At 36.4% G+C, this 126,146-nt stretch overlaps 1 pseudogene; it reads right to left on the reverse strand.

Annotated features, from left to right (window-relative positions):
• Positions 1–48,259: 48,259 nt before the first annotated feature.
• On the reverse strand, positions 48,260–113,572 carry LOC134391666 (probable ATP-dependent RNA helicase DDX53; annotated as a pseudogene).
• Between the last annotated feature and the right edge of the window lie 12,574 nt (positions 113,573–126,146).

Below are 126,146 nucleotides of genomic sequence, written 5' to 3' on the forward strand. Positions count from 1 at the left end.
ATGATCTGGCATCACCACCATTATAGGTATCCCAAAACAATCATGTAATCCTCCATCATTTTTCCTTCAAAACCCTTGGTCTTCCTTTACCTCCCTGAATACACACGCAGTTTACTGTGCATTCCTATTACAATGTTATATTCCCAATTAAACTCATTATGCTTTTACAGAGCCTCTCCCCGTTTGTTATTTAGGTTAACAAATTCAACCCACTACCTACCCTCAGATACGGGGAGGAGATGCAGGCCTTTCCCCCGGACCCCACTCTTTAGAGGGCCACACAGATAATAAATGCAAAAATATGGCCATGCGTACCACAGGCACACAAAAAATGTATATTTATTGAAGAATGCGTGAGCACCTCTGTAACTCAGGGTCTAGCATTCAGTGCTGTCACAGCACAGCCTGTGAGCCTAAAAATCTCTATGACCAACACAAATCAAGCCCCAAGGAAATGCTTTTCCTAATCTATTGCCCTATGCCCTTAGAACAAAAGGCATCTATACGTGAACACCACGAATACGTGGGTTCATGGACAGTGGTTCTGAGTGCAGAAAAAGTGCAAGTGGTGGAAATGGTTAAGAAAGGAAGAAGACTAATTCATTTGTCAAATATTTTCTTTCAAATAGCATGAATGAGACAGATCGGTGCATAATAAAGGATTGTTCCTGGTGGTGCTGAATGTCCATTGTCTTCTCTTCCTGTTCTAATTTGTGGATACAATTTGTGATCCAAAATGTGTGTTAATTTTGCACAGTGTTAACCACAGTTTCACTTGGCAATTAAGGAATAATTTGCAATGTTGAACTATTCATATTACTCTTAAACTTGTATATATTTATATCTAACTTTTCGGGTATGCGTGTATATATCATATATCATCTATCTTTCTATCTATGTCTAAATCTTCCATGCATTAGGTATGATCTTTACTTGGGCAACTGTGTCAGCACTGATCACAAGAATTGTGAAGTTTCATTTTTAAAATATATGGTTAGTTAAATTTCAAAAATGTTAGCTTTATTTAAATAACTTAGATTTGTGGTTCTAGTTTTTATTAGTTTTAAGCTGCAGTCTGTATTTTAATTTTAACAGATGACATTGCATATTTTAGAGAAACTATAAAAGTAATTTTAATTTTTTACATTCTAGTTAATTTATACTCTGATGGTAATGTATTCAAAATGGATACACTTTGAAATCATTACATTTTATTTAATTTATATTGTGATGAAGATACGTTCAAATTGTGCATACTTTAAAATTAATTACAATAGGCCATAAATCAGAAAAAATCTTGATTATAGTTATACAATTATTGGTTGTGCTGAAATGAAGACAAAGTGAATTTGATGAAATAAATTTATAATAATTCAGATATTTTGTACATCTTTATTTTATTGCCTCAAATTTGCTGGGTCATCAACAGAACACCCATATCTACACAATAATAATTAAATTCATTTTTCTGACATTTTGCCAATTTTCAATCATATTAAAACCATGGCTAAACATATTTTTAAATTATTGTCATTATAAAACTGTGTCAACACAAAAGGATAAAACATTTGTATTTAACAATTTTTAGCTTGATTTATGACTGTTAAACATTTAAATTACTAGGAAACAACATTCATTATGCAACAATCTATCTCATTCATGCTAAATGAGAGAATGATTTGAATGAATTAATTAGTATTTTCTCTTTCTTAAGTGATACGTGGGCCTCCGTTTGTACTCTTTCCCCTTCAGACATTAGCAGTGGGCACACTGTACCCAATAAATATGTATAATTATTACGTGTCAATTAAAAATAATAATTCAAAAAAAAAGATAGGGAGCAAATGATTGGCAGAGAGACAGCTAATTTTCAGTGTTCTATTCAGTTTGCTAGGGCTGCCAAAATGAAATAGCACAGATTGGTTGGCTTAAATAACAGAATTATATTGTTTCATAGCCCTGGAGAATGGAAGTCTGAGATGAAGATGGTCAGCAGTGTTGGTTCCTTCTGACAGCTGAGAGGGAAGGATCTGTCCCAGCCCTCTCTTCTTGGCTTGAAGATGGCCATCCTTTCACTGTGTTTTCAAATCTTGTTCCCTGGGTATAAGTTCGAATCCAAATTTCCTTTTCTTATTGGATTAGAGATAAGGATATGGGCAGTCATATTGCTTAGGGCCAGTCCTAATGACCTAATTTTAACCTAATTATCTCTGTAAAGATCCTATCTCCAAATCAGTCACATTCTGAGGTAATGGGGATTAAGGCTTCAAAATATGAAATTTGGGGGGAAACACAATTCAGCCCATAACAGCTATACACAGGCCTAAAGATGTTTGCACTTTGGTTTCTACTGGATTGGACTTTGTTGTCTATAAATATTTGGGCATTTTCTGCTAGACAATTAACATATGTCACCTAGTTTTTAGCCACAAAGGACAAAAGGTTCTGTAATTATGATCATTTTTTCTGGATTTAATTTTGACTCTCATTTCCTTAAAATCATCAACAAAATTTTATTTAATAATCGTTCAGCTAATAGATATAATGTGGCATTCTCCCCAAAATTTATTTTTGCTGTGCTTGACAGAGGAAGCAATTCTCTTCAACTTTATTAAGGTTTAGCAATGCTTCATTTTTTTTTTTAGTCTTATGCAATTACTCTTCAAAGTAATAAACATGAGTCATTCTTTTATGATTGTTAATCTATTTTTATGTATCTGCATAATATATAGTTGATGAACTTTAATAAAATCTGAAGTGAGGTCCCCTTGAGGCCATCTTCAGGCTGATTTTGCTGAAAACTTCAGTGAGTGGAAATTCAATTAGCTCAGCATACAGTGTGGTTCCCTTTAAAATAGATGGGCTAATGAGAAGCATGTCTGTGCTGGCCCAGTATAATGGTCTGGCCTTCAATACTGGTTGTTAAACAAACTACACACCATCCAAGACCTAACTGCAATGATCTTATGGTGTAAGGTAACTTAATTGAATATACTTTCAGCTTGGAAAATGTAAATAGGAAACAAGGCAGCAAGAACAGGCATGTCTGCAAATATGCCATCCCACTTTACTTCTGGAAAAATTCCAGGAGGTTATAGAAGTACTCACTCAATCAGATAATTCTGCCAATTTTCTCTTCTGAAGAAATATTCAAACCCAAGTAACTAGTAAATAATTGAACTATTTATGGGCTCTACCTAGGACCTAACATAAGACATTAGAGTGACAGCTCTGGGATCATAGAAATTTTGTATGCACAATGGAATCCCAAGTATTTCTTCTTTTTGTAAGGGCATCCTCTAGGGCCTTTCTCTTTCATACTCCCACCAAATCATTTGTATAATTACTCTTAAAATCATTATTTCTTACAAATTATGTTGTATTTTAATATTTTTGTCATACACATCTATTTCCCTTATTTATTATAAATCCCTGTAGGCCATAAATCCTTTTCCTAATTTTTTTCTTTTTAAGACCAATCAAAATGTGTCATACAATTCAAAAATAGAATTGGAATAGAATGAAAAAAACTTTAAATTCTAAAATCAGAGAATGAAAAGGGTCTTCAAAGGTCAATTTGCCAAATCCCCCATTTCAGGTAACTGGTTGTCCACACCAGTAAAAGAATCTCACATAAACGCACAAAAATACCAAATAAGGGCTGCAAGCCTTTCAAAAAAAATTTTTTTAATGCATAAGCCAGTTGCTAATGCCAAACTTTCTATCAATGGCAACATTCACCACCAGCTGCAAGTGTGGCAATGCATATTTTCTCTTACAGCTGGAAAGTGGAAGTTGGTACTGGGTATCAGTTCTCTGTCATTCAGTGACCACCCTACACTGAAACCCCAGTACCCAGCCAGTCTTCTGAATCAGTGACCAGTTGTCAGCAATGTAATACTGAAAGGCACGTGAGTCTCTAGTGTGCTTTGAAATTACTATATTTAAGTGTTCTTCTCACTTACCTTCTTCGCAATTACTGAATATTACCATAGGTTCATACTGATTGAGACATATATTCAGATTCAGGCTAAAATTTTGTATCTGTGTGATAATTTTGTATATACTTACAATTCTGCTGAAAAACTTTCATGTCTCCTTAAGCACAAAGACTACCCTTCATCTTATTTCCCAGAAAAGGTCTGCCACATAATAGGTGGTCATGTATATTTATTTGTTTAAATTTGGCAATTCTTTTTAAAAAATGATGTTCTTGATGACATCTCATCAAAGTTAGTTTATTTTTTTTTTACTATGAGGGCTTTACATTCCAATTTCCCTGTTTTGTAAGGGATTCTTCTTATTCATTTACATGTAACTAAAATCCCTCTTTCTTTAACATAAATGATGGTTTTTGAAAATTTGCATACTCCTGAGCAAAGAAAATATGAATTTAGCATGCCTCCCTTGTGCATAATCTTTTTGCCCATCAATTCTTATTTTTGACCTTCCCTCCATACTGTTGCCAGAAAGTAGCTTCAGTTGCAATTGTGTGCAAGTCTTTGAGTGTGTGTGTATATGGGTGCTGTGTTAATGGAGGTGGCAAATTGGTTATTATCTTAATTCCTCCCGAGAAACCCATGAGTTATCACTGTTCTATGCCTTGCATGGGTATAGATCATTCTTAAAAACAGAGGGGGATGCTGGCAAATCACTGTGCCCTCTAGTAAGTTGTATTTGGAAACCAGCAGCTACAATTTTAAAAACAGGGTTATAAAACAAAAATAGGGGCATAAGACAAAAATGCCCATTAAAGTTTATCAGAAATTTACCAAACTGTAAACCAAATAGATATGTGTAAACTTTGTGTGTGGGGGGATGGGGGCGGTTAATATAACCAGATGCTGGGAAAGTATATCAGGAATCATTTGGGGTTGGGGGAGGGATAGGCAGGGGAAAACTGGAAATTTCTGGCAACCAAAAGGACCTAAGTTTGTTTGATGCTAAGATATGCTTTTCTACTGCATTTGCTCCTAATTATCATATTCTTAAATCTTTGGAAGAGTACAGCCTCCCATTAGAAATGCTGGTTATTATCTACAAAGAATATAACACTTCTACAATTCTCTGCTACTTACTAATTTGGGAAATCTAGGTTAGAATCTCCAACTTCAGTCATCTCATTTCTTAAAAGAATACAATAACACTTCCCAGATGGAAGTATTATTATTCAAATGGGATAATATCAATAAGCACCTGACAAATAGTAGCAGTTCAATAAATATGGGTTGATAATTTTCTTGGCACAGTACTTTTGGCATTGCAAAAATCTCCAAAATATTGGTTGAATATATGACTGTATAAAAATACACTGAAGAGTAGACTTTTTAAAAGAATAATTTAAAATCAAAATTTTACATAGGAGCCAATATGAAAGAGCTATTAATAGTCAAATATAGAACAATTTGAGCAATGAAATAAATAAGAGTATTATATTATAACCCAAACTATAAAATAAATATAAAGCAGTATATCCTTATATAAATTTATTTTTAATAAATTATTAATTATTTAAGTATAAGTTATTATTTATACTTTATTTATACTCAACTATTATTTATTTAAGTATATTTATTTATATCTCCCTTAGGAAAGAATTCCAAATAATATATGTAGATACTCCCCACTTAGGGATAATTGTCTCTCCTGTATTTAGCATAGGCTGGATTTAGGACTTGGTGACTTTATTACAAAGAATACAGTGAAGAAAGGAGAAAAAGAGGAACTTTCCCGTGAAGAAACCTGGGAAACACTACCTTAAACAAGCAATCAAGGTTAACATTTAACATCACCAATGGTAAGTCACAATGATCTCATGTTTCCCCTGAAATAATGTGGAGAGAATAATACTCATTTGTGGTGTTCTTCACAAAAACACACAGTCACAGTCTCACCATGAGAAGAACATGAAACAAACCCAAATTGAGGGACGTTCTTCAAAATACTTGTCTAGTACCCCTCAAAACTATCAAGGTCATGAAAACAAGGAAAATCTGAGACACTGTCACAGACCCAAGAAGACCAAAAAGACACGAGGACTAAAGGGAACATGAGGTCCTAGGTGGATTCTAGAACACAAAAAGGACATTAGTGGAAAAACTGGTGAAATCCAAATAAAGTCTTTAGATTAGTTAATAGTAATATATTCGTGTTAATTTCTCAATTTTGACAAGTGTGTCACAGTTCTATGAAGTGTTAGCATTCAGAGAAACTGGGTAAAAGATGCAAAACTCTCTCTTCTATCTTTGTAACTTTTCTGTAAATCTAAAATTATTCCAAAATAAAAACTTTCTCTAAAAAAGAAACCTTATATATGACATCACTTTTTTCTTTATTAACAAATTTCAAACAAATTTTCAAAGAAAATCCACACAAAAAACAAATTCTGCCTTTTTGTCTGGTTCATCTGTAATATTGAATACAGTGTTTAGTGAAGTTGTGAGGCTTAATCAGCTCAAAAAGCAACATTATAAAGCTCTTTGAAATGCCAAGATGAAAGAAAATTATATAAGTATGTAAATAAAGTCTTAGTTTGGCCATTCAAAATGTTTCTGGGTACATGAGGCCTAAATAAGAGATGAGTCTTTGTGAGCTGTTTTCACTAATCAAATCCATTCTGCCTGTAACTGGGAATGCACGATGCTGAAATAACTGATTGAAAATGGAATAATCCAATCAGTTTGATTAGACATTACATACCATGCAATCCCAGCCAAAAAAAGAAATTGTTCTTGCTAATTTCACCTGTGATTTTTGCTCTTTGCTTTGTAAAGTATTAACGTTTAGGGCTGGTCAGTTAGCTCAGTTGGTTAGAGCATGGTGCTGATAACACAAAGGTCCAGGGTTTGATCCCTACTGGCCAGCAGCCCCCAAAAATAAATAAATGAAAAATAAAGTATTAAAATTTAGATTGCACACACAAACAGTCAGAAAGATACTTCACTTTCTGTACAAAAACTGACAGGCATCACCCTAACATATTGTGGGAAGAGAGCCATCATATGGTTGGTATTCAATGAAACATGACCCTCTGCAAGAATGATCCAATTTAGCTGGAGTGGCTGAATTGCCTTCATGTGAGTTCCATATTTTTTTGACAAGTTTCCTGGCTCCTGCTACTCAAAGTCATTACTGGATAATATTTAACAGGGGCTCTGCTCTACTCCCTGTGGATCTAGAGACTTCCTCAGTCATCTGCCCACCAACACTAGCCCCAGCCTTTGACATCCCACATTATAAAGTTTGAATTTGGGGTTTTAATTGACAAACAAACTTAGAGTAGACTGGTATATTTTTTGTAAAACACAACTGCAGCTACATTCACACCAAAACTACATTTAATTCTGTCAATGCAAACTGATGGTCACTCTGGTGAACAAAAGTTTTAGTTCAATTGTTGACTAATCTGTCCAGCTTTTATTTTTGGTTTCATCAGAAGATTGTTTCCACTAATCCCAAATAGAACTAAATTAGGAAGACTTCTTCACTTGTTCTCAAAATATTTATTTATGTCAGTTCATATAATCGGGTTTTAAAGTTATACAACTCTTTCTAACAATTTTATTAACTGGCTGTGTGACCTTAACAAGCCACTTGACCTCTCTGATCCTGAACTTATTTTTCTGTAAAATGATTATTAAAAGATCAGCCTTACATAGTTATTGTGAGGATAAAATAGATTAAAATATGTAGAAGTATTTAGCATAATGCCTGACTCAAGAAGTTCCCTTTCAACCTCAAAATGATGTTAGAGATGGTGGTTACATTCCAGGTAGCTCACAGAAACATAGATGGCCACACTATGTAACTGCAATATGTCTGTCTCAATGAAAAAAATAAATTAGAGGAAATTTACTGTTGCCACATTCCTAATTAATGCAGCATAGGAAATAGAAAAATAAATAAATGTGGAATTAAAGTTGTGTTCCTATATAGAATCTAAATATTTTGATTGTTGGTACTTGAAAAAATGTATGTTTACTAATCAACGGTGAAAGAACATGGTGTTTTCCTAGTGATTTTTGTTTGTTTGTTTATCTAATAAATATAGTCTTTTTCTCAGGCACTATGCAAATTAAGACAATTATACTTACAGTCCAGGGAAACAGATATTAAAAACAAATTTACAATTTCAGGCTGAGACAAGTCTGGCCCCTGAAGATGCAATGAGAGAGTGTGACAAAGACAAGGATTTCCTTGGATAATGGAAAAGGAGGAAGGGCAGGGTAGAGAATTAGGAACCAACTACACAGGCAGTGTGTTTATATGTGAGAATGATCTCAGGAATGAAATATTAGCTGAGTTGGGATTGGTGAAAACAAGAATGAAAGGATTTATCCACGCTTCCCCCGGGGGAATGACCCAAGAGGGGAAAGAAAGAAATGGTGAGGAGGAGATATTGTGTCTCCTACATGGTGGCTAAACATGTGAGGGGCTGAGTGCAACCAGTGGTTTGCATGTAGAGATGTATGTTTGTGAGACTGACTTTTGCCAACGAGAAATGAATACAAAGGGCTGATCCCAGAACAATATAGATGATCTGTTTTGGAAAATGTAAATGTCAATGAAGCTTGAATGGGCAACAGGAAAGTTAACAATAGGGCAGCACCAAGAACCATGAGCTTTAGGAAACGTAATTTAAAGACAACCACTTAAAAAAGGACTTTTTCTTTATGTGAAAAATGCTTCAAACCTGCATGAGTAATCCTGGAATTTTCAATAAGTCCAGTTAATATAAGGAATGACTCACTCTTGCCTAACTGAAAGAATGAAGTTTTAGAAATGCAATCACCATTCCCCAACCTGAATGGTTTATTTCACAATTTAAAGTTTAACATTAAACAAATATAACTCAAGTCACAATGCAACAATGATTGATGTTTTTCATCAACATCCAATTATCATTCCATCAGCTGCTGTTGTCTGGGCCAAGTAAAACACAGAGTATGCATCTAGAAAGGGTTATTCTCTGTACCTTTTCAAAATAACTTGCAGGATTTAACTACACTTACAGAATCTCTGACTTGTTAGATCATGCCACAGGGAACCTCTACAAGTGAATTTGGGTGCTGTGGTCTCACCTGCGCTTTCCAAAGAATGTTAGTTGCTTTTGCTATTTGAAGTTAAAAAGAAAGTTTCTTCCATTTTTAAAAACTTATTCCATTAGAATAATCTGCAGCCGTATACTCTTTGTCTTTTGTTAGCTGTGAAGGCAGCCTATTAGCCATCAGGCATGGTGTCAGGCTGGGGTGTGAGGTCTTGTAGAAGGTGAGGTAAACCAAAGGGATTTCAGAAAAACAAAAACAAAACAAAAACATCCCTTTGACAGAGCTTCAAAAGAAGCCATCACATTCAGGAACAGCTCTTCAAGAAAACACAATGACTTCCCATTTTGTTCTGGACTAATCCAGCTGTTCAAAAGAGGAGTGATGGATGGTTTGGAGGCCACTGTAGTAAAGACGCCTCATGTTCCCAGGGATACCTTTTGTCCCAGATCACTTTGCCAGCAGCTCCCTCAAAGAGGCAGGAAGCTTTCTCACCAATTCTGCATCTCCTGTCCTCTGGGGAGGCAGCAACAGCTGCTTCAACAGTTAGCAGAGGCTTGCTGAGGAACACAAAGAACACACCTTCCCCGTCGGGGACTGCTGGGAGGGCTGAGCATTGCAATGTAATTAATTGCTCAAATTGGAATTTGGCCAGAACCCCAAGGCTAACAACATACACTTACAGTGGGGGAAAGCTTTAATGAACATAGAAAGAAGAGATCTAAAAATTATATCAAAACAGACAACACAGCGTATCCTGCCATGGCTTATTTCAGCAGGGAGTGACTTGGAGGGGAGTTAGAAAGGAAAGAAACTGGGTCTCTGGGAATTCTGCTATCCACAGTGTGAATGAAATCACTAAGATGACTTTGCCTCACTTCTAAAAGCTTGCTTCAACCTACAATGGTAATTAGGAAGCAGATTTGGATTGAAGTTTTTATTAATTTATTCTTAACCTCAGTTAAAATTCATAAATTCCCATTAAGGACATGGGTTCCTGTCCAAGTGGCTTATTCCAAGGCTCATAAAGAATATGTAAGAATGTCTGAGCAGCTTGCAGAAGCCTTGAACCCCAATTCTTGCCAGACTCTTCTCTCTTCCCATAAGAGGCTCCTTGTGCACATCCATGAAAACGCAGACAGGGGAACACCCACCCATGGAAACTCAAATTTAATCCAATTCAGCCAACATTTGTGGGACAACTGGGCACTAAGAGCTGTAGGGTATCATATAAAGAGTATCACAGATGAGAGATGTTAATGGGCCACTTTAGGCTTCTGGGAAAAGTGGAGGAAAAAGATACAGCCAGACTTTTATTTGAAACCCGGAGTTTTAGGGAGGAAACAACACTGAGAGAACTGACCACGGAAATGAACTCAGAAAGAACAGCCAGATGAGCCAGATACAGTACACAAAGTCCAGACGTGATACTCTGCATGGGCAGGAAGCAATATTTGCCCAGTGGGATAGTGACTTTCCAGTGGGTGGGCAAGGCCTATGACCAAGAATCTGGGGCAGGAGATGGTTGGCAGGCAAGAACCCTGGAGGTCATCATTCACTCTTTCAACAAATGCATTTTGGGCATCTACTGTGTTATATACATTGTCCTTGATGTGGTGGTGTGAGTGGTCAGCATGGTAGATACCACCCCCTGGAAACCTCGTCTACAGGCAACAGTAAGCCAGCAAGAAATCTGTATTCATGTGCCAGACTCTGGATCTCCTTGGCAGGAGACCCAGAGGCTGGCTTTCAGATCAGGTTTCCCCATTCTCAAAGGTCACAGATCATGAACAAGCAACTAGAAAATATGGAAATCAGAGTCTGTTAGACAGCTACTAGGTTTTCAAAGTAGGTTTCACAGAGCCATCAAATACCACCACATTGATGAAGAACAGAGAGGGGAAGGAAAAGGTCTTCATTCTGACCATTATATCTACATGCTTTCATCTGGCTTCCTTGTAAATAAACCTACCTTTTCCTAGTTGAAGAATAAATTGCCTCATATAGTGATTAAGATATCAAAGTAATACCATACTCTAAGTTTGCCATTCACATATATTTTATTTATTCTATAAACATTTATTAAGCATCTACTATGTACTAGGAACTGTGCCAGGTCCTTTAGACACAAAGATGAACATATTAAAACTCTTGCCCTCAAGGAACTTGTCACCAATTGGAGAAGACAGACAATAAACTAGCTATCATGGAACAATATAGTAAATGCCTTAACTGTATTTCCACCTCCACCTCTACCTTACTGGGTTTCTGGTCCAGTAGACACAAGGTGGAATTTGGGTGCTAGAGGCAAAGCTTGAGCTAGGCCAGGAAATCATAATGGAGGTGGATTGCAGACGAAAAATCCACTCAAGAATGAAACTAAGTCAAAATGCTTCCACTTATCCAAAGGCTAAATGAGGCAATCACTGAGACGTGGCAGCAAGCCCAGAGCCTGCAATGCTGGCTTCCTCTAGAAGGAAGTGAGGTGAGAACTGATGAGGGAGTTCTGTGTGCTAGCTACAAAGAGAAGAAAGCCGCTCAGAAAAGTGGAAGCAAAGCTTATTGGTTTCTGGCTTTATAGGGGGAGGGAGGCCAGGCAAGTTTTGAAAAGTCAATACAGGGTAAAATAAAGACAAATACATGAAGCCCTGCAAACAGAGAGAATGACGACGGGACTTCATCTGTGGTACAGCAGAGTTGCGGGGAGAGGATTTGCGGTGGTCTTCACACAAGGAGCAATGATTATTCATTCTCTAAGAATGAGCAGGAGTTAACCAGACAAGTGAAGAGAAGAACATTCCAGAGAGAGGCATCCCTCTGCAAAGGCACAGCAACTTCTGAGACCCTGTCACAGTTGGCTTGAGGCCTGGTCTTCTTTGGAGCCTCTGCAGGAGATGAGGCTAAAGTGGAAGGAAGGGGTCAGATTATTTTCATCTTAACTCCTTAATGGAGCAGTTATAAGGGGAACATTTTCCTGTTTATATTCATTGGATAGCTGATGTATAAATCACAAACTTATAGATTCAGGGATACTGTAGAAACTACCCAATAAAACATATTTTTATTGACTCCTCAAAACCTAGTTTCTATTTAGTCACCCATAAGTCAACTAGAATTATTTGTGGTTTGCTAACAGTTCAATTTCTTCTGCCTTTCTTAGGAAAACATTAAATCTGTTTTTTTCACTTAAAAAATGAACACAGCTATTTTCACTCCTCCTGATGAAATTACAGCTCCTTATATAATCCTGGTACTTAATCACTGTTAAATATAATTTTAACTGCTGAGGGCTTAAGTTGCATAGCTTTTATTTTCCGGTCCTCAACCTCTCATGTATTTATTTTTTCAGATTTCCTAACTTAGAAATTACATGAAATAGATTCAATCATTAGCCACAAATTAAAAATTTGCTACAAGAAACTTCAGTCTTTTGGAGGCTAATGTTTTGTTGCTGGCTCTTTATGGGACTAATCTTTAAGCTTAACAATCCAACATCAGATGGCACTTGGTTGCTGTCGAATTATTTAATCAATTATTCGGGTACTTGCTGTGGTGGTGGTGGTGTGTAAAATACTGTTCCTAATTACAAAAATCTTATCCTTGGATCTACTTGTCCCCAGATAACATTAGATTCATCTTTATGCATGTTCTTTTAAACATTACCAAATGTGCAATCACATAAAATTACTGATTAAACTTTTGGAACAAGTAGCTGAGATCATTTGGTGCTAACAGAAGCCAAGGCAGAGATTTCTATTATGCAGAACCGGAAACTGCGAGTACTTTCATCAGGTCTATTTATTGTTCAGCTTAGTTTATAGTCTTTATTCTGGATGAATTAATAATAATCCTTTAGAATCACAGAGCACCTTTCTTATAAGAATACAAAGCATTCTCTCATACCTTCTCTCAATTCATTTTGCAACATCCACATAAAGCAGGAAGGGTCAGGTATTCAGACAGGAAACCAAAGCAGACATTAAATGACTTTCCCCGGGACATATGGTTAGTCACAGACAGAGCCAGAACAAGAATGTGAGTCCCTTGACATCAAGGTCAGCGTTGCTGCCATCAGACTGGTGGTTCTCAAAGGATGATCTGTGAAGGCTCCCAGCTTATCCGTAGGCTGGGGGCTATGAAGTTCAAGTCAGCTGCCATGCCTAAACTGTTTCCACTCGCCGTTACCATCAATGCCATAGGACGAATGTCTGGGATGTAACAATATGAGTAGCTGTAACGCTATTGCTGATGTGAGGTCTCCCGTCTTTAAAAACCATGTAAAAAAAGTCCTTTCCCTGAACCTTTCTTGGGCTACTATTTTATTTCACTTGTTTGGTCCTTTGTTTTTTTTCCCCAATTAAGGGCAGTACTGGCACATTTTCAGACTAATCATTTAAATATTGTTCAACACTTAGTGCCGACTGCTAGACACTAATTTTATATTAGTAAAAACATTCTAGAAAAATGGATACACTTAATAATTCACTTCAACTGGCTGTCATGCATTCAGTTCTTGTTCTCCAGTTTTATTTTTGCAATAATTTTCCAAATCAAATGACTTCTTAGGAAACATATTAAAGGATTTGAAATTTAGGCAATAAAATAAGTCACTAGTTCCAGTAAACAGCACCACACCCATGCATTATTCAGTTTCAGAATTTAGCTGACGATAACTGCTGAATTCAAGACCAGTGAACTTTCACGTGTGCTGCAAAAGTACTGAAAAACAAAACAAAACAAAAACAGAAAGAGGTCAGCATATATGAGAAAAAAGTTCAAAATTTTCGCTGGTATGGACACAGTCCACTTTGCTGAGAGATGAATAGAGCCGCTTTCCATTGTGCTAGTTATGTAAAGAGCCCTGTGTACAGCTTTGAAATAACTGGCACCATATTTCTCATTTTTCCCTCCAGATCTATAAATCTGCAGCCCTAACCTTTCTCAGAGCTCCAGGCCGACTTTCTAATTGCCTAACTGAGAAATCCATGTGGAGGCCTTTCTGTACATCAAACTCAGTAGGTCCCAATTAATTCAACATTTCTCCTTCAGAGTCTGACTGCCACTATATGTCATAATACTCAAAACTATTTCTTCCATTGAAACCTCCTTCTGCATTTCCAACTTTCACTGGTTTGCTCATTCGTTCATTAAACAGTTCATTCAAGAGTCCCTGACACTCTTCTAGGCACTAGGAAACCAGAGAACCTCTGGAAATAGCCTAATGAGGAGTGATAGTTATAATCCAAAAATTATAATTATTGTAAGTGCTGCACCCTAGTTCTGCTACCTCTTTGCTGAACAGCTGCATGAATCCTTTACGGGTTTTTCTCTTCCGCTTCAATCTATCCTATTCCTTCCCTCAATGTATTCTATTACTCTATAGCCAGATTAATTTTCTTAAAATCCTCCCCTCAAAAACCTTCAGTGACTTCCCCAGCCAGTGAAATAGCCTACATTCTGGTCCTCTGCAGCTCTGGCAGGGTGTCATAGAGAATCCAGAACTCACCTGTGCCTGGGAGACCAGGGTGCAGGACCGAGCCCCACCACTCGTGTCCATTTGCTCTTGGAGCCATTTGATATTTCTGCACTTCCATTGTTTCACTTGTAAAATGGGAAAACCAGATCTGAAAAGTATATGTTTCTAAAGTCCCTATAAACCGAACACACATACACACACCATCATTTCTAATCTACTGAAGTCACTCCACGTTATTGTGGGAGAAGAGTAGCGAACATTTGTAGACATTAATAGTATGTCAAAACATGGTTTCACTCACCCTGCTTTACCTTTACTTATGTGAGAATTACAGTCTTTTGTCCCTACTAGAAGAAAACCATGTTCGAACTGTGGTTTACTCTTACGTTTATCCTTCTCTGCAATCTAGTCTTAGAAATTTGCGCACCTTCTGCAATACTTTTCTAAATCAATCTATTAGATGCTAATTTTTCTCTTTTATTATCTTGGAGAAGAAGGGAAAAAAGCAGGTATACAGAATAGGCAGGGTTTAGGAAATGGAGTTAAAATCTTGTTGTGTTTTTTAGCTTGGAATTGTATCATAGAAGACAAATTTGAAAATTAGGAGAAATTTCACTAGGATTGAATGAACTACAGTGCTTTTATGAAATGGATGATTTAAAAGCCAGTATGATCTTAAATTATATTTTTAAAAAGTATCATATCCAGGCCTTAGAATATTTATCAATTAAAATGTGTATGCAACTTACAGAAAAACACACTACTTTGCGTTAAATAAAAAGTCTCTGGTTGTTTCACGCAACTAGCAGGGTGGTGACGGCAGCACAGCGGGTCATGGCTGCTGACGGACGGGGCTGGAAACTATGCTCCTTCTGTTTCCCAGCATCAGCATCTTTGCCACATCCTCCTGGTTGCATGAGGGGTGCTACACGTCCAGGCGTCTTGTCCATATCCTAGATTACAGAAGAATAAAGGATTCTTTCCCCAGTGAAATTTTGCCTTTTATACAAGAAAAGATATTCTAGAGACTTCTTCCTACATATCATTAGCCAGGAATATGCTCCAAGTCCTCCCCACGCCCACCCTATATTTGGAAGAGAGTCAGGGACAGTAAGTGCTTTTATTTTCTTGCCTCTGCTGTCAAGAGATGCAAGGAGAAAAGAAGGTCATGACACAATAGCCTGACATTTTTGTATTGGTCCAAACATTTTTGAGAAAAGGTACTCATTTCTGAGTACCAGCTTCAACAAGAAACAGATGACAGAACAGGTGTTGGTAAAGAAAGAAAGATTTGGACTGAAGAAGAGGAAACTGTAGGAAACAATACCTGTCTTGAAATTTTTGAAGGGCTGTTAAGAAGAGGATTTGTTTTGTGTTGTTCAAAAGTGCAGATTTAGAATCAATGGATAGGTCTTACTGGAAAACATTTTCTACTTTATCTTAAAGCATATTTGTTTTCAAGGAAAATAAACTTAATCAAATTAGATTAAAACAAAAGTGGTTAATTATGACAGCGCAGAGGAACACTGTGGAGCAGGAGGGACAGTAAATATCACAGGACTTTAGAGACATCGGGCTATATCTCTTTTCCCTCCCCTGCTCTCTCTCCCTCCCTCCTCCCCCTCCCCCCCACATGGGTGCACACACATGTGCACATACGTGGTCTTACATACCCTCCCTCCTCCCCCTCCCCCCACATGGGTGCACACACATGTGCACATACGTGGTCTTACATACCCTCCCTCCTCCCCCTCCCCCCCACATGGGTGCACATACATGTGCACACACGTGGTCTTACGTATATGCTCCACTTTACACATTTGCAGCATTGGTCCTTCTCCACATGCTGGTTCCCTGCTAAACTCATTTTTAGCTCACGGTCCACCTCAAATATTCCAGGATAAATACCCACAGTTTAACAACTCATTTTCTGGTCCCAATTCCAAATTTCTGAGAGGAAAAGATCTCACTGGACCAGCAAAAGTTTTACGTCCACTTCTGGTTCTATCAGATGTGATTGGGAAAAATAGGGATACATGAAACATAGAGCTGTCCTTATTTAAACTGTGGACAAGGCAAATTCTCTAAGAAAGGCTTGTCTATAGAAAAGAAACCATGGGCATATGAAGCACATATTTCCAGCATCTAACCTCTGCCATTCATCTCACTCTACTGTCAAATTCATCTCTCTGGAAGACAGTTCTGTTTATATCACGCATTCACCTCTTCACAATCTTCCAATCACTAGACTTTGTGTATAAAATACTATCTGACACTTAATGTCCTCCACAATATGGTCCCAATGCACTTTTCTAATTTCATTTTTTACTATTCCCCTCCCTTGCTATAGCCAAATAGAGTTATTCTACCATTTCCCCCGTAGTTTGGGTGACGACACATGAGGGTTGGCCCAGAACAGTCCCATTTGTGTCTGTTGCTGTAGTGTAATTATTAAAAGTGCCCCCTTTTTACTCCCCAATGTGTCCTGGTTTTAAAAAAGGAATGGTCCTTCTATCTACAGGCCAATCCCCTTACCTAAATTCCCAAAGTTTCACTATTATTCAATGTCCAGGAAAAATGCCAACTTATTTTCACATAAAGCCTTCTCTGGCCTAGTAAGAGAATAACACCTCTTTCCTTTTAACTCCTATAGTATTTTATTTGCTCCTCCTCTTTATTATCCTTGAAAATTCCTATACTGTATTATAATGTAAACTTCTGACTATCCTTATTTCACTTTGAAGACCCAGATTAATAATTATGATTATTAATTGCTTTGATTAGGAGATAAAACCAAGGAATGTGTTTAGATAACCTAGGTGGTTATCATACTGCAGATATGTACCTTGAAAGCACGAAGAAAATAAAATTGTACTGATGAGTGAAATCAACTGAAATTCAAAATTAAACATTAACTCAGTGGCTATTGTAGGAAACAATCAAAATCCTTTTTTGTTATTACCTTCACTTTCAAGTTCCTGTTAGCTTGGGAGAATGGCTGGCGTACTCACCAGCACAGCAGAGGTGGCTGGGCTGGGGGTGGTGAATTCTGAATGCAATTCTTGCTTCCAGCCACCTGAGACCTTTTTCCCTTTATTTTCAACCACCTTCCTGGTGCCTGAGCAATGACATTGTATAGTCACATCTAGCTCTATGCCCTGGGCAAGTTACTCATCCCCTGGAAGCCCATTTCCTTGTTCATAAAATAGAGTATGGCAGTACAAATCCCACAGAGCGGTTTTGAGGATAAAAGAAGACAATGTGTGTAGTCTGCTTTGCATAGTTTGCACCCATAACTATATTTTTATCATCAAATGTTTCAAATTCCATGAAACATGTATCCCTAGGAGCCTATGGAATTATTGCCAGAGTTTAATAAAGCTACAAATATACCAAGTATTGCTCACAATTGGAGTTGATAATATGTCTCACATGCCTAAGTGCCACTGATTTTAAAAAGATTAGAATTAATAAAATAGGAAATAATATAAAAGAATTTGGAATATAGTTAATTATTATTATTATTGTTGTTATTATTATTTATCAATAGAGACTAACAGCGTAACTGCTATCAGATGACTGGCCACAAAATTTTGGATGTTAAAAGTGACCTACATGTTTGAGAAGGTTGGTAGTTCCTGCCTTTACCAAAGGAATTTCCAATTTCTAATGGACCCTTTCGAAGGGAGCTTTTGGGTTTTCTCCTGAGTGTCTATGACCAACTATTCCCCATGACATGCTAACTGACTCCACTGGCTGCTGCAGGGCTGGGGCACTGAGGCTGGACTGGCACTCATGCCCAAGTGTTCTGGAATCTGATATTGGACGTGAGGGTGGGGACTCCTTGCTTATAAATTGTGAGACAAGGAACTGAAAGTACAGCCTGGCACAATAGCCTCTGGGAAGTGCCAAGTCAAATTCCCAGATACCTATGCAAATGTTCTGTCAATTAAAAGCCGCTTGGCAGGAAGGGAAAGTTCAGGTACAAACTCAACGAGATGCAGCTTGGTGGCCTAGGAGAACAAAGTTCAAAGTAGAGGCTGGGATGTGTGGCATGGAATCATCTCTGCCCCAATGAGCAGGCAATTGTCTCAACTGCTTAGTGAAGGTCAGAGCATCTGACATCTAAACTGGCGAGGGAACGGTTTGTATTTTGCAGTCCAATCATGCCTTTGCTTTATGTAGGCTTACTATATCCCCTACTTGAGTGTCAGCACATTATGTACAAAAGTAAAGTCTGACTCAAATTTATATCCCATAGCATATCAGAAGAGTGTTTTGCACATATGAGGGTCTTCAAAAAGTCCATGGAGGGGTGGCCAGTTAGCTCAATTGGTTAGAGCATGGCGTTGTATGTAACTCATAATGGCCAGCTGCCAAAAGAAACATAAAATGTTCCTGCAAAGATTTGTATTATCTTTTAATTCCATTTTTCCAAGAACTCTTTGAAGTATTAAGTGCTCCAGAGATGTCTGCTAATCATTAGCACTGTTCACATTGGAGCAGGAGGCCTTCTCTGGTGGTAAACATCACATCCCTGGAGGTATTTAAGCAATGTCTCATTAACAAGTATGTACTGCAAATTAGAAAAGGTTTACTAAAACATCTGTTAGTGAGGCCGTAGAAGAATTGGACTTGAAGATATCCCAAATTGCTTCCAAACCCAAGAATCAAAGATTCTGTATTCTGAGGCTTAACATCTATAGTTTCCATGACAATAAAAAATTTTACTTAGAATAATTTAATCAATAGTATTCTTGAAAATAGAATTCAAGCAATGCTCTGCTTGATGAAAAACATTTTCTTAACTTCCAATGGATTTTAAAAATTGTATAATTGCAAATGTTCATTAGGATATAATTAAATAGCTGTTTCCCTAGTTACTTAATATGTGCCAGGGTGCCATAATTATACAAGTAATTATGAAATGAAAATACATGGCTTGGCAAATGTATAAAAATTATTATAGATATAGAGAAGATCTACTTTGGGGAAATGTATTAAGACAGGGCATGGAGAAAAAAGAGAAAATCACATAACAGGATGAGAATATTACATAATAATGCACCATACCTGAAAATGCCTGTTCTCATTTCCATAGAAATAACAGAAAAATGCAATAAAACCTGTTCACCATCCATGGAGGTCTAAGTGTTTGAAGATGTTCTATGCACTTTGCCTTTTTATTGTACCTCCAATTTTGGTTAGTTTATGGCTGTGCCTCAAGTTTATTTTTATAGAGTTTAATGTAATTTATACATTATATTTTATTTTATGATATACTTAACAATAAGTGGATAGTAATTAAGGCTGTGTGAGATTAAGGAATAACAAGAACTACATACCTTTAAAAAATATGTTCTTTAAGTTTAATAGCATTTGAACTATTTAAATGGCTTAAATTAAATTGAAGTTATTAGAGTTTAATTAAAGTTATAGTCAAAGGAGAAATATTCTCTCATAAAAAAAGAAAGAGTTGTTCTGATGTCATGAACATTTTTTCTTGAATCTCAGTGAAAAGAAAAATTGCTTTTTGTTATTAAAAGTCTTCAGGAATACAAACTAGTCCAAGGCTCCTGGATTGAATATATTGTGTAAGATCCAAAGAGTATCCCATTTCTACAGGTAAAATTTCTTATTCACAGAAAACTCCAATGCTAGTTTGCAGAAATTTTTAATGTGTCAGACCTATCAGAATTCTGCTACTTTCCATATTTAAATGTAAAAATCAAAATTTTTACATCAGCAAAAATAATTGTCCTAAAGTAGAAATGGAAAATAGCCCCTTTAGCCAATATTGTCCATGGGAACACCAAGAGATGCTGTTTCATAAATGAGACAAGTAAGGACTTGCTTACAGTTTGTTTCTCATTCAAATGGTGCAATGATGGACTTAGTTTCTGCATTGGATGGCAGCCTGCTTCTACCTAAATGTGGGTCCGGAGGAGAGTTGATGAGATGCCAGGAGACCTGTAGAGCTTCTATGAGCAGGCAAACTGAACCTGGCTGAAGGCATGCTGTCCTGGCTTCTGATGGGCTCGATCTTAATACCATCCCTACACTGTCAGGTTCTCTTTTTGTTCATATGGACTGGTATGTTTTTCCAGATGCATGGATTAGCATATGATATATGTGACAAATACCCACTCCTATTCTCTTAATAAATCATATCCTAATTTTCTTTAAAAATCAAATTCTAAATCACTAAAGCAACAACATGGAATTAATTTTTAATGTAATTTCATTTAATGTTTATTTTTATCCTTATAGGTATGATTCAGAATTTGTTTTAATGAAAAGAAATGGCAAATTAGTTAACCACCTACATAGAACAAGGTCAGGAGGAAAAAAAAAAAAAACACTACAAAATAGAGAAATAAAGACTATCCTACTACAAACTGAACTCCTTTCTTCTTTTTTCCCCCTTGGCTTAGAAGAAACAAAGCTAGAGTAAGGCTAATCTACATTGTCATGCCCATGGAAATAATAAAGGAATGACATAAAGTCTAATCCTCTATACAGGGAGGCCAAAGTATGTAACTCTATCTTTGATTTTGGTTTGTTTATAAATGTATCTCAAATTTTCTTTTATAATCATTAGTGCAGCAAATGTTGCATAGCACTTGGCATAATGCAATTGCTGAATAACAAATAAAAGAATTAATTAATTAGTGAAGGAAAATAAATTTCAGATGTCTTCAGTCATTTGCTTAACTGAAATCCTAATCAAAACCAAAAGCCTTTTGTGTTATCTTGTATGATAATAGAATAATTCTCTTATTTCTTAAAGGAAAAAGGAATGACTTCATTTTTATCCCTAACTTAAATCCCTATCATTATTCCTAAATTTTAAAACAAATCTTTAAAAGAATCCCTTCAATTACTTTAAAAGAAAAAATACAATTTTAATTATGATTTTATGGTGACTGGGTTCTTGATATGATTGTTTGGTTTGTCTACATTTTCTATAGAATGAATGGTGACCAAAGTATCTTATTATCCTGTCACAATCAGCAGCATGATAGAGTATAAAAAACAAAAGAAATATAACTCTGGCTATACTTCTGGATAGCTGTGTGAATTTTGGCAAGCCATTTAGCTTTTCTGGATCTTAGTTTCCTCATGTATATAAAGGAGTCTCACTCAAGGACTGTTGTGAAGACCGAATGAGAAATAAATACATTATAAGACAACAGGTCAATGTAAGGCATTTCTGCAATAATTATGTAAATCAAATTTTGCAGGTTACACCAGTGAGAGATTAGAAAATATCTAGGAAGACTGTTGTAATGAAAAGAATGTGAGACTTGATATCAAGAAACCTATACACAAATCCCAGCAGCTCTATTACGTGACCTCAAGCAGAGCCCTTCTCCACTCTTAACCTCAGTCCCCTCATCTACAAAACAGAGGATAGCATTGTTGATTTTTAATCTAATATACGTGAAGGTGCTTGGTAAATTGATAAGTGCTACATATATATCAACTGTAACTCTTACTAGCTACCGAGTTTATAGTAAATATGCAAAAAAAATCACATAAGCACACCCATAGTTGTTCAAAAATCAGATGGAGATATTAAATCTTAGCATTGAGTAAAGTATCCACATCACTGGACACCTGAATTTTTAAAAAACCATTGTATTCGGGTGGAGGGCGGAGGAAGGGGAATTGTGGTGACCTCGTTATCAATTAGTTGGAGAAAGCATTCAGCAAGAGCTAAGATTTCAGGGTTCTGTTTTGTAGAATGTGGTTTTAGTACACTGGTAAGCACAAAAACATTCCAGATTTAGGATGTAGCATTAAAGAAAAGAATGTCATGATGTGGAAAGGAGGCACTGACTAGATTTGCAGTGGGAGAAAGAAAAGAGAGAGACAAAGTCAAGGAGAGACAGGAGCCAGTCTTCTCTGTGAGGAAGCTATATAGTTCAGCCTTCTCCACTCCGTAAAGTTGAGGGTCCGGGCTGCAGGCTTCTATCTCCCACCACGAAGAATCCGGAGCCTCCAGTGGAGGTAAAGTTCAGGCATGCAACAGCTACCTGGTTTTGTTATAAAACGCCAGGGGATCTCCCACTCAGTTTGAAAACCCCCAACATGCTTTTCCAACCACCAGGTCCAATCTCTGCATGGAAAAGCCACAACAAAAAGAACAGAATTGCTTAGCATGGAAGGGATCTTAGAGGTCATTTGCTAGTGATTAAATGTTTGCTCTCTGGTGTCAATCTTCCTGGTTTCCAGTTCCAGTTCTGCAGCTTACTGGGTGTGAGTCCTTATACCAAGTTACTTGGTTTCTCTGAACCTCTATTTTCACATGTATAGAACAGGAATTATAATTTATACTCTAGTGTATTCTGTGAGGATTAAATGAGAGGTTTAAATGCCTGTAACGTGACAAATTTTAAATAAACGCTGGCTATTATTTTAATTCCTTCACTTTACGGATACAGAGAAAATAATAATAATATAAGTAATGCCTGGTACAGCTCCTTGCCTTTTGAAAGTATTATCCCATGTGTTTTCTTATCTAATCCTTTTGCTGCCACATGGAATGGGTTATTATCAGCACCATTTTCTAGAGCAGGAAACTGAAGTACAGGCAGATAACCCCACCCAAGGTCACATGAGAGAGCGGCTGTTCCAGGACTCTAGTGCGGTCTCTTGAGTCCCAGAGCAGTCCACTTTCAGCTGGGCAGAAGTATTAATAATAGCTAACCTCCACTCTGGGTTAAGCACTGGCTGAGCAATTACATGTGTTATTTCATTTAAGTCTCACAACAACTTTACAGTAAAGACAGTATTTGAGTCACCAAGTTATTAGGTAGTGAAGCCAAGTTTGAACCCAATCAGTCTCAGGTTTTATCATTAAAGTAAGTCTACAAATAGAAAGCTCTGCAGGAGTACAGTGTCTGAAAAGAATGTGATCCTCCAATAAATGATATTCAGCCTTTCTTTATGCAGCATCCTGAGAGGTGTGGGAGGACAAAGAATAATAATAATAATACGTGAAGATCTTCATATACGAGCTTGTACCAGGCACTTTACATATAGTATCTGCATAGCAACTTGAGAAGGTATACGTTATTTCTCCCATTGCAACTGAGACTGGGAAAAATTATTCTTTGCTTAAAATTACAAAGCTAATGGCAGAGCTAAGATTTAAAGCTCTTGACCTTTCTGCAACTATGACACTGCAGGCTTTTAGAGCACAAAGTAATTCAGACATCATCTCCAACCGGTCTCACCCTAACCTGTAAGCAAACTCAGCCTGTAGGAGCTCCTGTTTGTCCTCAAAGGTAGAACCTGCAATGGAAGTCAACTTGTCCACCCCCAACCCAGAGATCTTCCTACCTCATCATGCAGTATAAACATGACCTCTGCCCCTGTGAGCTTATACTCTAGTTGGAGAAACACAAATACAGTCATGCGTCGCTTAACCATGGGGATACGTTCTGAGAGATGTGTCATTAGGTGATTTCGTAGTCATATGAACATCATAGAGTGTACTGCATAAACCTAGATGGTATAGCCTATGCTCCTAGGCTACAAACCTGGACAGCATGTTGCTGCACTGTAGGCACCTGTAACACAATGGTAAGAATTTGTGTATCTAAACATATCTAAATGTAGAAAAAGTACAGTAAAAGTACGATATAAAAGATAAAAATGGCACACCTTTATAGGCCACTTACCATGATTAGAGCTTGCAGGACTGGAAGTTGCTCTGGTGAGTCAGTGAGTGAGTGGTGGGTGAATGTGAAGGCCCAGGATATCACTGTGCACCCCTGTAGACTTTATAAACACTGTACACTTAGGCTACCCTAAGTTTCTAAAAAAATTTTTTTCATCAATAATAAATTAAACTTAACTTACTGTAACTTTATTACTTCATTAACTTTTTAATTTTTTTTTAGCTTTTTGACTCTTTTGTAATAATAGTTAGCTTAAAACAGCTCCATTATCATCCTACAGGACCACCGCTGTTGACCAAAACGTTGTAATGTGGTGCCTGACTCTAATCAGAAAGCAGCACAAGTGAACATGAGTTGGAGGTGCCATCCATCCCATGCAGAACAGGCGTGTTTTCTAGCAGCTAAAGGAAGCTGAGTCAGCAAAGCAAGTGGAGAGGCAAGTGGACAGAGGCTCTGTATTTTAATGCACATGAGAATCACGTGGAGGACTCCACTTTAAATGCAGATTCCCAGGCTGGGACCAGAAAGTCTGAAGTCAGCAATCTACATTCTTTAACAAACAGGTCTGATTCGGAAGCATGTGCTAAAATTCACTACTTAGGAAGAGGACATTTTTGAGTCGGTTCAAAAGAGCAGTAAAAAATAAGATTGGGTGTGGACACTAGGAGCAGATTAGGAGCATTTTGGAAACTAGGCAAAACGGTTTCCATTAGGTATGGTACATAGGGAGGAGAAGAGGAGAGGCGATGAGTAAGAGCCGGTGAAGAGTGGCTTGGACCAATGCGAATGCGGAATGAGGGCATAGACGGAAAGGCCTGGAGGGGATGAAAGGGTGTATTGCGGAGGCATTTCAAATGGAAAACTGATAGGACTGGCAACCAGGGAGACAGAGGGAATAAAGGAGATGGGTAATGTGAGCTCTTGGAGCAGTAGCTGGGGCTGGCTGTGCATGCGGACACCTACACAGAGCTAAGAGCTAGTAAATACTATTCTAGCTGCACACTGTGACAAAGTTAAAAATTCTTTATGAAACATTTAGTCCTAAAAGACATAAAGTGCTCCTTTCAACAACTTCTATGTGAAAAAGGAAGCCAAACCTCACATTCCTCATGGCGTCCTGGAAAGAAACCTCTTAAAGGACACAAATTAGAAAATGTTTTTCTGATACTTGATCTCACCCAAATCGGGAGGCCCTTGGTTTGGCTCAGAAAAGGTTGATTATTTAACTCTTCTTCAGCAGTTTTCTTCATACCTCTTCATTTCTGCCCAAAGACAGAGCTGTGAAAAACTAATGCTGGATATTCAGAAAACTATTTTCTAAAAATCTTAAAATGCTTAACCAGCATTTTTTTAAAAATCCTTTTTGCAGTTAGAGGAACGATGAGGCACTAAACTGATATCATGGAGTCCTAGTCTCCAATGGGTAATCTTGCCAAAAAAAGAAAAAAAAAAGTCAGTAACAGTACAACTCAAATAATTTCAGTTAGACTAGATAAACCTCAAATAACTGTGACTTTCCAATTATTTATTTTTCTAACTTAAGGATCCAGGTTTGAAGTTTTGTCCATTAACACTTGAAAAAACAATAATGGGGCAACAAAGTCTATATAATGTTTAAGATTCGATTAAAAATGTAAGCCTGAGACTTAAAGGCAAACCAACTCAGTGAGTGTATGTATATGTTTTCTTAATTAATCACACACTGTAACTGAGTACTCCAGAGACAACGAAGGGCTTGGGTTTAGAAAAAGTTTGGGGTGGGGAATAGCATTTTAACTGGACTACAAAGTCCAGCCTACTAGCTAGAACATTAGCAAAAGTCAACAAATCAGCTTTACTCATCTATGAACTTTGCACTTTTAAAACTTGGCTTTATACATAATCATTAATACAATATAAGTTTTCCAACTTGAGAACTTCAGGTTCTGTAATTTAAAAAGGAAATATGCGTTAGCTGTTCTTATTTAGGAAATTTCTTTTAATAAATTTCTCTTACAAGACAAACTGGTTAATTTGTGTTTACATTAATAGAACTTTCAGTATTTCTCAAAGTTTTTATAGAAAATAACTCTTCAATGAGATGAACATTTCAATTGGGATTTATATCAATAGTATTTTGAGTATTTCTATTCTAAAACTAATTTGGTCATTTGAAATATTTAAATATTTTATTTAAATTGTGGTCATTCTCATTTATTCACTCAATTTAATTTTTGAGTGACTTGAGCACCTACTATAAAACTAGGGTGAAGAAAGGATGGTTGAAATGGGTGAGAAGCTGGGATTATAAAAACGAAGAGCTCATGGTCTAATGAGCAAGAATTATGCACATAGTTGAAATTTAGTGTGAGAAATGCTGTAATGTATAAATACCAAATGCTGTGGGTATACAAAAATATGAAGGAGAAGGTTTTATTTGAACCTAGTCTAAAATAATAAATAAGAACTATCCTGGTAAAGGGGTGTGGGGTTCAGGGTAGGGCGCTCTAGGCAGGTAACAAGATACAGCAATGCTACAAGATATGAAAGGACATGCTGTTTTGTGGGACCATGAATACATCTATGTTGTAAAACCAAAGGAAATCTTAGGATGATGGGATCTTAGAAGGGATGTTAGGATAATGATGATGGTAAGACACAGCCTAGCCAGGTAGTGAAAGGGGTTATATGACATAATCCTATAAGAAGGTGGGAGCTGTTTGCAATTTTTACATACGGAATGCCGCACCGTGTAAAAGTTGGATTTTCAAAAGAGAACTTCCATATGAGTTATAAAAATGGACTGGAGTGGAGGAATAACTCAGATCAGTTATAAAGCTAGTAGAGGCACAGATGTGGACAGAGATGTATACAAGCATATGGGCTGGATATCCAGGAGGTCCAGTGAATAGTTCCAGGGTGTGGGGAGAGGTAGAGTGAGGGGAAGGACATGGTTTCCAGCGTGAACAGTCTGTTGTGCCCCATTAAGCCAGGGATGGAACCTACCATCATGTATTATCTCTAGGAATACCTTAAGTGTCAACTAAGACATCAAGGGCATGTATTCCCCTGCTAGCCTCTCTCTTATTGATCCAGGACTCCGGAAAGTGGATATGGTGTCCATTTACTGTCTGCATCATGTACGAGTATGTCCCATAACCACTGATGCCACTCAGTGGAGGACAGGGTGGGTAACAAGATGCAGCTGGAGATTCATAAGTTCCTAGGCTGCATATGGTACTTTCCATCTTTGTCTTTCAGGTAATTATCCCCAGAAAGAATTCAGGTCAGTTCCCTCATTGAGGAAGACCCTGGAAGTCAAGGTTTGGGAAGGCACAGAACTCATGGCGATAGAGGATGTGACAGAGCATAAGAAATCAAGTGCTGTGAGGAGTTTAGTCCCTGAGAAGTTAAATGGTTGTTTGAGGGATCCTCTTCAATGAGCTGTCATTTCCTATCGGTTATTACTCAGATAGAATATGCAGTTTGGTGGGCATATAAACTTAAGTATATTTACATAAATGACTACTATAATATCCCAGAGTTAGGAGATTGTTTAAGGGAGGTCCAGAGTACCAGTGGTGCTCAGAGAAGGGTAAAGAACACCCAATCAGTGAATTGGAAAATAATTCATAGAAGTTAAGACATGTGGCTTTGAATAATAGTTTGAAATTCAATGAAGAGAGAGGTTAGAGAGGAAGACCATCCCAGTCAGGGAGAACAGCATGTCCAAAGGCCCAGGGAAGGAAAATGTTAGGTGTGTTAAGGAATTTCAAGTAGCAAGAAGGACTAGAGAACAGACACAGGCGGAGAGAAGAAGAGCTTGGCAAGGTTGGGGATGGAGAAATGTGGATGATGGGAACAAAATAGAAATGCAGGAGAAATAATAGGTAACCTGTGTTCATGAATTCCCAGTTCCCAAACTTCTCAATCTATAGGATAGAAGAAAAAAATGCCTTCTTTTCTCTTTCTCCCCATAAGCAATTACAAATTTTCACTGTTACTAAAAAGTGAACAGAAATCCAGGCATATTACTGTGAACCTGAATATTAATAGCAAATGTTTATTGTATTAGGCATTATGATAATGAATTGTCTTATTTAAATAAAATGACAAATCTGTGAGGCAAGTAGTGGTAGTATTCTCATTTTGGATGAGAAAACTGAAGTTCAGCAATGTTAAGCCAGTAAGCAGGAAAGCCAGAATCCAGACACCTGATGCAAAACTGAAGAAAAAGATTTGTTCACGTGCTCTAGAAGACTGATCTCTATAAACATTCTGAATAAGTCAATTTAGTTAAATAGCCAATTTTAGCATTTTTGTGAAAAAGTGAATCAACTGAAAATAAACATCTTATTCTACTAGTACTTCAGAGGAATGTTTTTCTTCCTTTCAATCAGTCACAGGTTTCTGACAATCTTCACAATTGGAATCGGTCTAGTATAATACTAAAAAATTCCTGCCCAAGCCCAAAGGGCCCAAATGCCATCATCAAAAACCATTACCTTTTCCCCCTCAAATCAAAATACCAACATTGAGGGGAAATTTACCTTAAATAAAAGCAAGAAATTGATTTTAAAAATAATTCTCTTGAAAATGTCACAACTTCACAATGATTTTACTTTCCTTCCATACATGTAAGGGAGAAAAATGTGTGTGTATAAATGTATGTTGTCTTACCTTCAAGTGACTCCAAGAAAAAGTCATGAAAGCAGAGGGAGTATTTCTACATAAAACCCACGTAATGGTAATAATGATTTTATTTTTTAGTTTTTTAAAGGCAGCCCACCTAAGTGAATTCATACACTCTGATGAAAACTGAGTTAGCTTAAGAAAAAGAATAAAAGGTGGGGGGTGGAACACTAAACAAAATGTCTTATCTGAATTCTCCAAAACCCACCCACATGGACTATTTGAATTAAGTATTGAATACAAAAGGTTCAGAGGAAAATTCTCACTATCAGAGAAGTAGTGGACAAAGAGATGAGAAGTGATACCAATTGCCTCCCCCTTTCTCTACATTCCTCTCCTAAATCCGAAGGAAGAATGTATACCAAACCTCTTATTCTTTCCTGGAATGAAAGAGATCTTCAGTACCTCTGAAAGCAGTGATCCTGATAAATAAAATGCCATTAGGTCTGAAAGCAGTATTTTCACAGACAACATTTAAATTGTTTCCATGTGCCTTCTGCCCGTGCAGGATCAATCATCATGATTGGTGTATTAAAATTTCCCTGACTAAATTGGTCTCTCTCCTTTGCTTTTTCCCCGAGGAACTCAATTTACCAGCAAGGAGGCTTCCCTGCCTCCCCCCGTTTTTTCTTTTTTTTTTTTTTTTATTTCTTTTCATATTAACTACAATACAAAGCACTAAAGTAAAACCCAAACTCAGAGATTCTCATTTTTAACTATTGACAAGCATCTGTTCCAGTGTAAAGCTCATTTAGCATATTTTATCCTACATTTCCATCATTTCTTGTATTAATTTACAAGTCCAATTTTGGGGGCAATGAAGCTCTCAGGATTAAAGAGGAAACTATTTAGAATGCAATGGAATTTAAGTATGCAAAGTATTGTTTTATTTTTTATAACAACTTTTTACTTTTCTGATATTGTTTTTAAAAAATAATTAAAAGAATCGTAAACTTCAGAACTAGGTGCGCATATATGTGTGTGTGTGTATATATATATATTTCATATCGGACATTCATAAAGATGAAGGTGTTTTTTAAATTCTAGTTCTGAAGCATACCTTTCCTCTCTAATTTCCATAGGAAACTGGAGAATTGGTGGTGTTGATTATAGCTTCGAGTTCTCAACTACACTGTGTTGCACAGATAGACTTTTGCTTTTTATTGTTTTTTAATTTCCTTTAATAAGTTGTACATTGCTTAAAGGCAATGACAAAGTCTCTTTGTATTAAACAAAATATATATGCTATCAATGCCTCAGAATCTCTGTAAATGAAAGTAACTATCTATAAAAGAGCAATTTGAAAGCAGTAAAATCCCCACCCCTTTCAAAAGTACCTATATTTCCATTGTTTCTTAGCATACCACGTAGGCAATGTTATTCAAACCAAGCTGAAACATAAACATACATGAGAAAGGTAACATTCTGGCGCTTCTCAAATTTTTCCACGGAGGCATCACTGATGAGGAAGAGAATGAAAAGTGAATATGTACACCTTGGAGTTGTAGGGCAGCTCCCAAAGCGACCCACTTTCAACTTGAAATTTCTTTGAAGTCTTGTGATATTGCTTTAAAATGCATTCACATTGTGTCTCCTGTTGCTTAATATGTCTGTCTGATTTAATATGAATATTAAAGTGCTTATCTGCATTGAAACTGACATGTGAAAAAAAGTATGGTTTAGCACTCTGACACTCCCTTGAAGATCTACTGAGGCATGCTTACCTTTAAACCATTAATCATCAACAGCATGATGCTGCAAATGTGTACATTGGCTACTTTCAATTGATTCCTCTTTTATTTATAGAAAGATCAGGTGGAGACAGAGATTCAGGGTCTGGGGAAGAGGCCAGGAATAAGAGATAAAGTGCCTCAACTCTTGTAGTACTTGCTGCTCTAACAGTTGTAAGACTGGGAGGAAAAGGACTCCACAGACAGAGATGAGTTGAGGAAGGGAAGTTTGCAGGGAGCCCAAAACACATTTACTTCACAATTTGCCTAAGACCAAAGAATGATGCTTAACAGAAAATGCAGTGACCTAATTTGGTGATTGAGGGGGAAAAAATGCTCTTGAAAAACGAGTAGAAAAAGGCAGACAACTAAAACTGTTCTTGTAGAAATAAAGGAGAAATAACTTCTCATTCATTCACACAATTGAGAAACATAAAACTAAACAGTTTTAGTTTCCTGTATATTAAAAATAAAGTTATACAGTCAATCTCATCCCCAATTATATGAGATTCAGCAGAGTGTAGGCTGTAACTGTTGTGATGACATTATAAATGATGAACAAAAAAATTATGAAATGCTACTGATATATAAACAAGCAACGTGCTGTCATCATCCTTTAGGATCTAAATATTATTCCAGCAGAAGTCATAGTTTTAATCAAAATTAGATGAGAACACATAATGTTTATATTAAAGCCATATTATATGAGGGCACTTTAAAAGTTCATGGAAAAATAGAATTAAAAGATAATATAAGTCTTTCCATGAACATTTTGAAGTAGCCTCATAATGCTATGTTCAGGGAAATAAAAATTTGAATTTAAATGTAATCCTCAAAGCCAGGTCTCTTCTTGTCAAAAATATATATTAATGTGTCTTTCTGAAATTCATGCCCTTATATTTATTAAATTATATCTTATTAAAAATATTGGAAAGAATTAGCACATCTTGAGAATATACATTCTGGATGCCTTTTAACCTTACACAGAACAGCTAAAAATCTGCACATGTACTCAATCAGAGCAATCAAACTTATCTTATTTCTCAGCCTCAATCTAATGGATATGATTAGTTTACTGTTTTTCTAAACTCTTTATTGTGAAAGTTTTTACATATATGAAAAAAGAATTCTATGTACTCATCACTCAACTTTACCAAATTTTCACCAATCTTTTCATCCATTCAGCACCCCCCATCCTTTTTTTTTTTTTTTTTTGCTGGAATATTTTACAGGAAATCCAAGATATCATGTTCATTTAACCCATAAGTACTCCAATGTGCATATTTAGTTGATTTTACATGATTTTCATTGCCATTAAAAAAATTCTTTAATGTCATATTTGATTATGTTTACTATTAAGTTCAGCAGCTATATTTTACTAAATAGAGTGTATGTAATTTACTATTTCAATACTATTATCTAAATGTAAATATTTACTCTGTGTAGTCTGTATGTACACGTATCATCCAGGTCTAATATTTTAATTGAATTGGCTGATAAATTAAGTTAAAAACTGTATTAAAGGGATTTTTTTGTTTTGCTTGCTATTGCCATATTAACCAGTCAAATCAGTTAAAACATCTGTGGTCCATCTTAAAAATAAGCTTCTGAGTGTGTGTACTCATACACTGGGCCAAATCAAGCACATCCTAGTCAAAGTTATATAGATGCCAGATTATGTAATCATGAGAATGGCTGATTGTTATTCAAGCAAATAGATTTTGCCAAGATCACTCCAAAGCAATTAAAATAGAGAGGCAGTAAGGCAGTGGAAAGACAGCTTTGGAATCCACACAAACCTAGGTTTGAATCCCTACTCTGCTGCTTAATTAATGCCTTTGTTAATTCCTACTAGTTAGTTAATAATCTGTGTCTCAATAACCTCTTCTGTAGCATAGGGATAAAAATGCCATTATAGCTATTGCAGAACTTATATTAATTCAATGTATATAAAGCATTTGCCATATGATAGGTACTCAATAAAGTTTCTTCCTTAATAGTGTCTTAATCAATTCCCAACAATTAGATGGAAGCAACCTAAAAATCATCCTCAGTTCATATGTCCTTTAAAGATATTGTATAATATTTCAAACGCTACCTCATATGACCAGCAATAATAGATGTTCATCATTCAAAAAATACTTATAATTTTTAAACTTCTTTATTAGATAATGTATGAATTTACTTGTTTATTTTATTAGACAATACAGCAAAAAAAGATAACAAGCAATCTTTACTTATAATAAATTGTTATGGAATAAATCCTCTTGGTCATATTTTTCTCAGGTAAATAACTCAATAAGATGTGTACTTTGGCGATTACAAACTTTATGAAGTGGTTATCAATATCTTCAGATTTACAGATGAAGAAGCCAACACTCAAGGACATAATAAGGGTCAGAATAAAAACTTAGAACACATTGTTGTCCCAAACCAAATGTATTCCAGTAACTTGCACCTCCTCTAATGATTTGAGGATAAGTAGAGAAAACATTTTATTGCTCTAGAAAAGAAGAAAGACAGTAGCATATATTTGGCTATTGTACCAGTTTACTATTGGAATATTGAAATTAAATCATGATGTAGCTATGCAGCAATAACCCTGTGGAAAATAAAATACAGATGTACATGCAAAACCCACCTGTTCTAATAATTCCAGTGTGCTTTGGTGGCTCCCTGAAACTCTTTTTGTTGATGAAGATGCTTTTTAATGCAGCAAAGTTGAGGGTTATTGATCTATAAAAGTCTTTATGATTCAGCTGCTGTGGAACTGTCTACAATGCCTGGGCCTCAGGGGTATGATTTTTCCAGTGATGCCAAGTTGATTCTTGGAAATTTACATGCTGCTATCTGTTTGACAATAAATTGCTGTGTAAATCCCTTATGTGATACACATGCAGGACCCTTTATAATAACAAGCTGTATTTCTTAATGGCTAATTTGTCTTTTTTTTTTTTTTTCTAATCCCTTCTGAAAACTGGACTTAATCTGCTGCAGAGGTCACTTATAAATAGGATGCTTTGGTTCCATGTGAGGCAAGAAAATTCTCTTAGCTTCGGATTTCACTGCAAAGTGCTCACTGCATTGCTCTGCTTACCTGAGAAACTGGCAAGATTCAGTTTTAAATAAGTTTATTTTTAAAGGAAAAAATATATTTTAAAAATAGTCACTAAGTGCACAAACCCCAAAACCAGATTACCTGGGTTGAATCCCGACTCTGCCACTTACTGGCTCTGTGACCTTGTGCAAGCTGCATGATTTCCTGAGCTTTACACTCCTCAAATGTGAAATAAGGAAACAGGCAAAACATGCAAAATCAGTCCACAGGATTTTTGTGAGGATAACATGGGTTAAGAATGTTGAAAGTTCTTAAAGACCACCTATGCACAGTAAGTTCTCAATAAATGTGAATCATTGCTGTTATTAACATATATAAAAGATCTAATATATTATAAGTAACATTTGAATGCCTACTTCATGCCAAGCACAGTGCCATGTGCCTTCAAAATGTTTTAATCAATTTTCACAGTAATAGTTAAGTACACTTTTCCCCCCCTGTTTTGTTAATAGACTGAAACTCCGAGAGGTTATGTAAATTGCCTAACCACACACAGCCACCAGGAGGATGAGCTGGGAACTGATTTGAGGAGCAGGGATTATAGCTGCTCCATGGCAGCCTTACATTCTGCCCTCCAGAAGTCTGCTGATGGGTATATAATATATTCATATCACTACAAAAGTTTGGAATTTTTTTGAAGAAAACGTTTTCTACATTAGTTAATATCAATATTACAGTTATTTTTAAATGCGGCCTCAATAACTGCTAATTATTTTGACAATGAAAATGTTTTAATAATTTTGTAGGATTTTGCGTGTAGAGGCCAGCAGAGGTAGGAAGGTAGATGGGCTGCAGAACTTTCCCCTGGAAGGGAAGCCCATGGATCAATGAGTTTAAGGACAAGCTCTTTCCTTTCCTACCCCAGAGTCTTAGAATATGCTGCTCCTTCTACCTACCCGTGCCACGCCCTCCCACACCTCATAACACAGGCTCTTTTTCATTTTTAAGCTATAAGTTTGGGTTTCTCCTTCTCAGAAGAGCCTCGCCTGACCAACCTATACTATCATCTCTGTTATCCTTTATTTCACCACCCAGTTCATGTTATTCAGAGCTCATTTATAATCTTCAGTTTAAAAATATGTTTACTTGTTTGTTGAATACCTCCCTGTTTATAAACATAGGATCCATAAGGAAATGAACTATAGTAAATAGTCAATAAATAAATGTTAAATAATGAATGAATGAATGAATAACAAATATTTACATTTTATCTCACATTTCTCAATTTTCTGGTCTTAAATAGAGGACTTCCAGTATTCCAAATGTAATTCTTCATTCATGGAACTGTTTGGTTTTTAGATATATCACTATAGTTTTTTTTAAAAAAATCACAATACTTTTAGATATACAGCATTATAACCCCCTTAAAAAATAAAAGAAAACCATCAATTAATCTTTTATTTTATAAACTTAATTACAAACAAGTAGATTTGCTCTTTTTCTGCATTAGTGTGAAATATACATTATACAGAAGACATTACAAAGTGTACATTGTAAAATGAGGACAGTAATAGAACTGAATTCATGGGCTGATTAGGATGATTAAGTCATACATGTTAAGCACTTACAAGAGTACTAGCACATGATAAGCCCTCCTGTAATTTATCGTTATTTTTCAATAATGAGATGAGGATGGGTTTTTATTACTGTAGCATTGCCATTGGTTGGCATCTCTGAATAATGATGAGAAATTACCAAGATGCCCAACACAATTTTTTGCATAAAACATTGATTATTGTTCATAACAGGTGTGCCTCAAGTTAAAATTTTAATGCAAAATTTTAATAGTTGAAATATTTTAACCAGAGAGAGATTATTCATTTTACGAAACATTGTACCTGTTTTTTTGTTTTTAAATAGTAGCTGTCACAATTGGATGAGACTCTTTCTGTAGAATGATGACAAGTGGACAGAAATATCTGTGCTAGGATGTGGTAGTGGTGGTGAGACAGCATCATGAAAGAGCAGACACATCACATTTTATAAAGAGTTATGGGTCCCTTCAAGTGGATAAAGCATTGCACAAATTTTAATACAAATAAAGAGAAAATGTGTTTCAGTGTTCCAAGCTTTGATTTACATCAGCTTTTCAAAAACACATCAATTGGATGAAGCAGCATGACACCTGCCATAGAGAAAATCGATATGACGTGAGGGATGAAGGGCCGCCATGCTGATTTGAACCACGGAAAGTGATAGAACTATTAGTTCTCAGTGAAACTCCTAATCTCCTTTCAGAGAATATAAAGGGGTCTTTAAAGAAATAGTGGCTTGGGTAGGAAGCAGTAAACAGACACTTACTGTATAATCTTAACATTAATGGCAGAGTCCACTTACTATTCAGGTACGGTTTAGAGCCAGGGTTGGCAAATTTGCCTATAAAGAGCCAAATGGAAAATATTTTAGGCTTTGGGACAATATAGCCTCTGCTTCAACTACTCAGTCCCATCAGCAGCCATAGATAATACATAAATGAATGAGTGTGACTATGATCCAATAAAACTTTATTTATAAAAACTGGTAGTGGACCAGAATTGGCCTGCAGGCCAGTAGTTTGCCAACTTCTGATATATGACAGTGTCATAAGTAATGTTTCTTGAGTAATTGTCATATGTCGAGTCCAGTGGAATCTCTTTAGCGTTTTCCAGAAAACACCCTTTTTTGTTTCTTTAACCTCTAAGCTCATTTTACCTACCTGTTATTGTGAAGATTAAAGAGAAAATTCATCCAAAGTGCCTGGGACAAAGTATCCAAAACAATTTAGCTCAATACATAAGCATAGACTCTAAAGCTGGATTACCTACATTTGAATTCTAACTCTGCCATTCATTAGCTATGTAGTCTTGGACATGTTACTTAACTTACCCACTATGAAATGAGATAACAATAGTACTTATCTATACATTATTGAGAGAAGATAGAACGAGTAGATGTATGTGAAGTGTTTAGAACAGAGCCTAGCACATGCTCAGCACTACGTGAATGTCAACTATTATTTTACTGTTGCTATTATTATTGCAACTTCACAAGTCTCAGTCAAACTAAGTAGTTAACTTCATTTAACTGAAAATCAGTAAGGGCCGCATTAAAATGTGGTATAAAGAAGTAATGCTATGAGAGCCAGGAAACAAAGAGACCAGGATGGGCTAAAGTTGGACAAGGGGGTAAAAGCAGGCAACTTAGTTGGGTTCAAAGGATGTAGAATATTAAATAATAAGACAAATATTTTGGACTTCATCTCCCAAAGAAGATAGGAATTGCCTAAGGAAATTTCCAGTCTTGACCTAAATCAATGAACGGGTGAATAATGGGTTGTTGAAGCAGACCTGACTTTTAAAAAACATGTACAAAAGATTGAAGAGAATAAAAATTTTAAAACACAGGGCCTCAGAGCCTTATGCACTCTAAGCCTCAGGAGTACAACACTGGCTATGCTGCATGCATTTATGCACGTGAGACCTCAGCAGTTTCCCCTAGAGTTTCCATTATCCTCTAGTTGACCTGGAACAGAGTGCGGAGGGGGGAAGGGAAGAAGGGCCCAAAGGCAAAAACCAAAAGAAGCTTGCCCCAGAATGTAAGAATTGTGACAAAAAGCAAAAGCTAAAAAAAGGACTCACTTAATTGATTACATTGCAGTTCTTCATAAACACACTTAAATATTGAAAAGCCACAGGTTATCCCAATCAGTGTCCCAGAGGAAAGTCTTACACAAAAGAAGGAAACATGTGGCCGGGATGTCTAGATATGGAGAATAGGACACAAAGTCTCAAAATATGCTAATTTTAGGGATAGTGAAGTAAGAGGAGTATGAAGCGGGTACCTTTTAGGTAGAATGGAAGATTACATGATAGTATATGGCTCAGAGGGTAGTCTGCAGTGTTGAGAACAAGTAGAAGGTCTTGAAATACAAAATTAAAGTGGGGACTTAATATAAAGGAGGAGCCACTGTATGTGTATAAAAATAAAAAAAATATAGCATAGAAAATGGCACTTGAAGTAAATTAATTCTTGCTGTGATGGATCAGATAATGAAGAGGTAAAGACAATCTTTTATCTGTGGAAGGGGGTGGGAAAGGAGTAAACCAGAAGATGCTGCAGTTAGTGCTATAAAAATTAACTATGGAATGATAGAATAATAAAGTACTCATTTAAAACTATTCAGGGAGTTTCCAAATGTGACTAATTCCAGCCAGAAAATACTTTGAACACTGTGTGGATCCAAAAGTTATGTGTGAGGTACCCTACCCAATAGCACATATGGCTTAAAATGCCTGGAGTCATTCTTTAAAAATCAGATAGCTTATTTAAATACCTGTTTTTCATATGTCAATAATTTTTTCCAGTGGAGAAAATGGGGGTAGTGTGGTTCTAGGACCTTCCGACCCCTCCAAAGTGAATGCTGTTTGAAAGTCTGCAAATGATTTAATAGTTAGACAGACAGGGTTTGTAAAGCCAATAATTTCCATCTCTCTACAACTTTTTGAAATATAAACACATGTGATGAATTGCGTGTGGATAGATTAACTTTCTGAGCAGCTCTACTGAGCAAAGAATCAAGAAATAACAAGTCAGAGTGTCTGCTTTGGATTGATTTTTTTTTTCTTTGAATCTACTACTGAACTTCATTTATTTTGCTAAGAGTAGGCAGTGCCTATTCTGCATAACTGCAGTGAGCCCAGTGAGCTCTAACAAAAGGACACTGGTTTTCTACCTCTTCGTAAAGGAGATGGAGAGCTTCACTCAGGCTCAGACAAAATGTTTACCTGGAGCTCCCCCTTTTCTGAGCACTGTGACTCAGTCAAGCCAAATCTCAGCTGAATTGTACCATAAGCCAAGTTGGCTTTTGGGATACCTGTCAACTTTTGGACTCCCTTCCATGCCAGTTTTCAAGGTTCCAGCTCCCTCTCTTATTGATCAATGTCCCCTGTAGTAATACACACACTAGATCCTATTGAAATCACAATTTATCATTTCTGTTTATCAATCTCTTCACTCTCAGATAAACTAATTCTTTAATAGGCTTGTTGGTTTATGGTTTATTATTTTTTACTCATCCTAGACAGAATAATGTCTTAACCAGAGAAAAATGTACCAAGCCCTTTAAGTGATCCCTAATAGAGAATTACAGATGCCAGCAGCAAGCCAATTTTAAAGACAATTGAGGAGATGGGGTTCCTTGGTACCGAACAAATGATGCTTATTGAAAAGACATCTTCAGTTACATCTAGGAATAACTGTGCCCAAATCCAGATGCACATATGCTACACGATTCATCTATACAACCAATATGTATAGTGGACACTGTGCTGGATGTTGGCAATACAGAGGCAATGTGGTTGGTATTCTCACACATACCAACCACAAAAAGTCACAGTCAAGCATGGTAAACAAACTTATTAAATAACAATTGCAATATAATGAGTCATAATGAGCAAAATGTGGTGAGTACACAGAGAAGGGAAAAATCAACACTTTCTGGAAGATCTATGAAAGTTTTTTGTAGGAAGTGAAAATTGGGCTGAGTCTTAAAGGATGAGTAAATGAACAAAAAGAAGAAAGGGCTTTATGGGCAGCTGAGGGAGGCAGAAAGGAGGACAGGAGAGACAGGCAGAGCAACGGAGGGAAGGTGAGAAAGAGACAGAGACAGAAACAGAGGGAGAGAGGCAGGTACTGACTGAGATTCCCGGGAGATCTCTGCTGGCCAAATAAAATCAGGGTAAGGAAATGGAGAAGATGGTGATTAAAATTCTTCTCCCTACCCCTGAGGGAATATTCTCTTCGAAGTATGAAGAGAATAACTAAAAAGACAGGAAGTAGAATTCTCTGAAAGAATTTGAAATGAATTTACATCTAACCCCAGTGGGTCTAGTTAAAAGTAACCTGACTTCCTTCTTGGTCTCAAAATATCCAGTTACAAGAATTGCCTTAAGAAGGATTTGCATGTTTTTTTTTTAAATACATAGAAAATACTTTGTAACTCTAACAATAATTAAATCAAAAAAATTTCTTTGGTGAAATTTTATTAAATACATTTCAAAGGGAACATTAAAGTCATTTTTTTGTATCCTTATGATAAACAGCAGCTTACAATTAGTGAGCACTATGTGCTAGACACTGTTTAAACATTAAATGTATATGAATTCATTTAATTCTCACAAGGACATATGACGGAGGCATTATTAGGATCTCCATTTTACAGATGAAGATTCGAAGGCACAGACAGGTAAAGTGAGTTGTTCAAAATCACACAGCAGGTAAGTGAAAGGATTCAAATCCAGGTTGTCTGGTGTTCCAGAGTCCAAGTTCTTAATCAGCACATCGTACTATTTCCCATAATGATGGACAGGGAACTACAAAATGGATCAATTCTGACCAAAGAAAAGGAGTATCTGAACAAAATTTGTTAGAGTGATACTCTCTGGTGGTCCTTATGTTCCTTTGACAGTCTACTAAGATTGCTTCAGTTTATAAAGACTATGATGGAAATGAACAATGAAGTTATATTTAAGTGAATATGATTTAACTCTGAAAATGAATCATTTCTCTCACAAAGCATTTATTTGTGCTACCATTTTGTACTACCAGATAAATAAAACTTAAACCAATCCAGCCATTAAATAATGATCCTCCCTAGGGTGACATCGGCAGAGCCTCTCCTTGTTTAAGCAAAATGCTGACAGCAGGACCTGCACTAATAGGAGCCAGATGGTTAGAAGAATGGGACTTCTCTGCTCTGAAATAGAAAACACTTCCATGAAACTTGAGGCTTGTGCCCCACCCCAGCTCTGTCTTTGGCAAGTGTCTGTGTGTGCATGTGTGTACGTGATGTGTTATGTATGTGTGGTTACAGGACAGCACCCCTTTAAAAGGACAAAAAGAGCTCACCAAAAGTGGATGGGTAACAACTTACCTTTTATCTATCACAAGCAAATTGCTCTTCCTTTAATTACATGGGGTGTTCTGACAGCTCTACTTTTAAGGACAAGAGTGAAGAAATCAAATATTACATGTGTATAACTGAGGAATATTTTTACTCCTGAAAGAAATAAGTCAAGATGACCCAATCTTTTTATTCTCTTCTCACAAGGAAGGCAACTTCGTTGTTGCCAAAACAAAAAACAAAAAACTTGACCATAAGTTGTTCAGATATCTGGCCTATAGATATAAAAAGGAATTATTTAAAGCCAGTAAAATGTAGTCCATTCCCTCAATTAAAAGACCCCAATTATTTTCCAAAGCCAATATTCTGCTAAGGTAGAAAGCAAAAGAACTATATGTTAATCTCAGCTCTCTCCGCCCTGAAGTCACTTCTTTTTTGATAATTGTAGATAATAATACCTCACAGGATTATTGTAGAGATACCAATAAAATAATAAACATAAAATAAATACTTGTGGTTTGGCAATTGAGAACTGATATGAAAACAATTTAAAATGCTAACAATCATATTCTTTCTTCAGAACATAGTTTTAGCAGAAAAGTCTTACTCCATTTACTGTGAAAGAATTAGGCTAATTATTGTATCAAAGTGGATAAAACAATGCTCAAGAAAACAAAATGGTTGCCTTACTAAAACATGTTCTTCAAAATGTATAAAATGTGGACTATAACACAGAGCAAAAATAGATGATAATCAGCTTGATGGTAAATAAGTAAAGATCTGTAGAGGAGGGAAAGTTACGGTGGTGGAAATAGCAAGAGGTTTATTATCCCAGTGCCACACATTTGGTTCACGCACTGGAAAGCCATAGACACAAAGCGAGCAGCTGTAGGAGCCCATCATGCTGATTTAATTAGCTTTGAAGATGTGTTCTGTGATCTCTGTGTTGTACAATTGTGGAAGTTTACTCAAATGAATGGCAAAAAACACAATTACACATGCTGCTCTAATTCAGCAAAATTGAAACTTGTAAAAAAAAAAAGAAAAAGAAAGAAAAACATCTTTTCTGTGAATATCAATCATCTTTTTTTTTTTCCTTTAATGGTTTTAAAAGAATCTCATAGATAGCAACAACAATAATTGGTGAGTGAGACTGACTTTCACTGCCAAGACTAGCTCACGACTAATTTATCACAAGCATTATTTAACCAAATCCATACAATCAAATATAGTATTACCATATTAAATTTAGATGTTACATTTTTTTCAACATACCAAGAAACAAAACAAACAAACAAAAAAACCTGTTGACCATTTGTGTCTTAAGCATGAATTAAGGAAATCATTCTGATGTTCAAAACCTAATCCACAAAATCAAATTGAGAGTCTTTTTTCTTTCTGGCCAACACTCATTTATCTATTATGAAATTTGTCCTTTTGTTTTTAGTTTGAGACTATGTTTAGAATTTAAACACTGTAATGATCACCATTTTGAATTGGCTATTATACCCATTAGCCAGATACTGTGAACAGAACAAGAACATTTGGATATTTGGAAAAATAGTCTGTATTAACTGTAAAAATTTTTCCTAACTTCAGCCCAACATTATAGATATTTTTAAAGAACATTTTTGCATTGTGTTCATCTTTACTGTCAATGCTTACACATATTTCTTCATGTTTATTTCTTACCTGGATGCTTTCTGTACCAACTATCAGTCCAAAACAAATAAATAAATACATAAAGCCAATAACAAGTTTATTGAGAAATCAAAAAGTTGAAAAAATGTCACAGTGAGACAACAAGGGGGGAGATACGGACCGTAATAAATCCTCCTTATTGACCTCAAACTTCAGGAAGAATCCATGTGTGCAATGACCTCAGCAGAAAACACTGATGTGGGTATGGAATGCATGCCAAGATGTCCTCTTTGAGTTTCAGGTACCAGGCATCTTGATGACCTCTAATAAGTCATGCATTGGGATATGTTGGGCCCCTCAGGAATGGGTTCACCCCTGATAAACATTTGAATGAAGTTATTCTTCATTTAAAAATCAAAATACCATAAAATCTGGTTTAAAATATTTTAAAATTATGTAGAGGCTGATATCAAAATGAAACCCCACTTTGCAAACATCCCCAGAAGAGCTTTCTATTGTCAGAACATGCTTCCTACCTAGACAAGTCACTATAGCTGCTGAGGAGTGAGACTTGCTTCCCACAACACATTTGTGACTCACAGTGTTCACAGATGGTGGAACTACGGAGGTCGCATTTTCTTCATTGTGGTTCCTTCAGAACAAAAGGATAAAATATGTTGTATTTTTTTTTACAGCTTTCTGAAGTTATATTTTATATACTTTCTCGTATAAACTTTGCTGGACATTTTCAAGCCAAACATCTAATTTAAGCCAGAGGAATAAACTCACTTTGTGAGAAAGTTAAAAAGAAAAATCTATTTTGAATTTCATATTTTTAAATTTTAGTCAAAGATTCCCAGAAGATTTAATACTATTTCAGGACAGTTTAAAATATCTAAAATCCCAAATAATTAGTTTTTATAATGTTACAAAATAAGATCAATATCATGCATTTCTTTACAAAGGCATTATAGAGATTCCCAGTTTCCAGAATAAATTTTATAAATGAAATATTGTATTCAAAACAACACTTAACTTGCTAAATTTAACTAATTCTAGAGTTTTCTATAAATAGAATCCTATGGTACAGTATGTACACTACATATAGTATGTACTATATAACTACCCTTTCCTGCTTGATTTCACTGACTTAGCACAATTATTTCAAGATTCATCTATGTTCATAAATGTCCTTGTATTTATCAATAGTTAGTATTGTTTTATTGCTGAGTAGTCTTTTATTATATAAATACACTACAATTTGTTTATCCATTTATCTGTGGTTCAATTTGTTTCTAGTTTCTAGACACAAACTAAAAAACTTTTACCAGTTACAGCTGGTAAGAAAAATAAATTAATTAATTAAAAAACCATAAATATACTGAAAAAAACATAAACATATAAAACATAAAAATAAAAGATATTTGGACATATGCTTTCTTCTCTGTGATAAATTCCTAGGAATGGAATGTCTGCATCATATGGTAGCTATTCATTTTAACTTTTTTAGAAACTGCCAAACTGTCTTCCTAAGTGCATTCCTACCACATCCTGCCAATGCTTGGTGAGGTCAATCCTTTTAATTTTTGCCATTCTGATACATTCTGATACTGTAACCTTGTTTTGAGTTTGATTTACATTTTCCTAATGACTGCTGATATCAAGGGTCTTACCGTGTCCTTGTTTGCCATCTGTATTATCTTCTTTGGCGAAGTATCTGTTTAAAATAGTTTGTCTATTTTTATTGGATTTTTTTTTCTTACTATTAAGGATTGAGACTTTTTTTATATATTCTGAACACAAATTCTTTACCAGAAATATGTTTGGTAAATATGTTCTCCCAGTCCGTAGTTCGTCTTTTCATTCATTTTATAACAGTGTCAAAGACCAGAAGTTTTTAATTTTGATGAAGTCCAATTTCTCAATGTTTTCTTGTACAGATTTTGCTTTAAGTGTGGTATCTAAGAAATTTGCCTAGCTCAAAGTTACAAAAATTTTGTTTTCTTTTAGAAGAGTTATAGTTTTAGGTTTTACTTTTAGAGCTATAATCCATTTTGAGTTTTTTGGTTTTTGTTTTCTGTTTTAATTCGGCCACTAGTATGAGCATACACATATCCATTGTTCCAGCACATTTTGTTAGAAATATTATTCTTTTTCCATTGGATTGCCTTTGCATCTTTATTGAAAATTAATTGTCCCTATATGCATGGGTCTTTCTGGACCCTCTATTCTGTTCCGTTGATCTATGTATGTCTTGACACTAATACCATACTGTCTTGACTTACTGCTTTGTAATAAATCTTGAAATCAGGTAGTTTAAGTCCAGCCACTGTGTTCTTGTTTTTAAAAGTTGTTGAGCAATTCTAGGTCCTTTACATGTCCATATGAATTTTACCATCAGCTTGCCAATTTCTAAAAAAAGTGGTCTGGTGGAGTTTTGATTGGGATTACATTGTATTTACAGGTCAATTTGAGGAGAATTGACATCATAGCAATAGTGAGTCTCCTGGCCCATTAATATGGTATACCTCTCCATTTATTGAAGACTTTTTTCCTTTGTTTTATCATTAGCACGTAGTTTTCAGTGTACAGATCATGTACATTATTGTTAGATTTATGCCTTAGTATTTCATATTTTGCTGCTATCATAAACCATAATGTTTTCTTAATTTAAATACCTGGTTGTTAGTTACTGGCACATTGAAATATAATTTATTTTTGTGTGTTAATCTTGTAACATACAACCTCACTAAACTTATCTATTACCTCTAGTAGATTTTTTGGTAGACTCCATCAAACCCTCTACCTAGACAATTATATCATTTGGGAGTAAAGACAGTTCTACCTCCTCCTTTACAATCTAGCTCTCTTTTGTTTCTTTTTCTTGCCTTACTACATTAGCTAGAACCGATAGAGCAATACTGAATAGAAATAGTAAGAGTAGAAATATTTGTCTTGCTTCTGATCGTAAGGGGAAATTATTCAGTCTTTCATTGTTATGATATCAGCTGAAGATTTTTCATTCATGCTTTTTAGCAGATTAAGGAAGCTCTTTTATTCTTAGCTTGATGACAGTTTTTATCAAAAATCAATGTTGGATTCTGTCAAATGTTTTTTCTGCATATAATGAGATAATTAACAAATTACATGCATTGATTTTCAGATGTTAAACCAACACTGTATTTCTGTGATAAATCCTACTTAGTGATGATGCATTTCCTTTTTATAAATTATTAGGTTTGATTTGTTTAAAAAATCTTTAGAATTTTTCATCTAAGCTCCTGGGGGATAATGATGTGTAGTGTTTTTATCCTTGTGATAATTTTGTCTGGTTTTGGAATTAGGATAATAATAGCCTCATAAAATAAGCTGGGAAGTATTCTCTCCTCTTAAATTTTCTGGAAGACCTTGTTTAAAACTTTATTAATTCAGCCTTAAATATTTGGTAGAATTCACTAGTTAAGGCATCTGGACCTGGAATTTTGTTTTGGAGTAATTTTTAACTACAAGTTCAATTTCTTTGAGTGAACTTTGGCGGTTTGTGTCTTTCATGAAATTTGTTCATTTTATCTAACGTGTTGAATTTATTCCTATACAGTTATCCTTTTAATATTTGTAGAATAGGTAGTGACATCATTTCTCTTATTCTTTATATAGGTAATTTGTGTCTTCTCCCTTTTTTCTTAATCACTGGGACTATAAAGGCTTATCAATTTTCTTGGTTTTATCAAAAAGCCAGCTTCTGCTTTCACTGATTTTTCGCTTTTGTTTTTCTGTTTCCTATTTCAATAAAATCACATTATGACTTTTACTGTTTTCTTTATCTGTTTACTTTGGGTTTAATTTGCTCTTCCTTTTTCTAGTTTATTAAGGTGGTAGCATTTAATTTTGATATGTCCTATTTTCACTCGATTCAAAATAATTTCTGATTTCACTTTTTATTTCTTCCTTGACCCATGAATTATTTTGAAGTCTGTTATATGATTTCCAAATATCTGAGAATTTTTCAGATAACTTTCTAAATTTATTGAGACTTGTTTTATGGCCCAGAATACTGTCTATTTTGATAAATGTTCTGTGTGCACTTGGAAAGAATGTTTATTCTTTGGTGGAGTGTTCTATAAATGTCAACTAGGTCAAAGTGTGATAGTATTCTTCAAGGCTTCTACACTGTTTTATGCTTTTTTTTTTTTTTTTTTGACTTTCTGGATCAAATACTGAGTGAGGTTACTGAAATCTTGACATATCATTGTGGTTTTGTCTATTTTCCCTTGCAGTTATTCAGTTCCTCCACTGACTTGCATTGTTTCCAGAAAAATCTGCTGTCATCCTTATAACTTTTTTTTTTTATGTAACATGTCTTTTTTCCCTTTGCTATTTTTAGGATTTCGTCTTGATCATTGGTGTTGAACAATTTCATTATAATGTATCCAGATGTAGACTTTTCTTCATATTTCTGTGTTTAAAACAGAATTCATTGTGCTTTATGGATGTGTATAATTATAGTTTTCATCAAATTTGGGAACTTTTCAGCCACCATTTCTTTAAATATTTGTTCTGCCTCTTCCACTTCAGGGATTCCAATTACACATATATTATGCTGCTTAAAGTTGTCCCATAGTTTAACAACATCCTATTCAATTACTTTTTATTTTTTTTAGCCCTATGTTTCATTTTGGATAGTTTCTATTACTATATTTTCAAGCTCACTAATCTTTCCTCTGCAATGTCTAATCTTTTCATTCTACCCAGAGTATAATCTGTTCATTCTACCCAGTGTATTTTTCATCTTAGAAATTGTAATTTTACTCTCTAGAAGTTCAGTTTGGATATTTTTGTATCTTTCAGGTCCCTGCTAAACTTTTTAAACATATATAATACAATTATAATAACTGTCTTAATGACATTGACTGCTGGGTTACTTTTGACTAATTGATTTTTCTCTACTATTATTGATAGTATTTCCTGCTTTTATGCATGCCTGGTAATCTCTGATTGATGCCAGGCATTATTAATTTTACCATGTCAGGTATAGAATATTTTTATTTTTCTATAAATATTTTTAAACTTTGTTCTGGGATGCAACTAAATTACTTGGAAACATCTTGATCTTTTTGAGTATTTCTTCTAAGATGCACCAGCTGAAATCAGAACAGCATGTAATATAAGGCTAATTATTTCCCTTTAATGAAGCAACAACCTTCCGAGTTGTCTACCCAATGCCCTGTGAATTATGCGGGTTTTGAGTCCAAGTGTTAGGTACTATCCACAACCCTGTGCAAGTGCCAGGCACTCTTTCCACTAATACTCTCAAATAGTTCTTCCCCAACCTCAGGTATTTTCTTTGCACACATGTGCCTATCAGTACACTAAATATTCAAATGGCACTCTTCTCAGTTTTCCAAACTTTTTCTCTCCATACAACCTTCTGTCCTCTGCCACCCTGTCTCCCTCCCTTCCCCATATTTCCAGCTCCACCTCCCCATCTCAGGGAGTCCCCAAGCCCTGTCTGGGTTCTCTCTATTTGTACCATGGCCTAGAAGCTCTCCCAAGGCAGTAAGCTGAGGCAATCATAGGACTCACACCTTAGTTTCCTATCTCTCCAGGGTCATTGTCCATCACTGCCTGATGCTCAGTGTTCCACGTGTATTTCACCCTGTTTTCTAGTTACTTGACAAGGGAGAGTGAATCCAGTCACCTTTTCTTCATCTGGGTTGGAAGCAGAAGTTTAAAAATTATATTTGAGTTTGTTCAGACAATAATAACAAATTTATAATGTATTTATTTTTAAATATTGTTATAAATGGAGCTACAAACTTTCTTTTTTCATTAAAAATTTTTTTAATAAAGAATATACACAATATTGAAAGCTTAGAGTTTTTAAGAATTGGTTATGTCTTCAAACTGCCAGTATGTTTCCAATAACTTTCTTATGTATCTTGAATACTGTACACGTTCCACATGCCTTAAATCTTCCAGTAGCTGGTACAGCTTTTCAAAGTAAACATAACTAAAATGTCTTGGGTTTTCCTCAAGATTTTTCTGCTCTTTTTTCTGTGACCATTTTTTCTTTATGGAAGTTGTATTGCATGGCCATCACTACAAGATCTTCTGGGACACTCTGATTTGCTCTTTTCAGAATTTGAATCAATTCATTGGCAATCTTTGAATTATCTTGAGTGATAAGGGTAATTGATGTTCCAGTCTTTCCTGCTTTTCCAGTACACCCTACTCTGTGGATATATTCTTCAATGTTCCATGGGAAATCATAATTATATACGTGTGTGATATCATTAACATTAAGGCCTCAGGATGCTAAATCAGTTGTAATCAATATCTTCACTTTTCCACTTTTCAAGTCTTCTAATGCTTCCTCCCGATCACATTGCTCTCTGTCACCATGTAGTGACTGCACAGGTATACCTTGGATACCTAAATCACTTGATAAGTCATCAACAACAAGTTTTCGGCCGACAAACACTATGACTTTGTCTTTGGGTGACATATTCTCTAGAAATTCTTGGATAAGAGCTCATTTTTCTGCTTCTGTGGTAACAATTATATTTTTCTTCACTGTATTTACAGCAGCTAGATCCAGATTGCCAACAAAAACAATCATAGGCTCTTTCAAATAAGAGTGTGCAAGTCTACAAACAGAATTTGACCAAGATGCACTTGTCATAACAGTCTGCCCATCTGGGTGCACATCTAACAAAATTTTCTTAATCTGGTGCTCAGACCCCAGATCTAGCATTTTATCTGCCTCATCTAAGACCAAGTAGGTTATGCTTCGTAGGTTAACAAACTTATTCATTTGCAGGTCATTCAGTCTTCCAGGAGTTGCAATAATGATATCCACACCTTTGGTAATGCCTTGGATTTGTCCTTCTCTCTTTCCACCACCATATATACAAATACTTTTAAGACCTTTATATGAATATTTAGAACATTCAGCTTCCACATGAAGAGTTAATTCTCTGATTGGAGTGAGGACTAACATGTCAGGTCCATTCCTTTGTTCTCTAGATATCGGTTGACAATCAAGATGAATAAACCCAGGCATAAGGAAGTAATTTATACTCTCGGATTGTGCATGTTTCTGTGAAGCACGCAAAACACTTAGAATAAAAGAAATATTCATACAAAACATTTTTTAATTAAAAAAATAAAATTTTATCTAATTTGTTAAAGCTTCCACATTTAATTTTTAAGTTACATATATAAATTTATTAACATAGATATCTTTTTATCCAGCAAAGATGTATAATATCTCTAAGCATGAAAATTATTTAGTATAGGAATACATAATTCCACAATGAGTGGGGAACCCATTATAAAATTATCTAATCCTCCTTCCTAACCACTTCATTCTTTAATGAAGCCGTGCAACAAATATTTCTTCAACATTTACTTGGTCTTCTCAGTCTAAGCCCTTCACTAAGGATTGGGGATTGGAGAGTAAACCAGACAAACTGGCCCCCTCCCCATGCGACCCTATTCTCTGAATTCAAGGGAACAAGAAAATTGCTTCTGCTAAAGACATACTGAAGCATAGTTTTAACTATTTCCTCTTAACAAGATATTCCCTTATAGCCCCTACAGTGTTCTCTTAAGGAGACAAAGTGACAGGTAAAGGAACTTTCCACATTTGATATATCATTAGCCATGTGATTTGAAACATTTTAATACACTTGTATTATAAAAAAGAAAAGTTTCAAATTGACATGAGAAGGTACGAGTTAGGAAAATTTTAAGACAAGTGAATGACTGTGAAAACTCTAGTGCCTTGGATTCAGTGTGTAAACAAAAGAGAGAAAGAAAAACCTGTCTCACCTAGCTAAGGAAGCATGTAAACAAAGGGTATCACCTCCTTCTTTAGGGAGAGTAGAATTTCAAAGCCTTACAATTTGGTAGAGAGGAGTGGGGAAGGGAAGATGGGTCAACTGATACCAATGAAGTTAATTAGGAATTTGGGAAGGTGTGGATGAGAAAACTCATTCTATACTACTTTTCCCTGTATTTATTTATTAAAATTTTGATTTCAAAGTTTTATTTTTTTGTATTAGTATATTACAAGTAACTTGCATAATAAATGTGATACAAACAGGAGCTAATGACTCTGTATTTTCTCTTTATCATATACATATATACATTCATGCATGTGTGTATACACATGTATGTATTTTTGTGATATTTACATTTAATATGTAGAATTATAATGCTCCAATACATTATTTACTTTTGAAATGAGATTGTTCTTATAAAAATTTCCTATCTGTTTTGACAAACATAGGTTTGAACACTTGTCCATCATTTGGGTGCATTCTAGAAATCAATGAGTTTATTTTCCTTAGGAGTAAAAATAGGACATTACCAATGAGTGGTATGCCTGGAGTCATAAATGGTGTCACTAACACTAATAACTTTAGGGAGGGAATTCTCACTTTTGGTGATAGAGGCATCCACAGCAGTTGTACTGTGTTTGAAACTGGAGCACAAGGTATCAAGGGACACAAGTGTCCTGCTTTATTTGCTTAGAAAACACCTCACTTGTGCAGCAGCTCAATTAGAAAATAAAGTTAATGCATTAAACTCAAATCTGAATTATCTGAAATTCCTTCATCCATATATCACCTCCCATCTGGAATAAAAGAAAAAATTGTCATCAGAATAAACATATACTAAGAATTTATGTAAATTACTAAGCAAAATAAATATTAATCAGAGAGCAGAATTTGTGTGACCAGTATCCAACAATATAAAACTTCTGAAAGTGGTTTAAATGTATGGGACTTCTCCACAGTGCCTAGCAACATGACTTGTACCTAGAATGCATGATCAATTAATTTTAGACAAAATGAATTGACAACAAAACTGTGGATAATCTTCTTCTATTGGGCTAATCTCAAGGCTGGAGATTAGAGAAATAAAGAATTTGAGTCACTTGAATATTTTCAGAGAAGTTTATCTTTGGACCTTAATAAACTTATATCAAGATTTTAAGCCTGATCAATCTTACAGCTATCTTTGTTTCGTGGTAACATCTCAGAACCCTTTCTAATTCTAAGACAAATTGTGTACCAGAGTTTAGCATATTGTAGGCACGTACTAAATGTTGAACATACTGATGATTCACTGATTGAATGCCCTTTAAGAGCAAACACTGTATCTTTCAGGCTCTAGTCCTTTACCATTACTAGTTAGGTAAAGTTAAATAATATTCACATCACTGTTATATAGACTGTAAGTAACTGAAGAGTTTTCAGAAGCTGAGAAAAGGTCACATAAAAATTTTATTTAATAACCTTTTCTTATTGCTTTTAAGATAATAAAATCCATAGAGAGTTCCCAAAAAAGTTATATGTTTTATGTGAAAATTCCATATTCATTTACATTTTCATTTATTTACCAAATATTACTGAGTTTCTACTACATGCTGGGAATTATACTATGTTCTGTAAATACAAAACTAAAGACATGGTTCTTATCAGCAAGAAGTTCACCATTCTTTGGGGAGACACATATCTAAACAAATAGTTATGACACCAATGGAGAACATACTGAAAGACACATGTAGAAGATTAAAAGAGGAAGGAGTGATTAAGTCCAGATAAGAGAACCAGAGGCTTTATTAAGTAGGGGGCAAGGTGGGGGGTGGGGGAGTGATGATGACACATGAGCTGAGACTTCAAGAATAATATAATTCCATTCATGAAAAAAACGTGCAGTGTAAAAGTTATGCAATATTATAAAAATTTTCTGCATTTAAAATTCCATGTTATATTGAAAAGGAAGTGGAGGGAAGAAAGAGAAGAAAGTAAGAGTTAAACACCAGTTCTCAAATAGGGACAATCAAATATACTATTTTACTTAACTTTAAAAATGAGCTGAATAGAGATTAAACATAACTTTGGAACATTTAAAGGAAACAACTTTACAAAAAGTATACTTTCCAAAGAAAATGGAAGACATTAAAGCAAAGAAAGCATAGACCATACTTTAAAGAAAACAGGCAAATAAAACAAATTTTTAAAGGAGCAAATGGGAGGGAAGTATAGAAAAATAGAAAGCAAAAAACCCATCAAAATTCCAATGACATTTTTCTCAGAAATGCAATAAACTATCCAGACATTTATATGGAATAACAAAACACCACACATAGCCAAAACAATTCTGAGCACAAAAAATAAAGCTGGAGGCATAACACTACCTGACTTTTAACTATACTACAAAGCTATAATAACCAAAACAGCATGGTACTAGTATAAAAACAGACACACTGATCAATGGAATAGAATAGAGAATCCAGAAATCAACCCACACACCTACAGCCATCTGATCTTTGACAAAGGCACCAAGCCTATGCACTGGGGAAGAGACTGCCTCTTCATCAAATGGTGCTGGGATAAATGGATATCCATATGCAGGAGAATGAAACTAGACCCATACCTCTCACCATATACTAAAATCAACTCAAAATGGATTAAAGAATTAAATATACACCCTGAAACAATAAAACTTCTTGAAGAAAACATAGGAGAAACACTTCAGGAAGTAGGACTGGGTACAGACTTCATGAATATGACCCCAAAAGCACAGGCAACCAAAGGAAAAATAAATAAATGGATTATATCAAGCTAAAAAGCTTCTGCACAGCAAAAGAAACAATTAACAGAGTTAAAAGACAACCAACAGAGTGGGAGAAAATATTTGCAAAATATACTTCTGACAAAGGATTAATATCCAGAATATACAAGGAACTGAAACAACTTTCTAACAAAATACCAAATAACTCAATTAAAAAATGGGCAAAAGAGTTAAATAGGCATTTCTCAAAGGAAGATATATGAATGGCCAAAAGACACATGAAAAAATGCTCAACATCACTCAGCATTTGGGAAATGCAAATCAAAACCACAGTGAGATACCATCTCACCACAGTTAGGATGGCTAATATCCAAAAGACTGTGAATGATAAATGCTGGCATGGTTGCGGAGAAAAAGGAACTCTCATACATTGTTGGAGGGACTACAAAATGGTGCAGCCTCTATGGAACATGGTGTGGAGGTTCCTCAAACAATTGCAGATAGATCTACCATGTGACCCAGCTATCCCACTGCTGGGAATATACCCAGAGGAATGGAAATCATCAAGTCGAAGGTCTACCTGTTCTCCAATGTTCATTGCAGCACTATTTACAACAGCTAAGAGTTGGAACCAGCCCAAATGTCCATCATCAGAGAGTGGATACGGAAAATGTGGTATATCTACACAATGGGGTACTACTCTGCTATAAAAAGGAATGAAATACTGCCATTTGCAAGGACATGGATGGACCTAGAGAGAATTATATTAAGTGAAATGAGTTAGACACAGAAAGAGAAATATCATATGCTCTCACTTATTTGTGGGAGCTAAAAATAAATAAATAAATACACAAATAAATGGGGGTGGGGGGAGGGAGGAAGACACAACAAGTACAATTCCTTGAAGTTGATACGACAAGCAAGCAGAAAGGACATTGTTGGGATGGAGGGGGAGAGGTAGGAGGGAGGTTTTGGTAATTGGCCACAATAATCAACCACATCATATATTGGCAAAATAAAATAAAATTAAAAAACAAACAAACAGATGACAGGAATATATACCAGTTATTTAAAAATTTGCATGTATGAAATGAATAATCAGTTCATGTTAAAAGATTTGTGAACTAAATCAAAAACTAAAATTCAGGTAAGGGGCTGACCAGTTAGTTCAGTTGCTTAGAGTGCGGTGTTGTTAACTCCAAGGTCTAGGGTTTGGATCCCCGTATTGTCCAGCTGTCAAAAAAAAAAAGTATTTAACTAGATGCTGTTTACAAACATTGTACATAAAACAAAGTATCACAAAAATCTGAAAAGGATGGACAGATATATTTTAGACAAATGAAAACACAAGTCTAGATGTTCCAAAATTAACACCAGAAAAATTAGAGGTAAAAATCAAATAGATAGTTTAGTAGTTTAGAAGAGAGTGATATCTTAACATAATAAAGGGTAAATTCATAAAGGTGGTATACACTTTTATGCCCTAAATTACATTTCATTAAATATTGTTAAATAGGAGAAATGGGCAAAATCACAATAGTGTAAGAAACTTATTATTGACACTTATTCTTGAACAGATCAAAAGTCAGAAGTATTAAGTTTATCTTTTAATATACCTTAGTGAAATCAACATTTGCATTTTTTTTCTTTTTATTGAAGCATAATTGATTGTACATATCTGTGGGGTACAGCATTGAATATCAATACCTGTGTGCAATATGTGATGTTCAAATCCGGATAATTACTATATTTATCATTACACAATGTATTCATTTTGCGTGGCCTTTTACCAACATTTACTTTAAAAATTCAAGCCTTAAATAAAAGTAGAAAACTTGTTTTCTAGTGAAGAAAGAAGTTATCATATTTAGAGAGAGTAATTAAAATTTTGAAAGGCCAAGTTCAAATAATCAAAAACAAACATGAACATACAGGATAATATAATTAACAAGGTTGATTTCATACATCTACACATACACATACATGCACACACACAACAGACTGTGTACTATATCACTCATGGAATATTTATAAAGAGTATAATGGTATGTTAGAACACAAAGAAAATCTGGGTGAAAATGGAACCAAAGCAATAAAATATAATACACTGTCTTCTAAGCTGAAGTGAGAACTCCAGACATAGATTGAAAGGTCACACATGTTTCAGATTAAACCACTGATAAAAGCACCCGAACTTACATAAATTACAGCAAAATTTTTGGTGAATGCAAACACATAGAAAATAGTTTTGTTTGTTTTTTTAAATCCAGACTGAGGAAAGAGGTGTCCTAAAAATAAATCTGGCATCTCGCATCCTTCTCTGCAACTGTGAATTTCTAAAACAATGGGAAAATGGCAAGACAGTTTTGAGAAATAAAGTTATGATCCACAATTATATACGTAGTGAAGTGAACATAAAGGCAATGGACGTTGTCACAGAAATCAAAGAGACCTGAAAATGTTCCAAACATGCTCCTTTCTTGAAAGTATCATGTGGCGAGCACTATGCTAAACAGTGTACTTGTATTATTTCACTTCATCCTCATATTGTCCCTATAATATAGGTCTTTAGTGACATTTAAAAAGAAAGATACTGAAACTTAGCTTAAGCACCTCCTCCAAGATCACGAATACAAGGTGCAGTCAAGACTAAAACCCATGTCTGTTAGACACCAAAGTCCCTACTCTTGTTTACTAGTTTATATAACTCCCCCAAGTAGTTATTAGGATATCTTTCCATCAAAATATTAGACCGAAAAATACAGCAACTTTTATACCTATCAAAGAGCTCCCTGATTGCTCCCATGACCTTCTAACTAGATGTCTCTCCAGGTACCCACTGCCATCTGCTTCCTTTTGTTTTTCTTTTCTTGAACCTCAAGGAGACAGAGTCGACCACAGAGTCGACCACAGCATGTATCACATTCGTTCATGTACACCGTTATAATTTGTATCATTTTTTCCAACACATACTATCCACAATCCCATTCCTTTCCCTCTTCCATGAGCATCACTTTCTCTCATTTATGATTGTCTTTTCTTCCAATTTGCTTTCCAAATAGTTACATTCTTGGTCTCTATAACTTCTTGATCTATTGTTTATTGTTTCTCTTTGTCTCTTTTGGAGATTTTTTATTTTGTTTTTCTGTTTGTTTGTTTGACTTAAACACATGGCTCATAGTTACCTGGAAAGTCCTTTCCTATCCCATTATTTTCAACTTTTCTGCATCATTTAAAGTGTGCCTACGTTATCCAACATACAGCTGGATATTGTATTTAAATTCAGTCTGGCTGACTTCTAATCAATAAATTTAATATATTATATTTGCTCTTATTATACTAAAACTTATTTCTCCCAATGAATTTTGTGTCATCTATTAAACACTCCATGTTTTTGTTTCCTTTGTTAGCCTTTCTAGGCTCCATTGGATAGATAGAATATTTCTTTCTAGTTTAAATATAATACAAGACATTTCCATTCTGTTTTTGAAACCAAGACTGATGCTCATTTCCCCCCACCAGTGTGTACAGCTTTCAGTCTCTCTGTTCCCTTGCACATGACAAGACCTCAGCATGCTCACACCTCATCTGTTTTCCCACCCTTTTCTCCTCCCTATGGCCTTATCTGGAATTGTTCTTTCAGATTTTTGTGGATATATGCTTTTCGTTTTTAGGCTTTTCTCATTGAGACGAAAATACATCTCACTGAATTTTTTATACAACCTAATTTTTTATATTTTATCACTCGTCCTCAATTCACTTCTCTTCTTCTTAGAATATATCCTGTAAGAATTCTTTCAAAGCCTGTCTCCGCATAGTAAACTTTCTGAGATGTATAGCAGAACCTTCACATTTATATGATAATTCAGCTGCATATAAAATTTAACATTGTACGTATTCTTCATCTTCTTAAACCCAGTACCTAATAATGTGTCATGGCTCATATTTAGTACCAATTAAAATTTGCTAAGTGAGTGAATAAATGAATTAATGAGTGAACAAATGCAATGATACTGTTAAAAGGAGAGTGTAATTTAAACTCTGTGAAGAGAATTCATAATATGCAATGGTTCTGTTGACTTCAAAAATAGCAATTCCTGATATTGGGAGATGCCATATTGTTTTCTGTGTGAACACTTTAATTTCCTCCCTTCTTCCTTAGAGACTTTCCCCCAAGCATATATGCAGGGATAAGCCCCTACCCTCACACTAGCTCACTTAAGCTTGAAAAGAGCCCAAAAAGGATGAGAGAGAATCTTCTTTTCCATGTTTAGAGATAAAGAAACTCAGACTCAGGAGTTTCCTAACTTGCTCAAGGTAATAATTGAAATACGGGTCCTCTGACAACAAGCACCAAACACTCGCTCTCTGATGCTCCTTAACAGTGGAAGAGGAAGCAAGGATAGAAGACAAATAGAGGTGAATTTGTAAACAAGGAGTGTGCATCCTACTGCCTGGATCGAGAGCAGCAGTAATGATCAAGCAATCTGGTAACAAACAAATAAATATATAAAATAAGTCAAAGCAGGAAACTTTTACAGTGTTTGATATTGCCTTATAACATTTGAAATTTATTGGAAATAATAATAGGTAATGAACAGAGATATGTTAAAACACATTTCCAATCATTTTCTAACCTCCTCATCTCCATTTATCAAAAGGTTACCTTTCTTTCTTTTTCCAAAATTCTCTCCGCTTCAGAAGACCTTTTCATAAGTTCATAACAGCAATGAATCTCTTGCTATCTCATTATCCTTTTGATCCTGCATTACAACATTTATTAAAATGTCCTTTTTATTAGAGTCAGTTGTGTTTGAACTATCTCCCAACTGCACTCTAAGTCATCTTTGTCATTTCTAACATAGGGCTACTCATAGAAATTCAATAAACATTAATGTAAGTGAATAAATTAGCACACAAAAATATCTTTTTGTATTTTATGATATTAAAACACTGAGTATGTGACTACCACCACAAAGGGGAAAAAGAATATTTGAAGTAACATACACCAATATACTTTCATATTATTTAATGATAATGTTAACTTATATTAATATGCTATGATTTTTTACTATTTTTATGATCTTAATCAGCAACTCAAAACTGCCTCTTACTTCTGTGAAATTACCTTGCTTTAAAAAAACTTATTTCTTGTCAGAAAACTAACACCTTTATTCTTTTTGGTACTGGTTTTATAATTATGCATAATATAGCATGTGAAATATTTGTATTACTCATTCTAAATATTTAATATTTGGAAATTTAAGTGATGTGAAACCTAGCTATATATTTCCATGAATTTTGTAGATCTCTCTCATCATAATTTCTTTATATTATAATCATTTCCATCATATATAAAAAGAAAGGTAACATTTTGAAATATTTATGCCATTTGATTGAACATTTTATTATAAGAAGTAATGTCATTAGAAATTTGAGTAGCTCTCTTTGCTGTAAAGTTATCTTTCTACATCTGCAGTACATTTTAAGGGAAGATTCTCATGTTCAAATTATTATTAACTTCATCTTTAACCACAGATTGTAGATAAAATACTTTTATAGATCTAGACCTATCTCAGAGAAACAAAGACCCTGCTTTCCAAATTTTTCAAAATTACTAGATAAGGCAGATATTTAAATAAGCATGTGTTTCTTGAGATGTGGCCCAAAGTTTAAGATAACCTGATTTGTGTAGAATTGTAGAAGTTTGTGTTCTTCATCAACAAATGTCACTGCATGTTGTTCCTGCAAAGAAAGGAAGAATCTTTTAGGAGATAAAATATTGAAGGAGGGGAGGGGGGAAAAAGTGAAATAGTCTGCCTTGGAAATTTGGACCCCAAATCACTCTGGGCTGTTAGAACAAACCAAGATGTTTATCCCCAGACGTTAAGGAGGCAGCTAGTGCAGACCATTGGCTATCAGAGGCCTCAGTGAATAATGATGGCTAAATCCAGCTAAGAGACCAGTTGTTGGGTCCTTCCACAAAAGACTGTCATTATCATTTAGGACAGCCGTTAAGGAGAACTGGAGCACAGAAAGGCCATCCTCAGGTGTCGTTGCTGTACAAAATTTTAAATTCTTTGAATTACTCTATAGGCATTTTAGAGTTAGCATAGTCCTTTCCTAAGAAGACTCTTAATGGAAATCGAATCAGAATTCTCACACTGCCTTCTTTCATGCACCCTCCTCTGAGCTTCAGTGTGAGGAATTTCTTTTAAAACTTAAGGCCTGAAAAAGTTTGCCTCTCCTGAGGCATAGTTATGCTTCCTCTTATCTGATAATGAAAATTAAGTAACTGACTATGTATTAGTCCATTTCTACTCCTTATAACAAAATACACAGGACTGGGTAATTTGTAAAGAAAACAAAATTTATTGCTTACAGTTTCAGAGTTTGGCAAGTCTACAGTGTGGGTAACACATCTGGTGAGGGTCTTCTTTGGTGGTGACTTCAGTGACAGTGGGGTATCATGTTGTGAAATGGCGGAGCAGAGAGAGACAGACTCTCTTCTCTCTTCTTTTAAAGCCCTCGACCACCATTTTTAATCCATTCACTACTGCATGGTCCCACAATCCAGTCACCTCTTCAAGGCTCCACCCTTCAATCACCATAACAGGATTTTCTACCCTCCTAACAGCCATAGTTGGGGCAAACCTTCTAATACATAAAACTTGGAGGACACAATTCAAGCTTCGGTGAGTTTTTTTTTTGGGGGGGGGCGCATAATTCAATCCCCTACAGACCTAGACTCTCTTTTTCCTCAGAGTCAAATCTGAAGCTAAATAGTAGTAACTATTTAGAGTCTAATCACCTGCATGTATCTTTTCAACCATTGTGCATGACTTTCTACTTCTGCTTATATTTCTCCTCTTATTTTCTGTCTATTTTATCATTATTTATAATATGTGTTCCCATTCAAATCTTTTGTGGATCTAGATGGTGGATAAGTAAGGAACTAAATAAGTACTTATAATCTGTCTCTTTAATAACTTGGTCCAACTATCAATTCCTTTATTCTCTGTCCTTTCCCAAAGCAACCCATCCTCCATAAATGGTTCCACTGTCACCCAAATCTCATGCCAAAAACCTAGGAATCATCTAAAATTCTTCTCTTTTTTGTCACCTTTCACATACACTTTATTAGTAAATTCTCTTGGCTGCTCCTCTCATTACATCCTGTTTGGTTTGGGGGGGAAGGAAGAGAGTCCTCCATTTATATCACATCTGCCCTGGAGCATGTTTTACCACCTCTCTTCAGGACAACCACAATAGCTTACTAATGGATCTCCACTCTTCTCCTCTTGTTCAACTAAAATTAGGTTTTCAACAGAATGATTCTTCAAAATATAAAGCAGATATTTCCCTCTGTTGCTTAACATTCTTCTATAGTGTTTCATTGCACTTTAAATAAATTCAAAGCTTCTTTCTGTGGCCAACAAGACACCACATAATCTGGCCCCTGCCTCTGTCTGTCCCCCAATTTCAATGACCCAGCCACACTGGCCATCCGTCTGCTTCATCAGACATGCCAAGCTTATTCTCATCTTTCCATATGCCATTGCCTCTAGCCTCAGTGTTGTCTCATGGCTGCCTCCTCCTTCTTTCAGATGTCACCAACCTCCCTCAAGTGCTGCCTTCTCAGAGATGCCGTCCCTCACCCCCACCACCATCAAACTCATATTACCACCTGCCATCGCTTGCTAGCTCTCCCCTCAGTTTTATTTTCTTCGTTGCACTTGTCTCTGTCTTATAGTTGTCTGTTACTTATTTATCTTCTGCCTTCAAACATAAATTACTTGGAAATAAGGATATTGTCTTTCATGATTATTGCTGTATCTCCAGATCCAAAAATACACATAACTGATGCTCAATAAATATTCACTGCCTGAGTGAATACTTAATGTTTCTTAAATGTAAACCATAGCTACTTGAATTAGATCAATGATAAATAATGAAGAATACTAAGACACATGGCTTTCCAAGATCAAAATCTATTTGGAGGGACAAAGTCATACATACGACACAATCAGTGAAAATACAGGATGATCTAGGGAGGGCAAACACTTTGCCACTGGAAATCAGCATGACAAGTTCAAAAGTTTTAGCAGCCTAATGCTTTTAGTGGACCAGAATGTGCTGCACCTTGAGTGCTACGCTGCAATAGGTGGTGTTTAACCTTTGGGATACATATCTGTAGGCACGAGAGACAGATCATATGTGTTAAAACCCTCACTCTGCATTTTATTGTCTGGGTTAATTTCTGTTTCTTATTTTCCTTACTTATAAAAAAGGAATAATGATGGCAACTAACTTGTTCACTCACCATTTTTCAAAGCATTAATCAGACATTAATCTAGGATTAGTATTGACTTAAAAAGACAAGGGTCTGTTCTTATTGAGTTTCCTTTCTAATAGGATAAATCCTAATAATAAACCATGAAGTCGCTACTATTGTCATTCTTATTTTATAGATGAGGAAACTGAAGCCAGGAGTTGTTAGCTTATCTATGGACACATAGCTATGAAGCAGCTGAAGATCATTTAAACCAAGGAATCTAATTCTAGAGCCTGTTCTCATGACAGGTCATACTCTTTCTCTATAGCATATACTGCATTCCACCAACCTCATATCTAAGTAATGTTCTTTACCAAAAAAAAAAAAGAAAGTTAAAAGGAAGAAATAAACAATTCTTTCATTCTCTATCTATTCAGCCACCCCCAATGTGACTGCTTCCTCAAACACTGATTTCCCACATGTTATGAAAGCAGAGGGTATAATCTCTTTACCTCTCTCTTGGTCATGAAAAAGAAACATAAAAGGCTTTTGTGCTATAATCAATTAGATTCAGAACAAGATATCCATCCTGGGAATCACCTGCTACTTCATCTATCAATGTCACCAAATGTATTGGTGACCTGAAAGAGCAAGGTCAGGCAAGTAAATACTAGAAGTTAAGAGATGCCCAGTTTTACCAATAGTTTTCCTTTTCAAATTGGTACAAAGTAGAAGAAATTCATATTCATTCACAGTAGGAGTGTCCCCTGACTATGAGTAGGAGAATGTCAGAAACGAGAAGGGGATTTAAGACAAACTGTATGTATTTTTGTTTTATTTGGGAAGTAAATCCGCTAACAATCAAGGGATGAAACCAATTTTTCAGAGCAGTAGAATACAAATTTCATGTTATAAAAAAATGGTGCTTCTTTATTTTTCTCCCAAAAGGGTACAAAAACTAATATGAGAAAAACTTTTTATAGCTAAAGCCAAGTTAAGGCTTTTCTTAATATTGCACAAACATCTGGAATATAATCTAGACCTCTTGGTAACTAAAATAATTTTTAGACCTATCCCAATATGGACATTTAATACCCAATTTGCTGATTTTAGACTCAAATAATTAAGTAAATATAAACTCCACAAATGAACTAAACCTTGCCTGTTTCCAGCAATTCCATTTTATTGCAAAAACATCATTGTGCAATCATTTTGTAATACACTGCATGAATCACTGCTTTATATTTTTACATATGTTTTTAAGGGTGGCAGTATACAACAGACATTACAAAAGCAGATTCTTGAGGTAGATTGGCTGCATTTGAATCCTACATCCTTCATTGACTAGTCAAATAACTTTGAGTAAGCCATTTAGTCATCTTGTGCTTCACGTCCCCCTTTTGTAAACTGGTGACATTGCAAGTACGTACCACTTAGGGTTGTTGTGTGGATTAAATAAGTGAACTCACAGAAAGCTTGTGGAACAGTCTGGCACATAGTGAGTCTCAGTAAGTGTCTACTGTCACTTGCTAATGTTGTTTTCACACATTATAACATTTGATCTTCAAATTAACCAAGATATTTAAATAGGGCACACATAAGCTGTCTTAGTTGTTTTCTTTTTCTTTTTCACTACATCCTTTATTGTATTTTTTGTTTTGTGAGTGAGTATGCGCATGTGAGTTAAAATCCTACACACATGCCCTGTATCTTGATTATGACTTTTGCAATGTCATGCACACAGTAGTATTTCATTAAGCATGTTATTGGACAATGCTGATGAAATTGATACTGAGTTTTCCCACATCAATTTGTTAGACACTGGTACGAACTTGCAAATAAGTGGATGAAAAATAACAACAATCAGAAATATAATTCTTTACTCAGCAACATTACCAAACCCACCCCCCCTCCAAAAAAAATTCAGAGGTAAGAAATTCAGATTGAAAATGCAGATTCTACTTGTAGGGAAAGTGAAGATAAATGGTCAGGGTCTCTCAAGGGTTCAGAATCTTGCTGAGCATTGACATAAATGATAATTGTGCACAGGTGCCCAGGTGTTCCTTGGCTATTGTCTAATGTAATCACACATGTGCACCCAGGTGTTCCTGGGTTGTCTGACTTGCAACCAGGTGTCCTGTGTTATTGGACTTAAGTATAAAGGATGAGTGGCTCTGACCCACCAGGCCCCCTGCCCTGGGGGTGCCCGTGGTGGCGGGCAGGGAAAAGGGGAGGCTGCTACTGCTGCTGGAGGCTGTTACTGCCAGGGTCCTCAGGGTGCCCCAAGAGGCTGCTGCTGCTGCTGGGTCTGCTATAAGCTGCTGAGGAAGATGAGGACCAAGCTCGTGTCATCTGCCAATGGCTCCTGGGATCTTTTTCCTATTACCTAGCTCATGGACCTGCATGTGTGGGGCCTCGTAACCCAGCTAGGCATGTGAGGGGTCTGTGACCCAGTCTGTACAATGGGTTTGAAAGGTCTGTGGGCCCTAACCCCACAATACAATTGGTTACATCAGCAGGATTCTGACAGTTAGCCCTAGCCATACACTGCTGTACTATTATTTAGCAGCTGAGAAAATGTAGACCCCATGAGTCTAAGTGGTTTGCCTACTAATGACCATCTATTTCAAAGGAGTTAAAATAAATTAGTCATGATGGAGTTTGGATGTGTTGTCCCCTCCAAAACTCATATGGAAATTTGATCTTCAATGTGGCAGTGTTGGAAACTGATTGAGTCATGGGGGCGGATCCCTGATGAATGGATTAATGCTCTCCCTGGGGTAGGGGGGATTAATGAGTGAGTTCTCACTCTATTAGTTCCCGCAAGAGCTCATTGCTTAAAAAGACCCTAGTACCTTCTCTCTCTCTCTTGCTTCCTCTCTCTTGCTTCCTCTCACCATGTGATCTGCTTGTACCTGCTGACTGCCTGCCACTTTCCGCCATGAGTAGCAGCAGCCTTAGGCCCATGCCAGATGCAGCTGTCCCAGAATCATAAGCCAAATAAACCTCTCTTCTTTATAAATTACCCAGTTTCAGGTTGTTCTGTTATAACAACACAAAATGGACTAAAACAGGTCACAACTATCAATGTTTGTTTATACATTTTATTTGCTTGCATTATTTGAAATACTACAAACAAATATTACTACAAATACTACTGTTGGAGACATTGGGCACTCCATAACCCCCTGGCTCACTCCACGGGCCACTGGTCACCTTGTTCCACTCTCAGACTCTGATCAGATCGCTGCCTTTCTTCACCCTGCTTCAGAACTGAAGGTTTCAAGGGATTCCACTCCAGGATTTGTTCTGACAAGCAAAATAATCCTACTTGTCAAAGACAAATTGAAAAGTATTAATAAGAGCATAACCAAAATGTTGAGGGAACTTGTGACCATGTCAAAGAAAGCCCAGACGAGGAAACTGGGTTGATTATCAGGAAACAATGAGGGATCAGGTGGACCTGATAATTGACTTGGAATAGATGAGAGGCTGAGATGGGGAAGAGGAATTAGATTTACTATTACATTACTTCCAAATGGAGACCTAGGACTAATGGCTAAAATTAAAGGAGATAGATTTGGTCTCAAGATATGGAAGAACTTATTGACAACAGAAGGTCAAATAGGTTCTTTGTGTGGTTCTGTGTTCCCTGTCCTGGAGCTATACAAGCAAGAGCTAGAGAACAACCTATGAGAGATACTCAGGAATATATTCCAAACCCAGCTGGATGGGGTAGCTGCACTGAGTAACCTTTCAAGTTTCAAAAGTAGGAATATATGACTCTACAAAACCATGGAATATAATCAAGGAAAATATGAATAAACTATTGCTCATAAAAATGGTTTCTATGGGACCAAAAGAAACTTTTCCAATATCAAGATGCATTTTTCACATACCTAAAAAATGACAATGTAATAGGCTATTATATGTGAATATATATGGCCACTGTGCTAAAAATTATATACACCATTGTGGATTAGACTGTGTCCCCCAAAAAGATATGTTGAAGTCCTAACCCCCAGACCTAATCTGGAAATAGTGTCTAATGAAGTTAAAATGAGATCATACTGTATTATAATGGGCCTTAAATCCTATGATTGATGTCCTTATAAAAAGAGAGATATTTGAAACACACAGACACTCAGGAAAGAAGGCCATGTAAAGACAGAGGCAGAGATTGGTGTTGGGTGGCCACAAGACAGGGAACACCAAGGATGTCCAGTAACCACCAAAAGCTCAAAGAAAGTTTCTTTCCTAGAGCCTTCAGAGGGAGCATGGCCCTGCCAACAGCTTGATTTTAGACTCGTAGCTTCCAGACTCTGAGAAAATAAACTTTTGTTGTATTAAGCCACCTGGTTTGTGGTCATTTGTTATGGCAGCCATAGAAACTAATATGTATGTTATCTATTTTTTTCCTTATAGCAAATAAAAAGTATTATGATCTCTATCGATGGATAAAAAAACTAAGATCTAAGAAGTTAGAAAACTTGGCTAGCCACATGCTAGACCATGGCAGACCCAGAAGTCCATTCAGGTTTGGATTTCTTGGAATCCCATTCCCTGCTCCTTGTTCCCTCTCACACACTTGCATTCACCTAGAGAACATCACAGCTTCCATTTAACTATTCTCACCCATCTCAGAGGAGTCCGGTTTTTGGCCATGAGCTCTAATGAGCTAGTTGTTCTGTCAGTACCTGATTTAGGTGGGAAAGGTACCATCGGGAATGAAACCAAAGTGAGACCCACAATGGCTTCCCTTCATACCATGAAAATGCCTGCACTCTCTTCCTGGGCAGCCACATCCTCCTCTAGTCCTGTGTTTAATCTGAAATGAGCTATTTTATTTCCTAAATTATGACTTATTTGGAATAAAATATAATCAAAAGGTCTGTATTGGGCTGACTGATTAGCTCAATTGCTCAGAGCACAGCCTTGTAACCCCAAGGTCACAGGTTCAGATCCCTGAACTGGCCAGCCACCAAAAAAGAAGGGGAAAAAAAGGTCCATTTTAAAATTTTTTTATAGGAGGAAGAAAGTAGTTTGTGCAAATAAATATTCTTAGTTATTAAAAATCCAGGAAGCGATACTGGGGAAGACCATTTGAAGCCATCACTGATTTCTATTTCAGTCAAAGGGCTGATCTAAAAGTGTCATAAGTCTTTGTTACATTTTTAAACAGATTGTTTAAACCATGCATGGAGAAAGCAACAAAGCAAAATAGAATTAAGGATGAGCTTCTGAGGAACTTTGATGGAGGCTGACCTTCCACCTCTCACACATGTGGGTATCCTCTGGCCGCTCATCTGCTCTTTCACCAAGAGGAGGAGCCTCTGGCATGAGAAATTCGTGGGCTGATGGTAAGCAGATGCCAGGCAAGCCTGCAGGTGGTTACCTGCCTTGCTCGAGTGAACATTCAAAAATATTTATAAATACATGCTAATAAAAAGTAGATAGAACAATGTACCCAGGTACTTTTTAAAGTTATGGAAATACTGTGTCTTTGTATTCAGAGAATTACTAAATTTTATTCTCAGAAAACAATGCTTCATAGCAGTCATGCTGAAGAATTTATATAGAGATAGATATAATCAGATTTACCCATAATAAAATCCTACTAAAAGGATCGCAGCCCTCTAGAATATAGTTGTATACGCAGATATACGTGGGGAAAGTCACAGCCTCTGCAAGAACCGTCTCAACTCCCAGGAAAAAGGAGTGGTTTTCTCCAAAGCAGAAAACCCTAGACTAGAGGTGATTTATTCTGCTGTCCATTCACCCAACATTTATCGCTTAGATACTTGGTATTTTGAGGCTCTATGGTAGACTGGGGCTATGATAGTGATCGAAGAGCAAGGCAGGGTGTGTGATGAGTGGGAAAAGCACTGAAGTCAAGTTCCAAGCCCCAGTTCCGGCGTTCACTAGCTGTGCTGCCCTGAGCATCTCCCCTGCGCCCTCAGTCACTGCACCCACCCCGCAGGCTGCCACGAGTGTCAGGTGAGGCTGTGCACGTACCGCACCTCCCCAGGCCGCACGTGCGTCCTCTTGTCGCAGTAAATGTTTCTTCCTTTGCCCTCCCGCTGATGGTAACCTCAGATGGATGCAGGTCTAACTCTACTCCCAATGCCCCGCCGTGTCAGACAGGCCTCTCCTGAGCAATCCTCAGGCCCTCTATCCTGGTCCCCGAGGTAGCAGTCTGTGCGACGTGTTCCATTTCTCTGGCGACAGCGCGAAGAGGAGGTCCCTGAGAAAAGGCTGGTTGCAAAATGGTTGAGATTTGTAGGTCATGTTTAGGATTTTTTACTTTATCCTAGCAGTAATTAGAGCCACGGTAGGGCTTGACGCCGACTTTCACTTTCATAGGATCAATGAAGGCTGAACTGGGGAATCAGGAGGGGATGCCAGGAAACTTTTACAGTAGTTGGGTCAAGAGTTACTGAAATCCTGGGTTGGGGGCAGGGGCAGGTGTCAATGAAGAGAAACATAATTGGGTGAATTTAGGGAAAATTGCAGGTAAAATGTCAGACTGGAGACTGATTAGATATGGAGTAGAGGGAGAGAGAGAGAAAATCAATGACACAATAATAGACAAAAGCTTAGAATAATATCTGGCCCATGATGAGCATTTGATAAATGTTAGTTATTGTTATTATTTTATTTTTATACCTACTATACAAAATACACTCAAACTACATGTAAATTTGATCTTTTGTTAGTACAAAATTATGGAAGGATTTTTTTTGCAATTGTGCTTCTGAAATTCTTTGGCTAGGCATCTCACTGAATTTGTAATTGGTTATAATTTTATGATAATCATCTTGCATACTCAGGAATTCTTACAAAAAGAAAAATCTAAATTATAGCTTATTTCCAAAAGTCATGAAAATTTTATGAATATTAATTTTAACAGTTAATGAAGTTGACTTAATATTGTGTTTCATAGACATTTCATTAAACATTTATCAACGTTAGTTTGGTGATTTTCTTTTTTGAATTTTGGGCACATCATTTGTTTTCAGCACTTAAATATTGTCAAAGGGGCTTTAAAAAGCTACTAGGACCTAAACTATGTTCCTGTCATGCCTAATTAATAAAATGGACCTGAACGATGAGCAACCAAGAAAGAAAAAAGTGAAGCCAGTGTTCAAATACATAGGATTCTGCAAAAAAGCGAGAAAATTTGGAGAAAGTGGCACAACATAATATAGCTTTCCTCAATTTTAATTAATTGGTTCCCAGACTACCTCAGCCTTAACCTGAGTTTAACAAACATCATCATAGTTTAATAAACATCATTTACCCACTTCATCTTATTTATGTGTAAATAAGGGCTTATGAAATACGTACTTTGACATACTATTTGGGATTAAAACCACTGGATATTAATGATTGTCCTGTGAAAGTATTAAGTTTTCAAAAAGACAGCAAACATTGCCTCCTTAGGATAGCATTTGTGAGCTTGAAAGGACATTAAAAGTTATGTATAGAGAATCACTTTTTTTTCTGGACAGTTCTTATCTGATATTGACAGTGGAAGGTATCACGAGAAAAGTGAATTCTGTACTGATTCTTTATAGAGGGATACTGGTCATACCACAATGTTGAAAACTAAAAATTTCAGTAGAGTTGTAAAATAGAAGTTCCAACTTCCAGAATAGTTTTTCCTTTTCATTGTAGGTACCATTCATTGAGAACTTCCTGTGTCACATGCAAAGTAAGATAATTTATTCTTCATGACAACCCCCTCCCAATTAAATATTATACTACTTTTACAGGTGAAAAAAACTGAATCTAAACAAGTTATTCAAAGTTACGCAACCGCAACCGGAAGTCTTCAAATTCGCATCTGTATGATAGCACGGCCTTGCTCTTAAGAACTGTACAATACCACATTTGAATTAAAAGGTTTTAGCCAGTTAGTTGTTAGGCATTTCTGAAACCTTCCTTGCAGTTCACTACAAGAGCCTAAAAATTAAGCAAGAGAGTAGATCTGAAAGTCAGTAGTGTATTGGTGGTAATCAAAGGACAGGATACATTTAAAAAATCTTTTAAAGATTAAATTTGCAACCATCTCATTCCAAAAATATTTAGAGAATTTCTACTCAGTCTAGGCACTGTTCTAGATGCTTGGAATACATCAGCAAATAAAGAGACAAAAAGATCTCTGCTGTGTTGGAGTTTACATTCTTGCGAAGCAGAGGCGAGCACACATAAAAATGTAATAAATGAGTCAACTATATAGTATTTTAAAAGGTGATAAGTGATACTGTGCTAAGTGGAGACAATAGAAGGAAAGAGAAAAAAGAAAAGAAAAGAAAAGCAGAGAGAGCAACTGCCCTTACTAAGACTCCTGTAAAAATCCCTAATAATTAATTTAGTTGATACATCAGCAAATTAATAGTGAGTGTCCTATCTGCTTAATACTGTAAATACATCAGAGATCATCCAGAAAGTCCTGGGGGTAAAAATGATAGTTTTGGAAGTGACTGACTGATAACTTCCCTGGATTTACCATATACTAACTCAGCTCAACACCCTGGCACACCTATCCCAAGGATGCTGCTGAGGGCTCAGGAAATCTCTGCAGCCCATGCAGATATAATCACAACTACAATTCTGGTTATAATCAGGCCATTCCCCCAATTGAAAAAACCCAACAAAACAAAAACATGGCATTTGTCTTGGAATGGTGTATTAGTTGTTTATAACAGAAATACCTGGACTGGGTCATTTATAAGAAAACAAAATTTATTGCTTACAGTTTCAGAGGCTGGGAAGTCCAAAGTCCAGGGAACACATAGGGTGAGGGTCTTGATGGTGGGTACAATGACTCAGGGGTTTCATATAGCGGAATATGGCGGAGCAGAGACAGGCTAATTTCTCATGTGCTGTTCTGTTAAACCCCTCAGAACCATGCCCACGACCACCATTATTAATCAGTTCACTATGGCATGGTTGTATAATCCAATCACCTCTTCAAGGCCCTCCCTTTCAGTTTCCATAAGGAGATTTCCCACCTTCAACAGTTACAGTGGGAATTAAGCCTTAGTGATGTTGGGGGCCATCCAATCTACAGCAGATGGTCTCATTGCCATGTATCCACTTACTGTTTTGGGGAGCTCTGACATGACACAGGAAGAAGAATCATTGCTCAGGAATAGGCCCAGAGCTCCTTAGAGTCCCAGAGTCATTAGAGTTCTTCACTCTAAGTTTTTCCCATCCTCTTAGCAGCAGTATGAAGCAGGCAGGATACACCTTTCTTGTGCACAAGTTAAAGAGAACAACAGTGAATTCTGATTTCGGGGAAAGAATATGATATCTTGCCCAAATGAATGAAACAATGCATGTGGCAAAGAGCCATAACGAGAGGTAAAGGAGTTCACCGTCAAAGGAAAAAGTTAATTAAAGCAAGCAAGGTTTCATATCATATATAATTCCACAAAATATATCTTTAATTTTTTAACTGAGTTATATTAAAAATGTGTGTTCACAAATATATCCACACTTCATTAAAGGATTAAAATAGCTATAGCTTAGCATTTTTTTAAATTAATTAAATTATTTATTTATTTATTTATTTATTTATTTATGGCAGCTAGCTGGTGTGGAGATCCAAACCCTTAACCTTGGTGTTACCAGTACTGCATTCCAACCAACTGAGATAACCTGGCAGCTGACATTTATTCTTTATAACGCGAATTTTCATGGTAGAATGAATACCTCTTGGGGTTTTTTTGGTTTTCGAAATAAGCAATTTTTCCTCCAGTGTAACGTGGTTAAAATACTTAATTTTTCCACAGAGAATTAGACTTCTGCTTGAAAAAAACAGACATCCAGTAGCCCAGCAAGGTATTATTCATTATTGGTATTCCATATCATTTCCTAAATCAAAAGTCTTACTCTGTGTGAATTTAAGTTTAACAGTGTAAGCATTTCAAATTATATTTTGACATTTCTCTTTTTGGCTGCCCCAAGTATGAAAGAGGTAGGCGTGCCTAATAGGGGGAGAATAACCGAGTCTCTGTCACTTGCCAAGTTTCAATTAGGATGACACTAATTCATTAGTATTCGAATGAATTTTGTTTCCATGGAGAAATATTGAAAAAAAGTATTAGATACATTAACTCATGGAGACAAACACTGCGATAGAATCTTTTCCCCCCCACACTTAGGATTTACTGAAACCCAATTTTATTAATGCCTTCATTATTTTCTTGCTTACAACAAGCTACAAATGTTGGCTTTAAATAAATGTAAGAAATTCTCTATGTATTGTGATCAAATAGTGTGCAGCTATCAAAATCTTTATTATTTCAGAAACTTTTATAAAGAGTAGGTATACATTATTAATAAATGCGTACATGCATAGAGAATTCATATGAGCAGATTTAATAATCCTCGAAGAATGAGGTATGTGGTCATGAAGTCTTGTCCGGAGACTCCCTCATTCTGGTTTAGATTGCTGTATTTTTCACTCTTTTATTTTAAAATACTTTCAATTATCTGCATAGTGTGGGAGACTGATGACAAGTGTCAACCAGCCTGCACTTTCATAAAACCTTTTGCCAGAGCAGCTAATAAGTAAAAATTAGAGAGAAAAAGAAATTACATTTCTTTTTTAAAAATTGATATATATTATTTATTGTTAAACCTCTTATTACAAAAAAATACATTTGAAAGTGTATTTTCAAGGAAACAATGACAATTTAGACTGGCCAAGACAGTAACCACCTCTCAATTGAATATTTAACAGTATGAAAATAGGTTCATGTTAGATTTTGCTGCATCATTTTGGTCAAAAATGTCCAGCAACTTCTCTTCTGAGCTTCTGGATCATTTTAAATGAAGAGTATCTTGTGACTTCAAGGCAGGATGTTTTAAAAGCAACCAAAGGAACGAACAAAAAACACTGATACCTTTTATAACTACTTGAATGTGTGAATCAGAATTTTCTCAATATTGTGAAACCAGATAATACAGAAATCAATTTGATGCTACCGTTGATATAAGATTACAACTCTGTCCTCTAAAATACCTTCGAATTTCGTGTCAGTCAAAATAATTTTATTTTTCTCATGAACCGATTTATAATAAACATATTTGTGAATTTGAACTTAAAATAATGTCGTATAAAGAATTTTTATCTGATTTCTATATTGGAGTTTCATATAAGAATTTCATCTAAAAACCATTTCTTTGAACATTATCAGTATAAATAAAGGACAAACGAAATTCTAAAACAGAAATGTTGGAGGTATTTTAAGGTCTGTATTTCAAGGTCTGAATTAGAACAGTGAGGAGACATGAGAAATTTCCTGAAGAACAGTGTGATAATGTTCTCATCTTAAAACAAGTGAAAAACGCACTAAATGTATTTTAGTATACAATGTCTTTAGCTTCCAACAGTTAATAACAGGCCAAAGCTGGTATCCATATGCAAAAAAAGAAAGAGATTGGACTAAAAATTAATTAGACCATGTGGTTCTCTGGACTAGTCTTAGGGGAAAATCAATGGAAAATAAATACCAGAATAATTGCGGAAAATTGGCTGAAGTTAGGGTTGCCAAATTGATTGATTGATTTGTACTATTTCTGCCACATTTACTTTATTTTCTTTTTGTCTTTTTTTATATTTTTTATATTTGTTTTAATTAACAAGTAATAATTGTACACATTTATGGAGTATAGTGTAATGTTTCTAGGATACATGTATACATTGTGTAATAATCAAATCAGGGTAGTTAGCATATCCATCACCTCATACACTTATCATTTCTTTGTGGAGAGAACATTCAAAATCCTCTTTCCTAACTATTTGAAATATACAATACAATACTATTAATTATAGTCACCCTTCTGTGCAATAGAACACCATAACCTATTTCTTGTCTTTGTCATCCGTGTTCTAGCTGTTCACAGACATAGTGTGTGTTCTTACTTCTCAAAGCCTTTTCAGACTTCTCCCTTCAATGCAACACTCTTCCCTGCTCTGCTCTTACTAAACCTAGCACATCACTCAAGGCTCATTTCAAAAGTTACCTCTTCAGGGAGCTTTGTTCAATTCCCCCAGGCAAAATTAGCTTCTATTAGAATACTATTACTTTTTATTTAAATTATTTATTTAAAAATCTATCACCTCATTATATGATTCTTACGACTAGGAACTGTGTTTTATTCATTTTTGTAGTTCCAGCACTTATTAGAGTACCCAGCACAAGCACGCGCACACACACACACACACACACACACACTGTGTTCACCCACATACAAATTCTGCTCATTCTTAACATACTGTGCTGTCTCTGATATTTTATTTCATCATCTGCAAAATAGATTAATAAATCTTTCCTGAGTAATATTTTTTATAATCTATACAAATACTTCTAAAATTTGTTAAGGTACATTAACTGATTTGGGGGGAAATTACTTTAAGAGTAAACTTGAACCTTTAAAAATATTCATAATGAGGCCAACAGTTATTATGCATTTGATAAATAACATTCAGGCACTAGGCAATGATGGGAGAGTTCTCTCATATATTCTATAATATATTTTATATATTCTATAATATATAGAATATTATATATTATATCAAATATATAATATTCTATACATTATACAATATTCCCTAAGCTCTATATATTCTATATATTATAGAATATTCCCTAAGCTCTATATATTCTATATTATAGAGTATTCCCTAAGCTTTTTAAACTGTAGCCAGTTAATATTGCTTATGATTAAAATGTGCTGATGATAGTATAATGAGGCTGATGGGATTTATTCCATTCAAGAAGTGACTCCAATAAGTAATTAAAGGAAATTTAGTAATACTAATAGAAAGAAGGGCACTAGGTAACAAAACTGTTTCAAAGTACAAGAGAGTCCCAATTTCAACAGTTATTGGTTAATGTGGTTTAAAAAAATTGTTCGAAATAAATAGTGCCAACCAACAAGAGCTTTCCAAATTGACAAAGCATTCACTTTTTGTGGGTGCATCATTGATTTCTCTCTTTTGATTTGATATGAGTTAATCTCCCACACCATTTATTCTTTCCTGCTTCAAATATCCTACAAAAGTTGGTTAGAAAAAATTAAAATTAAAAAAATAATAAGAGTAAAAACCATCCCTCATGAAACATTAACACATTACCAAAACCATGCACTGAAAACAAAAAGACCTCAAACTTGGAGCTGGAAAGGGGATAGATAAGAGAGAGTGTTCTAAATACTTGTCTCTTTCTTGAAATCTGCACAGATCACTTTTACACACTAGCTAATTCAATACAGAAAAGCTAAGAATTAGCCCTGCTTCATTTCTTCAACTTGCAGACTAGAAGCTTCATTTCTAGCAATGATTTTAACAAAATCCCATTGCAAATTAACAATTTGAAATATTCACAGACTCCAAAAAATTACATTGCATCTTCTCTCGCCCTTTTTTCTCTTTCTTTCCTTCTTTCTTTCCTTCCTCTAGGTTTGTAGAAGAAATCTAACCACCCCTGACCTTGCTTGTTTCAACAAGACCATTTCTAATATTTTCCTTGATGGATTTAAATAAAAGAAAATGTGTTATCAGCAGCATCCACCTCCTTCCCCTCCACCCCCAGCCCGGTGATTTACCCAAACTACCTCACTGCCACATTTCAGGGATGCCAATAGGCAAGTCTCACCAGTGACTGCCAACACCCCTGAAATATCAATATAGTAAACTAGCAGGCATCAAAGGGATTCCTAAATCATGCCAAGGACAGTTTTATGACCCATAAAGTAGAAAACCCACACAGACGAGAAGCTGTCCTGGCTTTACTGTTTATTGGCCAGGTGGAACTGATTAAGAATGTGAGAATCTGTGGTACCAATAATCATGGGCTTCTTGTGTTCAACACAAGAAAGGGTTTCACATAACTCAGCAATAGCATGGCATTAGTGCTCCAGAAATGCATACTTGGAGCTATTTATACTCAGAACCAGGCTAGACAGCCTGGCTCAGAGAAAATAATATTAAGAGAAGAGTGTGGAAGACAGAAAAACTGTTCTCAGAAAACCACAAATAAAGTGTAGCAGATTATAATTCCTTTGCAAACGAATGTAAAGATTACCCTACGTGAATTCAGCAAAGGGCGTATTAAAATGGATGGGTAGCTCATAATCAGGTCTGGTTCCATTTGAAGTCCTTTATGAAGGAGACCCAAAATTGCATTCCCTGCAGGAGATATTTTCTTGTCTGCAGGCTGCTTTACCAGATGTTGAAGTGGGAAAAGATGCTACTGAAGAACAGCAGCCTGAAGAAGTTAGATCAGGGAGAAGGGCATTTTCTCTCCAATTCTGACGTGGAGGAAAATATCCATTTTATGAAAATCCTAAAGTAGAAGAACTCAGAAAGATATAACAGGTGGCTAGTATTCATAGTATAAATATTCTCTACTTTGCAAAAGATTCTGATGCAGTACTGCTTTGAATGTGTTCCTAGTACATTTAACATATGGTTTATATCCAAAAATTATATGCACTTGTGTTTCCATAGACATCCATTTCATAATATAGAAACAGTAGGTAAAGATTAGGCCAAAAAACTATATACAGTATTATGTTTCCCACACAAAAATAAATTATGAATACTGAAGACCCAAAATTACCATAAACTTTTCAGAGAACTTGATAGTTATTTATGGAACAGTAGGGAAATTCATATATGAACAAAACAAGACAGAGTTACAGATTTAGATAGAAGTTTGTTTTTAATGAAATCATCCAGCATATGTAAGATAAAAATTCTCACTAAAGATTTTTACAAATCTAGTTTTCAAAACTCTATTAATTTGAAATATTGTTCCATTAAAAACTTTAAAACTTACTTCATTAATTATAAATAATTATCAAAGGGAATAACTTTAAATATGTGAAATATAATTTAGTTGAAAATAAAAGTAGCTCTTTTATTGAAGGGAATAACACTAAAACTTTAAAGAAGAGAAATATGAGCATATAATATGTAAAAAAAGTGTGCATGTTCAAAATCATGTACCAGTTATCAATAAAATGAACATAAAAACACAGCAAGTAAACTCAGAGTTTAGAATATGATTACATTACCTACTATGGCGTATATTGTGCCAAAAGATAAAAGCCAAATCTAACTGTATCAGTGTGCATGAGAAACCATTCTCTCACCATCCATCTGAGATTACTTAAAGTATAATTCTCTGTGATTCTGAGTATCAAAGATTATCAAAAGCTATAAAGCAAAGCATGAACCTTTCAAGTTTATTGTATACACTCAGTGATGGGTCATAAGTCTGGCTCAACATTTAGAGTTGAATTTCAGAATACCTAAATTCTGTTCCATTTTAAGACTAGAAGTGATTCATTCCACTCCATGATCACTTTCATCTTGAAAGATTAGGACATTCCTGGAATGAAGTGGCTTTCTGCTACTTTTATATTATTTTTCCACTATCCACATACAGAGCCCTAGGTATGAAGTCATGACTGGTCACACACATGCTGTGGTCCAAAGGAAATGTACTGCCCACCTGCAAAGCAGCAGTCAATCTGCAGTTGACAAATGTGTCTAACCAGATTCAATGACAGCACAATGAAGAGTTTAAAAGATACACCTAAATTTTAAAATAGGGTTGGGTGGGGAATAATTAGTGAGACTATTTACTAACATCTAGACTTCTACCTCAATAAACAGGTTGTTTTGTTCTGATTTGTACTTTAAATAACTTTCTATCAAGATTTTCTCTCTGAAATATGTTGTAATTTGCAATTATATTAATAAACCTAAAGTTTCATTTTGAGAGTTATATTGATTTTAGAAAGAGAAGTTTCTACAACTGGTGAATGGGCTGGAAAGCCACTTAGAGGATTGGGAGTTATGAGCCAAAATAGCAAATCAGGAGACAAGAGTCTCCTATGGAAGAACAGGTAGTTTGCTGAGTCAAGGTCTAAAGCAAACACAAGTCAAAACATGGACAATAGACAAGTGCAGGAAAGGCACACTGCCAGCGGGGAGGAGAATACTGAGGAGCTCCCACACTTGACTACTTTGCACCCAGTGAGGACCGCCTCCTCCATTCTACCCGCCTAGCAATGAAACAGTGTTTCTCCATGGACCTAGGTTTAGCAAGGCCTGACGACCATTCTAATTCCTAAAGTCCCACATTCAGACTTGTACATACATATTCAGTCCTAGAATGTATTTCCAGATTGCCTCGATGTGTTCTCACCTTGCTTGGAGGGATCTGAGCTTCCAGAACTCCCCCACCAAGTTGCTGGGGACAATCCTACCTCCATCTTGTGTGACCCCGCCCCTAAACCTACTTATTCTCTACAGGGTGACCTTAAAAAAAATGCAAGTTTGATCATGTTCTTCTGCTGTTTGAAAGCTTTCAAAGAAAACAAAAACCAAACCTTTATTTTTCTAGACAAAGCATTCCATCCTTGCTCTGTTAGATTGTCTTAGATGTCCTGGGCATATACATCTATACACCTTTACCATAATATTGATCACAATGTATTCTTACTACTGCTCTTAATATTGTTATTAGTATTATTATCATACTTATTATTTTTCACCTTCTTCTGCTAAACTATAGGCTCTGTGTATGAGAGCACTGCTTGCTCAAGGCTACTGCCCTAATACAGTGTCTGGCAGATGGTAGGCACTCACCAATAGTTGTTGAATGAATGAATGAATAAAATGTGTTACTCTAGGCTATTATTGTTTACTTCTGTTTTACAGAAGTTACATTTTGGAAGAGGTATATTTGCCCTGGAAAAATAAAGAACAATACTTTAAAGGCTTTTTTCACATTTATATATAACATAAATTATATATCATATTATATATAAGCATATGCATATATCATACTTAGAATTTTTTGACTCAGGACTGCTGGGGATTTTACCATTTTTACATGCATAGGAAGCCAGAGCCTTCCCCTTCTTGCCATTGTGGTCTCATAAACTTGGCACAGTGATGTAACCTTGATGTGGTACTACTTCGGCAAATGAAGCTGCTGGGATTTCCACAAATTTACCCTAGTGGGTGAATGTTCACATCAATGAGGTCTTTGCACCAGTAAGAAATAAAGTACATTAGAAAAATGGCATAAAAACACTCTCGCTTAGATTATTCTTTATGATGGTTGAAAGGTTGCAAACACCAAGTTGGGGCAGATGTAAATTATTCTTGGCATTTGCCAGCTTCATATTTCAACTTTCCTCTTCCTTATTACAACTTCAAACTGAACTTATTTTCCTTTGGATTCTTCCCTGCAGTCCTATTCCATACCCCTTTTTTGTAGGACAAATCGATTTCCATATGACGTATGTAGCCGGGACAGGAAGACCTTCAGCTTCCGTCAGCTTTTTGTGTTCTGCTGATTGGTACAAACTATCCCAATGAACTGGATTCCTTTGACCCTTAACTTCTCTCTTCCTAGTCTGCAAAGTGGAATCACTTACAGATATAGGAAGGCTGAAAAATTGCAAACATGGCTGAGGCTCTCTCCAGAGTAGTTCTGTGCATTGTATTTTCTTGTCACCCATTTGATTTCTAGCCACTAATCTTTCCCCAAAGACACAAAAAGGGCCGTAAGGTTAAAAATTATTTTTTTTCTTTTTTTAGAAAAGGAAAAATCATTATATCAAAGTATTTTATTTTTGAAAATTAATTCACATGCCTCTGCATGTATAGACCTTAGAGTTGAGGTCTAAAAAAAAAAAAAATTTTTTTTATTTTATTTTATTTTATTTTATTTTTTATTTTTTTTTAATTTTATTTTGTCGATATACATTGTAGCTGATTAATGCTCCCCATCACCAAAACCTCCCTCCCTTCTCCCTCCCCCCCTCCCCCCCAACAATGTCCTTTCTGTTTGTTTGTTGTATCAACTTCAAATAATTGTGGTTGTTATATCTTCTTCCCCCCCCCCCCCGGTTTGTGTGTGTGTGTGTGTATGTGTGTGTGTGAATTTATATATTAATTTTTAGCTCCCACCAATAAGTGAGAACATGTGGTATTTCTCTTTCTGTGCCTGACTCGTTTCACTTAATATAATTCTCTCAAGGTCCATCCATGTTGTTGCAAATGGCAGTATTTCATTCGTTTTTATAGCTGAGTAGTATTCCATTGTGTAGATGTACCACATTTTCCGTATCCACTCATCTGATGATGGCCATTTGGGCTGGTTCCAACTCTTGGCTATTGTAAAGAGTGCTGCGATGAACATTGGGGAACAGGTATACCTTCGACTTGATGATTTCCATTCCTCTGGGTATATTCCCAACAGTGGGGTGGCTGGGTCATATGGTAGATCTATTTGCAATTGTTTAAGGAACCTCCATACCATTTTCCATAGAGGCTGCACCATTTTGCAGTCCCACCAACAATGTATGAGAGTTCCTTTTTCTCCGCAGCCTCGCCAGCATTTATCGTTCATAGTCTTTTGGATTTTAGCCATCCTAACTGGGGTTAGATGGTATCTCAATGTGGTTTTGATTTGCATTTCCCGGATGCTGAGTGATGTTGAGCATTTTTTCATATGTCTGTTGGCCATTTGGATATCTTCCTTAGAGAAATGCCTACTTAGCTCTTTTGCCCATTTTTTAATTGGGTTGCTTGTTTTCTTCTTGTAAAGTTGTTTGAGTTCCTTATATATTCTGGATATTAATCCTTTGTCAGATGTATATTTTGCAAATATTTTCTCCCACTCTGTTGGTTGTCTTTTAACTCTTTTAATTGTTTCTTTTGCTGTGCAGAAGCTTTTTAGTTTGATATAATCCCATTTGTTTATTTTTCCTTTGGTTGCCCGTGCTTTAGGGGTCGTATTCATGAAGTCTGTGCCCAGTCCTATTTCCTGAAGTGTTTCCCCTATGTTTTCTTTAAGAAGTTTTATTGTCTCAGGGTGTATATTTAAATCCTTAATCCATTTTGAGTTGATTTTAGTATACGGTGAGAGGTATGGATCTAGTTTCATTCTCCTGCATATCAATATCCAGTTATCCCAGCACCACTTGCTGAAGAGGCAGTCCCTTCCCCAGTGAATAGGCTTGGTGCCTTTGTCAAAGATCAGATGGCAGTAAGTGTGTGGGTTGATTTCTGGATTCTCTATTCTATTCCATTGGTCAGTGTGTCTGTTTTTATGCCAGTACCATACTGTTTTGGTTATTATAGCTTTGTAGTATAGCTTAAAGTCAGGTAGTGTTATGCCTCCAGCTTTATTTTTTTTGCTGAGCATTGCTTTGGCTATTCGTGGTCTTTTATTGTTCCATATAAATGTCTGAATAGTTTTTTCCATTTCTGAGAAAAATGTCTTTGGAATTTTGATGGGGATTGCATTGAATTTGTATATCACTTTGGGTAGTATGGACATTTTCACTATGTTGATTCTTCCAATCCAAGAGCATGGAATATCTTTCCATCTTCTTGTATCCTCTCTAATTTCTCTCAGCAGTGGTTTGTAGTTCTCATTATAGAGATTTTTCACCTCCTTGGTTAACTCAATTCCTAAGTATTTTATTTTTTTGGTGGCTATTGTAAATGGGCAGGCTTTCTTGATTTCTCCTTCTGCATGTTCACTATTGGAGAAAAGAAATGCTACTGATTTTTGTGTGTTGATTTTGTATCCTGCTACTGTGCTGAAATCATTTATCAATTCCAACAGTTTTTTTGTAGAGGTTTTAGGCTGTTCGATATATAGGATCATGTCATCTGCAAACAGGGACAGTTTGACTTCATCTTTTCCAATCTGGATGCCCTTTATTTCCTTCTCTTCTCTGATTGCTCTGGCTAGTACTTCCAACACTATGTTGAATAGGAGTGGTGAGAGTGGGCATCCTTGTCTGGTTCCTGTTCTTAAAGGAAAAGCTTTCAGCTTTTCCCCATTCAGGATGATATTGGCAGTGGGTTTGTCATATATGGCTTTAATTATGTTGAGATACTTTCCCTCTATACCTAACTTATAGAGGGTCTTTGTCATGAATGAGTGCTGAACTTTATCAAATGCTTTTTCAGCATCTGTAGAGATGATCATATGGTCCTTGTGTTTGAGTTTATTAATATGGTGTATCACATTTATTGATTTGCGTATGTTGAACCAACCTTGCATCCCTGGGATGAATCCCACTTGATCGTGATGAATAATTTTTCGTATGTGTTGCTGTATTCTGTTTGCTAGTATTTTAGTGAGGATTTTTGCATCTATATTCATCAAGGATATCGGCCTGTAGTTTTCTTTTTTGGTTATATCTTTACCTGGTTTTGGTATCAGGATGATGTTTGCTTCATAGAATGAGTTTGGGAGATTTGCGTCCGTTTCAATCTTTTGGAATAGTTTGTAAAGAATCGGTGTCAATTCCTCTTTGAATGTTTGGTAAAATTCTGCTGTGAATCCATCTGGTCCTGGGCTTTTCTTTGTTGGGAGCCTTCTGATAACAGCTTCAATCTCCTTTATTGTTATTGGTCTGTTGAAATTTTCTACGTCTTCACGGTTCAGTTTTGGGAGCTTGTGTGTGTCCAGAAATTTATCCATTTCCTCCAGATTTTCAAATTTGTTGGCGTATAGTTGTTTATAGTAGTCTCGAATGATTCCTTGTATTTCAGATGAATCAGTTGTAATATCGCCTTTTTCATTTCTAATTTTTGTTATTTGAGTCTTCTCTCTTCTTTTTTTTGTTAGCCATGCTAATGGTTTGTCAATTTTATTTATCTTTTCAAAAAACCAACTTTTTGATTCGTTGATCATTTGAATTGTTTTTTGGTTTTCAATTTCATTCAGTTCTGCTCTAATCTTAATGATTTCTTTCCGTCTGCTAACTTTAGGATTGGATTGTTCTTGTTTTTCTAGTTCTTTAAGGTGAAGTGTTAGGTTGTTCACTTGCCATCTTTCCATTCTTCTGAAGTGAGCATTTAATGCAATAAATTTTCCCCTCAATACTGCTTTTGCAGTATCCCACAGGTTTTGGTATGATGTATCATTGTTTTCATTAGTTTCAATAAACTTTTTGATTTCCTGCTTGATTTCTTCTTGGACCCATATGTCATTAAGTAGAATGCTGTTTAATTTCCATGTGTTTGTACAGTTTCCAGAGTTTTGTTTGTTATTAATTTCTAGTTTTAATCCATTGTGGTCTGAGAAGATACATGGGATAATTCCAATTTTTTTGAATTTATTGAGACTTGATTTGTGACCTAATATGTGATCTATCCTGGAGAATGATCCGTGTGCTGATGAGAAGAATGAATATTCTGAGGTTGTTGGGTGGAATGTTCTGTAGATATCTGCCAATTCCAATTGGTCTAGAGTCTTGTTTAGATCTTGTGTTTCTCTACTGATTCTTTGCCTAGATGATCTGTCTAATATTGACAGTGGAGTGTTCAGGTCCCCTGCTATTATGGTATTAGTGTCTATTTCCTTCTTTAGGTCTAATAGAGTTTGTTTTATAAATCTGGCTGCTCCAACATTGGGTGCGTACATATTTATGATTGTTATGTCTTCTTGATGGATCAGTCCTTTTATCATTAAGTAGTGTCCCTCATTGTCTCTTTTTATGGTTTTTAGTTTAAAGTCTATTTTGTCAGATATAAGAATAGGCACTCCAGCTCGTTTTTCTTTTCTGTTTGCATGGTAAATCTTTTTCCATCCTTTCACTCTTAGTCTGTGTGAATCTTTATGGGTGAGGTGGGTCTCTTGTAGGCAGCATATAGTTGGGTCCTGCTTTTTGATCCAGTCAGCCAGTCTGTGTCTTTTAATTGGGGAATTTAAGCCTTTAACATTAAGAGTTGTTATTGAAAGGTGTTGATTTATTCCTAGCATTTTATTGGTTGTTTGGTTGTCTTAGGTGTCTTTTGTTCCTTGCTTTCTGATTTACTGTTTGGTTTCTTTGTTTGTTGGTTCCTTAGGTTGTAGATAGTGTTTTTGTTAGCTTGTTTTCTCTTCATGAATGCCATTTTTATTGTACTAGTGGGTTTAGATTTTTCTTAGGTTTTTATGGCAGTGGTAGTTATTTTTCAGGAACCAAACCCAGTACTCCCTTGAGGATTTCTTGTAAGGGTGGTCTTGTGGTAGTGAACTCCCGCAGTTTTTGTTTGTCTGAGAAATATACTATTTGCCCCTCATTTCGGAAGGATAGCCTTGCAGGGTAGAGTATTCTTGGCTGGCAATCTTTGTCTTTTAGTATTTTGAAAATATCATCCCATTCCTTTCTAGCTTTTAGGGTTTGTGATGAAAAGTCTGATGTTAACCTGATTGGGGCTCCCTTATAGGTGATTTGACGCTTCTCTCTTGCAGCTTTTAAGATTCTCTCTTTGTCTCTGAGTTTTGCCAATTTGACTATGACATGTCTTGGAGAAGGCCTTTTTGGGTTGAATACGTTTGGAGATCGTTGAGCTTCCTGGATCTGAAGATCTGTGATTTTTCCTATACCTGGGAAGTTTTCTGCCACTATTTTGTTGAATATGTTTTCAATGGAATCTCCATTTTCCTCCCCTTCTGGAATACCCATGACTCGGATATTTGAGTGCTTGAGGTTGTCTGATATCTCTCTCAGATTTTCTTCCATGTCCTTGATTCTTTTTTCTTTCTTTTTGTCTGCTTGTGTTATTTCAAACAGCCCATCTTCAAGTTCAGAGGTTCTCTCTTCAACTTCGACAAGCCTGCTGGTTAAACTCTCCGTTGTGTTTTTTATTTCGCTGAATAACTTCTTCAGTTCAGCAAGTTCTGCTACATTTTTTTTCAGGACATTGATTTCCTTGTATATTTCCTCTTTCAGATCCTGTATACTTTTCCTCATTTCATCATGATGTCTAGCTGAGTTTTCTTGTATCTCATTCAGTTTCCTTAGAATTATCACTTGAAATTCCTTGTCAGTTATTTCAAGGGCTTCTTGTTCTATAGGATCTAGAGTATGAGATTTATTAACTTTTGGTGGTGTACTTTCTTGATTTTTTGTATTTCTGGTGTCTTTTTTTTGGTGTTTATTCATTGTGGCAGGGGGTTTCACAGTCCACCGGTTTGAGACTAATGACTAACTAGGATGTTGCTGTGGTTGCCAATTTGGTACGGCTCCCGCCGTGACTGCTCAGTTGGCCTCTAGTGTCTTGTGTGTGTGGTTGCCTCGGGTCTTGGGCTTCTCTGGGGATCCACCTTTCTGGTCAGCTTGTACTCTGCTGGGCTGGTGGATCACATACCACAGGGTGTGTGATGTCTGTTGAGCTTTCACTTTCTGTACAGGACTTCTCCCCGTTCCGTGTGCTTTGGCCCAGGCTGTTAGATCGTGCAGTGGCGACCCCACCGGGTGTGTGGTTTCTGTCAAGTCTCCGCCTCCCTGGCCGCACGTCTCCCCCCTCTGTGCACACTGTGCTGGGCTGGGGCGTGTCTTCTGCACCCCTCGTCTATCAGCTGGGCCTTCAAGACCCTGCTCAGCACCGCCTCGCCCACGAAGTCTACCAGGTTTCTGCTAGGCACAGATGACCAGTCTCTCTCTCTTGTAGCACTGTGTAGATCTTTCTCGGGTCTTGTTCACCTTTGTATCCCCCTGGTATAAACCGAGTCTAGTGCCCGCCTGCAGCCTGCTCTCCGGCAGGTTCAAGCAGACCTGGGAACTCTCCTGCCACACTATTCCCAACCAGAAATTCGTTAGGCTTTTTTCCAAACTGGTGGTCGCAGAGATGGTATCTGCCTCCCAGTAACAGGAAGTTTACCGGGGCGGAGTCCAGGGTGTGGTGGAGTGAGAGTCGGCCCGCCCGTACTTCCTAGCCCTCCCAACACTGGTCGGGACGCCCCACACCCCCAGCCCCGCCAGAGAACCGCGGAGGGAGTGGGAGAGGAGGCCGGCCCGCAGGGTCGGAAAGCCCCGCGCCAGGCCAAGCAAATGGGCTCAGTGATGGCCGAGCAGGGCGGAGCTGCCCGCACCTGGGAAAATGGAGGCAGCACCGGGGCAGTGAGTGGCCTGGTGGTGCAGGCAGGAGCCGCGTGGGCATCCATCCCCCGAACAGAGCTGTGCCAGGGATCACTCACAGTGCTGTGCCAGGTCGGGCGCTCGCTCTGTCTCTGGTTTGTTGCCTTCCGTGTTCTCGGCGCTGCCGCCTCGGGCTGTTCAGTCGCGGCGCCGCTCGGGCGCTCCCAGGAATCTTCTTTAATGCCGGCCTGAAACCTCGAATCCTGAATAGGGCAGCTGGCCGCCTTCAGTGTGGCCCCAGCCTCCGGGATCCTGGCTGCATCCACAGCAGCCCTGGCGCCGTGTTCCCTGTTTCAAGACTCGCTTTTGCAGCTAAGAATCAGTTCTTTTCCTGCTCCACACTTCAAAGCTGTTGCCTGTAAATGAGGCAGCCTCTCCTGCCTGGGGCAAAGTGGCGTTGAGCCCCCACGACCGGCCAGCAGCAGCAGTCCTCCCTTAAGAGATGGCCAGAGGAAGGTCCACAAGTTTCCCGGCTGCCTGAGGCCCAGTGGCCACCTTTTCCACCTCAGCTACTCCGCGCCAGCCGCCGCAGCCGCCGCCATCTTGAAACTCCAAAAAAAAATTTTTAAAAAGAAACTCAAAACTTCAATTAAACAAATATTTAAAGGGTACCGAATTTGTGAAAAGAATGCTAAGAAACAATACATGGCTAATGCCCTTTTGCAGATTAGAGTTCAATGGTGGAGACAAACTACAAATTTAATATACTACACTGAACAAATTCATCTTTTATAAAGCACTCCTGTATTGCAAGAGTAAGAATGTCCACACATGCACACGAGCATGCATTAGTGCATGTATAAAATTTTCTGTAATTATCATAAAGTCCTTGCAGTACACATGTTATTATTAAACAAGGAGGTTTAAACAGGAAACTTGTCATAGATCACACAGCAAATAAACTGATAAGTGGCAGGGCTAGGCTTTTAAGTTCAGTCTCCCTAACGCCAAGTTCCATGCTCCTTCCACACAGCATCCAGTCCTAAGTACCATATATTATTAAGCCCAAGCAAAGTGAGATGAAATCACAGGAGAAAAAAAAGACAAATAAAACAGAAACACGCTACTGTCGATATAAAAATTAGGGTGTAATTGATTTTTATGATAAATTAAGACATAAGAAAATCTTTTCATTCCCAAGTTTTGATTTTTACCAAGTCACACATGAAACTTACAAGAAAACACGAAGGAGCCTGTTTTCACCTCAGGCCTTTCAATTTATGCTGAACATACACTGGCCCCTAGGGATTGTGTTGTCAGTCATCGGCCCATTCGTAATAATTTAAATTATTCAAAGTTTCACTGTGATTAAGCAGCTCTAACATAATTTATAACCCGAGCCTACTATAAATTATAATGGATGTTTATGTGTTATTATTTTGTGTGCTGAAATACTAAAATACTAAAATACCTGTGAATAGAATGTTACTCATCTCTCTCATAGGTGCATTGGCAACTCCAAAAATTAAACAACATCCTTTTTGACATTTTAAATCAGGCCCAGAAATAAACAGAAAAGGTCATAGCACTTCCTAAGACAAAAAGCAAATCTGTGCTAAAAGAAAAGTTAGGAATTGGAGCAATTATTTGGAAAATTCAGGGTGCTCAACGATGACATGAACTGAGAGCCTGAGGCAGAATACATCATAGAGGCTAGGTTCAAACCCATCTCAACTGCTTATATACATAGCTCAGACACACAAGGCCTTCAGGCTTCACATGGATTCTCAACAGAAAAATCTCCACGTGGCCACTTGCCCAGTCACCAACGATTACTCCAAATAAACGACTATCTATACATTCTTTTTCCAAATAATTGCAACCACCTGATTAACTCAAGAACAGAACAAAAAGCCAGGACATTTAAGAAGTCTGAGAATAATCTTGTAAGACCAGAGGCCATGGCTGTTTGAATCCCCTAAGACTAAAGCTCTGAATATTGATCCCCCCAGAGAGGTTTACAGGGTAAAATCATATATCTATACATATATATTTGATGTGTATATACATATATACACACATATATATAAAATCTCTTTCAGTGGGTCAGAGCCCTAGAAACCACACCAAATGTTTCCAAAGCATTCATTTAGCCACAAAGAACCACAAGATGAAGGGAGGAAAAAAAAAAAAATAGATTCTCCACACTCTCATTTCCAAAACTCAATTTTAAAAGCAAGGATTTGCCTCAGAGATGTACCAATAAACTTAACAGCAAATATGTGTTATGACCTTAACCATGTGGCATTGTCTTGTGTCCAAGCTTCCCCCAAATACCTAGTTTTTATGTTAGTACTAGTTTTCCTAAAATTAAAAGTCTTCTGAAGGGACATGGAGCATAACAGCCACCCAGTCTCATGGGAAGATCCCCAAGCGGACAAAGGGCAAACTGTATCAGGTTCTTTCCTGGCATCTCCTGCCTGATAAGGGCTATAGAGACCTCTCAATTCCAGATATGTTCTTAAAGGACTCCCTTTGTCATTTTCTGAGGCTTCTATCAAGTTGACTTGCCAGTACACATATCTACTGATATCAAGAAAGACATAAATACAGCTTTGCCAAAAGGTATGATTTTATCCCCTTGGAGAGAAGAGCAAAGGTAAAAGTGCAAAGATAAACCTTCACAAATGCATCATAGCCTAGTGCCAGAGGCAGCGTTTCAGGAAAATGAAAATCAGGGAAGCAAACTGAAAACAAAGCAAGAAATAAACCCTGCTGAAGCCTGTGACCAAGAAAGAAATGCAACAGACCCCGGGCTTATGATCAAAGCCCACTCCCCCAATCAAATCAAGGTCAGTGGGTGCTTTAGCTCCTCCATAGAGATCCTGAATGCAGCAGCCAGACTCCATCTAGCTCTTCTTTTCTTTAATGGGTGTTTGCAGAAAGAGTGACTTACACTCAAACTGGAGAGACTGTTAAAGTTGTTTTTTGTTTTTTTCTAAGCTGTGTATTTAGTACTGATCACTGTACTGAAAACATAGAAAGTGTTCAATCAGTGCAATGGAGTTGAATCTAAGATTTGAAAACAACTATAGAGATGTTCATTCCCACTACTCATACAATTCAGAAAACCAGTTTACATCATCCCTGATGAGTTTTCATCCAAAATCTACAAAACTTCAAGAATAGGGGTAACACTACTTTTCTAGGTCCCACTGTATTATTAGAACTATCAGGGAAATTTCACCTATAAGAGTTAAAAATATCTCCTCTAATTTTCTCTTATTGCTCCCAGTATTGACTATATGAAGCAATACAAAACACATCTACCTTCTACATGTCAACCCTTCACCCAATCTACTCCAAATTTCTCTTTTCCAGGCTAGACATACTCTGTGTCTTCAGCTAGTCCCTTATGACATAGTTTCCTATCCACTGAGAATGCATTTTCTTAGGGATTGAGACCTTTTCAACCATATCTGAAAAATAGAACACTGATCACATACAAATTACTATGTGAAGAAGTTCCTGATGTCTAGCTTGCCCCAAAACATCTTGCCATGTCTAAAATCCTGACCACTAGATGTTCCTTCTCTGGGGGGAGCTTCTACCTGCTAAAATATAAATACTCTAGGTAAATCCTATAGTAGTCCCTTGGCTTGGATTCCTTTATCAGATAGTAAAGTGTCTCCTTGAAAGGGAAAAAACAGCTCTATTTGAATAGGTAAGTATTTAATATTTAATAAGAGAATACAAAGATCCATACAAGGTGGTATCCATATTATTATACATTTAGGTTGGTTCCAATCAATAATGCTGTGATGAACATTCTTGAATGTATATGCTTCTGATTATTTCCATGGAATATATTACTACAGAAAGAATTTACTAGAACAAAATACAGAAAAATTAAATTTTAACTTAATTTTTAATACGTGAATGGATTCTTCCTGAGAAACAGAGAGAGAGAGAGACTTATTCTGATGAAGGTGAAAACCCCCTTTACCAACTACCTTCCCAGTCCAAGGCACATTCCCATAGACAGCCACTGTTAACAGTTTGGTGTAGATCCTTCCACACTTTTCTTAAATATTTGCATATAAGTATGAAATCACAGAAAAAATATATATGCATTTTAAGCAAATATTTTCCATATTATTTATTCTTACTCAAATGTACTCTTCTCAATGATGGATCATAAACGTATTTACATGCCTTACACAACTACCACATTCTTTGAAAAGGCTAAAAAGGACTCCACAATTCCTTTACATTCAGATGAAATAAAATGAGTTTCTCAGTCTTTCAAATAACCATTCAATGAACATCTTTGCAAATGCTCCTTTGCAAATGCTCTGATGTCTACTGAGAAGCCAAACTGGTGGCTCAAAGGTTATGTGCATTTTTAGTGTTAATAGATGAGGCCACATTGTTCTCTCAGCTGTGTGAGTGCCTGTTTTCCCACACCCTTGTCAAAATATGGTGTAATCAAATATTTAAATCTTGCGCATCTGGTGGTTAAAAAATAGCACTAGTTTTGTTTTGTGCTTTGTTGATTATTAATGAAGGAAGACATTTTTATTTACATTTATTATCTATCTGTACTTCCTTTTCTATACATTGATTATTTATATACCTGACTGTTTTCCTATTGGTTATTTACTTTTGTTTTTTTACTGAATTTTAGGAGTTTCTAAAATGTCCAATATAGATATCAATCTTTTGTTATATGTGGTGCAGGTAATTTTCAGTTTTTCACTTGATTTTAAATTTTGTTTATGGTCTATTTTGGAATAGTTTTTAAATTGATTTTCTTATAAAAAGCCGTCCTTACCTCAAGGCATTAAAGATATTATACATTTTCTTCTTGCAGGAATTTAACACGCTTGACTTTTATTCTTTTAATTGCGGGACACAGAAAGACATTATTTTTCAAAATAAATGTAAAGTTGTCTCATGAATTTTTTCCATTAATTTGAAATGACACATTTATCAAATATCAAGTTTTTATTTACATGTGGTCCTTTTCTGGGATTCTGTTATATCCCATTGATCTACTTGTCTTGTCCCACACTGTGGGAATTACTATTAACTCTTTTTATTTGTTTTGATAGAGTAGTGCAAGCACATCTTTTGGGGTTTTTTTTTTTTTTTTTTTAAATGCCATTCTCAGATATTTTTTCTTCTATATCATGTTCAGCTTGTCAATTTGAATGAAAAATAATTTTGAAATTGCAATATGAATAATATTTAATTTAGAAATTAATTTTGAGAGAACTCACCATTTTTCATGACTGAGTCTTCATGTTCATGATCATTATATGTCTCTGTTTATTTAGATCTATGTGTCTAAGACTTTATAACATTTACTTTAATTAGTTGATTGATTTACTTATACTCAATTAATTTTTATTATGAATATCTGATAATACTACCAATACCTACTAAGCTGTCTCTTGCTACTGCCCCATTACCGTTCTTTTTAAAAAATTTCCAGCTCCTCTTGCCTATTTATTTTGCCATACAACATTTAGCATAATTTTATCTAGCTCTAGAATAAAAACTATACTTTGTCTTACCATTATGAAAAGTTACACATATTTCCAGCAGAGGTGAGAAAAGAGAAGCTGAGGGGAGTACATTCTAGCCGAAAGGAAAAGCTTGTGCAGAGACAGAGAAGTAGAAAGTCGGACAATACGTTTGATGGTTCAACCGTACATGTGTTAGGAGCCCAGGTCTGGAGTGGCAGGTCATGAAAGACAGGAGAGCAGGCTAGAAGTGTGAGATTGCAAGTGCATCAGCTCATGGGGGGCTGGGGGACTCCATGTGATTTTGTTACCAGGCAGCAGATCCAGGTTCTTGGTTTATCTATGAAAAGAAAAATCTTTCATGGAACTGGCAAAAGGAAAGGAAGAGAGGGACAGAAAAACAGAACATAATAAGGCCTTATCACTATGCAAAGGTACACGCCAAAGAAGTTGGGGGGCTTCTCCACAAGGGAGGAACCTACAGGCCATCTTCCGCCCTTCCTGTTTTGCTAGTACCCAGCCAGTCTGGGTATTTATGAGCAACCTCCCTGGGGCGTGTCCCTATCCTGCCCTGCCTCACTTTGACCACACCGTGTGTGCTTAACTATTCAACGGCACAAATTTAAACCTGGAGCTTCATTGCTAGCATAAAATCACCATACATTTCAGATGTGATTTCAAATATAGAGACTCATAGCATAGATGTGGGATGCATATTCAACTGAATGGTTGGTGGTGTTCTGGGTTAAGCAATCCATTCTAGGCGGGATGTGTAGCATCAGTAAATGCACGTTGTCAGAAAATGGAGAATAGGACAAGTCAGGTGCTTTTCCCCTAGTTGTGGAAATTAGAGGAATAAATGCCCTGTGGATTAGCAAATACATATTATCCTAAGCTGTGAAAGCAAATTAATTTTTAAAAACAGGGAAGGTGAAGAAAAGGATCACAAATTAATTTTTAAAAACAGGGAAGGTGAAGAAAAGGAAGACCAGGGAATGGGGCAGAAGGGCAGAGGTTTCTGAGAACGATGTCAGGTGTGCCCAGGTAGACTTTGGTTTTCACTACTTCCCTCAGCCCTCATTGAGATAAGTATTTCCTCTTTATCTAGCTTCCCTCTTCTCCTGCCTCCAGTTGCTGCTGCTTACCTTGATGCTTGTTTAAAGAAAAACAGAGCTGGACAGTAATGTGGTGAAAATAGATTTTACTCAGGACTGTTGCAGTAGGAGAAAAGAGAACTCTGTGAATTGAGCTCAACTTTTTTTTTTTTTGAACAAACTATAGAGTTTAGTTTATTTTTCCACTCCCAACAAACTTGGGAGATCTGATGAATTCTTCTTCTGTTTTTTTTTTTTTATTTAACTTTTATTTTGTCGATATACATTGTGGTTGATTATTGTTGCCCCTTACCAAAACCTCCCTCCCTCTTCCCTCTCCTCCCTCCCCCCCAACAATGTCCTTTCTGTTTGCTTGTCGTATCAACTTCAAGTAATTGTGGTTGTTATATCTTCTTCCCCCCCCCCCGGTTTTTTTTTTTTGTGTGTGTGTGTGTGTGTGTGAATTTATATATTAATTTTTAGCTCCCACCAATAAGTGAGAACATGTGGTATTTCTCTTTCTGTGCCTGACTCGTTTCACTTAATATAATTCTCTCAAGGTCCATCCATGTTGTTGCAAATGGCAGTATTTCATTCGTTTTTATAGCTGAGTAGTATTCCATTGTGTAGATGTACCACATTTTCCATATCCACTCATCCGATGATGGACATTTGGGCTGAGCTCAACTTTCAATATAGCATGTACATGTGAGAATTTATAGCCAGGGAGTAGTAGGATGGGGGGGCGGAAGGGTCAATGGATGTTTACCAAGAGGAAACATCAGGGGTATAGGTGTATTTGGCTAAGCCAACCTAACAGGCTGAAGACAGGCGAGAGTGATCAGACAACACCTGGGGGATGGTAGAGGATAAGGAACCTGATTAAATAGCTAGGGTGATCAGATAAAGAGGATGGGGGGTTCTGGCTAAATGAATTTAGCAGGGTTCTTGCTAAAACTGGATTTTACAAGGAAGTACACAGATGAGCCTAGGAGAAGGTTCAGGACCAAAGTCTGGTCAAGCAAAGAATCATTATCGTGCTGCTCAAGCAAAGCTGCTTTCTTTACTTCTCCCCATTAGAAAAGAAGACCCATGGCTTGGAACTGTGTTCTCTGCCAGATGGTAGTGATTGGTAGTTGATTCGTTAGATGAAGAGATCCTACCAGCGAAGCATTTAGTTCTCTGCTGCTGATGATTTTTGAGCCCTATCATAGCTCATTTCAGATCAAATGCCCACTATTAAGGACCCAGAAGACAATCTTGATCAGGGAGGCTTTTAGCATTACTATAATTAAAATAAGCACTAATCAGGGTGGCCCTAGTAGAAAATTATGAGGAGAAATATTGTCAAGAGAAAAAAATAACTGAAATCTAAGATACTTTCTTGCCTAATGCAGGACATCTGGTTACCTTGTACTAATGTAATCAGTACATCAGAAAAGTCTGAACGCAGCACACTGATGGCCAAGTTAACTCGCCTTATGAAGCTTAAGCCTGGAATTTCCTGTATTTGTATTACAATTATAATTCATTTTCTGAGTTTATACTTCCCATTCTTCATGAAAAGAGCTGGAGGTGGGCGAATGTGGGAGGAGAGAGGAGGAAGGAAAGGAAAAAGGGAGGGAAAGAGGAGAAACAGATGAAATATTCAAATGATTATAGCTGCTCTCGTCACGAGGAGGAGGAAATGGGCAACTAAGTGAGATGAGGAATGTGTTAGGTTGTTCCACTATAGGAGCCATTTTACTATATATATGTATCTTATAACAACATGTTGTATACCTTAAACATATACAATAAAACTTACTTGGGAAAAAAAGTTCGTGAGAAGTTAGTATTTAAATGATAATTCCCTCCCATAGACAAGATAAAGAAGTCCTTAGCCTGAAGAAGAAATATTTTAATCAGACATATAAGGAATACCAGCATTTTCTAAAAGAGCTGTGAGCTTGTGTGTTTTGATTACAGCAAACACCATGAAACACTTAAATAATGCTTTCATTAGCTCAGACTATTAAGTTACCATTCATCAGTTCATCTTCAGAATCTTTCCTGTCAAATGCCAGAACTGTAGTTTTAGTTACACACATAAAATGAAGCTCAATTAGGACCCTAAAGTGAGAAAAGGAATTGGGCTATGCACCTAGGTCTCATCACACGCCCATAAAAGCACATCCTAGCTCTCAAATTTCTTTTCTTCAAAGTTTTAAGAAGCTGAGCTGACTGGGCTCTCCAGGGCTGTCTTCACTCAGAAGTTGAACAACAGGGCACTCACTATTCACGTGCGGTTTCTTCTGCTTCATATTGCTGAGCAGTCCAAGAGCACTCCCTAATTTTGCACAGGGGAATCCCTTACATACATAATTTTGGATGAAAGTTATGCATTTCTTAAGGATCTAATTTGTTAAAAGCCTTATCAAAAAGGAATTATATCTGGGTCTTAACCTACTGTTGTACAGAAAGTTATTCTTAAAAATATCCTGAAGCAGTCCAGTATGTCTGAAATAGCTAAGCTTGCCTGGCAACCTGGAAAACAGGCATCCTCCTGTCTTTTTATGACTCTGCAGCCCTGAATTTGTCACCTGTTCTTTCTTCATCCGTGTGATGAGTGTAATCAGTGGTGTCCTAGAGCCAGCCAGTACTGGCTCCTGAGAGTTGACTGGGCACATTTCTTCCCAGTTCAATATACAGTGACCGTGGAAGCTTGAAGTTGGGCACAATGGGAATATTTACACTATGGACATGGGCAATTACTACAAATATCAGAGCTTTTCCCTCCAGAGGGCTAGCTGTTAAACATTTACCACACTACTGAGTATAAAGTATCATATCCATATCCACAGTGCAATGACACATTTTAGAAACATTATTGGAAACTGTTTGATTTCACTATTTTCTAGGTAGATTATAACTATTCTAACCTTAAAAGTGATCACCAAAGCAGCCCACATGTTTATTTGAATATGATTTATTATAAACCATTAAAATCATTATAGAAAATCATTAATGAAGATTTTGATCTCCCATTATTTTTAAAAACAATGAACTCAAATGAGATTGATACCATACTAGAATTTCATGTGAAGTGACATGTGTGTATGACACATCTGGCCCATCACAAAGCTCCATGTGCCTTTCAGCATAATGGGATATATCCTGAAGGTGTCATTAAAGACCTTCAAAAGGTATCTTGCCCTGTATTTTTAAGGGTTAGCTAGAGCTAGCAAAAGTTACAGAAGGAAGGAACTAGACATTTGTAGAGCATAGCCTGGAGTTTGATTGGATGATATGCTTCCCTCTCTTTGGTCAGCAAGCATAACAGAACGTAAGAGACCAGACTAAAGAGATATCAACTTTGTGCAGAGCTAAACCATATACTTCTTTTATGAACAGGGCAAATCTGTCAAGAGGCCTCCCAGAAGGAATTATGCACTTGCGAAACAACAAACCATGGACCTAAGTTGGATTCTTTTAAAGAATTCATTCCCAGACATTATGTCACTTTATTTTTCTTTTAATGTTGTTTATGAACATGTCTGCAACTATAGGAAATGTGTTGATTGTACTTATCACAATGAAACAGTTTTTGAAACACTTTACAGCTTTCATGCCAGTAAAATAACTTGGAACATCTTGGGTTGATAGTTTAATCATTAAATTGTATATATATTCATTTATGACATCATCTTCTATTTAAAATATTATCTGATCCCATAACTAAACTTAGTCTCTCTCTCAGGGTTGAAGCAGTCAGTTTTATCTAGATAAGAAATACAACAAAAAAGTATCAATCATTCAAACAAACAAGTAAACATTGTAATATTTTTACAAGTTACTTTTTCAAGCCGGTATCCCAAGCATTTCATGAATTGTTAAAGGACTTTAGAAGAACGTATATCTGAACAGTGTATTAGCAATACAGAATTAATAGCAGAATTATAATATAGAATTATGAACATGAAAGGTGAAGTTCTGAAAAAAATCATAGAAGAACTATAGAATTTAGGAACTGAAGTCTTAGAAATTATGCCTGATTGTCTAATGTAACAGATGAAGAAGCCAAATTGCGAGATTAGATGATTTGTTGTGGGTCATACACCGATGCCCTGGGGCTATCCCAGACATCGTGATTTCTAAGAGCATATTTCATGGCACCATGATCTTTCGAAGATATGCAGCCAACATTCCAACATAGCATTTACAATGTTACAATTGTGCCTCCATCCAGAGGAACTTTAGCACATTTCAAATAAACTAGTTTGTTCAGTGTCTTCACTGTTAAAATTACACATTATAACGAAGCACCTCTATAATGCATATGTTGAAATATAGAACTAACTCTTTTAGGTTAACCATGTTACATCAGATTGTTATAGGGGTAGGCATTATATTTCTGGAAATACATTTTGAGTCCAATATAAGTCAATATATTTCAGTAAGAAAAATTAAGGCCAAAAAAGATTACTTAGCATATCCAAACCACAGCCATAGTTAGAGTCAGGTCACTGCTTTCTTTCAAATTAGATTGCTTTCCACTTAACTACACATTAATTTCACTTTTAGTAACACAGAGGAAAACCACAAGATCAACCCAGTGGCTTCAATTACCCACAGCAAACACTTACAGATGCCTCTTCAAAGGCCATAATAAGGGCTCCACATTGGAGAAAGCCCCAATGCAATGAAGATATCACATTCTGGATTCAGCCCTCATGTTGAAAAACCAAGTCCTCTCTAGGACAGGTGTCACTCTTTGGGGAATTGATTCTCTCCAGTCTTTGAGATCTACCCAAAACTCATATTCATTTTGTGTGTGACTTTCTGTTTGTAATGTTGACTTACTAGTTCTAGACTTTTATAGTTGGAAAACGTCTTAAAGATTTAGCCTCGTGTGAAGATTTCTTTGGCATTGCAGATAGTCATCTAACTGTTGCTTAAATACCTCTAATAAGAGAGTACGTGTCCCTTTGTCAGACATCTTACAGAGGCCTTGATGTGGTCTAATAAGAAGGTCATATCACCTCTGAATACTTCCACAAGATTTGTAACATTGGTTTAATCATGAGAATATATCAGACAAACCCAAAATGCAGGGCATTCTATAAAATATCTGACCACCACTTTTTTAAAGTTTTTGGTTTTTGTTTGGTTTTTTCCCTAAAAGACCAGGAAAGACAGAGAATCTGTCACGGATTGGAGGATACACAGTGACTAAATGCAATATGGTATACTGGATTGGATACTGGAACAAAAAAAATACATTAGTAGATGCTATGATCTGAATGTTTGTGTTCTCTTAAAATTCATGTATTGAAACCTACCCCCAAGGTAATACAATTAAGAAGTAGGGCTTGGGGGACGTGATTAGATCATGAGGCATCTGCCCTCATGAATAGGATTAGTGCCCTCATAATACAGGTTTTAGGGAGACCTTTTAGCCTCCCACCGTGTGAGGACACATAGAAGTCACCATGTATGAGGAACGGGCCCACACTGGACACTATATCTTCTGGCACCTTGATCTTGGACTTTACAGCCTCCAGAACTGTGACTAATAAATATCTGTTCTTCATAAGTTATTCACTCTAAGGTATTTTGTTTTAGCAGCCTGAATCAACTGAGGCTGTAGAAAGACTGGGGAAACCTAAACACTAATGTCTTGGTTTTGATAAATATACCATGATTATATTGAATGTTTATATTAGATAGTACATTACTGTTACCGCTAGAGGAAGCTGGATGAAGGATATGTAGGAACTCTCTGTACTAGCTTTGCAACTCTTCTCTAAGTATAAAATTATTTCAAAATAAAGGTAGGTAAAAATATCTCACAAAGATATTATTTCCATTTTATGGTGAATAACTTGATGGATTAAGATATGAGGGTTAACGGGTGAGTTTTTAACTTCAGCCTGTCCCTTACCTTTTTTTGGTACCTGAATCACCAACATTTTGTTGAGAGGCTGCACAAGAATGAGAGTTTTTCTACTTTTGTTTTAAACTCAGTTTCTGCTACTCACAAACCTAGACAAATTTCCTCTGCTATAAAATGTCATGGTGACTGGCACAATGTGCATGCTCGATAACTGTTAGCCACCTACTGAATACCCACTGAAGGCACAGAAAATGGCTTAGCTAATGTACAAGCAGCCACTTTAACAGCAGTCCCCAAACCTGGCTGAGTGTCAAAATCAATTGAGAGCTTTTGAAAAATATAAATTCCCAAGCCCCATTGCATTTTTAAAAATCCCCCCAGGGGATTCAGATGTGCAGCCAAATTTGGGAGCCACAGTTGTTTAGTATTTAGAGACCCACTGAGGGAGAGTTCTTTCTACAGTGTTCCTTGAAAGTTAAGAATTTAAAACTAAGCCTCTGAAAAAAGAACCAATAGATCCTTTATAATAGGTAACATTATACATAGTTTTACCTTCCCTGAAGGAGCATTGGAAAAGGGGCATTTGTATGTTATTTGAGGAAAGGTATAACTGCAGAAACTTAATCTCCTAGGCAACCCTAAATGCTATTATATATTTATGTATTTTCATTGTAATCACTTTGTATTTAATCCCCTTGCTTCCATTTTTCGGTTTACTAGAGCCAGGAACATGCCCTTTCATTTAGCATGAGTTTGCTCATTCGTTTACTTAGCTGTCATTTTTCAAGAAATAGCCCTGAAAACTTTGGGCCCAAGTGGGAAAACCTGCCTGGTACAGAGAACAGCATGAAAACAGAGTGAAGACAAGGAATAAGGAGGGGACATTGATTAATGATTTACATTTTCACCTGGGGACCAGGCCTTTTGGTTAATGAAGACACATGTGTACACATAAACAAGGATAATTTCTGAGTTTTGGAGTCTGAGAAAGGTAGAGAGCAAGACAGAATATATCAAAGAACTACCAGAGGCAAGAAGAGAGTGGAATCTAGAATAAATAAGATTAGGATCTGGAGATGGGATTGATAAGGCCAGGATGAAAGACACTCATAGAAGTGAAGCATTAAGTAAAAAAGTAGCAAACAGCAGGTGGGTTACTAAAGGCAGCAGAGACGTTTTCAGGACCCAAGTCCTACCACCATCACCACTTTAGTCATTCACATCCCTGGTACTGCTTTCTGCTTTGAGAATAAAGACACATGTGGGGGACTCATTTTGTCTTTATTTCGTAATGTACTTTGAAATTCCCATATTTATGCTAACTGTTCCTTTGGAGCAGAATTTTATTTTATGCTCTTTTATTTTGGTATTACAAAGAAGTCTATAAGAGTTGTGATTAAAAACAACGTTTTGTGTTATGCCTTTTAAGCATCTGCACATGTTTTGCAATCTTTGGCCTAATTTCTCTTCTTTCTGTGTCCCCCCCAAACAGCTGCTGTAAGAACACAGCTTATTCAAATCAGTGGGCACTCCATGTACGGATTAGCTCCAGGAGTTCCATTCAAAGATAAGGCAGTGGCCTATTAATGAGCAAAGGTCAGGCTTGAGTTAAAGAATGGTGTCCCTATTGCTTAGCCTGCTGCCTTCTCTTATCACATCACAAAAGCTTCTAAAATGTAGGCACCCCCATTAATTAACTTTTAAAGAAGATTTGAAGTTTACGTGTAGGTGTTTTTTTTTTTTTCCAAACTGACTTGTACTCATTACAATTTAGAAAAGTGTGACATTAAAATATAGTAAGCAATAATTATAATTCTAGAAATCTGGCCTAAAAAAGTATCAGATATGCAAATATTTATATAAAAATAAGTTCATCATAGCATTAATTATAATATCAAAAATGTATAAACAATCTAAATGCCTGCTTTAAAGGGAATAATTACATATAATAGGATACAGACATAATGAAAATTTGGTGACTATTTCAATTATGCTTATGAAAAATTATTAACATGGGAAATCCGTATGATAATAAGTTTGTGGAAAAGGCAGAATGTTATATTGTTTCTAAAGTGGGACTTAGATTAAATATGAATTAGCATGAATTTGCGGCAGCAGAGGGTAACAGTTCAGACTGCTTGAATTTGTATTCAAACACTCCCCACTTTACTGTGTGCTCTTGCCACACAGTATTTAACCCCTCAGTCTTGTGTAATATGGCCATAGTAAGATCACCTAACTAATAATATTTTCATGACGGTCAAATGAAGAAATGTATATAAAGCACATAAAGTAGTGCCTGGTTCACAGTTCTTAATAAATATTGGCTGCTATTGTAATTACTACTTATTGTTTTGTTGTTATTATCATATTATCTTGTTATTATTGGTCTATTATTATAAACATTTTTTAAATCCAGGAGGAAAGAAGACCCAAATGTTTACAGTGGTTACCTAGATATAATAGGTTTAATATGGTGGTGTTATTTTCTATTTCAATTTTTTTCGTTGTTGTTTTTTTAAATAAATTTAGGACAAGATGCACACAAGCCTTTTAAAGTCACTGAAAAAAATAAAATCACCTAATGCAAACATGAAAAAAATATCGCTGTGACCATTTTCAAACCTTGAAATGTCAAAGTACATGCACTATAGTGATATCCACAGCAAATAAGGAACATGTGTCACACACTGAACTTTTACACACTGATGCTATTTCTAAGTCACTGACTTCAGCTTCATAGAATAAGAAGGGTTTCCCCAACTGCTGAGCTATAATTTAAGCTTGTTCCTGCCCACATAATTGTTAAAGTCAGACTAACCCATTCCTAATTGATATATTTTATTTCTGTCTTGTCTTTGAAGGAATACCCTTAACCATAACATAGTCAGCAATGGGTTTGTTGTGTTTAGTTGTTCTCTGTCTCTATCATCAAAAATATCATTCAAATGAAAGAAAAAGATCTATGGTATGAAAAAGAACTTCCAATTCTGAAACAAAATGGCATCAACCCAAACTAAATACGTAGGACTATTACCACAGAAAAGAATTTAAAAATTATCATGGGATTTAGATACCAATATTGACACGTCTTAATTTGCTTTACAAGCTGCCACCCTTAAGAGTGTAAATAAGATTTGATAAGACCTATAAGCTTTCCAACTCTCTGATTTACTTGTCCCTTCAGTCCAACCACCTAACACTCTCTGAAGAGCTCATATTTCCACTCTGGGAATCCCATGTCATGTTTAATTCAACTGACACTTACAGAACCTCCCCTTCTAAGAAAACCTTAAAGGCTCTGTTTCAAAAGAATCTTTTCATATGTTTTATATTTAAATCTATAAAACTAGACCAACGAACTTCTGGGACAAACAACATAACAGTTCTAAGATAAGTTTGATTTATTTTTATTTTTTATTACTTATACATTGTACCATGCAAATGTTAAAGCTGAAGAGGTCCTTCAAACTAATTCTCTTGACAAATGGGATAATTACAAAATAAACCAATTATAGCTGGTTTATAAGATCACAGCTGAGGCAAGCAGAAAGAGTATTTCATTCATTTGGCAGCCGGATCCTGTCACATATGTAGGTAGCAAAACTTTCAAACAGAGCCAGATTACATCATCCAGACCCTCCACCGTGATAAGAGGATGAGCCTACCATTTGAGGCCAAGTACAGCAAAGTGCATATACACTTAAAAATAAAAAAGGAAAGAAAGGAAAAGCATCTACATGTTTTGATGTAAACTGGCAACTGCATGCCACAGAATACTAGAAACTCAAGCCAAGGAGCCTTGTTTCTAGCTCCTGTTGTGCTGTTGATAACAAACAGTTACTGATCCTGTTTAACCCTGAACGAGTTACTTCACTTCTCTGGACCTTAGTTTTTTCTTCACTCCAAAAATAAAGGTTTTGGGTAATACATGCAAAATATGTAACATATGCTTAAAATAAGTGTAAACGAAATTAACTTTTTCTCTGTTACTGACTTATGAATTAAGAAAAAAAACAGCTAGATAAATCTCTACCAAATTTGGAGGACATTTTGAGGTGATCTAACTTAATATAGAAGCTTCACAGAATATCCACTTTGGGGGCCTACTGACAAAAGTTAAGACCGTCTTCACGGCCAATGGAATGAGAGGAAATAGACTCTGATTTCAAAGTCAAAAGGGCACATGATCCAAATTGCAGGAGTTGACTAGTAACGGAGCTGCTCCTTACTCGGGTGGCTCCAATAGCTAGCTCAAGGATGAAGAGCAGTAGGAACTTATTAATTTGAAGATTGCTAATTATTTTTCTGGAACAATGCCAGACTAGTTATAACATACATTTAAGTTTGTGTGGAGAGAAGAAAAGGGAGCACTATTTTGCTTTAATATGTGTTTGCGAAGTGCTTCAGGGTGGTTTCCTCAGAGCACAGGTATCCCCGTTCTTACCATGATAACGCCACTCCCGTTCCCCACCTCCTCTGCTACCTACTTTGTCCATTATCTCCAAATGAGGTATTTTCAGCTATTCTTTCTTCTCTGGCTCCTTTTCTACATTCTACAAACATGCATCTCTTTCTTACACTTAACAGCTATCAACGTTCTTGAGAGTCTGTGTTTGCTGTGGCCACTTTCTCACTTCCATTCACTGCTCAACCCACTGCAACTGGCTTTTGGTCCCATGCCCCAACCAGAGTACCAATTACCCTCCCAAAGCCAAATCAGCGGCTGCTCCCAGTCCTTGCGCTGGCCCCTCTGCAGCATTTGATGCTGTTTGACCTACTCTTTCTAGCCTATCACACCCACTGCCATGGTTTTTACCACCGTCCTCACATTGCTCTTTACTGCTGGCCCTGACCTCACTTATGAGCTCCAATCATATCTACCTTTGACTGGCTATTTCTTCCTGGATGTACCATAGACACCTGAGACTCAAAATTTGGAACCATGTCTTTCCCCTAAATCTGCTTGTCCCCTTTATTCCATTAATCAGTTTGTTGACACCACCATTCATATAGTCACTCAGACCAGTACTTCCCCAGGAATCATCCTCATTTCCTTCCTTCCTGGCCTCTCACATTCAGTTTTACACCTCAGTAGTTTTTACTTTTGGTGTCTAACTCCATTCTCAATGTGCTCAGTAACTCAGAAGAAATGAAGCACTAGCCTCTGAAGCAGATGCCCCATTCCCAGACTCACCCAGTCAAGCTCGTTCCTCCCACCCGAGTGTCTCAGGGTTCTTTATCAGGCTCTGATTTCTATCCGGGAGCTTTCCTAGATCCTTTCCCATACTCTCAGAGTTCCAGTCATTATGTATCAGCAAGTAGCTTCCCTTCTGATAATCACTACCCCTAACTTCTGCTGCAGACATCAGTATAAAATTGCCCATTGTCTGCTGGATATTCAGTATATAACAAATCTGACAGCAAACGCTTAACAGATTTTCTTCTCCCCCCACCCCCAACTACCTGCATTCAGTATTTGGGTTAATTGCAGTATTCAGCAATGTCTAAACTGAACTCAATTCTCGTCATCCCAAACTTGCTCCTCCTCTTATCCTGGAGAATGCATTTGGCTCTTCAGAGAAACTTGAAATCATCTTCAGCTCCTCTTTCTTGGTCATTAGCCACATGCACAGGTCAAGAAGCCCTGCTGATTACAAGCCTGAAATATCTCCTTCAAATACATTCTTACTTTTCTGTTTTGGTTTTCTATTTATTCATTCTTTTATATCATCAAAGTAAATTCAACTGCATTATTTAAAACTCATAATTAGAGAAAGAAAAAAATCCCACCAAGCTGACACAACCATTTGTTTGCATTTTGATGTATTTCTTTCTAATTATTTTAAAGTGCTTTTTAAAATATAGTCATAGCTGTAATATATGTGCTACTTATACTCAGCCTGTACAGAGTATGAAATATGATGTTTTCATCATTTTCTTCATGATGCTACTTGGACCTTATGCCATCATCTTAAATGGCTAAAATAATTAACCTAGTACATCTTCCACATGAAATTCACAGCTTCCCTAAAATGAATTATTTTGAGACATCTTTATTTTGCTATCATGGCTGAACCTCCATAGGCAATCGGAAATTTGACAGATATTCATAAGGAAATGCCTAGCTTACAGATGGAACTTTTAAAGTATGTTTTCATTAGCTTATCTAACTTATAACAAGCAACATTTCTTTTCAGATCTTTCCTAATATGATTGGTCACCCAGAGAGTCTAAGTATTGTCACTAGATCCTCAAATCAAACTGACCAAGAATGTTAGTATCTTAATACGTATGATTACTTTATTCCAGTCTCTCAGCAGACTCTACTGCACTGGGAGTCATTTAAATTCTTCCTTCACTCCAGGACCACAGTAAAAGGCTTAAAATATGGGCTCTGGAATCAGAAACCTAAGTTCAAAACCCATCTCCTTCTTTTACTTAGCTTGTGACTTCAGGCCAATTTATTTAGTTTCCTTTGTCCTCAGTTTCCTCATCTATAAAATGGTGATAATAATAGCAATTACTATACAATGTTGATAGGAGGATCAAGAGGTGATGTAAGATATAAAGTTTTTAGTGAAATGTCTACAGTATAGCAAGCACTGAAAAGTTTTGACCATTATAACCATTTATTGCTATTGTTTGAATATGGTTTGTCCCCACCAAAATTCATGTTGAGGCTTGGTCTCCATTGTGGTGGTGTTGGGAGGTGGTGCCTTAAGAGGGGATTAAATTAAGATGGATTAATGTCTTTCTTGGAGACTGGGTTAGCTCTCACAGGAGTGGATTAGTTCTCGCGGAACTGGGTTAGTTCTCATGACGGTGGGTTGTTATAAAGTGAGGTTGCCTGTCACGTTTGGTGCTTTCAGCATGCCTGCTTCCTCTTCAGCTTCTCCATGTTATGATGCAGCAGAAGACCCTCACCAAAAGCTGTTAAATAAATGCTGGTGCCACGTGTCATGGACTTTCCAGCCTCCACAATTATGAGCCAAATAAATCTCTTTTTTAAAAAAAATGTAAATTACCCAGTTTCAAGCATTCTCTTATAGCAACCCTAAGTGGATTAAGACATTTATGAATCTTGGGAAGTAAAGTTTAGATGCTCTCATTTATGTTCTTACTGCTGTGGAGTTAATAAGCATTTTTGGCTTTATTTACTAACCGTGTTAGTTCATTTGTATAGCTTATAACAGAATACTTGCAACTAGGTAATTAGGAAGAAATGAAATTTATTTCTTACAGTTTTGGAGGCTGGGAAGTCCACAGTCCAGGGAACACATCTGGTGAGGGCTTTCTTCTTGGTGGAACTCTACATAGACTCCTGTGGCGAACAGGGTATCACATGGAGATAATGGCAAGAGCGAGAGAGCTAACCTCACTTGCTGTGCTTATAAAGCCATCAGAACCACGCCCACGACATCCCATTAAGCCGTCAGCCCATTACTTCATGAATGGACCAGTCCATTCACAAGGGCACAGTCTTCCTGACCCAATCACCTCTTAAAGGCTCCACCTTCCACCACCATATTGGGGGTTAAGTTCCAACATGAACTTGGGGAAATATTCAAACCATACTACTAATATACTCTTTGGTTTTCCTGCTTATCATATTTCTGCATTCTTCATCATCAAGAGACAGTAAATAGTCTGAGTAAACAGAGATTACAACTCTGTCCATGACCCACTGCATCCTGTGTCACCCATCAAAAGGAGCTGCGGGCATCATGACCAGTTGATTCACTTTTGCGATCATGTGCATCCCACCAAACTGGCATGGAGGCTGGCTCCTGTCTACACGGCTCTAAAAGCAAAGCATGTATTAAAATCATTTATTTTGTTTAAGAGGCTCTAAGATGTTATTTTAATTGGGTTTTACTGAACTGAATTTTTTAAAGTTGCTGATTGAATGTATCCATGCTTTTAATTTCATGGCATTGGTCACCACTTATTTTCTCCCAGTTTTTTTTTTTTTTCCTCAGTTTTGCAGGAAGTGGTGAAATATTATAGCTAAATTTTTCTAATGAAAGTGTTTCTTGGCAAGAATATCTCTGAAATCCCATGTGTATGTATTTGATCTCTTCTTTTTCTTGTTATTTGCTTAGGTTGACATCTGACATTCTACACAAGAAGAGAAAGTGAGTGAAAAGAAATTACAATTCAAAGTAATTAACCTACCTTCCTCCCCCCCCCAAAAAAAATTGAAAAGACTAGCTATATCTTTAGGAAAACCTAATTTTTCCTCTTTTGTAGAACATAGCAAAAACACTTGCAAATAAAGTACTATATACATGTCAGTTTAGTAATTCATAACTTATTATTAAAATATTACAAATATGGTGATTAACAGATTGCCTGTTTAATCAGTTTGAGAAAATGACTAGAGAGACTTTTCAGGTTTTCACAGAGAAGAAAGTTTTCACTTTTTTTTCTTTTAAAATATTGCTAAAGTTAATTTTTTATAGTAGCTGTATATAATAGCCCCAAGCTTTAAACCATCTTATTCAAAAGTCAGGTAAGATTGAAATAGTATCTCCATAAAATATAATTAATAATTTAAAGGCAATATTTCAAGTTTCACCTTGAAGACTGTATATGTTTTTCTCCCAAGGCAGTACATATTTTAAAAATCCTAAAGTAATCTCCATTCATATAGTTAAGACATGACCTTATCGTTCTTACTATTAAATGGGGAAAAAAGTTTTGAGCCATTAAAGGTTGAAATATACCCTATAAAAAATAAACCAGAAAATTCAACCATTATCAGCTCACTTTGAGCTGTATAGGCCGTTGATTTAAATTATTCACTCCAAATAGACACTCTGCCTTCCTTTGAAGGGCTTTCGATGTCTCTCCTTGCACCTACTGAGTCTCCCACAGGAAAGGGAAACTCAAGACTCAGAATTCAAATGTATATATGCCCAGCTTCTGCCCATTTATTTCTTGCAGATAGCTATAAGCAAGGTGTGTATGTCCAATTTTTACTTTTTCTAAGGATACCCCCCAAATCACAGAAGAGCGAGACATGTTTTGTAAAATCATGACTTCCTAAGGGAATTTGCCCTTTCAAAAGTAATTGAGAGAAAAGTAAATGAACCAAAGCATGAGCTAAAATAAATCCAACATTTTATGTGATGTGCCTTTAAAGTAACAGAGGGCTGGTTGATTATTTTAGTGATTAGCTCAGTTGGTTAGAGTGAGATGTTGATAAGACCAAGGTCAAGGTTTCAGATCCCTGGACCGGCCAGCTGCCCCCCCAAAATATAAATAAGTAAAGTGACAGAAGAAGAGAGTAACACTAGCAAAACAAAACAGAAAAGCCAGGTGGCTGACAGTTCCACCAGTAAAAATATAACCAGAGCAAGATAATATTAGAGAAAAAAAACTTAAGTTACTTTTTTTTAAAGACACAATTTTGCCTAATTTATTTATAATCATTGTAGTTTTCTTGCTTGTCGCTTACCAGGTTTTTGTTGTGTACTATGCAATATAGTAAGCACATTAGAAAGATTAAGTCCCACAAAAAAACTCTGTCTGAAGTAGATATCATTATATCCATTTCACAGATTGGAAACTGAGCGTTAGAAACATTTAGAAAACATTACCAAAGATCACTCAGGATATGAACCCAAGCTCTTCACAGCTAGGTAAATTGATAACATTTCTCCCTACTTTTTCATGTTCTAAGCAATTATTATTTGCATGGGGCCAAATATTTGGTCATCACTCATTAAATAATATTAACGTAACCTTTTTTATATTATTTTATATCAAAATAAATGTTGTTAAATTTTCTCTGGAAATTCCCACAGTATTTTGTTCTGTTTCTTCTACTTTGTGTTTGTTTCAATAAACATTTTATTTAAGCTCCTCTCTGGTCAAAATTACTTGCTTAGGTCACTCAAATTTCTTTAGTAGTTTTTTTCTCATTTTCTTAAAGATTTTCAACAGGTGCTCAGAAAATATAAAAGAGGTCCAAATTGTTAACATTGATAACAACAACAAGAATTTCCTATAACTTCTACCTAAGACCTTTACATCCTTACCTAAAAAAAAAAAAAAAAAAAAAAAAATCTATTAAATTCACTCCTTTCTCTCAAATTAATGACCACAACTCCTTATGCATGAAGTACTGTGACGGTATCCTAATTAGTCTTCTTGATACTTTCCCCTTCTTCTAGTTAGTTAGTTCTGAATACTTCTACCAGAGTGATCTTGCTAAAATATTACTTAACTTAATCCCGCACTGTAGTTGAATTGATGTTTATTTCAAAATTTCACAGACGAAAGACTATATAAAATATATACTTAGCATTTGAGGAATAAAATCAAACCAATACCTAAGCATCTACCAACTGGGTTAAGAAAGAGAACATTCCCAATACTTTAGAAGCCTTTTTTTTACCTTTCCAGATCTCATTCTGTTCTTCTCCTAAGAGGTGAATATAGTCCTAAATTTTGTATTAATCATTCTATTACTTCTCAATTTACTTTTGTCACCTAGCATGTGATTCTAACTAACTAACTAACTAACTAACTATATATATATATATATATATATATTTTTTTTTTTTTTTACTGTTGCCTCTCTTGAACTTTACTCAAATAGGCTCATATTGTACAAATTCCCTGGTGATGTGTTCCTTTTTCTCAACACTGTTTTTGAGATTTGTCCATGTTATTGCCCCTAGCTGTTGTTCACCCATATTCTCTGTTACATGGTATTTCTTTGCATGAATATTACAAAATAAATTTATCCATGTTATTGGTGATATACATTTGAGTTATGCTATCATTTCAATGCTTGTTTCTCCAAAAAAATTGTATGTAGAAATCTAATCACCAATGTGGTGATATTAGGAGGTAGAGCCTTTGGGAGGTGATTAAGTTATAAGGGCAGAGCCCTCATGAACGGCATTAGTGTCCTTACACAGGAGGCCCAGGAGAGGCCTCCCACTCTTTTCATCATGTGAGGACCCAGTTAGAAGAAGCTGCTTGTGAAGAGAGCCCTCACCAGACACCAAATCTGCGGTGCTTTAATCTTTGCCCTCTCAGCCTCCAAAGTGGGAGAAATAAATTTCTGTTGTTTATAAGCTACTTAGTTTATGCTATTTTGTTACAGCAGCCTGAACAGACTAAGACAGGTTGATTCGCCATTTTGCAATTATGAACATCCCGCTATGAAAATTTTTGTACAGTCCTCTGCTGTGCATGTGCTAGAGTTCCTCTATAGTACACATGTAGGAATGGATTGTACATAGTCTCTTTTAGTAGATAATTTCAGAAGGTTTATACCAATTTATACTCCCATGTGACTTCTCTTTCCTTTACATCAGGGGTCAGCAAACTATAGCTCAAGAGCCAAATCAAGTCTGATGACTATTTCTGTAAATAAAAGTTTATGGGAACAAAGCCATATTCACTTGGTTACAAATTATCTGCCACTGCTTTTGTGATACAATGCCACAGTTGAGAGACCTTATGCAAAGTCTAAAATATTTACTCTCTGGCCCTTTACAGAAAAAGTTTTCCAATCCCTGTTCTATATCTTTGCAAACACTTGGTATTCTCTGACTTTCAAAACTTTTGCCAATTGGGTGCATATTGAACTATCTCACTGTGGCTTAACATGCAAATATAGTAAATTGAATTTTATTTCACTACTAATAATATTTATTATCTCTTCATATGCTTATCGGTTTTTTCTTCTGTGAAATGTTTATTTATACTTTTACCAGTTTTTCCATTAGTTTTTTGGGGTTTCCCTCCCTTTTTGAGCCATAGGAGTTCTTTACACATATTAGTTAGCAATCATTTTTCAGTGACATGTGTTGGAAATATTTTCTCCCAGTCCCTGGCTTATCTTTTACACTTTCTGTTTACAATACCTTTTTCTGAACAGAAATATTTAATTTATATGAATTGAAATATCTTGAGATGCTTCCATGCCTCAACAGCAGAATATAAACATATTGTTATATTGTCTTCTCAAAGTATTTTTTTAAATAATGCATTTCACATTTAAGTGTTCAATTCACCTTGAATTGGTTTTTGTGTATGAGATGAGACAGGGCTCCAATTTCACTTTTTTTCCACAGAGATCATCACTTTTCCCAGCACCATTCATTACACTGTTTTTTCCTTTCCTATTAATTTCCAATGCCTGTTTTTCCAAAAGTCAAAATTCAAAATAGAAAACAGAAATAGATCTGTGTCTAGGTTCTTTATTTGATCCTATTGGTCTAATTGTCATTTACTATAACAACATCACACTGTCACAATATCTGGTTGGGCAAGTATCACATTGATTATTTCTGTTCTTCCATATATATTTTAGAAATAGTTTGTCCAATTCCATGAAAAACCAAGTTGGAACTACTTTGAGTTTTTAGGTCAAATTTGAGAAAATTTATTTCTTCATAATATAGAACCTTAGAACATGAGATATAGGTCTCTATTTCGGCCTTATTTAATATCTTATTTTATCTTACTGTATTAGTCCATTTCTGTTACTTATAGCAGAAATACCTGACACTGGATAATTTGTGAGAAAATGAAATTTATTGCTTACAGTTTCAGAGGCTGAAAAATCAAAAGTCCAGGTAATGCATCTGATGAAAGGCTTGTAGGTGGTGACAGTGACACAGGTGTCTCACATGGCAGAATGGTGGGGCAGAGAGAGAGAGATCCTCATGAGCTCTCCTTTTAAAGCCCTCAGAACCATGCCCATGACCACCAATAAACCATCAACTTATTATTCCATTAACTAGGGCATGGTCCTCATAATCTAATCTCCTCTTCTAGGCTACACCTTTCTCTTACCATAATAGGATTTCCCACCCTCTTAACACTGTCACAATGGGGGCTAAGTATCTAATACATGGACTTTGGGGGCACAAATTCAATCCATAGCACTTACAATAAAATGTTATGATTTCCTCAAAACGGGCATGTGTATTTTGAGAGAATTTTTTGTTGGTGGTGTTGTTAATTTTTGAGATATTAAAAGGAATGGGTTTTTTGTTTGTTTTAATTATATTTCCTGATTGTTACACGCATGTGGATATAGAATTGAGTTTTGCATATTGATTTTGGCACCAAATATGCCTGCAGACTCTTTTATTAACACTAGTTAGAAGTGATGATAGTAAGCATATTTGGCTTGTTCCGGATTATAAAGAGAATGCTTCTTACATTTCACACTGAATATGACATTAATAATATGTTTCTGTATATGACCTTTTTCAGATTAAGAACCTTCCATTTTATTCCTAGCTTGCTAAGATATTTTATCATGAAGGAATGTTGAATTTTACCAAACTTTTTTTACTATATTTATGAGGGTTTCTTCAAAAAGTTTATGAAAAATTTGTATTATAAAAAAAAACCAAGTATGTTTGAATTACAAAGTTTTTTTTGCTCCTAAACAAATTCATACTAACGTGTTATAACATGCCTGTACAGGATCCAGTTTGAGTCACTAAGAAAGATGAGACACCAGTTTGAAAAGAGCCCTATCAGAGCAACATGAATTCTGCTAAAATTGAAGCAAGAACAAACATAAAATTTATGGTGAAGCTTGGGGTGGAAGAATGGCGAAATCATTGATGCTTTACAAAAAGTTTATGGGTATAATGCCCCAAATAAATCAGCAGTTTACAAATTGATAACTTGTTTTAAGAAAAGACAAAACGATGTTGAAGATTAAGCCTGCATCAGCAGACCATCTACATCGATTTGCAAAGAAAAAAATAATCTTCTTTGTGCTCTAATTGAAAAGGGCCGATAATTACCAGCAGAAACAATAGCCAACACTATAGACATCTCAATTGGTTCAGCTTACACAATTCTGACTGAAAAATTATAGTTGAGCTAACTTTCCACTTGATGGACACCAAAACTGTTGCACCCAGATCAGCTGCAGACAAGAACAGAGCTTTGAATGGAAATTTTAAACAAGTGGGATCAAGATCTTGAAGCATTTCTTTGAAGAATTATAACAGGAGATGAAACATAGTTTTACCAGTTTGATCTTGAAGACAAAGCACAGTCAAAGCCATGGCTACAAAGAGTTGGAAGTGGTCCAGTTAAAGCAAAAGCTGACCAGTCAAGAGCAAAGGTCATGGTAACAGTTTTTTGGGACACTCAAGGCATTTTGCTTGTTGATTTTTCAGGGGCCAGAAACTTCCAACTTCATTGGATTGTGACTAAGAAATGTAAGCTATATGATATCAATACTTTAACATTTGTTGAGTATATTTTTATGCCCCAGAATGTAGTCAAATTTCATACTGTTCCTCATGTGCTTGAAAAGAATATTTATTCTCCAGTTGTTGGATAGAATGTTCTCTGGATGTTATAAACAAATCAAATTGTTAATTGTACCATTCAAATTTTCTATGGTCTTGAAGACATTTTCGTCTGCTTGATCTATCAGTTACTGAGAGAGTAGTATAAAATCTCTCACTACAATTTGAGATTGTATTATTGGGTCCATATAAGAAATAAAACTATTACATCTTAGGAGTACCTTGAATTCTTTATTTCTAGGAATTCCTTTTGACTTAAAACTCACTTTTTCTGATAATAAAATGATTATTACCAACTTTATTTTCTTTTCCACTGAATAGTAGACAAAATTTTTCTGTCCTTGGACTTTAAATCTTTATACAAAAGTTTTAAGTATATGTCCTGTGAACAATATAGCTGAATTTTTTGTATTTGTTTTTAAATCCCATTTGACAACATCTTTTTTTTAATTGGAGAGTTTGGGCTATTTACATCTATTGTGATTACTAATATTTTTGGATAATTTTTACACTCTTCTTAGATGTTTTCTTTTTCCACTTTTTATGTTTCCTTTTTTAAAAATTAAGGAAATGGGGTGTTATTGAAACAAGAAAAAAGAAATTTAAAAAATATTTATGTAGGCAAAACACATTGCAGAAAACAGGAAAACATAGATGAGGTACAAGAATCTTTAAAATGCAATCAGACCTTCCATATTCGTCACCTTGGTGTACAACTATCCATATTTTTATTATTTTTCATATGTTCAATTAGATTGGATATAATGAGATTTGTACACATATGTAATGTTGAAATTTTTCAGGAGAAAAATTATACTATGAAATAATATTTAAGGAGATTTCCTTACTAGTGTAGAACATATTGTAAGAAAGAGAGTTGTGTCATAAAGTGCAGGGGAAAAAAAGAGGGTGCTGTTTTCTGAAGATAAGATTACAGCATAGCTAAAGATACATTTGAGTCCTTAACACCCACCAGCCCTTAATAAATATGTCACTAAAATAAAAGCCAAAAGAGTCACATTAAGTTTGAATAAAAATCTTCATATACCCACCGTTATTAATGTAAGACATTGTTTTAAGTCATAATTCAAGCATAGTTTAAAGTCATTGAACCTTAGCTCTTTAATGATATCATAAATCTCAGCTGTGTGAAATAGAAATCAGCCCAGGTTTGCAGCATCTTGACAAGTAGTTGGAAGGTGAATCAGTTAATCAAAGGTCTGTTCATTTACATGTCATCAAATTAAATTGGGGTGATAGTTTCACAGAATTAACCAGTTGTTTAAGTGTTGCATAAATATAGCCTTAGTTTTAAAATTAAGAACTGGCAGCATTTCTTCTGAAGGTTGCCAAGTCTGAGGCTATTAAATGTTGTCCCATCCCAAGAACTTTCCACTTGTAGCTGTCAAGAATCTTTTTTCTTAATTAAGCCAAAATAGCTTGATGTCTGAGTAACTTCCTGATTGCAAATTAAGTGTCTTTGGAAACCATTCCAGGCCTAGAGGCTGATCCATGGTGCTCTTAAGATTTATGTATACTCTAGTGGGAAGAGCAGGAGGAGATACTACAAGGAACACGTGCTCTGGCCAGTGAGTCGGGTGTTACTGAGTGGGACTTACCACGGGGTTAATGTCCACTGGGGTTTGTGTTGTCACGAGAAGTTTCCATAAGCTCTCAGGGAAGGCTTTTTGTTTCACACTGTGGGGACCTTTTAGAAAGTCATTCAATATCGTGACAGAGTTCATCGTCTTAGTCCTAAACATCCACATTGTTCTGTCTTGTGTTCAACAGCCTAGTTCTTTGGGCTTAGGGATCCCGAAGATATATTTTTCTGAAAACAGCCACATACCACTTTTTAGACCTGATACTCAGCATCATGTTCATTTTCCCGCTTTTTTTTCCTTCTCCTTTTATTCATTTCAAAACACACACACACACACAACACACGCGCCCATCTTCGGTGTGCACGATGTGCTAGGAGCTAGGCACTTTGCTAGGTTCAGGGGATATGGTGATAAATAACAGAAATCATTTTGGCATTCTCAGAGCTCATGATAGCAGGGAACATATAGTAAAGGCACTACCCATGTTCACTCTTCACCCTTCAGCCTTCTTTAATAAACATTTTTTCCCCATACAACCCCAACCCAGGAGCCTCTACTATTGCAATGACTCAAATACTTTTTCAGCAAAATGTGGCCAAGCAGGACCCAGACAGATGTCTTACGCAAAGATTGGAATGTGTGAACAGTCATACTACATCAGATCTGGATGTACAGGTGAAAAATTCCAAATATAAAAAATGATTTCACTTTATGCTACATACAGCTGTTTATTTTTAGTTGCCAGTTGTTGTTTTCCTTTTTCTATTTTGGGAAGCTTTCTCTCTTTAATGAAAATTCAATGGTGAATCATGGAGGCCCCACAAGGAGAGAATTGTGCTCCATGGAGGACACCTGTGGAGAGGGCCACCCCAGCAGTTCCCAGCAGAGTGGGTCTGCTGGGCACACAGCCATCCCCCCCAGGCCAGCTCTGACCCATGTTACAGTAATGCCTACAATTTGCTTTAATCCAACCAAAATAAGAGTAGGCAATCTTACAGCTTTTTAAGAAAAATCTAGTTCTACCTTCAACCCAGGCTATTTTTCTTTAAATATTTAAAGTTCAAAGGTACCATTTGCTTATATTTTTATTGCAAACCAGAAAATTGCCCTTATTGTATTTAATCACTCTCATTTTAACTTGTAGACTAGCTTACTTATAAAGCATCTGCTGGACTTTAGCCTAATATATAGTTTATAATAATGTAAGAACTTTCTTTTTACTTGTTAACTAGGAAATGCATAACATAATGACCTTGCAGGTAAATGTCTTTGCCTCCATTTTTAAGCATTATTATGAGCTAAAGAGTTGTAAGAGTGAGGTTCTAACCTGGCTCCTGGGAGAATTATTCCAGTCCTTATGGAACATATTGCTCACAGCTGGGTGAAATATCCATCACTAAAAAAATCACAGCATTTTTTATTCCATGTCAATGACATCACTGGCATAATTTAGCTATAATTCACATGTGGGAAGCAGTTGCCTACAAATTGAAATTATCCTCAGACTGATTCTGAGAGGGGGAAAACTGTAACAGAAAGCAATTGTATGATTTTATTTGCACTCATTGTTAATGTCATTTTCCAAAACATTTTGGGTAATATTATCAGAGGCCATACTTCTATTTTGCAGCTAACATTTTTGAGATGTTCTTTAAAGTACCCATAGGAAGACATCTTTCCATGAGACCAGAAGACTAACTGATATTCTTTAGCTTTTCAACTATACATGTTCTGAAGTTTTTGTTCCATAAAGAAAGACTTTCTGTTTAGAAATTTGACAGTGAGGTGGTTAGTGTATAAAACCAAAATCAGCATCCTCTGGGAATCCGATGAGGAATCTGAAATTATAATAGAAAGAATAACAATAGCAAGTGAATTGTTTTAGAGTATTTAGGTTCTTTTTGGTAGAGAGCAAGCTAGAAATAGAAACCAGTGGAAAACACTCATTATTAACTCTGTTGTTTTATTTCTGATATAGACTTGCTTCATGATAACTTGAATGTCACCACTACAGTATCCTTCTGTTAGGCAAAATTAATTTTCTGACTGGATGAAATAAACCCCCAATTGCATTTTAGTTCTTATGAACTACACTGCTCCTTGACTTCCTTCCTTCAAGCAGGAGAAAATAAACCTGTTCCAGTGGCAGAATATGGTCAAGGAAGTAGCAGTGGGGACTGGGCAAGAGCACCCATCCCTACAAGGAGCACACTCTGCTCAAGGAGAATATTTGTAGCCAGAAAAATAAGGCTTCTAACATTCATTCCTTTAGACATATAGCACAGATATACAAAACTATGTGTGAGCTCTGGGGATTCTAAAGTCTATAGTTTTGCTGATTACTATGCCATGCAAGGCATTGTTCTGGGCATGGAGTTTCAGTGGCAAACAGGACCAAGTTCCCCCCTCTACCCCTACAAGGGCTTATCTTCTAATGGAGAACATAAGCAATAAAAAATACATTTATAATCTAATTTCAGGTAGTGATAATACAGAGAAAAATACAAGTAGGGTAAATACTAAAATTGCTTGGGGGCAGGAAGTGGAGGGAGGCTGTTTTGAAGAGGTGGTGAGGGAAGTTTCTCTGGAAGGCGGAATTCAAGCAGAGACTTTAATGAGGGGAGAATGAGACATGAGGGGAGCATGATCCAGGCAGAATGAACAGCAATTGAAACTGTCCTCAGGTGAGAATAACCTCGGTGTGCTCCAGAAATGAAAGGAAGGAGAGCAAGTGCTGGGTTGCCAGGAGGAGAGTTGCAGGAGTTGAGAGCAGAGGGGAAAGAGGTGGGGTTGGGCGAGCAGGCAGGTGCTCTGGGGCTTGTAGACCACAGGAAAACCTTTGCATTTTATGCTGAGTGCCAGTGAAACCCACGATTTTAAGTAGGAGAGTAGATGAATCTGGTTTATGTGCATAAAGAAGATGTGGGCTGTTTTGTGGAGAACTGATTACAGGGATTCGAGAGTGGCATCACAGATGGGTTAAGAGGTTTTTCCATTAATTCAGGTGAAAGATGATAGCCAGAATGGGGTGGTGGTCGTGGTAGAGGAGGTGTTGAGACTGGCCAAAATCAGCATCTATCTTAAAGCAGAGCTGACAGGACTTGTTGATGTGAGAGGTGGGCTGTAAGCCATGAGGAAAACAGAGCAGAGGATAACTCCCAGGAATCTGGAAGTGAGTGGGTGAAGGGTGAAGCCACCAGCCGAGATGTGTGCTCAGATTGTTAAGATAGTCCTGGCCTCAAGGGCGTGAGGAGCTCATGTCACTGGGAAGAAGACAACACACACACACACACACACACTCCCACACAGACATGCAGGTACACATACCTGATAAGTGCTGTAGTAGAAATATGCACTCTGTGTGTACTTCCTGATCTCTGGATATTTCATACCTTCTATTTAAGGGCTTCCCCTTTTGCCATTCACATAACTAGACAACTGAATGGTGTGGTCTGTTGGGATATCTGGTATTTCAGTGCTGGCTGACTATACAAATTATTTTGTACAGCAGCAAATTCCTTATAGTTATTTATTATATAAGTATCTATTTCTTCACATCAGAGAAGGTATTCTCCTTATTCACATAAAGATATAGGAAAGTAGCCCCTCTTTTTTGCAAATGTCCATACTGGTCCCAGACCACCGTGATTATTCAAGATAGAATCACAGTGTATCTTTTTCAACTCCTTAAGATCTAGCTATATTCTTCGATGGAGCAGGATGGGGAGAGAGAAGGGTTTCACACACCCATGGCAAGAGATTCATCATTGATGGAAAGAAACCATGAGAAGGACCACATGGACCTGCATAGGAGAATTTGTCCCCCGTAATTCCAGAGTAGCAACTTGCAGATCCCCAAACGTTAGAGGGTGTGTTAAAATGCAGATCCCCAGAACCCATTTGTAGAATTTTTGATTCAGTACGATGAGAAATGGGCCAAATAGTCTTTATGTTTAATAAGCCTCTTCTGTGCCTGATGCTAGTTATGCTAATCACCCTTGAAGAAACACTATCATCTACAAGTTGTTCAGTTTTATCCCGTGCTCTGTGCCTTCTAAACTTCATAGACAGAGGAATAACATTCGGTATAAGCTTTTGTAACTAAGGATGATAAAAGATGAAAGATATTTTAAAGATTCTCTGACTTAACCGTCCTTTCATTCTTTTAAATATCAGAGTTTTAAGAAGTTGATTGCTCTTAATCTCAGATCTAGTCATACACAAAACACATCTTAAAGATGTAATGATAGTCACCAAATATGGTTTGCCTTAGGATATTTAAGCTATTTTTAATAGAAGCAAGCATGCTACATTTGAGTGATTTTATAAAACCTGATTTTTTAAAAATTGCCTAAAGCAAAACTTTTAGAAAGAGCTTTTGTGGCTGCAATCAGTATGTTCAAATTATACATAATTTTGTTTTCACTATTCTAGTCTTGGATCACAAGAAGTCAAGTGTAATTACTAAAAAGATGGAGACTCCTACCCTCACCTTGAGACATTTATCATGTACTCTCATTAACACTGTAGGAATAGATCCAAAGTTACAGGGGAAAATACAGTATATTTTATCGTTTCCTTCACAAACATATCAATTTCAATGAAAATCACAAACTTCAGGAACATACTCATCAACTGCTAATGCTATAGAATCCTCTTGGGACAGACCCTTTGACATTTAACATAATTAATTATTCATGTTTCCATTAACCTTCCATGTTATACGTTCATTAGGTGAAATATAGGTTTTACTAAATTCCTGTTTTTAAGATATCTTTTAGCTTTTAAAAATATTGCCACTGCTTTAAATAATTTAATGTTCTGGTACAAACTTCTCAAATAAGCTTTACTTTTAATAAGATATTTTTTAAATACCTGAAAATTCAGTATACTTTTATATGAATTATTTTTGTGCACAGACATAAAATAATAGATGGGAGCTCTTACTATTAGATTATAAAACTTCAAAAATAAATTTCCATGTCTTTTAACATAGGGGAATATGTGTCTCTAGAACCTTCTCTTATTAGAAAATGTAGATTTTTATCAGAATTGCAGTAAATTCATTTTCATGATATCTATTATATTACTCATAGCAGAAACTATTTGTCATGGTTCTGAATGGCTTAGTAAGTACAGATTAAGATAATGAAAGTTACTATCTTATAATTTGAGTTGGGCCTTCGAATTTGAGAAAAGACTCTAACTCAAGCATCACTGAGGTGACTTGGGTAGAGTCTCCTAAGAGATGCTCCTCGGGCAATGGACTCGAAGGGTAGCCTCAGAAAAAGTCTGATTGGAAAACTAAAATTTAAACTTAGCCAATTTGGGACACTTTGTTTTGTTTTGTTTTAAATGATTGTTTTATGGTACAGGCATTAGAAAAGCATACAAATTAGCCTTAGCCCATAAACTGGAAAAAACAAGAAAATTCTGTTACCAGATGTAAAGTATCTTAACAATTGAAATATAATCTGTAGCATTAATATGTCATTTCTCTGGGCTTGTTGGATCACATGTATCTTCATGGGTTGCCTAATTAGGTGTAGCCCTAGACAAAATTATAAAGAAAGCAAAGTCCGTTCCCCTTTCTGCATCATTTTCCTCTTCTGTTTAGCAATCACCTACATTCTCCTGCCAGCCAAACTTAAGTTTTATGGAACACTGACCCTAAAATATCAATGGCACCTTATGCAACACCCTTGGAGGTGGAAGTATATTGATATTGCAAAAGGGAACTTTAGGGACACAGTCGTCAGAGCCCACACAGTTAATTTCTATTGGTTAGGTTTCAAGCACCACTCTGATACTCAGATAGTGACATCACCCTTCACAAATCAGACCCTAAAGTGACTAATTCAGACAACTGCATGAGACAAATCTTTTCCCCAAACTTAGATCAATGAAGAAAGAAGGAAAGAAGGAGGGGGAAAAAAGGAGAGAGAATGATTACAATTGACCACCTTCAAGAATGATCAGGCAAGGTACAGACTTTCCCTATTGATTCCAATCTACTGACTAGAAACTGCTTCTCTTAAGTATTAAGGAAGACTTTGGAAACACTTGCTTCTTCTGACTCTAGTAGAAAGTGGTGTGCAGAGTGGTTAAGGGATACACTGTGGGGTCAGATTCACTGGGTTTCAATCCCAACTCTACCATGGGCAAATTCCTCAGCATCTCCATACCTCCGTTTCCTTATTTGGTAACATCAGGATGATACCTTACAGACAGCATTGTACGAAACATATCAAATATTTAGGGAATACTAAGAATAGTAAGAGCTTGATGAATTGTTGAATGTCATCATTTGTGGAGTTGCAAGGGTCTCTTACCTCCAGTTCTCCATAGTAATCCCCCAAAGATACATAAACAGAAAAGAGACATTCCTGACCCTCATAAGGGTGTTAGAGGAAGAATAGTGTTTGTGAGAAAGTGTTAAAAGGAATTGCAATTATTTAATTTGTAATGAGAAAGCTAAGGAATATTGCTGGTGACAGCTTTTATTTTACCCAGAAATAAATAGAAAAGCTCAAACGGCAGCAAGAGGAGGAGGAATTTATGTATGTGGGCTGTAAAGATGAATGTTCTGACTGCAAAAAGTTGTTCAAGTCTGAAATAACTGCTGTGGGAGTGGAAGAGGCTGCCTACTGCAGACATGGCTGTACCCAGGGCAAGCAGGCAAGCAAGGCGCCCTTTAAAGTTTCTTCACGTTTCATGTCAGAATTTCAGTGGAAATCTTTTTGTCTGAATGTATAAACATAACTGAAGTGTATAAAGTTTTGATCAAAATTTTGAGATTTTAGCAGGAAAATATTTATATAGTCTTTATGATGACTGGAGTACAACATCATGTTGAAACTGACCCCATACCACCAAAATGCTTCTTCATTCTCTATCTGAAAATACTCATGCAGAACAATATTGTGAACAATGTAGCTTGATAACGATCCTTATATTTGGGAATAGAAGCAGAGTTTTTAATTCAGGGAACTTGATTCTGAGAATATTCATGACAAAGTCACCTCAATAATTTGATAGTGAGGTCTGAGTAAATGTAAAATGTGTAAGAAGGTAAAATTATACATAAAAGAAATAAATAACTCATTTATGAGTCCTGTCATGGTTTGGAAATGCAAATCAATTCTTAGAATAGTGTATAGACCAACTGTTCATCCAAGAAGTGAGAGGAAAATATTCTGTGCAGAAGTTCCCAGGAGGGATATACAAGTCTTTTTAGTAAATATCCCTAATGGGTCTTTTTGACCTCATGGCATAAATCATAACAAATTGAGTTATGCAATAACCTCTTGAGATGGTATAAAAAATTCCTCCTAAAAAAATCTCAGAATATGTTTAGCATACTGTTATAACATGTAGATTTAGGACTTTATATTATTAAAGTTCCAAAATGGTTTAAGTTTTTGTTTTCCATTTTAAAATAAAATATTATTTTCCTCGTTATACTCAAAACCAGTAGTTGAGGATTTATTTAACTCCAACCTTCCATAGGTAAATAATCCCAGTAGCAGAATGCTTCTGGAGTTAACTCACCATATCTCCATGAATAATGAAAAGAAAACAGCAATTTGGGAGTTAATAGGAACTAGAATCTATGTGGGACTTCATAGTTACAAAATGCGCTATGCAGCTATGTGTCATTCTTTACCCCATTTTGTAGGTGAGGAAAGTGCATTCACCTTCTGACCATCCTGCTGCTCTGTGACAACTTCTCAAGCATTTAGATTTCTGTATTCCTGATGGGGTGGGCTATCTTATATGTGTTGAGATTCCCAGTGGAATTGTAGGATTGCTGCTAGCTACAGGGGAAAAAAAATGGAGCAGGGATTGGAAGAAGAGAAAATATCCTGAGGTCCTCAAAGGAGTGGAAAAACTGGAGAACACTAAAAGGATTCATTGCTGGGGAAGGACTCTCAGCACTGAGGAGAATCAGATGGAGGTCAAAGGCACCCAGGCCTTCGACCATTCCCCAACCCCATCTCCAGACTCCCACTGAGGTAATTTCCGGGGAATCCAGTTTTGTCCACAATATGAGTTTTCTTCAGAGCACACATTATTCTTAGAGGGTGACTTGAGAAATGAGTAAAATACAAAAAAAAAAAAAAGCATACATTTAATTTGAGGGTAAGTGAATGTTCAGATAACAGTATTTGTTTTCAATTCAAGTAATATCACACAGTTGGTCAACTTGAGAGAAACAGATGGGTTGCTATCTTCATTTTTCTAAATATTTTCTAAAGTGTTAAGACGTGTTCATAGCAGGGGTTGTGTAAAGTAAGATTCTGCTCTCCTGCTTTCTTAAGTGAAGCTTTGCATTTTTGTGTGTGTATGTGTGTGAGAAGAGAGGGTTATCTATTTCTTCTAAAATGCCTTAATGAAGGGAAAAGATATGGTTAGGTTACAGAGTACAGCAACATTTGCTTTCGGCATCATTATCTGAGGATTTTTTGCTTTTCTTCCTCCTTTGCCTTATCTCTTTTCCCTTTTCACAGTTCACACTTACACAAACTGTGTCATTCATTGTAACGATAAAGCAAGTACTAAGTGTTTAGCTTTCATTCTTGTCCTTGGATGTTAAAACTGACAGCTTAGCACCTCTATTACATTTTATCTGTGAGTCATTGGCCTTGCCAGCACTCAAGATAAGAAAGTCTCACACTTGCCAGGGGCAGGAAAAAAAAAAAAAAAAAAAAACAGGAAAACTGAAAGAGCATTGGGGCTGGGTTATACTAACCACAAAATGGGCGGCAGGAGGTTGTTTGAAAATGGATGGGACTTGCCATTCCCCGGGACAAAGTTATAAATGAGAAACTGTCCGGTGTGATTTAGACAATTTCCAGTGGAAAGTCAATTTTCAACCACCTAGTTAACCAGTCTAAACCTCTGAAGGAGTGGAGAAATCCATCACAACTCATTTTAATTCACATGTGAAAAGACCTCCTCCAGTCAAAATGAATTTGATTACCTCAAACTAAATCCTTATTCATGAGACAACCACAAAAACTGAGAATCAACGTTTGATACCACTGTGCCGAGAGTGTGTGTGTGTGTGTGTGTGTGTGTACCAAAATATGACATCATAAGGGGATCAGAGAATTCAGAGATATGTTAAGCCTGTTTCTGGGTCACTGATACTGAAAAATTTCGGGAGTTTAAGCAGAATTTTATGGTCCTTTTCTTCCTCTATTGCAGACTATGTTTCCTGACACTCTGCCTTCATTCCTATTTCTACACACTACAAAGGAAACAGCACAGGGCCACGAGGGACCAGTCCTTGTCTGTCCAGATAGATAGATACTCAGTGGCTGTTGTCTCTTCCCTATCACTCAAAAAGGGTTTGAGAAGTCTGTGAAAATATTACCTTGATTTAAAGTTTCCATGTAGGACTAGTTTCTCTTTCTACTGACCACATGGTTAAGTACAAACTGAAATGAAGAATAGTCATATGTACATATATATTATTTATTTATTTAGGTGGCTGGCCAGTAGATCCAAACCCTCGACCCTGGTGTCATAACACCATGCTCTAACCAACTGAGCTAACTGGCCAGCCCAAGAATGGTCATATTTAATGTATGCTCATCCTTTCCATGTCATTGTTTTTTACTCTCTGAACGACCTATTTTCTCTCCTAACAGCCACATCAAGTTTTGAACAAGCATAAGCCATGCCCGTAAAGCATTATCTGTTGATTGATTCCCAGTTACATCACTGGAGAGTGGAATGAGATCTTAAAGATGCTTGCAAAGCAACCTGTGTGTAGAAATCTCTGAGATATTTATAATCCCTCTCTCCCCATTTTTACAATTGTCCTGTCATTATCTAATTTGATAACATTGTTTTAGTGATTACCTTTATTTATTTACCTTTATTACCTTTATTTATCTTTCACAAGCTTCAAATTCATTGTCATAGAAATGAAGTTATTTTCTTGTTGCACTCTTATTTGGTTAACACATATTTAATTTAATTGCGTAATAATAGATATAAAGACTAGAAGTACTGTGGATCAGCACAGGAGCATAAATGCAAAGTGTGTACTAGTGAGGGGCTGGTAGCCTCTGGATTTTAGCTGATAGGCATCAGTCAGTATGTCTTTTACAGAGAGAACAGAGAATGACAGCTAATCCAGTGAGCTGATAAATGGAAGCCAGGTAAGAGTTTTTATTGTATTCCCAATTTACAGATTGAGAAACTGAGATACTAAAAATTTAATTAACATCACATAGCTGGTAAACCCTTAAAGGATACAGGGGATATATGGTTATGAGAAAATTCTAAGCATTACCAATGAGATAGAGCAAAAATGGTCGATTATATCCCCAAGAATATTGGATGGGCTGGGAGTACATTGGAAGGATAGTTAAGCAGGACTCAGGGAAGCGTTCTCCAGAGGAGAAATGCCTAGGTTGAAGCACAAAGTGATCAGGCAGATGAGGAATAAAGAGTGATCTGGATAGTGGGAACAGCATGAGAGACAGGGTTAAAGCAAAGAGCATAGCTGAGAAGAGAATTACAAGTAGTTCTTACAGCAGGAGGGAAATAATAAAATACAAAGAGTTAAAGGGGTAAGGAGAGGCCCAACACACACACACAAAAACTATGTAAGTCACTCTAAAGAAACTGAACTTTACTGCTGGGACAATGGGAATCAGTGAAAGGAATTAGGCAGTTGAGTCAAAGGCTCAGATTTGAGCTTTAGTGATATCACTTGACTGTATTGTGGAAAAAGGACTGAATGCCAGATAGGAAGGAGGCTGTGGTGGTAATTACAGCAAGAACTGGTAGTGGTCTGAATTTGCATAACATCTATGGAGACAGAAGATACACTTAGGAGCTAGCTTCCACAAGACTTGCTAATGGATTGAAAATGGAGGTGGTGACAGGAACAAAGCAATGTTAAGGGTTACTTTCAGGTTTTGGGGGCAGTCATCTGGATGGAGGTATCATTCTCTGAGATAGTGAATTCAATAGGACAAGGAATAAGTTTCAGAGGTGGGGAAACTTAATTCTGGAAATGTTACATTTGAACATCTAATCTGAGATGGCCTGTGGGTGGTTGAATATATGGGTCTTGACTTTAGGAGAAAGATCTAGGCTGGAAACACAAATGTTATAAATGTCAGCATATAAATGTATGTGGAATTCATGGAAGAAGACAAAATAATGTAAGGGGAGTGCAGAGTGGGAAAAGAAAATGAGCCAAATCTCTCCCAAATGTTAGCAAATTTCTAGCTCTGTCATGTAGGTGATGTCTCAAGCAAGCCACCATAATGATTCCACCATGCTATGCAAAATGGTATATATATCTTTTATCTTTCTAAAAATTCCAATGCACTAAGCCTGATTTTCCTTATATGACATAGATGGGGATACTGAGCCAGAAAATCCTTAGCATGATTGTAGTATGTTTTGTCCACTCCCAATTAGGCAAAATCATAATTCAAAACTGAAGTGCCCTCATTATAAATATTTTCTAACTGTAACATTATGAACAAAGGTGGTGAGGTTTATGCTAATGGTATTTGGAAAGAAGAGGATGGGATATCATATCTAAAATAGGGTGTGTCAACTTCAAAGTGAGCCTTTTCCTTCTCCCGTGAATGGGAGTGATTTGCTACAGTGGAAATCAGTGGGCACTAGAGTCTGGGTTAAAGTCTTAACTTCACAAGCTATCTCCACTCCTCAATAAGGAGCAGTTTAAGCTGCCCCAAGGACAGACATGCTTGAGCAGACAGCAGGCAAAACACAATGTATAGAAGTGGAAGCTTAAAATAAGCTCTTAGTTTTTTTGCCCTAAACAAATTAGTTACCTTCTCTGGGTCTTTTTCCTTACCCAGAGGAGAAAAGCGTTTGCAAATGATCTCTGAGGTCTTCATCAGTTTTAACATCCTGTGGCCCATACATCAAGGTAGCCTGAATTCCCGCCTTCCCCCCGCCCCCGAACCCCCTCAGTCGAGGATGCAGGCAAGTACTTTTTAGCCTGGTAGCATTCTCAATCAAAATTTGTCATCACTCAAAGCCCAGATGGACCTAGGTGCACATACTAATTTTTTCCACCAAGGTCCTAATTTTCATTTTGCTTTGAAATATTACTGTGACCACTTTTATTATTTCTATCTATTGTCTGGAATCTATGATTGCCATCGTGGTTTATTAGAAGGTCCATCTCTATCCAATGCATTAAGGCTGGCTGTAACTCAATAAACCCTTTCCAAAACGATGACTTTTACATTTTACTATTGTTTTTATTTTTGGAACCGATGTATGCGGGAAAAAAGAAAACCAAAAAAACCACACTACTAATGGTAAAAGAACTGCGTTTTTATTGAAACCATCGTTTCATCTGTGGATAGTAAGATACTTTATACATTTCCTTAATTTGGAATGGAAAGGTTTCCTGATACCAGAGCTAATCTAACTTTACTCCCTGAGAGTTTCCAACTCCGAGAGCTGGCCTCCTATGTGCTCACTTGTTAGCTCACTCAAGCCTTTCAACTCCATCTGATGTATGTTTCCCAGGACATAGCGTAGACTTCTGGCTGGAAAGGCTGGAAAATATAGCTCCGAGTTTCCTACAATCTCAGCTCCACTTTCTCCCGTGCGCCGGCCCCCGCTGGAGCCTTGTTGTTGTCACGTGGCCGCTGGGTGGCCCGCGGCTCGGCTGGCCAATGGGCGCGCGCCGGCCTCTCCGCGC

Source organism: Cynocephalus volans, chromosome 12, assembly GCF_027409185.1.
Source record: "Cynocephalus volans isolate mCynVol1 chromosome 12, mCynVol1.pri, whole genome shotgun sequence".
NCBI classification, from domain to species: Eukaryota; Metazoa; Chordata; class Mammalia; order Dermoptera; family Cynocephalidae; genus Cynocephalus; species Cynocephalus volans.